Raw genomic sequence first — 144179 nt, forward strand, 5'->3', positions numbered from 1 at the left:
GTCCCATTTTGGGAACCTTGGCTTCCTCTGAGGTCTGAGTCTGACCGCACCTTTGAAGAATTGTTGTATGAGTATATGCTTGGCCCAGGAGAACCCTGAGAACACCGATAAGGCTGATATTTGCACCCTGAGAGTCCCAACTGATAGGGACTTATCCAGACCTGCTTGAAGGAACTTCAGGACTTCTTGAACTCCGAAATTCAGGGAAGGATTTCCCTCCGGGTACGTGAATTCCAAGAATCTAGACCAGACTCTACAGTAAACTCTGTTCGTGCTAGGTCTCCTAGAGTTCATTAAAGTAGGGATTGCCCCAGGAGGGCATCCGAGTGACTCCAACCTCTCCCTCTCAAGAACCAGACCGTTAACCTGAGCAAGGCGGGGCAGGGGTGTAATGTTGTTCCCTGCGAGAGAAGGTCTGGTTTGATGGGCAGGGGAATCGGGCTCCGATAGCTGAGTTGCAGGAGAAGTGGGAACCAGGGCCTGTTCGGCCAGTGAGGGGCTACCATGACGATCTCCACATCTTCTGCTTGGAGTCTCTGAAGAAATCTGAGGATGATGGGAAATGGGGGAAAAGCATATGCCCTGCTGAATTCCCATCTGTCGGTCAGAGCATCCGTTCCGCATGCTTGGTGACACTTGCTGCGTGTGAAGTACCGGACTAGCTTGTGGTTGCATGGAGATGCAAACAGGTCTACTTCTGGTGAGACCCCTAGGGACAGAATCCACTTGAATGAGTCTATGTGGAGAGACCACTCGTTGTGATTCAACTGAACTCTGGAAAGGAAATCTGCCTGAACATTCTGTGGCCCCGGAATGTAGGCCGCCGAGATGTTGGACAGATGGGCTTGGGCCCATGTCATGATTGGGTCTACTTCCTGAAGAAGGGAGAGACTCCTGGTACCGCCCTGTCTTTTCACATAAGCCACTGCCGTGGTGTTGTCCATTCGAAGAAGTACGGATTTGCCTTCTATTAGATGATGGAAAGCTTGAAGAGCTAGAAAAGCCGCACGAAGCTCCAGGACGTTGGAAACCAGGGAGTGGGCTTGCGGAGGCCATTTCCCTTGAGCCACCTCTGTCATGCAATGGGCTCCCCAGCCAGAGTTGCTGGCGTCGGTTGTAATGATGACCCATGTGATGGGGACTAGAGAATGGCAATTGAGCAGGTTCTTGCGTTGGAGCCACCATAATAAGCTGCTCCTCATGCTGTGGGAAACAAAGATACGCTGATCGTGATCTTCCGGATTCCACTGCCGAAGGAAGCCCCTCTGAAAGGGCCGCATTCGCCACAGTGCCCACTTGACCATAGGGGCCGTCGAGACCATTGTGCCGATGATCTTGAGACACTGGGATGCCGTCAGAAAAGAGGATGAGAGGGCCGGAAGGATCCTCTCCCGAACCACCGGGATTTTCTCTAGAGGCAGAGAAAGTGTATTCTGAACGGTGTTGAATTGAGCCCCTAGATAGACCAGATGTTGAGAGGGCTCCAGATGACTTTTTTGAAGATTCAACAACCACCCGAACTCCATGAGAGTTGTAGTGACCAGGTCCCTGTGGAACAAAAGTTGATCCCGGTCTTGTGACAACAGTAGAAGATCGTCCAAGTAGTGATGTAGACGTACACCCTTTGTTCTGATTAGAGCCACCACAGCTAGAAGGACCTTGGAAAACACCCTTGGGGATGTGGACAGGCCAAAAGGAAGGCAGATGAACTGGAAGTGTTGATGTTCTACCGCGAAACGAAGGTACTTGTGGAAGTTTACTGCTATAGGCACATGGAAATACGCGTCTTTGAGATCTATTGACACTAGCCAGTCTCCTGGAAGTACTGCTTTCTGGATAGTAGATAAGGTTTCCATTTTGAACTTTTCGTTCTTGATGAACCTGTTGAGATAGGTGAGATCTATCACAGGGCGCCAGGATCCATTCTTCTTCTGTACTAGAAAGAGGGGCGAATATACGCCTTGGAATCTTTCCTGCACGGGCACCGGAATTATTGCGCCCTGAGCTACCAAAGTGCTTACATAGTCGAGCAAAACATTTATTTTCTCGTCCTGAGAAGGCAAGTGAGTGGGAATAAATCTGGACACGGGATCTGTTGAGAAAGTCCATGTGTGTCCTGTGGACACTGTCCTGATGGTCCAGAAGTCTGAGATTGAGGCCGCCCAGACACGCTGAAAGCGGAGCAGGCGTGCCCCCACCTGGCATGTCTGAACGGGCCCAATCCCAAAAGGACTTTGAGGTTTCTTGATCGGAAGGTGCTGAGCCTCTGACCGGCTTACGAGAGGATGCTTGGCTGCTCTTCCAATTTCTCCTGTAATCTCGCCCAGGCCTATATGAGCGGGCATCCTTTGATCGCTCTGCAAACTGCTTTCTTGGTTGCTGCTTCTTAGGGCCAAAGAGGCGCCTATCTTGGGGAAGGAGACCTGACTTTCCACCCGTCACTTTAGTAATTGCATTATCCAATTTGTTTCCAAATAAAGAGGAACCTTCAAAAGGGATTTTGCACCAAGCCTGTTTAGAGGCTGGGTCTGCCAGCCAGGGACGCAACCACAGGGCCCGTTTGGCTGTGACAGAAGCCAACATGGATCTGGATAAGAGACGTAACACATCAATGGATGCTTCTCCAAGAAACACAGAAGCTAACTTCAGTTCCTGAACAGGAGAGTTCTCTACTGCATCTTCAGACACACTTCTTAGTTTTAGTTCAACATCAGAAACCCAGGTTTCCATGGCCTTAGACATGGCTGCTAGTGCTAGCACAGGTTTACAAGCCGCACCGGCTGTGACATAAATTCTTTTTAAATCCAAGTCCATCTTCCTATCCAGAGGGTCTTTAAAGGACACTGCATTATCCAGCGGGAGTGTAACGTGTTTAGCCAGTCTGGAAACTGCAGCATCAACCAGAGGAGCTGAATCCAGGTGACTGACTTCTTCCGATTTAAAAGGATACAACTTGGACAGTTTGGAGGATAAGGAGGTCTTGCTGTCCCCTTTACTCCACTCTTCTAGGATGACATCCTTCAACTCTGACAGGAGCGGAAAGTTTAGCCGCTCTTTCCCCAAATGTTTGAAAAACCTTCTCTGTTTTACTTGTGGGGTACTGGGATCTTCCCATTTCAGAGCCTCTTTGACTGCTCTTATGAGAGGTGCAACAAGGGCATAATCAAAACCCCCAACTACACCTTCCTCTTCTTCCGAATCGCTCTCTGAGGATTTCCCGGAAGTGAAGCTTGGCTGAGAGGGACCTTGCTCTTCAGGAGCATCAGCAGGAGAGCTGGGAGTAGCAGATCCAGGTGTGGGACTAGCATTCCACTCTTTCATGGATTGTTGGACAATCCGTTTCACCAGGGATTCCAATCTCTGATCTTCAGACTCTCTTTCACCAGCTGCACGAGCGAAACAGGGCTCGCAAAGGGACTTGTCCTCCGGGACATGCGCCCCACAACCCCAACAGGCTCTCTGGGCCGTATGGCTACTGTGGCGGTGTGTGCGGTGTCTGGAGGAGGAATGTGAGCGTCTCCTCTCATGTCTGCTCCCTGATGGAGACTCACGGCGTCTTGACCTTGAAGATGATTCTCTTTGTGGCCTGACAGGGTCTCTTTCTTGACCAGACCTGGAGGAGCTGGGAGAAAGAGAAATCCAGGGAGACACAGGATTTAGCCATGAATCATGAGCCAGCATCCCTCCCTTCATATCCCTCTAAATGTACCAGCACTCACCTGTTGTGAGAGGGCTGGCCACAAGAGGGCGGTGAAGCAGGATCCATGTTTCAGGCAAAACCACAAATTCACTAGGAAGTAGAGCATACAGGGATCACTACAAAGCAATAAGGAACATTCAGGTGTTGTCCTAATATGCATCCAACCGCTCTCCCCCCCCCTGCATACCACAAAAAGGTATGCAGCATCCGGTCCCCACATACCTGGTAAACAAACGGACAAGGTACCGGGAAGACGTCGCTATGCCCACAGTGCATTCCCAAATGCTCTGGAGCTGACAGGCGTTTAAATTTTCGCGCCAGGATGACGTCAGCGATGGCCGGCCGTGATCGCAAGTGCGCGTGCGCGGACCAGGCCTCGCTTCCGATCTCGGCGAAGTGCGCATGTGCAGGCAGCGAGCGGTGCTCCATTACCATACAGCGCATGCGTCCGCCGGACTGAGCGGAGGGGAAGCAGGAAGGAGATGGCTGGAACGCATGGAGCGTTCCAGCCGCCATTGGGCCACCAGGGATAGCAAAGAAAGATAGTTTGGAGACAAACAAACATAACAAAAACACTGCCATGGAGGAGACAAATCTTCAGACCCTGTCAGGATATCCGTCGGCCATCCGAAGCACCGCACAGTTATCAGCCAAAGGGGATTTTGAAATGTCACTCACCCGCCCGTGGCTGGGCCCTGGACATAGACGCCGACTTTTCATTCTGAGGTAAGCCGACCAAATTCCAACAGGAAATAATCCAAATAGTTGGTCCTTGGAGGAGGACAAAAAAAGGAACACTGGCTGTGCCTGCAAGCTGAAATTTATAGAGGGGGGTCCTATACCATTGGAGAGGAGGCGGGGTTAACCCACACGTAGGCTGCCATGGAGACTGCCAGGAAATATTGTTGTTGTTTTTTTAAATTAAATAAAGTGTATTTTTTCCAAAAAAAATACCATGATACATAAAATTTTGCATCGATCGACATTTTATTCTCTAGGGTCCCTGCTAAAAAAAAAAAGTATAATGATTGGGGGCTATAAGTAATTTTCTAGCAAACAATACTGATTTAAAGCGCCAGAATTCCAATACGGCCTGTGTAGCACTTGTATACGCTGTATTATTTTTACATTTGCCATTTTTTTCCCCACGAAAATGGAATTACCCTTTAGCAATCCACCACCTGGGGGAACTATACAGGGTAAAATTGGCAGTGGACTCCATGATGCAACAATAGCCAGGGAAATGTGTCGCAAAAGCTATAATGAACGCCCCCCCCCCCAGTGTTTTTATAGATCAGCTCCAATGCAAATCATATGCACAGATCTTTCTGTAGTAAGTGTAATAGCCCCTTTGTTCCATATTCAACCACCTAGATTGTTTTGCCAGCAATAATAAATAACTCCATCCCATAACCCAGTCTGAATTTTCTTTTTCATTTTTTTTCCCTTTCTCAATTGATCCCCCAAATACGCTATTAACGAATACAAATCAGTAGTAGATAATAGCAACAGGCAAGCTGAACAATGGAAAGTGACAGCTGTACACTATGGGGAAGCACAGCCTGAGTCCCCGCTAGGTGCCACCAGAGGGCGCTGTATAGTAGGTTGCCGCTCTGGCCAGTGGGCGCTCGTGTCGTTGTTCCTCGTCGGGCCGGGCCGTAGATCGGTATTTGTTGTCCTGGGGCCAGGTCTGTGCACCGCCGGGGGATGGCGGAGGCCGGGGTGTCGGCTGCTGAGGTGGTGGCTGAGACGAGGAGAGCCGGTGGTGGGGAGGCCGAGCCCCGGAGTCCCGGGTGGAATGAGTCTCAGTTACGTTCCTATCAGTTTCAGACCCGGCAAATCCCGCGGCTGCAGCACTCTGACCCCAGAGCAGAGGAGCTCATTGATAACGAGGTGAGCCCCTGTCCTGAGGAAGTCTCCGCTCTTATTATCTGTGGGACACTCTGCTCACCTGCTGTGCCATGGAGAGGTCACGTAGTCCATGGGGGAGGGGAGGACGTCTACTGGAGAGTGCTATACAATCACTGGGGGGTCAGGGAAGGGTTACCAGCTGGGTAAGGGGGGTCCAACAGGTGGGTAGAGTAGAATAGGTGGGCTGCCAGATGCTTGGAGTGCAGCAGGTGAGAGACCTGGTTGGAGCATGGCAGGTGGCACTAGGTTAGTTGGAGCGCTGAAGATAGGTCACCAGGTGGTTGTAGTGTGGTAGGTGGGCTACAAGGTGGGTAGAGTGGAATAGGTGGGCTGCCAGACACTTGGAGCACAGCAGGTGAGAGACCTGGTTGGTTGGTGCATGGCAGGTGGGCACTAGGTTGGTTGGAGCGCTGCAGATAGGTCACTAGGTGTTCATAGCGTGACAGCTAGGTCACCAGCCTGGTGGTCTACAAGGTGGGTAGGGTAGAATAGGTGGGCTGCTAGGCACTTGGAACGCAGCAGGTGAGAGATGTAGTTGGTTGGAGCATGGCAGGGGGGCACTAGGTTAGTTGGAGCGCTGCAGATAAGTCACTAGGTGACCCTAGCGTGGTAGATGGGCTACCAGGTGGGTAGAGTAGAATAGGTAGGCTTCCAGACACTTGGAGGGCAGCAGGTGAGAGACCTGGTTAGTTGGAGCGTGGCAGGTGGGCACTAGGTTGGTTGGAGCGCTGCAGATGGGTCACCAGGTGGTCGTAGTATGGCAGGTAGGTCACTGTTCTGGTGGTCTACAAGGTGGGTAGAGTAGAATAGGTGGGCTGCTAGGCATTCGGAACTCAGCAGGTGAGAGACCTGGTTGGTCGGCGCGCTGCAGATGGGTCAGGCAGGTAGGCCCCCGACCCAGTGGTTAGGGCAGGTTGGCTATAAGGTGGGTAGAGTAGAATTGGTGAGCTGCATGATGCTTGGAGCACAGCAGGGGAGAAATCTGGTTGGTCGGAGCATGGCAGGTGAGCACTAGGTTGGTCTGAGCACTGCAGATGGGTCACCAGTTGGTCATAGCGTGGCAGGTAGGCCACCAACCCAGTGGGTAGGGCAGGTTAGCTGCAAAAAGGGTAGAGTAGATTAGATTAGGTGGGCTGCTGGACTCTTGGAGTGCAGCAGGTGAGAGACCCAGTTGTTCGGAGCATGGCAGGTGAGCACTAGGTTGGTCGGAGTGCTGAAGTTGGGTTACCAGGTGGTTGTATCGCGGCAGGTAGGCAACCGACTCAGTGGTTAGAGCAGGGCAGGTCGGCTACAAGATGGGTAGAGTAGAATGAGTGGGCTGCCAGACACTTGAAGCACAGCAGGTGGGCCACCAGGGGGGTCATAGCATGGCAGGTAGGATCACTGTGTGGCACGTGCCGTGAGCAACTAGAATAGAGCACAGCAGAAGGGGGTACAAGGTGGGTGGAACAGTGTAGGTGGGCAAAGTGAGACGCAAGATAGGTGAGAGTGTAACAGTTGGGCCATTCTGTGGTTGGAGCACAGCAGGTGAGCTAGCAGGTGGGTAGAGTGGAACAGGTGGGCATGTAATAGGTTCAGCGTTGTAGGATGCTCTGTAGTGGGAAAGTTATCTGATGACTAGTCTGGGGCAGAAAATTGCCCAATGTATGACATGAAGGGTTAGCTGGGTCAGCAGGGTGACCTACGTTGGTTGAAATGATTGTAAACTATAACCTTGTTAAGCATTTCATTACATTTTAAATGGGAATGAAAGGCAAAACATTTGTGTATAGATATAAAAAAATTATAAATACTTTTTCCCCCTTTTTTTGTGTGTGATCACATTCCCTCTGTTCTCAGCTGAATACGAGCTGCGGAGGAGAAACAGCAGTACACTAATCTTCCCAGTGAAAGACTTGAGAGATCATTGGAGAGCAGGCTGAGTTCCAAGCACAGCTATAGAACTGACCGAGGTGTGTTCTCCTGCTTAGTGTGGTCAGCATTTAAAATGAAAGCAGAGGGACTGGCAGGAACACCAAGAATTCCACACACAGGAAGTAATACAAAGAGAACGGGAGACTTTCTCATACAAGTATATGGTACTGCAGGCACAGATCAGGAATATGAAGTGTTGGTTTCACATCCTCTTTTTAATGCTTCTTTGGTATAGCAGGGAAGTCGCATGGTTGTGTGGAAGTCATCTGATTTTTGCCAATGCTTTCTACAGATTTATGTTTAGTTTATTGTGTCATTTTTTTATACTGTCCCTCTGTCCCACTAGCTGTTTGGTTTCCTTGTATTATTTTGTAGAACACTGTGGTGATTGGATTCAGATCAGTGTTAATTTCGTCGACTAAAACCGACTAAAACGTTTTCGTCGACTAAATTAACACAATTTTAGTCGACTAAAATACGACTAAAACAATTCAGATGACTAAAATACGACTAAAACTAAAATGGCATTTTAGTCAAAAGACTATAACTAAAACTAAATCGAAATTCGCTGCCAAAATTAACACTGGTGCATGCTCAAAGCTTAATACCATAAATAATAACATATTAGATTTTTCACTCCAGGACCAGCAGTAATATATAATGAGTTTGGAAATTGTAGAGAAATGCTTAAATAATGCATTACAAATTACAATTGAACTACACCCATTACATTATAGATGACTAAAATGAGTTTTAGTCGACTAAAATGTACTGTAGTTTTAGTCGACTAAATACGACTAAATACGACTAAAACCAAAACACTTGCAGAAGACTAAAATGGGACTAAAACTAAAATGCCATTTTAGTCCTAAGACTAAAACTAAATTGAAATTTGCTGCCAAAATTAACACTGATTCAGATGCCACAAGAGGATTTTGGAAATGAACTCCTCCTTCAGTCATTATTTTTTGTATGGAGAGCGATTTACCTATTAAAGTAAAACTATTGGCAAAACATTTTTGTCATATTGGATGGAGTATGGGAGGGTTCTAACCCCTGTCATTTTGTTTTTTCCATCTGTCCTGTTGGTGAGATTTCCCTCCACTTCCTGTCCCATAACCAAAACAGGAAGTGAGAAAAAATCCCTCTAAATTAAAGGAATTCCTTGGAGCCCCCCAGGTCACTGGAACTAGTGTCCCCATTGGAAGATTTCCCCTCTACTACCTTTCTGGGGACAACCCTAAACATGTGATTTCCTTTTAATAATAATTGTAAACAGGAAAGATAGGGAATCTCTCTAATGGGGTGCACAGACAGGAATAAGAACCGAATACATGTTCTAATCCAGGGGTCTTCAAACTAAGGCCGTCCAGTTCAGGAACTACAATTCCCATCATGCCTAGTCATGTCAGAGTTTTAGAAAGCCTCATGGGATATGTAGTTCTGCAACAGCTGGAGGGCCGTAGTTTGAGGATCCCGGTGTTCTAAAATTTTCTCGGACCCGTGAAAAAATCGGACCTCGTCACTTCCGGTGATAGGAGTCTCATGTGCGCATGCGCATAAGACATTATCTTGGTTTGGTAAACTTATAACACATAGCGGGCAGCTGAATGAGAGGAGGCGGGGCTGAGGTGGGACGGAAGACACTGCCGCGTCATCTGCTGAGCTGAATAGAGGAGGCGGGACGGAGGTGCGGCCGTGTAATAAATGCAGGACTTTAGCGACTCCTTGTTTTATTATCTTTAGCAATTATCGTATTATTTATCCTTAGGATTTCATTACATTTACTATTTATATAATACAAAATAAGAAATACTAAATGTAATGAAATCCTAAGGATAAATAATACGATAATTGCTAAAGATAATAAAACATAAGGAGTCGCTAAAGTCCTGCATATATTACACGGCCGCACCTCCGTCCCGCCTCCTCCACCAGCTCTGCATATGTGTCCTCCGTCGCACCTCAGCCCCGCCTCCTCTCAATCAGCTGTCCGCTCTCTGTTATAATTTTGCCAAACCTCGAAAAATGTCTTCTGCGCATGCGCACGGACGACTCCCATCCGCTGTTTTGTGATGCTCTATCACCGGAAGTGACGAGGTCCGATTTTTTTTTTTCACGGGTCCGACAAAATTTTACAACACCGGCTCTAATCCATCTCGGCTTCATCCAAAACTAAAAAAAAAAAAGTTTCACCCTTAGTTATACTTTAAACTGAACATTCCAATTTGTTGTTTGTGAACTGTGATGTAGAAATGTCAGCACTTTTAATGTCTTTCCTAAAGAGAACCTCTGCCTAGACTGTACATGTCTATAGCTGTAGTTTTGCCGTTTTTTGGGGGGTTTGGTTCAGTGAACTTACCTGTAGGGCCTCATGCACACTGGGTGTTTTTACAGCTGCTCCTAGGGGCGTCAGACTTATTTTAAAAAAAAATAATTTTTACAACTTAAAAAAAAAAAAAAGCCTCTCAATGTAGAGCTGCACGATTCTGGCCAAAATGAGAATCACGATTTTTTAGCTTGGAATAAAGATCACGATTCTCTGTGTAACAAAAAAAATTGGGATAACTTTACTGTTAAGTTTTTTTTTTTTTTTTTTTATTCATTAAAGTTTATTAATTGCGTTTGAAAGACTGCTGCGCAAATACAGTGTGACATAAAATATTACAACAATCGCCATTTTTATTCTGTAGGGTCTCTGCTAAAAAAATATATAAAATGTTTGGGGGTTCTAAGTACTTTTCTAGCAAAAAAAAAAATGATTTTAAACTTGCAAGCAACAAATGTCATAAAAAGGTCTAGTCTTTAAGGCTCCGTTCACATGTCAGCGTATGATCGCGGGCAGAACCGCCGCGGTTCCGCCCGCGATCCGGAGATTTATTGCAAATCGCGGGACGCCTAGCGTTGCCCGTTGATTTGCAATAGCCCCCCAAACGCCGAGCGATGTTGCGGCGATTTACGCCCGCCGAATCGCGGCAACATCGCGCAAACAAAATCGCGGGACGCAATACGCTCCAAAGAAACTCTTGTACTTTTTTGTAGCGTATTGCGTCCCGTGATTTTGTTTGCGCAATGTTGCCGCGATTCGGTGGGCGTAAATCGCCGCGATTCAGCGGGTGTAAATCGCCGCAACATCGCTCGGCGTTTGGGGGGCTATTGCAAATCAACGGGCAACGCTAGGCGTCCCGCGATTTGCAATAAATCTCCGGATCGCGGGCGGAACCGCGGCGGTTCTGCCCGCGGTCATACGCTGACATGTGAACGGAGCCTAAGAGGTTAAACTTCCTTTCTCCCTGGCAGAGGGAAGGAAAAGATACAATGTAATCATTTTTGTTTATAGTTACTGGGAGATAATGCTGATAGGCGTTTGCAGGAGGAAAGATACAATGTAATCATTTTGTTTATAGTTACTGGGAGTTTTCCACAGCTGTTTTCTCTGCTCCCTCAGCTATGCAAAGAATCGAGAATATGTCAGGTTTAGATCGTCAGGGGGGGGGTGAATCAAGATCGCGATTTTCATACGATTAATCGTGCAGCTCTATCTCAATGTTATTCTGTGTCTATTAGAGCTGCATGATTCTGGATAAAATAAGAATCACAATTTTTTTGCTTAGAATAAAGATCATGATTCTCGGTGTAAAATCTTTTACATTATACAGAGAAATTGGGCTAACTTTACTGTTTAGTTTTTTTTAAATAATTAAAGTGCATATTTTCTCCAAAAAACTGTGCTTGAAAGACTTCTGCGCAAATAAAGTGTGTCATAAAAGATTGCAACAATCGCCATTTCATTCTCTAGGGTCTCTGCTAAAAAGAAAAAAAAATATATATATAATTTTTGGGGATTCTAAGTAATTTTCTAGCAAAAAATACTGATTTTAACTTGTAAGCAACAAGTGTCAGAAAAAGGCCTGGTCTTTAAGTGCTTAAACTGCCCTCACTTAGGCTCCGTTCACATGTAGGCGTTTTGGGGCGTTTTTGGGGAGTTTTTCTGCTCTAGGATCAGCTCTCAAAACGCCCAACAAGACAAATCCTATTCATTTCAATGGCCCCTGTTCACATCTGAGCGTTTTGACGCTGTGAGCAAAACGCCCAACGCTCAAAAAAGTACATGAGCTTCTTTTTGGGCAGATTACAGGCGTTTTCCATTGGTCTCTATTCAATCTAAAAACGCCTGCACAAAAATCGCGGCAAAAATCGCTGTAAAAACGCACGAAAAACGCTACGCTCAGGTGTGAATGTAGCCTTACAGACAGAAGTTCATTCCTTTGATCTAAATTCTAAAAGAAGGAAAGGATACTTTGTAAAGGATTGTGTTTATAGTTATCTAGCTGCCTTTACAAGCTCTATTGTCCATGCACACATAGCTTTTAGGAGCTGTAAGTGGCAAAGGCGCTTTCAAGCTGCAAAAAACAAAAACTCGGCCAGCGCGTTTTGGAGCAGCAGCGTTCCAGCTGTAAAAACAGCTGACGCGCCTAAACACGTTTTACCATCATTAGGCCATGTCAACTGTTTTTAAACTGTGGTAATTGGATTTGGGAGTGGAAAATAGAAAAAGGGCAAAGAAACACTGCTAAAAGCACGCTAATGCAAAATGCTTCTAAAAGTGTGTTTTTACAGCCACTTTTTCCTGGCGTCGGAGACTCAGTACTGGCTTTGCAGTTTTTTTTTTATTTTTTTAACGCCCTGTGTGCATGAGGCTTAATGAGTTAATTCTATTCCACAATCTGCTGACCACTGCTTACTGGAGAAATCTCTGAACTTCCAGCACTGAGTGGTTTAATTTTTCTTGGGTCTGACATCAAAGAAGGTCCCAAAGGCCACCCGCCTCTTTCTGCTCGCTCCCCCATTGATAAAAACCCTTGCATTGTCTCACAGAAGTGACACATTCTGTGAGTAGGGGAGGGGAGGATGAATGACAGAACCTTTCCCTCTCCCCCATTCACTAAATGTTTTGCATATTGTGAATAAGGATGTGTGCAAGGATATTTGTTAATGCAGGAGAGGACAGAGAGGAGATGGGGGCTTTCGGGAACCACCTTCAGTTACTTCAGTGTTTGACCCAGGGCTGTCAATCCATGCATTGCTGGAGGGTCAGTGCTGTGAAAAGGAGCGAAGAAAACTTCTACTGTAAGCAGCAGTCAGCAGAATGTGGAATACACTCCATTACAGGTAAGATATGGGATTGAAGCTGTAGCAAAACTTTCAAATGAATCTTCCCTACCCCCGTTCCATTTTATAAAACTGGCATTACTATGTAAACAAGTGCACTTGTATGTGTCCATGCTCCATTCTTTTTGATTCGTTTATTTCATCTTGCCTCGGGTCCTCCTGTGCCTAAACCATTTTACAAAATATTAATAGTAATATGAGTAGGCTAGAAATAAGTAAATATATTCTTTTTTCATTTTGACCATAGATACGGTATAGCAGACAACCATTAAAAGGAGACAGGGTTACTAGTGTTCTACTTAAAGTGGAGCTCCACCCACCAAAAGGGGAGCGTTTGTTTGTCATTTTTTACTACGGCAAGGTCCCCGGGAAGTGGGCCCCTCCTCCTTCCCCCGCCGCCGGGCCATTCACAAAGTGCAGCACGCTTTGCGCAGTAGGGAACCAGTTGTGAATGGCTGCAGCACCTGAGAGCTGATTGAAAATTGGCTGGGGTGCAGACATTGTGGGATCCATGGACAGTGTCCTAATATCAAAAGTCAGCAGCTACAGTATTTGTAGCTGCTGAATTGAATTTGTTTTGGATCTTTAATGCATTTTTACTTTGTTGGGAGATTTTCCTTTATTTCCTGACTGGTGAAAAGGTTGTCCACAGGGCAGTGAGTTCAACAGCAACCCCCCCCCCCCACTCCATCCAAAACGAAAACCTTGTTTTTGGTATATAAAAATAAATACTTTTGGTCGCGCTTTTGGTAAAAATAAAGTAAGAGAATATATTTAGCAGCAGCTGTGCACCAAGCGTGAATCAATTGTAAACATGAAAGGAATAAAAGCGCACTAGCATCATATGAACATATATATAACAGTCCAAATAAAGTGATATAATCAATGTAAAGTGCTCTTGTGCTCCAATCTTCTTAAAAGTGCTGAAGTGCTCCACATAAATTAATTGTGACACACACCCCCTTTTGTGTTCCTCCTTACCAGAATCAATGGACCCCCAGCTTTTCAGTCTGTAAGTCAAAACAGGCTTGATTATAGTGAAGTACCGTAGGGTTGCAGTTTATTGGTGAGATAAAAACATATTTCCAAAATGAACAAAGACCAAAAATAAGAAACCGAACCCAATCCTGCTTCAGGAGGACTTTACTGGCATTGATGTGAGACTATATCAAACATAAAGAGGTATCGAAAAGTATATTTATTTAAACATATTAAAAATGTATCACATAGCATTTGTTTAGCAGCAATACATCATAAATACATGTGAAAACAAAACATAACAAAAAACATAATAGAGATGTGACTCCAAAAGACCAATTCTGACACCTTCCCCAATAGGGATAGTACCAATTTGGAACCTCAACTGAAGGTGCCTGTAAGTGGAGGTCTACTCCGTAGGTCAACGCGTTTCGCTGTATTGCGTAGCTTCTTCAGGACCAAGAAAAGGAACACTGATAAGACATACTAGGTCATCATCATAGGTCTCCCGGGCGAACACAGGGACTATAGGATAATCCATCTGAGGTCTCATTGTTTAGATGTCAATAGAAGCTGTCTGCTTATAATGTGAAGTTTTAGCCAAATCAGAACTTTTTTTATTAGCTAGGCGCTGGAAACATGCTGTCTCATCCCCAGGTGTAAAATTCCGCGAACGCTGCTTATTGCTGTTTACATGCTGTTTTACTGCTACCATTTTGTAAGTGTTTTTATTACGCCAATAAACTGCAACCCGGTACTTCACTATTGGCTCCTTCTCTTTGTTCTGCACTTGAGGATTACTGCATCCAAAAAGTTTGCAAACTGACTCATTCTCAGACAGTTCGGTTCATAAACACAATTGTACAACGTGATCTCTATGATGGCCAATGCCAGTGATCACAAATGTAAATAGTGTAGTGTTTACATTGATAAGTCTGCACCTTTCTCTTACAAGTAAGGAGGAACTAATGAATGAATAATTCATTGAAAAGTGTAATTGTCAAGCACTGAAAAATGGCCAGGTAATTAAGGGGTGTTACATGCTGGTACTCAAGTGGTCAAGATGGAGATATGCTATTTTTGAACGAGGGGAGAGAACAGGTAGACTCCTGGCCTGGCTGGCTAAGGAACGCTCCACAACTTCCCACATAGCCAATATTAAAGATGATGGGGCTTCCTATGTTCTGAACCCGATGCAGATTAACGCCCAGTTTTGCTTTATATTATGAACACCTTTATTCCGCTAGATTATATTATACTCCTGAAAACCTGGTGACTTTTTTTATACTCTGTAGACTTTCCAGTTTTGACAACTGTGGCTAGACCAGGTTTAGATGCTCCTGTCACACTGAAGGGGGTGCAGGCTGCAATAGCCTCGCTCCAAACGGGAAAGACTCCAAGCCTGGATGGTCTGCCTGCCAAATCTTTTAAGACGAATGCCGAAGTAATCGTACCCCTCTTTCATGAGTCGGTCCACACTGTTAGAGCAGGATTCTCTTCCACTATCGATGTCGGAGGCAATTGTAGTAGTGTTGCCCAAGCCCGGTAAGGACCCTGAACTATGCGCTTCCTACAGGTCTATTTTTCTACTTAATGTAGATGCAAAGATTTTTGACAATTTTAACCAATCGTCTTAACTCTGTGATCCTGTCTCTGGTTCTTGGCGATCAAACTGGTTTCATGCCGGGTAAGGCTGGCCATACATGTCCAACTTTTGTTGTACAATTTTCTGTCAGATCTACCACAAACCACATAATGTGAGGTCAAAGCTAAACAACACATTCACTTGTATCCAATTAGGCATTCCTTCGTACTACAGGTCCTTCTCAAAAAATTAGCATATTGTGATAAAGTTAATTATTTTCTGTACTGATAAACATTAGACTTTCATATATTTTAGATTCATTACACACAACTGAAGTAGTGCAAGCCTTTTATTGTTTTTAATATTGATGATTTTGGCATACAGCTCATGAAAAACCAAAATTCCTATCTCAAAAAATTAGCATATTTCATCCGTCCAATAAAAAAAAAGTGTTTTTAATCCAAAAAAAGTCAACCTGAAAATAATTATGTTCAGTTATGCACTCAATACTTGGTCGGGAATCCTTTTGCAGAAATGACTGCTTCAATGCGGCGTGGCATGGAGGCAATCAGCCTGTGGCACTGCTGAGGTGTTATGGAGGCCCAGGATGCTTCGATAGCGGCCTTGAGCTCATCCAGAGTGTTGGGTCTTGCGTCTCTCAACTTTCTCTTCACAACATCCCACAGATTCTCTATGGGGTTCAGGTCAGGAGAGTTGGCAGGCCAATTGAGCACAGTAATACCATGGTCAGTAAACCATTTACCAGTGGTTTTGGCACTGTGAGCAGGTGCCAGGTCGTGCTGAAAAATGAAATCCTCATCTCCATAAAGCTTTTCAGCAGATGGAAGCATGAAGTGCTCCAAAATCTCCTGATAGCTAGCTGCATTGACCCTGCCCTTGATAAAAGAGTGGACCAACACCAGCAGCTGACATGGCACCCCAGACCATCACTGACTGTGGGTACTTGACACTGGACTTCAGGCATTTTGGCATTTCCCTCTCCCCAGTCTTCCTCCAGACTCTGGCACCTTGATTTCCGAATGACATGCAAAATTTGCTTTCATCCAAAAAAGTACTTTGGACCAATGAGCAACAGTCCAGTGCTGCTTCTCTGTAGCCCAGGTCAGGCGCTTCTGCCGCTGTTTCTGGTTCAAAAGTGGCTTGACCTGGGGAATGCGGCACCTGTAGCCCATTTCCTGCACATGCCTGTACACGGTGGCTCTAGATGTTTCTACTCCAGACTCAGTCCACTGCTTCCGCAGGTCCCCCAAGGTCTGGAATCGGTCCTTCTCCACAATCTTCCTCAGGGTCCGGTCACCTCTTCTCGTTGTGCAGCATTTTCTGCCACACTTATTCCTTCCCACAGACTTCCCACTGAGGTGCCTTGATACAGCACTCTGGGAACAGCCTATTCGTTCAGAAATTTCTTTCTGTGTCTTACCCTCTTGCTTGAGGGTGTCAATGATGGCCTTCTGGACAGCAGTCAGGTCGGCAGTCTTACCCATGATTGTGGTTTTGGGAGTTTTAAAAAGCCTCAGGAATCTTTTGCAGGTGTTTAGAGTTAATTCGTTGATTCAGATGATTAGGTTAATAGCTCGTTTAGAGAACCTTTTCGTGATATGCTAATTTTTTTAGATAGGAATTTTGGTTTTTCATGAGCTGTATGCCAAAATCATCATTAAAAACAATAAAAGGCTTAAACTACTTCAGTTGTGTGTAATGAATCTAAAATATATGAAAGTCTAATGTTTATCAGTACATTACAGAAAATAATGAACTTTATCACAATATGCTAATTTTTTGAGAAGGACCTGTACATACTTGAAGGTAAATTTCAAGAAAATCTGACAGAAAACTGAAAGAAAATTGTATCATGTATGGCCAGCCTAAGGGTATCGACATCAACCTCCACTGACTATACACTAATTTAGCCTATGTTTGCAGTGGTGATTCCCCTGTAGTGGTGGCCTCCCTAGATGCAGAGAAGGCCTTTGATTCTGTGGAGTGGGAGTTACTGTGGCAGGTGCTCCGGAACATTGGCTTTGGATCCAGCTGCTTTATCAGTCTCCCACTGTCAGAGTTAGGACGTATAGCATTCTATCCCCACCTTCAAACTGAAAAGAGGTACCAGGCAGGGGTGCCCGCTCTCCCCTGGTCTATTCGTGCTTGCTATGGAACCACTTGCCATCCTTATCTGCTCCCTACCTACGTTTGCAGGTCTCCCAGTCGGTCCCCTATTAGAAAAAAAATATTTATACGTGGATGATGCCTTATTGTATCTTCCTCATGCCTCAGATTCTCTTCAGGTGGCCCTTGAGCTTATAGACCAGTTTGGAAGATTTTCCGGTATAAGAATTGGAGTACTTCATTACTTTTTTCCTTATCGCAATGGCGCCCCCCCCCCCCGCCTTCTCCAGCTCAGACCCCCTCTGACCTTGGTCTTGAAGTTTAGATATCTGGGGATTGATATCCAGGGTGAACTTTCCTCCTACTTGACAGATAAGATGGATTTGTAATACTCCAGTCCCTGTAACTAATTTGATCTGGGTGGGTTCTACCCCTTGAAAAGCGAAGTCTCTTTTGCAGCAACCATTGTCACTGGGGGGACTAGTACTGCCCTGTTTTCCACAGTATTACTGGGTGGCGGTATTGGGGACAGTGCGCAGGTGGTTCGAACAGATATGTACCAATCGATTAAAGCGGAGTTCCGGCCTCAAAATCGATTTTGGGCCATCTGCTTGCTGAGGGCACCCTGAAAAAGAAATGGATGCTTGCGATTTTTTTTTTTGGTCACTTAACTCATTATAGAAGAAAATATACTCGCCTTCCTTCCACTTCCTCCCTCTGCGGCCGCGGTCTGCGCTGTCACTTCTGGTTTGCGATGATTCCTGGGAGCTGAACGTCATCGCTCCCAGGAATCAATGCACCGGCCCCGCTCGTCACTTCCGGTGCAGGCGCGGCATTCACTGCTAAACAGCTTCTGGGCATGCCCAGAAGCTGTGCAGGGATGCCGCGCCTGCACCGGAAGTGATGAGCGGGGCCGGTGCAGTGCATTGTGGGACTCCGACGTCACGGAAGAGGACACAAAGAGGGACGCTGTGGCTTCAGCTGCCCACACCTGAGATGGCAGCACTGGAGAAGAAATTTTCAAGGTAAGTATTTCTTCTTACAGGTAAGTGCGACCCGGGACAGTTCAGAGGCTATCCATTATGGAATGTACTAGCCCTGACTGTCCCGGGGGTATTTTTAGCTCAAATTGACCCCGAGGCCGGAACTCCGCTTTAACTTATAAGCGGCCATCCTAACCACCTACTCAGCGTTCAGTAACTTAGTGTTTAGAGCAGGGCTTGACAAATTTGTTTGGAATCTAGGAGCCAGCTAAAAAAGTTAGGAGCCATTTTTTTTTTTTTAACAACAAAGCTTTATTTTCAATGACAAAAATATAACCGATCTTAAATTTAAACAGTGCAGCAAGGTTGGGGCGATAGGAGATCCAGTGACCAAGAGTAACATATGCCACCTTAGGCCCCTTTCACACGGGTGCCTACGCTAAGCAGAATCCGCATGCTCAGTGGGGATCTCTCTGCTGATCCCCGCTGAGCAGGCGGATGACAGGTCCTGTCCACTCTGCTATGCAGACACAGCCCATTCTCCTCTATGGGGCAATCAGATGGAAACGGACCGTCTGTTTCCATCCGATGCCATCCAATCCGATTCACTGGACGGATGGTAAATAGAACCACCATCCGTCTGTTTTTGGTGGACAGGATCGGATGGCGGCGACTTGCCACTCCATAGAGACTGAAGGGTCCGATCAGGTCCGCCTGAAAAACTGACAGGCGGACCTGATCAGAAAGCCCGTGTGAAAGGGGCCATCGGCTGTGTGGCATGGCAGGGCAGGGAGATGATTATTTTATTTTTTTCCATAAAAGATTCTTATTGTGAATAAGGGATTTTAATGCAAAACAAAAATCAACACATTGCAAGGAGATTACAAAATGCAATTTTTAAAGTAAGGCCCCTTTCACACAGTCCACATTCCCTTGCGGACCGTGCTCTGCTCAGCGGGGATCGATCCGCCGATCCCCGCTGAGCCGGCGGATGACAGCTCCGTCTCTGCACTGTGTGCGGAGAGGGAGGTGTCAGAGCCCCGCTGCTCTCTATGGGGAATCGGGTGAGAGCGGACCGCCTGTCCGCTCTCATTCGATCCGATCCCCAGGACGGATGGAAAATAGGTTTCCATCCATCCGGATTTCATGGACCGGATCGGATGCGGATGGCAGCGGGTGTCAGCGGACATGTCACCGCTGACATCCGCTGCTCCATAGGGCTGAATGGGGCATCCGATCAGATCCGCCTAAAAAACTGACAGGCGGATCTGATCGGAACGCCCGTGTGAAAGAGCCCTTACACTCTTTTTTCAGAAGTGCATAAATATGTAAAAAACACATTATCCTTGAACTTCCAGGAGAGAGCGGTGTAAAATGGGGTTTAAAAATAAAATCAAATAATAACCAGACTCCCTGCACACTTACCTTTAACAAAAGGGCGCCAGATGAAGACTGCAAAAACTTCCGTCTCTCCACCTCTTGGGAAGGAGAAGGGCTGGCATTTAGAACAAAAAGTAGAAATGCCTTGCATTGCTAGTTACTACGTGTTGTAATACTCCCGGCCACCACAAGAGGCCGCCAGTTCCCCATTGGAAGCGTTCGAGCGCTCGGGGGGGGGGGGGGGTGCAAAGCGACAGGACATCTCCTGCAGTGCACCCCAGGCGCCAGGTCGCTAATTCTAGTCGCAAATGCGGGGATTGTCGAACCCTGGTTTAGAGGCCCAAGGGCACACCCGAACATGACGACTCCGATGCGCACAATGGTCATAGTATGGAGACAGATGTCTACTGCTATCTCTGAAGGGGAGGATATATCTCTCCTCATACTACACTATGGGGCAATCCCCGCTTATCACATCCCTGTTCCATATCTTTACTCTAATTTGTGGGTAAGGTTTGGTATTAAGAAGTTGCAGCAGATTATGCCGAAGGTCGACTGCTACTGTTCAATAGTCTTAAACGTACTTTTAGTCTCCCCTCGTGGATGTTCATCCGCTATCTACAGCTACGCCATGCTGTCCAGACACAATTTCCCACTCCAGTCACAGTAACCTCGCACACGGTGGAGCATTTCCTCATTTCCAGCAATGCAGATAGAATTCTAGATTGTCCCTATACTCTATCGTCCCCATAATGTGATGTGTTTGGGTGTAACTTTTTTTTTTTTTTTTTTTTTTTTTTTTTTTCCCCACAATTAACATGTATTCCAATGGCCCTAGTTCCCACCAGTGCAGTACATTCCAGTGCATTTAACAAAGGTAGGACATGCTGCATTTTTCTGTATAGAACACATCTGAAAGGCAGCAAAATGCATTAAAAAAAGTATCCGAACGCACATGTCCTGAATTAAGATGGGGGGGAGGGAAAACGCACCGGAATACATCAAATACATGTATGCAGAAATTGTTTGAACCGACCATTTTTTATTTATTTTTTTTCCCTCAAGGAGCACAAAATTTACCATTATTTCTTTTGTGTTGGGTATTGCAACATCTTTGTGCAGTTGAGTAAACTTGCCCTGTCCCAAGCTCTATCCAGTCTATGCAATGAATGAAAGTAATGCATTAACATACACTATTGCTTTATTGTACCACATACAGTAGCTCTTTAGGGTTGGAAGGTGGAAGATGAAATGTTCATTCGTTTTTAAGATATAAACTATTGCCAGGGTTTTACCCCTGTAGAGCACTTTTAACAGAAAGTAGGTCTGCTCTCTCACGTAAATGTTCTGCTTCATCAATATGCCCTTGCTCATCAGTAGGCAACACATTAAGAGCCTATTATATAGAGATCACAGCAGTGTTACTGTCATATGCATGTTACTAATTCTGCATTACTATGGACCGAATGCAATCTCATCATTGCAGAATGACACCAGCCTGCACTAGTCATTGATTACTGGCAAATTCAGTTGTCTGTAATCATTTGCAGTTTTTTGAACGCTGGGCACATTTCATGCTCTTTAATGTTATGTTTTAGTTGCCTTTTTAGTGCACTGGTAGTTCTGATACGTGCATTTATTCCAGTGGTCTTTGTTGAGACACTCTACTGATGAAATGCATTGAATGCTGCTGCAGTCAAATGAAGACATTCCATTTATAGCAATAGTGTATACATCTAATAACTCGCTAGTGTCGGGAATGAGATCTGTAAACCATAAGGGGAGCAAAGGAATGAGGAAGAACAGTGAAGGGAAGGGAAAACAGTTGGAATATTCAGCTTGGAATCTTGGTGGGAGATTTCCCTGCATGTCAAGATTTGCATCACCGCTTCACAAGGGACCAGACCTGCACCTTGCAGATAAGGCTCCATGTACACGGGACGTTAGAAAAAACGTCCTGCAAAGCTATTTCTGACGCCGGGAAAAAGCAGCTGTTAGATGTGCTTTCAGTAGCTTTTTCCATTTGCGTTATTGCACGTTTGTTCACGTTGCTTTTAGCAGCGTTTTTCTGCCTCCATTCAAAATCAATGGTTCCCTATGGGAGCCTATTGATTTGAATGGAAGTCGCACCGCAAGTTGGATCCGACTTGCGGCACGACCTGCGTGGGGGTCCCCCCCAAGTTCCAAACCAGGCCCTTCGGGTCCGGTATGGAATTTGAGGGTAGCCCCACGCCGAAAAAATGGCGTGGGGTCCCCCCCAAAATCCGTACCAGACCCTTATCCGAGCATGCAGCCCGGCACGCCAGGAAAGGGGAGGGGACGAGCGAGCGGCCCCACCCCCCTGGACCACACCAGGCCACATGCCCTCAACATGGGGGGGTTGTTGGTGCTTTGGGGCAGGGGGAGCTCTGCACCCCCCACCTCAAAGCACCTTGCCCCCATGTTGATGAGGACAAGGGCCTCATCCCCACAACCCTGGCCGGTGGTTGTGGGGGTCTGCGGGCAGAGGGCTCATCAGAATCTGGAAGCCCCCTTTAACAAGGGGGCCCCCCAGATCCCCTCCCTATGTGAATGGGTATGGGGTACACTGTACACCTACTCATTCACCACATAAAAGGCAGTGTATGGAAATAACGACAGGAGACGTTTTGGAAAGTTTATTAAAAATCTTCATCCGGCTCTTCTTGTCTTCTCTCCGGGGTCTTCTGCTCTTTTGCTGTCCGCTCTTCTTGTGTTCTCCTCTCTGGGGTCTTCTGCTGTCCTCTCTTCTTTTCTTCTCCTCTCCGGTCTTCTGCTCTTTTGCTGTCGGCTCTTCTTCTTCCTCCGGTCCTCCCCCGACGATGTCTCTGGTAATTATGCCGGTCTCCGGTCTCTGCAGCTTATTATATAGCCATTAGGGGCGTGGCCCCGATGACGTCATTGGGAGGCCCCGCCCCCTCGTGTCACAGATGACGTCAGAAGAAGAAGAAGAGCCGACAGCAAAAGAGCAGAAGACCGGAGAGGAGAAGAAAAGAGAGGACAGTAGAAGACCCCGGAGAGGAGAACACAAGAAGAGCCGGATGAAGATTTTTAATAAACTTTCCAAAACGTCTCCTGTCATTTCCATACACTGCCTTTTATGTGGTGAATGAGTAGGGGGTACAGTGTACCCCATACCCATTCACATAGGGAGGGGGTCCGGAATCTTCCAGATTCCGATGAGCCCCCTGCCCGCAGACCCCCACAACCACCGGCCAGGGTTGTGGGGATGAGGCCCTTGTCCTCATCAACATGGGGGCAAGGTGCTTTGAGGTGGGGGGTGCAGAGCTCCCCCTGCCCCAAAGCACCAACACCCCCCCCCATGTTGAGGGCATGTGGCCTGGTGTGGTCCAGGGGGGGTGGGGCCGCTCGCTCGTCCCCTCCCCTTTCCTGGCCTGCCGGGCTGCATGCTCGGATAAGGGTTTGGTATGGATTTTGGGGGGACCCCACGCCGTTTTTTTGGCGTGGGGCTACCCTCAAATTCCATACCAGACCTGAAGGGCCTGGTTTGGAACCTGGGGGGGACCCCCACGTAGTTTTTTTCCCATTTTTGGCGTGGAGTTCCCCCTCAAGATTCTCGCAGTGCAGGTCGCGCCGCAAGTCGGATCCGACTTGCGGTGCGACTTCCATTCAAATCAATAGGCTCCCATAGGGGAACCATTGATTTTGAATGGAAGAAAAAAAACGTAGAACGTGGCTGAACGTAGGTTCATCACGTTCTGCTGCGTTTGAAATGCAGGGAAACACACGTTCGAACGCAAATAATTGTGTTCTAAAAAAAGTCCCTGAACGCAACTGCCTGCAAATGACTGTAAACGACCAGGTGTACATGGACAGATAACATGGAGCTGCGTTCAAGGGCTTCTGAAAAAAACGCCCAACTGCTCCTAAACGGCCATTTCCAGCGTCCCGTGTACATGGACCCTAAGAGACCTGTAAATGTGTGTGTCCAAATTTGAGGCTGACAGATGTTCTGCAGCTTGCAAGCAGAAATCCATCCTCCCACACACTTCACTCTTTGCTAACGATGTCTATACACTGGTAGGTATTTAAGAGAACATTTGTAGGATTGTTTGTGTGAACATTCGTGTAAAAATTCTTTGTACATTCGACAACTGGACGAATGTTGTTTAAAAGTACTTCAAAATTTTATTGGTTTTTACCATACAGTTTTGGAATGAATGTAATTTCCTGAACAAAAACCACATAGGCTGTTAGAAATTTGTCCGAGTAAAATTTTACATCCTGCAGTGCACTTTGTATTTTCTCATCACTATGATAAAACCCAATGCCAATTTGACTCCACTAACAGAAAAATGAATGATCTTAAAATGAAGAATTTGAAATGAAATTCAAGTAGTGTATAGCCAGCAGTTCCAGAAGCCGCAATTCTTGTCTCAAATGGCATAATTGCCTATGTACTCTGTGCTTCTGGTCAGGCAGGGCTGTGGAGAACCCATCAGGGTATTTTCTCTTTCGTTCATTGACGGACACAGTTCTGTCATTCTTGACCATTGGGTTATGCTGCCCCCTACAGGAGTAGGAAACTAGGCAGAAAAAAATTCTGGCTACACCCATGGGCAGTCCCAGAGGGTATACTTCCTCTCTGATATAGTAACTCAGTTTTTTTCCTGCCTAGTCAGGTGTAAGGATCTAGTTCTTTGCTGGGATCTTTGGTCCTGGCAAAACTTTTTTAGATAGAAAATTTTTTCCTCCTGGATTTTTCCTCTGAAATCTAATATCAACTGCCGGACTGGGCGACAGGTTGCATAATCTAGACCCAGTGGTCACCCCAGTATGTCGCAGGCCTCAGCTATGCGCTAGGTCGGCAGTGACATAACCTCACTGGACGGGGGCTGGCCCTGTGAGTTAAACGTCTCACAAGGTCGCATACAACCTGGCCTCTGCCTGAGTCGCAGCTTTCCACCTGGCCGACAGCCCCCCATTTCGATGGAGAGGAGGATCTGTCTGGAGCGGTGCCTACCTGGTTCCTAGTATGGTGAGTAGCATTCCCCACTCCCCCCTCTTCCCCTGGAGGGTTTTGAGGTGGACGTGGGCCCCTCCTTGGGACGGTCGGACCCCCGGGTTCCCCTCCTTCCCCTTGCCAAGTTCCTCATCCTGCCCCCCACTCCACATACGCTGGGGATGTATTTTTTGGGGTGGTCTGACCACTTTCCTGGGGTGGGGGCAGGGCGCTAACTGGTGATGGGGGGGGGGGGTGTTGTGCGACCGGATGATCGACTGGCAATGGAGGGGGGAGTTTACCTGGTGGGGGCTCGTGCCAGGAACCCCAGTCCTACCTGGATCTGTCCTGAGACCTGGTCTCCCAATTTCTGGGTCCCTGTAGGCCTCGTAGTGCCGCACGGAGCTGCCATTTTGTTGTAGCCTTGTGTATTCCTATACACGGCGGCCATATTTGTGGTTTGTATTGCAAATAGCAGCAGGCATGTCAGTGGAGCCCCATGGGTGGAGATTTCGGCGATGGGAGCCCCTCCTTATCCCCTGGTGCAGACTCCTAGGTCATTTAGCTTCCTGATCGCAGCACATGTAATGCAGATTCTCCTGGTGATTGCAGGTGCCTGTGTCGACGGGTGGTGATACTGGTGGGGTCCTCTCCCTCTATGCTGAGGTTCGCTCTGTGCCTTGTGCTTGGCGACCTGGTGGTGCTGCCAGTGCGGTGGGGGTTTTCCCTTAGCAGTGTGTTGCACTTTTTTGTGGGGTTCCCCTGGTGACTCATGGAGTCTTAGAAGCACGTTTCCTCACCTGATCCCCTCTCTGAGGCTGCGGGGCCCAACTATACATCCATGCACTGATGGCGGTCGTGGAGTCCCTTGTGTCCCAGATGGAGGCAGCTTGCGGGCGACGGGCTAGCAAATAGCGCCCCCCGCCTTCCCCTGTCTCATCTGTCTCATGAGATCCTGAATATGATTTGGCAGCTGTGGACATGGGTTACCCTGCTGGGTCTGCGGCTCCACGTCTGTAAATGTGCACGGAAAGGCACTGGTAGATGCACTGATTGTACCTGTGTGTGAGACCCTAAAAGATGGAGGAAGCAGCTGAAGCTGCCACACTCACCTTTGGCACTCACAAGCCATCCAGAGCGGCAAAGGTGTTTCCTTTCCCCACCTATTTTGACAGAATTGTCGCAAAAGAGTGGGGACGACCAAAGCGTCCCTGTGGGGTTCCTAAGTGCCTTACTAAGCGTTACCCCTATGAGGAATCCCTCCTTAAGAAGTGGACTGTGCCACCAGTGGTGGACCCTCGGGTTTCCAGATTGAACAAGGCAACCATGATTCCAGTGGCCTTTAAGGATCTGGCTGACCAGAAAGGCGGAGGCTGTGGCCCACATTATGTACACCTTAGCTGGTTCGGCAATGAGGCTGGTGTTTACCATTGTCCTAGTGTCGTAAACTCTAAACCCTGAGTGGGCTAAGCTCCTACGCCGTGACCTGGAGGGAGAACCGCTCCCTCCTGCCTTTGCTGAGCTGTCGCACCAGCTGGTCCAGGGGCTGCAGTTTATCTGTGATGCCTCTTTGGGTGCGGCTCCCCTAATGGCTCGCCTCTGTTTTGGCGGTGGTCCTTTGGCGTGTCAAATGCTGGTCTGCGGACTAGACTTCTAAAATGGCCTTGACTGATCTTCCCTTTCACGGAGATCATCTGTTTGAAGCTACCCTGTATGACATCTAAAGATCTCACCTAACATTACACCATTAACCACTTTACCTCCGCCCACAGTAATATTACTGCGGCAGAGTGGTTCGTTATCGTCTGACGACGTAGTACTACGTCGTCAGACACTCCCCCCTTCTGGGCGGCGCTTGCGCGCCGCCGGAGGCTCGCTCCCACTGTTTTCATTCACAGCGGGAGTCGGGCCAGGGGAGGAGCAGCGGCAATCGCCGCTGCTCTGCCCCGATCGCCGGGGATCTAGTGTGGAGATCCGCCCGCCTGTGTAAACACAAGCGGGCGGATCTCCATAGTGACAGGGAGTGACAGATCGGACTGTTCAGCATAGCTGGACATCCGATCTGTCCATGACTCACACAGTCACCTCCCCCCCTACACGTCAGTAAGCACCAGGCATACATTAACCCCTCCCTCTCCAATAAAATTAACCCCTTCCCTGCCAGTGTCATTTTTACAGTAACAGTGCATATATATAGCACTGATTACTGCAGTAATGTCACTGGTACCCCCAAAAGTGTCAAAAATGTCAGTCAAGTCACACAGAGGGGATATGATAGAAACTTTTAAATACATAAAGGGAATCAACTCGGTAAAGGAGGAGAGCATATTTAAAAGAAGAAAAACTACCACAAGAGGACACAGTTTTAAATTAGAGGGGCAAAGGTTTAAAAGTAATATGAGGAAGTATTACTTTACTGAGAGAGTAGTGGATGCATGGAATAACCTTCCTGCAGAAGTGGTAGCTGCAAATACAGTGAAGGAGTTTAAGCATGCATGGGATAGGCATAAGGCTATCCTTCATATAAGATAGGGCCAGGGACTATTCATAGGATTCAGATATATTGGGCAGACTAGATGGGCCAAATGGTTCTTATCTGCCGACACATTCTATGTTTCTATGTTTCTATAAGGGTCCGATCTGTCCGCCGCAATGTCGCAGTCCCGCAAAAGAAAAATCGCAGATCGCCGCCATTACGCGTTAAAAAAAAAAAAAACACCAAAAATGACAGAAATCTTTCCCTTTGTTAGTAAACGCAATAACTTTTGCGCAAACCAATTAAAAAACGTTTATTGCGATTTTTTTTTTTTTTTTTTTTTTTTACCAAACATAGGTAGCAGAAAACAAATTGGCCAAAAATTTAAAAAAAATTGGTTTTTACATCTTTTTTGGGGGGAATTTCATATAAAAAAATGTTAAAAATATTGTTATTTTTTCAAAATAAACGCTCTTTTTTTTGTTTATAGCGCAAAAAATAAAAATCGCACAGGTGATCAAATACCACCAAAAGAAAGCTCTGTTTGTGGGAAAAAAAGGACGTAAATTTCGTTTGGGTACGGTGTCGCACGACCGCGCAATTGTCAGTTGAAGTCGCACAGCGCCGAATCGCAAAAAGTGGCCTGGACGGAAGACAGCAAAATCCTCCGGTGGTAAAGTGGTTAAAGGGGTTTTATATGGTGACCGCTCAGGGTTTGGGTGGTGGGTTCCTCCTTCCTCCTTTTCAAATTTGGGGCTCCCTCGATATCCACTCCTTATGTGGGTAGTGATCACCGTAATCTCTCTCAATTGCACAAAGAAACAAGGTTGACTTCCATGGTGAAGTACAGTGCCTTGCGAAAGTATTCGGCCCCCTTGAACTTTGCGACCTTTTGCCACATTTCAGGCTTCAAACATAAAGATATAAAACTGTAATCTTTTGTGAAGAATCAACAACAAGTGGGACACAATCATGAAGTGGAACGAAATTTATTGGATATTTCAAACTTTTTTAACAAAAAAATGAAAAATTGGGCGTGCAAAATTATTCAGCCCCCTTAAGTTAATACTTTGTTGCGCCACCTTTTGCTGTGATTACAGCTGTAAGTCGCTTGGGGTATGTCTCTATCAGTTTTGCACATCGAGAGACTGACATTTTTGCCCATTCCTCCTTGCAAAACAGCTCGAGCTCAGTGAGGTTGGATGGAGAGCGTTTGTGAACAGCAGTTTTCAGTTCTTTCCACAGATTCTCGATTGGATTCAGGTCTGGACTTTGACTTGGCCATTCTAACACCTGGATATGTTTATTTGTGAACCATTCCATTGTAGATTTTGCTTTATGTTTTGGATCATTGTCTTGTTGGAGGACAAATCTCCATCCCAGTCTCAGGTCTTTTGCAGACTCCATCAGGTTTTCTTCCAGAATGGTCCTGTATTTGGCTCCATCCATCTTCCCATCAATTTTAACCATCTTCCCTGTCTCTGCTGAAGAAAAGCAGGCCCAAACCATGATGCTGCCACCACCATGTTTGACAGTGGGGATGGTGTGTTCAGGGTGATGAGCTGTGTTGCTTTTACGCCAAACATAACGTTTTGCATTGTTGCCAAAAAGTTCAATTTTGGTTTCATCTGACCAGAGCACCTTCTTCCGCATGTTTGGTGTGTCTCCCAGGTGGCTTGTGGTAAACTTTAAACAATACTTTTTATGGATATCTTTAAGAAATGGCTTTTCTCTATCGCTCATTGACAGACGTAGTCTTCTTGATTCTCAAGAGCTGGGTTATGTTGTCTCCGCAGGAGTAGGACTAGGCAGAATGACAAAACGTTCTGGCTCCACCCTAGGGGGCAGTCCCTGAGGGTATATCCTCCCTCTCTCTGCTACAGGGAATCAGTTTTTTTCTGTCTAGTCAGGAGTAAGGACCTAAGTTCCTTGCTGGGATCTTTTGGTCCTGGCAAGACTTTTTTTCTTTAAGAAAAAGACATTTTTTAGGTAGTTTTCTCCAGTGTTTTTTTCCTGTGAGATCTTCAAGCAAAAATGCCGGACTGGGCGACACTTGTGGTCACCCCAGCCGGCCTACGAGCGCGTGCAGACCAGGCATTGCGCTTGGTCGGCCGCGAATTAATTCAAGTAAGTATGCGGGGCCGGGCGACGGGCTGGATGTGAGATCCAGTGGTCACCCCGGTTTCTGCCTAAAAGCGCGTGCAGACCAGTGCGCTGAGTCGGCCGCGACGGAGTCCCAGTAAAGGGACTGACTTTGCGAGTTAAAAGCTCGCTTGGACGCCAGGACCAGAGAGTCGAGGCGTCCACAAACCCCCACCTCGGTGGAGAGGGTATTATGAAGAGAGGGTGCCTGTCGGTTCGGTATGGTGAGTAAAACGTTCCCTTTTTTCCTCATTTATGAGGCAGTATATATTATGGGCCCCTCCATATATGGTCAGTATATATCTGACACTTACAAGTCCCCCTTGTAATACAGCATGTGTTTGTGGGAAGTGGACTTGGTTCAAGAGCTAACACTCTACCCAGCAGACTGTAACATTACAGCAAACATAGGAGGTATAATCCTACCTTATGTGCAGTGTATCTCTGTAGATCCATATGTCACCTCTCAGCAGAGTGCAGGTGGATGTGCTGGGAAAACGATATCGGCGGTCCGCCGCCATTTTGCCGTAGACCGAATGCATGTATGTCCTCAGGTCACGCCGGCCGCCATGTTTTTGGAGTCTTATGTCTCTTCTATGGGGGCGGCCATGTTTTGTGAGCCCAGCTTCCTCGTGGAGGGCTGGGAACGCCGGAAGGCGTACACAGGGGGCGGAGCCACGCCTTCTGCCCGGGAAAAAGCAAATAGCTCCTTCCAGTCTGTGTAAGACAGACGCTGGCTGCAGTTTGTTGGAAACTGCACTGCATCGGTTGGTGAGCCTTGGGGGTCCCTCTCTCTCTCTCTGGGATCGAGAAGCAGGTACTCTGAGGGGCGCTATTGCGCTAGGGGGAGACACACAAAAAAAAAAAAAAAAAAGTTTTTTTGTTTATTGCTGGCGAAAGTGTCCTGTATTAACATGGACCCTGCCACTCATGTATCTCCTCCGGATCCCCTCGAGGGGTCTGCGGGATCCTCCAGCACCCCATTGACAATTGAATCTTTGTCAGCCATTATGGAAACTTTTGTGTCCCGGGTGGAAGTGGCTTGTCAGGGACAGGGCGCAAGAAAGCGACCCCCGCCTAACCCCTTATTATCTGAAACCTCGGATTCAGACTCTGAGCCTATTTCTGCAGTTGCAGGTACTTCATCTGGTATTGGTGTCTCGGGTCCTGTCTCTTCAGACAGTGAGGAGGATGTTTCGGCATCTGCCATAGCCCGAGAGGAAGCGTTGGTAAACGCACTCATTGTATCTGTTCAAGAGACTTTAAGGTTACAGGGTATTCCATCAGAAATAGCTGAAACTGAGATCCCTTTTGGGACTAAAAAGCGCATCAAAGTGGCAAAGGTTTTTCCATTGCCCAAATGTTTTGGCAATCCAATCGATGAAGAATGGCGTCTGCCAAAACGCACTTTTAATATTTCCAAACGCATTGACAGGCGTTATCCGTTTGAGGAAACCCTTATTAAGAAATGGACAGAACCACCTGTGGTGGATTCACCAATTGCTAGATTGAATAAAGCCACGGTTATTCCTTTAGAAGACGCTCCGTCTTTTAAAGATCCAATGGATCGCAAGATAGAAGCTATGTCTCGCACCATGTTTTCCTTGATTGGATCAGCTTTCAGGCCAATAATTGCTATTGGTCTGGTTTCGCAGGCTGTAACTGAATGGACCAAGTGGTTACGCCGGGACTTAGAAGAAGTCCCTCAGGCGGTATCAGATTTGTTGGAACAAATGATACAGGGGTTACAGTTTGTATGTGATGCGGCGTTAGACGCCACTCCATTAATGGCGCGAGCATCAGTCTCAGCAGTGGTTCTCAGGCGTACACTGTGGCTAAAAGGTTGGTTAGCCGACCAAGGTTCCAAAAAAGCATTGGCTAATATCCCCTTTTCAGGAGAGCGTCTATTTGGAGCCAACTTAGATGAGATCATTAAGGATCTCACCGGTGGAAAAAGCACCTTTTTACCGCAAAATTTTAAAGGTAGAGGAACTCGTCAAAGACGAGGGCCTTCTTTTTCTGCTCACAAGAGGTTTTTTCGTCCAGCGGGTGAAAAAACTAAGTCCTCCAAAGCTCCTGCAGGAGGCGTCAGGGGTCGTTGGTCGGGCAAGCAAAAGCCCGCCCCCTCCAGACCTGAAGATAAACCATCCAAAGCCTGAAGGTGCGCCCCCACCCATAACTGGGGTGGGGGGACGTCTTCGCCGGTTCCCGGATCCATGGCTTTCCAGAATCCCGGACAAATGGGTTTGCGAAGTCATAAAGTCAGGGTACAAGATCGAGTTTCGATCTCTCCCACCGGCGCGATTCTTCCCTTCCAATATCCGACTATCCCCGGATCGTTTAGAAGATCTGCGGAGAGCAGTCACAGATCTACTACAACAAGGAGTGGTAGTCCACGTTCCTTGGAGAGAACGGTTTCAAGGGTTTTATTCAAACCTGTTTACAATACCCAGGAAAGAGGGCAAAGTGCGTCCAATTCTGGACTTAAGAGCGCTCAATTCTTTCGTCAACATAAGAAGATTCAGAATGGAGTCCATTCGCACGGTAGCAGCCTTCCTGCATCCAGGGGATGTCCTAGCGTCCATAGACATCAAGGACGCCTATCTTCACATTCCCATTTTCGCAGGACATCAGCGTTTTCTACGCTTTTCCGTAGAGGAGAACCACTATCAGTTTGTGGCGTTATCTTTCGGTCTCGCCACGGCTCCGCGGGTCTTCACAAAGGTGTTGGCCCCTATGTTGGCACTTCTGCGCCAAAGAGGTATATCGATTCTAGGTTACCTAGACGATCTTCTGCTTCATGCAGAATCTCCTCAGACCTTGCTACAAAACATAGAAATTACTATGATTTCTTTACAGGAATTCGGGTGGCTGGTGAACCAGCAAAAGTCATTTCTGGTTCCCACCCAGAGGCTCGAATATCTGGGTCTAATTCTAGACACAGTCAGGACGAGAGTTTTCCTTCCGGTAGGGAAACTTCGAAAGATTCAATCAGCAGTCCAGTTGTTACTGTCCAACAGCTGGTCTTCCCTTCGGACGTGCATGAGGGTTCTGGGGTTGATGGTGGCTTCATTCGAAGCAGTCCCATTTGCCCAGTCCCATACCCGAATTCTTCAGCAAGAGATTCTTCTCAGATGGAATCGGAATCCGGAATCCCTGGACAATCAGATACGATTGAGCAAACAGACCAGAGAGTCTCTGGTTTGGTGGCTTCGGTCTCCAATGCTCAGCCAGGGAAAGTCATTTCTGCCAATATATTGGACGATAGTGACCACGGATGCCAGTCTATCCGGATGGGGAGGAATTCTTGGTCAGTTATCTGTCCAGGGACTTTGGTCCCCGGAAGAATCCAGGTTACCGATAAATGTATTGGAACTGAGAGCGATCAGACTTTGTCTGATTCACTGGACCGAGCAGCTCCAGGGCAGCCCGGTTCGGATCCAGTCGGACAATGCCACGGCCGTGGCTTATGTCAATCATCAGGGGGGCACCAAGAGTGTCCGAGCGGCCAAAGAAGTGGCTTGCATTCTTCGCTGGGCGGAACGATTTGTTCCAGCAATCTCTGCGGTGTTCATTCCGGGGGTGGAGAATTGGCAGGCAGATTATCTCAGCCGTCAGACCCTGGATCAGGGGGAATGGTCCCTCCATCCAGACGTTTTCCACCAGTTGTGCCTACGGTGGGGCACCCCGGATGTGGATCTGTTGGCATCACGATTCAACAGGAAAGTTCAGAGATTCGTGGCTCGCTCCCGCGATCCTCTAGCAGAAACCGCAGACGCACTGATCGCCCCGTGGGGGCAATACCAGCTAATATATGCCTTCCCTCCTCTCGCGTTACTGCCAAGACTTCTTCGCAGGGTAGAGGAGGAAGGAATCCCAGTAATCCTGGTAGCTCCGGATTGGCCTCGTCGAGCTTGGTACGCCGACATGGTCAGACTGGTGGCGGACGTCCCATGGAGACTTCCTCTCAGGGAGGATCTACTGTCTCAGGGACCGATCTTCCATCCTGCTTTACGATCGCTGGCTTTAACGGCCTGGCTATTGAGACCCAGGTGCTGAAGGACAAAGGTTTGTCAGCTTCAGTTATTCCTACTCTAGTTGAAGCAAGGAAAGCGACTTCCAGAAAGATTTATCATCGCACATGGAAGTCCTACATTGCATGGTGTGAACCTTTGGGGTTCCGTCTTCGGTCTTATTCGATCAGTCGAATATTGGCTTTTCTGCAACAAGGGGTTGAGCAGAAACTGGCCTTGAGTACTATCAAGGGTCAGGTCTCAGCATTAGCCATCTTCTTTCAGAAGCCTTTGGCTACTCATTCCTTGGTGCGGAATTTCATCCAGGGGGTGCGACATCTGGCTCCGCCAGTGCACGCGCTGTTACCCCCCTGGGATCTTAATTTAGTGTTGTCGGTTCTTCAGAAACCTCCCTTTGAAGATATTAGGGAGATTCCTCTACCCACGTTGTCCCAGAAGGTGGCCTTCTTGGTGGCTATTACTTCTGCACGCAGGGTGTCCGAACTGGCCGCATTATCTTGTCGTTCACCATATCTGGTGGTTCATAGAGATAAGGTGGTTCTTCGTCTGAATCCATCCTTCCTACCAAAAGTAGTTTCAGAATTTCATCTGAATGAAGAAATTGTATTACCTTCCCTGTGTCCTAAGCCCAGTCATCCTCGGGAATTTGCTTTGCACTCCTTGGATGTGGTCCGGGCGATCAGGGTATACTTGAAAACGACAGACTCGTTTCGCAAGACGGATTCACTTTTTGTGATCCCAGATGGACCCAAAAAGGGGGTTGCCTGCGTCTGCCGCGACCATTTCCAGATGGATCAGACAGACGGTAGTGCAGGCTTATTCTGTTAAGGGTCGGGAGCCCCCGTTCCCTGTTAAGGCGCACTCCACTCGGGCACTTAGTGCGTCATGGGCCTTTCGCCATCAGGCGTCAGTGGTCCAGGTGTGCAAGGCGGCTACCTGGTCGTCGGTGCATACCTTCTCTAAACATTATAAAGTTGATGTAATGGCATCGTCTGATGCCTCATTTGGCCGCAAGGTTTTGCAGGCCGCAATTTGAGGAGACCAGTGGTCTACCTCGAGGGTTTTTTCCCGTTGGAAAATTTTTCTTTAGTCTCATTCTTTGTTTATAATGAGCCTTTAAAACTTCTAGTTTGGCACCGGTTGGGCCTACTAGATTGGATTTGATTTTGTCAATCCCACCCCTCATTTGTGGCACTGCTTCTGGATGTCCCAGCTCTTGAGAATCAAGAAGACTACGTCTGTCAATGAGCGATAGAGAAAAATGGATTTTTGTAAGAACTTACCGTAAAATCCTTTTCTCTTAAGCTCATTGACAGACGTAGTACCCGCCCCTCTATCATTGAGTTGGGTTGGGTTAATTTCTCTGTACTGCTTTAAACAGAACTGATTCCCTGTAGCAGAGAGAGGGAGGATATACCCTCAGGGACTGCCCCCTAGGGTGGAGCCAGAACGTTTTGTCATTCTGCCTAGTCCTACTCCTGCGGAGACAACATAACCCAGCTCTTGAGAATCAAGAAGACTACGTCTGTCAATGAGCTTAAGAGAAAAGGATTTTACGGTAAGTTCTTACAAAAATCCATTTTCTTCTTGCCACTCTTCCATAAAGTGAAAAAAGGAAAAAACCGCGCTTGTGGAAATTATACTAAAAAGCTGCAACTTCAAGTGTGACCACACCCCAGTGAAACTAATTGTATATCAAGTCGCGCTAAAAGTGAAAAATGGAACAAATAAAGTCCATATAATGGTGTAATCCTTGATTTTCAAACCAGGCTCCTTATGGATGTATGCTTACCAGAAAGGTAAATTTTGAATGCAGGTTCTCTGTACCAAAATCCTATGCACTTGATGGAAAACCAGAACCGGTAGACTCGTGGTAATTCAATGGTCGTTGAGTCATGAAAAAATATTATAAAAAACGCAATAGCGTAAAACCCAACAAAATTGATAAATTGTGACTAATAACACCAGTGTAATCATTCAACGGTTAACTCAAAAAATTGTGCAGTAATGATATAACCACCACCAGTGTGAATGCTCACAAAGCGAAAGTATGAAAAATTCAGAAAAATATGTGCACTGAATAAAAAGGAATAGATCCCATGCAAAAGGACACCTTAAGGTACTCCTTACCAAAGTCAGTCAGGGCAATCACGTAATTGGAGCAGAGGAGTGAGCGTACAGTGTGAACGGCTGCATACATCTAGATATGACACAGTAATGGATGGAGTTTATCTGTGCGAACAATATACAGTGACAACGGCTGATGGTCTTTTAGTTTTTATGTTGTCACCACCCCATGTAATGTTACGCAAAGTGCAGAGATATACAGAATGATATATGAAGAGCAAACGCATAGTACAAATGATATACAGTATTGAGTGCGAACACCGCCCTGAAGAGCTTACACTCTAAAGAATAAGCTCGGGGTCATCTCTTGGAGTCATCTGGGTCAGAACCTGCTTCAATACAAGTGTCTTTATATATGGAGTCTGATCTACCTGCAGGCGCTTTTATCATCTGCATTTGGTAAGAGGCGATTTCTTCTGGTGAAGGATAGCACTGGTTTTGAGTGTGTTATGTGATTGCCCTGATTCACTTTGGCGTTTTTACTATCTGCATCTGGTAAGAGGCGATTTCAGCTGGTGAAGGATAGCACTAATGTTTGAGTGTTATATGTGATTGCCCTGACTCACTTTGGTAAGGAGTACCTTAAGGTGTCCTTTTGCATGGGATCTATTCCTTTTTATTCAGTGCACATATTTTTCGGAATTTTTCATACTTTCGTTTTGTGAGCATTCACACTGGTGGTGGTTATATCATTACTGCACAATTTTTTGAGTTAACCGTTGAATGATCACACTGGTGTTATTAGTCTCAATTTATCAATTTTGTTGGGTTTTACGCTATTGCGTTTTTTATAATCTTTTTTTCATGACTCAACGACCATTGAATTACCACTAGTCTACCGGTTCTGGTTTTCCATCAAGTGGATAGGATTTTGGTACAGAGAACCTGCATTCAAAATTTACCTTTCTCTTACGTCCTCCGACAGTCGCCGCCTCTTCATATTCGTCACATATGGGGGTATTAGACTTTGCTCCGAAGGAGTAGCTAGGCAACAGAATATGTTAACAATAAAGCTTTAACATATCCCACCCTCAAGGGGTGGTCCCCTCAGTCAATACCCTCCTACTTCCTGCAACCATATCTCAGTTTTAATGTCTAGCTTGTCAGGAGTGGCTGGCTCTCTCTGTGCTGGGACTTTTTGTCCCAGTCTCTTTCTTCTTTTTAATATTTTATTTGAGTTTTTTCTCTACCTTTACTTAGCTGTTGTTTTTGTCAGCATTAGTTAGTTCTTCGGACGAAGAGGATCATGCGGACTGGGTCTCGGGCTGATCTCCCTGATCGCAGGTCGTGGGTCAGTGGCTTCCCAGTCTGCCATCGAGCGTTCAGCCAGGTAACGCTCCTGGCACGGTGAACGACCCATCCCTGTTCGGTGCAGGGATGTTTGGTGAGGTGGCTACCTCACCGGACGCTGTGCGGTTTCTTAACCGCCATTGTGTGCGTCTTGAATTGCGACTCTCCCTGCCTCATGTGCAGCGGCTTGTTCGCCTGTGCGGGTTCCCCACGCCATATGAGGTAAGTGTGTCTATGTGGGGACCTGTCTGTCTGGGGGGGGTCTCAGTCTGGGACTGTGTAACCTGCCTTTAAATCACACTGCTTGTCTCCCTATCTCTCGGCTGCATGCTGTGGGCTGCAAGGGGGGGGGGGCAGCTGTATGACACTGTGTGTGTCAGGCTGGGCAGTGTGGGAAGCTGTGTGCTGTGGGGCATGTTTTTAATGGCATGTTGGGGCATATACAGCGATCGCTGCGGCGATCTAACATGTATCCATATAATGGGATGAAATTGTGTGTGTTTTTATGCACTGTGGAGCGGCGGTTTCGGCGCCAAACGACGCCATTTTACCGGCGCCCGCTCCGGCCGCATGGTTTACATGCACGGCGGCCATTTTCTTGTAGCCTCCATAGGCTTACATAGAGCGCCCTGGCAGCATCACTTCCTTTTTTTCCTGGAACACCGGTCGAGGCAGCAGCAGCAGCGGGGTCTCCTCAGGTTTTATCCTTCTATTCCTGTTGTCCATTGCCTGTATTCAGTCTGTATATTCCCTGTGGGGGTCTCATTGTGCCTGAGTGTGTGCGGTGGGCTGCGCTTACCGCGCTTGCTGAAAGGGGGCAGTTAACCCTTGGTTGTCTGGCGTACAGGGGCAATGGATTCTCAGGAGGGCAAGTTTCCCACAGTATTGGTGGAAAGCCAGGGGACCGCTGTTTCCCCCCCAGGGGGGGATTTAGCCACTATTGTGGCTGGCCTTGCTGCCCAGGTGCAAATGCTGGTGGCTGCTCAATCTACTAAACGGCCCAGAGTTACTCTGTCCTCCGATTCTGAGGGTGAAGGTGATGGGGCTGTTCTGGCAGGGACCCCCCTATCGGGGTCCCGCTCCTCTCTTGATCTAGTGGGGGCTGAGGTTGAGGGGGTTGATAATTCTCCCCCTGGCTCGCCTGAAGAGCTTGCAATCATGGATGAGTTGATTGCTTCCATTAAGCAGACGCTACGTTTGCAGGACGAAGTGTGTCCCCCCGCTGCCTTGGCGGCTTATGGGACGCAGAGAAAACGCAGGACGCCGCAGGTTTTTCCCTGCAATGCTGATTTTCAGCGCGCTGTAAAGGATCAATGGCGCGATCTGCGCAAACCTTTTGCGGTACCAAGTAAATTCAAGCTGCGTTATCCTTTCTCCCCTGCCACTGATGAACGGTGGTGTGTGCCTCCACCAGTGGATCATGCAATTGCGGTTTTGAACAAAGCCACTGCGATTCCTGCAGAGGGATCCCCTGTTTTCCGTGATGCCACGGATAGGAGACTGGAGTCTCTTGCCCGTCATACTTATTCTGTTACGGGTTCTATGCTTAAGGCTCTATTTGCTTCTCTCATGGCGGCCCAGGCGATCGCAAGTTGGACGCAGATGCTTAGGCGCGTCCTAGTGGCCGATTCGGCCTCGGCGGCGACCCTGGACATGGTGGATCAGATCCACCAGGGTGTCATGTATCTGTGTGATGCGGACCTGGACCTGAATCCGTTGGCTGCACGTGTGCACAGCGTGGCGGTGTTGTCTCGCCGCCTGGTTTGGTTGAAATGTTGGTCGGTGGACCAATCTTCACGTAAAACCTTAGCCAATCTGCCTTATGATGGGTCTCGCCTTTTTGGGGAGTCCCTGGATGTGTTGATTAAGGGGATCACCGGGGGTAAGAGCACTCTCTTGCCCCATTTCCCCAAGGCTAAGGGGGCTTCTGGGAAGAAGCATGCGAATTTTCGGCCCCCTCAGGGGTCCTTTCGGCTGCACTACAAGGGCAAACCGTTCAAAGGCCAGGGCTCTCAGAAGAAACCCTGGTCTGGGAAACAGAAGTCCGGCCAATCCGGACCTGCGGCCCATAACAGTTCGGCCTGAAGGGGCGCCCTCACCCAGTTTTGGGGTGGGGGGACGCTTGCTCGGTTTTCTTCAGCCCTGGTTGGCCCGTGTGCGGGACAGATGGGTTCTGGAAATCGTTCGATCTGGTTACAAGATCGAGTTTCTCTCTCGGCCAGAGAGCAGATTTTTTCCCTCAAATCTACAACTGTCTCCAGAGCGCCTGCGGGATCTGCACCTGGCGGTGCGGGACCTGAGGGCTCAGGGAGTGGTGGTTCCGGTGCCTCATCGGGACAGATTTCGGGGGTTTTATTCCAATCTGTTCACCGTGCCCAGAAAGGAGGGCAAGGTTCGTCCAATTCTGGACTTGAAAGCTCTGAACCGCTCTGTGCGGGTTCGCAAGTTCCGCATGGAATCCCTGCGCTCGGTGGTGGCTGCCCTGGTTCCGGGGGAATTCATGGCCTCCATCGATTTGAAGGATGCGTATCTTCACATCCCCATATTCGAGGGTCATCAGAGATACCTTCGATTTGCCATTGCGGAGGATCACTACCAGTTCGTGGCGTTGCCCTTTGGGCTCGCCTCGGCTCCGCGGGTCTTCACCAAGGTGCTTGCACCGGTTCTGGCATTATTGAGGGCCCAGGGCATTTCTGTCCTGGGGTATCTGGACGACATTCTGATTCGGTCTGCGACCAGTCAGGGTCTGGAGAAGGACCTGTCTATCACGATGCAAACTCTGCAGGAGTTCGGTTGGACGATAAATGTTCCAAAGTTGACACTGAGTCCGTCGGTTCGTCTTCCCTATCTGGGAATGATACTGGACTCGGTGCAGGCGAAGGTCTTCCTGCCGGAAGACAAACTCAGGACTCTTCAGGAGGAAGTCAGGTCCCTCAGGGACGTTCCGAACTCGTCTCTGCGGACGTGTATGAGATGTCTGGGATTGATGGTCTCGGCTTTCGAGGCGATTCCTTTCGCGCAGTTTCACACGCGGGGTCTCCAGGCGGAGATCTTGTCCAAGTGGGACGGGCGACCTCAATCTCTGGATCTTCAGATCTCGTTGAGTCATCGCACCAGGGAAAACCTTCTGTGGTGGCTCCAGTCCCCGTTGGTGTCCGGGGGCAAGTCGTTTCGTCCGATCTCGTGGACGATAATCACCACGGATGCCAGCCTGTCGGGCTGGGGTGGTGTTCTGGGCGTTCTGTCCGCCCAGGGGACCTGGTCGGAGGGGGAGTCTTCCCTCCCGATCAACATTCTGGAATTGCGTGCAATAAGGCTCTGTCTTCATCGCTGGACGGACCGGCTGCAGGGCTGCCCGGTTCGGGTGCAGACGGACAATGCCACGGCGGTGGCCTACATCAACCACCAAGGGGGCACCAGGAGTGCCCGAGCGGCTCGAGAAGTGGCCGACATTCTGTCTTGGGCCGAGACTCATGTCCCGGCGATAACGGCGGTTCACATTCCGGGAGTGGAGAACTGGCAGGCGGACTATCTGAGTCGCCAGACCCTGGATCAGGGGGAATGGTCTCTCCATCCGGCTGTCTTCCAGATGTTGTGCGCGAAGTGGGGTCTTCCAGATGTGGACCTGTTCGCGTCTCGCCTCAACTACAAGGTGAAGAGGTTCGTGGCAAGGACGCGCGACCCTCGGGCAGACGCGTCGGACGCGTTAGTGGCCCCGTGACATCAGTACAGGCTGATGTACGCGTTTCCACCGATTCAGTTGCTGTCCCGGTTCCTTCGCAGGTTACACTCGGAACGCAGCACGGTGATTCTTGTGGCACCGGACTGGCCTCGCCGGTCCTGGTACGCAGACCTCGTGAATCTGGCGGTCGACGCCCCCTGGCGTCTGCCTCTTCGGGACGATCTACTGTCTCAAGGACCGATTTACCATCCTGCTTTACAGTCGCTGGCTTTGACGGCCTGGCTGTTGAGACCGAGGTCCTGAAGGAGAAGGGTCTCTCTCCAGAGGTTGTTCATACCTTGATCAACGCGAGGAAGTCTTCCTCGGGAAAGGTTTATTACCGTACTTGGAAGGCCTATTTTGCCTGGTGTGAGTCCAGGGGGTTTTCACCCCGCACGTACTCGGTTTCCCGTGTGCTGGCTTTCCTTCAGACGGGTGTCGATCAGCGTTTGGCGCTGGCTACGATAAAGGGTCAGGTGTCTGCGCTGGCCGTTCTGTTTCAACGTCCCGTGGCTTCCAACTCCTTGGTTGGCACTTTTATTCAGGGTGTGCGGCATCTGGTTCCTCCTAGGAGGGATCCTTTGCCCCCTTGGGACTTGAATCTAGTCCTATCTGTGTTACAACGTGCTCCTTTTGAACAGATCAGGGAGATCTCGTTGTCTATGTTGTCCAAAAAGGTCGCCTTTTTGGTGGCGATCACTTCGGCTCGCAGAGTGTCGGAACTGGCGGCTTTGTCCTGCAAGTCTCCGTACCTGGTTGTTCATTTGGATAAGGTGGTCTTGCGACCTAATCCTTCTTTTCTGCCGAAACGAGTTTCGGAATTCCATCTTAACGAGGATATTGTTTTGCCTTCGTTGTGCACGAAGCCTAAACATCCAAAGGAGGTGAGATTGCATTCTCTGGATGTTGTTCGGGCGATTAGGGTTTACCTTAAATCGACTGAGTCTTTTCGAAAGACGGACTCCTTGTTTGTTCTTCCAGAGGGTCCTCGGAAGGGCATGGCGGCTTCCGCCTCTACCATTGCCAAATGGATCAGGCAGACCATTGAACAGGCCTATGCCTTGCAGGGGAAGGTTCCCCCTGTGCCTGTGAAGGCGCACTCTACTAGATCTCTGAGTACGTCTTGGGCCTGTCGTCATGGGGCTTCTGTAGCCCAGGTGTGTAAGGCGGCGACTTGGTCGACCGTACACACTTTCACAATATTCTACAAAGTAGATGTTCAGGCATCGGCGGATGCTTCCTTTGGCCGCAAGGTTCTTAGTGCGGCTGTTCCCTAGGGTCCCTTGTTGGGGACTCCTGGCTGTTGGGATAAGTTTTGTATCCCCTGGTTTTTTGTCTTTTCCTGGGTTGTTGCTCCTGTTGAGCACTTATTTTTGCTGTTGCCCAGCTGGTTTCCTTCCTTTGGTAAGGTTCCTTTCTTTGATGTGGAGACTGCGTTGCCTTTCGGCGCGGATGCGTTTCCCACCCCTCATGTTTGCACTGCTTTGGGACGTCCCCATATGTGACGAATATGAAGAGGCGGCGACTGTCGGAGGACGTAAGAGAAAACGGAATTTTTGTAAAATCTTACCTGTAAAATTCCTTTCTCTGAGTCCTCCGACAGTCGCCGCCCCCGCCCCTCCTTTTGGGGTTTGAATGTATACTCTACTGCTATTCCACTAAAACTGAGATATGGTTGCAGGAAGTAGGAGGGTATTGACTGAGGGGACCACCCCTTGAGGGTGGGATATGTTAAAGCTTTATTGTTAACATATTCTGTTGCCTAGCTACTCCTTCGGAGCAAAGTCTAATACCCCCATATGTGACGAATATGAAGAGGCGGCGACTGTCGGAGGACTCAGAGAAAGGAATTTTACAGGTAAGATTTTACAAAAATTCCGTTTTCTGGTAAGCATACATCCATAAGGAGCCTGGTTTGAAAATCAAGGATTACACCATTATATGGACTTTATATGGACTTTATTTGTTCCATTTTTCACTTTTAGCGCGACTTAATATACAATTACTCTTCCATAAAGGCCAGATTTGTGCAGTATACGACTGATTGTTGTCCTATGAACATTCTCCCACCTCGGCTGTAGATCTCTGCAGTTCATCCAGAGTGATCATGGGCCTCTTGGCTGCATCTCTGATCAGTCTTCTCCTTGTATGAGCTGAAAGTTTAGAGGGACGGCCAGGTCTTCGTAGATTTGCAGTGGTCTGATACTCCTTCCATTTCAATATTATCGCTTGCACAGTGCTACTTGAGATGTTTAAAGCTTGGGAAATCTTTTTGTATCCAAATCCGGCTTTAAACTTCTCCACAACAGTATCTCGGACCTGCCTGGTGTTCCTTGTTCTTCATTATGCTCTCTGCGCTTTAAACGGACCTCTGAGACTATCACAGTGCAGGTGCATTTATACAAAGACTTGATTACACACAGGTGGATTCTATTTATCATCATTAGTCATTTAGGTCAACATTGGATCATTCAGAGATCCTCACTGAACTTCTGGAGAGAGTTTGCTGCACTGAAAGTAAAGGGGCTGAATAATTTTGCACGCCCAATTTTTCAGTTTTTTATTTGTTAACAAAGTTTGAAATATCCAATAAATTTCGTTCCACTTCATGATTGTGTCTCACTTGCTGATTCTTCACAAAAAATTACAGTTTTATATCTTTGAAGCCTGAAATGAGGCAAAAGGTTGCAAAGTTCAAGGGGGCCGAGTACTTTCGCAAGGCACTGTATGTAACAGTTTTATTGAAATAAAAACAAGTAAAACTTGCATATAAGTAGGGGACAGCAGGCAGCCGCACTATTGCGGTGTGTATGTGGAAGACTTCCGGTTTTTACCTGAAGTGACGTCACCCGGTTCCTCCCGATGTGTTGCGTCACTAAATCGCGTGACTTTCTCAAGGGTAATATTAATGCGTTTTTTTTTGGAAGTTTATCATTCAGCATGAAGGTGTGCTCTCAACCCGTATTGGGGGGTGGGGGACGTCTTTGCTGGTTTCCGGCCCCGTGGACTTTCCTGGTGCAAGACAAGTGGGTCCACCAAGTCATTCGGCCCGGCTACAAGATCGAGTTTCGCTCTTGTCCCACGGCAAGGTTTTTTTTTTTTCTCTTCCAACCTGCGCCTGTCCTCAGACCAGTTACAGGGTCTGTATGGGGCAGTACAAGACCTGTTTCTTCAAGGAGTGATTGTCCCTTTAACGACTTCGGAATATTTTCAGGGTTTCTATTCAAACCTGTTCACAGTCCCCAGGAAGGAAGGCAAAGTTCGTCCAATCTTGGACCTCAAGACGCTAAATTGCTTTGTGCGGGTACACAAGTTCAGAATGGAGTCCAATCGAATGGTGGTGGCATCCCTGCGTCAGGGGGGGCTTTCCTCACCTCTTGATATCAAGGATGCCTAGCTTCACATTCCAATATGTGCCATTCACCAGTGTTTTCTCACCTTTGTTGTGGGAGAGGAGCATTATCAGTTTGTGGCGTTACCCTTTGGTCTCGCCTCCGCTCCTTGGGTCTTCACAAAAGTGTTGGCTCTGGTAAAAGCTTTGCTACGCCAACTGGGGATCACGGTACTGGGCTACTTGGACAATCTCTCCTTCTGCGAGAGGAGTCTCCCTCTGCTCTGGTGGAGAACCTGGAGATCACAATATGAACTCTGCGTGAGTTCGACTGGATTCTGAATTTTCAGAAGTCTGCCCTGGTTCCATCCACGAAGGTGGACTATTTGGGCCTATCTCTGAACTCGGCCATAGCCAGAGTTCTCCTTCCTGTGGACAAAGTCCAGAAATTGCAGGCCACAATTCGTCTCATGCTGTCCAACAAATGGTCATCCCTCCGGACTCTCATGCGGGTGCTGGGCCTGATGGCATCTACCTTAGAGGCGGTTTCGTTTGTGCGGTTCCGTTTTGTGCAGTTCCATACGAGGGAGATTCTGACCAAATGGGACAAGACTCCGCAGTCTCTGGACAATCAGATCCGTCTGAGTCGGGGGGGGGGGGGGTAGGAGTCCCTGATATGGTGGCTTCGCTCTCTGGCACTTCGGCTGGGAAAATCCTTTCTCTCCTTGTATTGGACAGTGGTCACCATGGATGCCGCCCGGGGAGGCGCCCTCGGCAAAAATTCTGCTCAGAGGGGATCTGGACACTGGAAGAGTCCAGACTACCGATCAATGTCCTGAAAGTCGGAAGGATCAGACTATGTCTGGATCATTGGACGGATCGTCTTCAGGGATGCCCAGTGCGCATTCAATCGGACCATGCCACAGCCGTGGCTTATGTCACTCACCAAGAGGGCACAAGAAGTGCCCTGGTGGCTCTAGAGGCAGTCGGCATTCTAAGGTGGGCAGCCCTCCTACGCCATGCACATTCCCAGAGAGGAAAATTGACAGGCGGATTACCTCAGTCGGCAGGCGGACCAAGGGGAGTGGTCTCTTCATCCAAAGGGGTTTCGTCAGCTTTGGATCTGTTGGCATCTCGGCTCAACAGAAAGGTGCATAGGTTTGTGGCTTGGTCAAGGGATCCTCTGGCAGATGCCACATACATGCTGGTGGCCCCATTGGGTCAGTATGTCTGAGCTACGCCTTCCCTCTCAGGTGTCTGCCCAGACTTATACGTAGGATCGAGGCAGAAAGATTTTGGTTTATTCTAGTGGCTCTGAACTGGCCTCGCCGGGCCTGGTACGCCGATCTAGTGCGGCTAGTTGCCGACGTTCCTTAGAAGCTTCCTCTCAGGAATGATCTGCTGTCCCACGGACCAATCTTCTATCCAGCTTTACAGGCGCTGGCTTTAATGGCCCTGCTTTTGAACGCCAGGTGCTAAAGGATAGAGGTTTGTCTGAGTCAGTGATTCCTATGTCTGTAAAAGCTAGGAAATCTACCTCTAGGAAGATCTACCATTGTACGTGGAAGACATACATTGCGTGGTGTGAGTCTCTTGGGGTTCATCCTCGCTCCTCCTTGGTGGCTCGTATCTTAACCTTCCTATTATCGGGGGATTGAACAGAATTTTGCCTTGAGTATCATCAAGGGCCAGGTCTAGGCATTGGTGGTCTTTTTCCAAAGACCTTTGGCCACACACTCCCTGGTGCATACCTTTCTTCAGTGTGTCCGACATTTGGTTCCTCCAGTGAGGGCTCCGTTGCCATCTTGGGATCTTAATTTGGTGCTTTCAGCTCTACAGAAGCCTCCATTGAAAAGCTTACGCTGTCCCAGAAGGTGGCCTTTTTGGTGGTTATCACTTCTGCGTGCACGGGGGTCGGTACTGGTGGCATTATCCTGTCGCTCATCTTATTTGGCGATTCACAAGGATAAGGTAGTGCTTCGCCCCTGTCCATCATTCCTTCCTAAGGTTGTATCTGACTTTCATTTGATTGAAGACCTTGTGTTGCCTTCTCTGTGTCCCAGGTCTATAAACACCTGAAAGAAATTGCCCTGCATGCCTTGGGTGTGGTTGGGGCAATTCGGGTTTACCTGGCAGCTATGGAGTCTTTCAGGAAGTCAGACTTTGTGCTCGGAGATGGACCTCGCAAAGGTTTGTCCACTTCTCTGCGACCATTTTTAGATGGATTATACAGATGGTGGTTCAGGCCTATTCCATCAGAGGTCAGGTTCCTCCTTTCCCTGTCATGGCATACCCACTCCTCTGTGGAGTTATTCTCCTGATAATGCTTGTAACAAAACTGAGTGACTATAGCAGAGAGAGGGAGTATACCTCCCTGGGACTGCCCATGGGTGTAGCCAGAATTTATTTCTGCCTATTGTCCTACTCCTGTAGGGGGCAGCATAACCCAATGACACCAAGAGCTGTTCTCCCTAAGCTCTGCAGCTCTTCCACTTTTTTCTGAACACTCAGACAGGCTTTATATACAGTTGCATCTCAGACAATTAGAATATCATCAAAAAGATATTTCAGTAATCAATTAAAAAAGTGAAATTCATAAGTTTTATATAGATTCTATAGACACAGTGAAATATTTCAAGCATTTATTTATTTTATTTGTGATTTGATATGGCTTTGATATGGCTTTCAGCTTATTAAAAACCCCCAAATCCAGTATCTCAGAAAATTTAGAATATTACCGACCAATAAAATTAAGGATTAATTAAAGACCAATAAAAATAAGGATTTTTAATACACAAATGTTGGCTTACTGAAAAGTATGTCCATGTATAGTATAGTATAGTAGCGGCTGACATGAAATTCCTCGCAGAGCCCTGGCCTGGCGCACCATTTCCCCACCCCACACACCACTCAGCCACTGACCTGGAACTCTTACCCGATGTCCGATACATGTGTGTCGGGTGACTGCAATGAAGAGGCTGACAGTGGCAGAAGTCAAGCAGTGCATCCTATGGATGTGCTGAAAGTGGAGAAGAAGCAGCTGGTTCTGATTGGTCAGCACCATACATGTGACGGTGCTGACCAATTAGAATGCCTCTTATCCGTACACTGAGAAGTATGGATAGGATTTAAAATCTTTGGATCAGCGAAGCGGCATCCCAATGCCTGACAGCAGACGGTTGAAATCCTAGGTGCCCGGACTCCTTTTCTTGTCACCAATAATAGGGTAATAGGGTATTGGCCAGTGCATTCCAACAGGGAATAAGTTTAAGATAGCTCAAATAAACCCTAGGTGGCTAAACTCCAATGTAAAAATGCATATAAAAACAAAAGAAAGGGCCTTCAATACAAAGCTGAGGGGTCATTGGCAGCATTCCAGCAATACAAGGAATGCAAAAATAATGTAAGAGCGCAATCAAGGCAGCTAAGATAGAACATGAAAGGCACATAGCAGAAGAGAGTAAAAAAAAAACCCAAGAAATTATTTAAGTATATAAATAGTAAGAAAGTGAGGCCTGAACATATTGGATGGAGAAGGGAATCTGGCTATAAAGGACAGAGAGAAGGCAGAGGTTCTAAATAAATTCTTCTCCTTAGTCTCCACAAAAGAATTGGGGGAATACAGTAACCTAGACTGTAATGTTAAAATTAATACGTCACAGGAAGAACCCTCGTTGGTAACGGAAGACAGACTCGGAACTAGGCTCGAAAAACTTAACATAAATAAGTCACCGGACCAGGTGACTTGCACCCGAGGGTCCTTAAGGAACTCAGCCAGGTGATAGCCAGACCATTGTTCCTGATTTTTATGGACAGTTTGCTTATGGGAATGGTACCAGCTGATTGGAGAAAAGCCAATGTGGCACCAATATTTAAAATGGGGCCGAGATATATCCCTGGGAATCGAAGGGGTATATCCTCTGCATCGTGTAAAAAGGCGGTTTGATACGGTCTTCTCTTATCCTCCCCTTCCACTGTCCCCAATCTATCTGCTGATAGAACAGAGTCTTAGGGGCACTTTGCACATGCTCAGTTTGGTGTGTGTTTTTTTTTTTTTTTTTCTTGGGAGAGTGCATATGATCAGCACAGGGCCAATTGGCACTGGGCAGACAGAGGGTCAGGGGTGTCCTGCAGCCTTAAGGGACAATCGGAGGAGAATGAAAACTTCTCTAAAAGCTTTAGCCATACACTCCTAGAAGTCACAAGACTGCTATATACTGCTGATGAGAAAATGTATTTAGCAGGTTATATTTACTAAAATAATTGCATTTCCATATTATGTGTACTGTGGGAGACCAGATATAGTGAATGCAGGGTCCTGGGTTTAGAAACACTTTAATGTCAGGATCCTTCCAGAGACTGGAGTGACTGTGTGACGTCAGCTGACAGTGTGCTTCAGCCTGCTGTCTGCTGATTCTAGGTCACAGGACAGCACAAGTAAGAGTTTTGGCTATTCTTTTTTAGTTTTTCATGCATCATAGTTGTTTTTCCAATTGCTGTCAATGTTATGTTTCAAAAGAAGAGCTTATATTCTTTATAGTACACACTTTTTTGAAGTTTCCAATGGTGGTTTGATGCACAAAAAAAGTAACGTGGCAGAAACATTTTGGCTAATCATGTGCTTGAGAATGCTGAATTGAGTAGCTACATTAAAGTTGGGCTCTGCATTGTGGATAGTGCATTAGAGCAATATTAACACTGTTTGGAACTTTGGAGGCTTGGAAATAACACACTGCCTTCTGTTTATTCTACCTCTGCACTTAAAAGTTTACAAACCCAAACATTGCTCAGGAATGTATATCCCCATTATTATTCTTCGCTTAGATCAATTTCACGGATACAGTAGGCTTGTCACTTGTAAATGTGTAACAAGCCAATCCTGCGATGACACTTCCAGTACTAATGTGAACCTGAGCAAAGAGATTACACATCTGGTACAGCAAGCTTGAATGGCAGAGTTATCTGATAACATGCATTCTTGATTCCTAGTTAATGAACCACTACTTGTGTATCATTTGTTTACCAAGCCTTCCAGGTTACTGTTCATGCTGTTTTCTTTCCTGAGATCGATTAGCTGCCTGTGTTCACTTGCCACATGTTTTTACCTCACGTGCCGTGTAACCACATTTCCATCTGCTACCTATATGTTAAAGCAAGCCTGTGCTTAAAAAAAGGTAACACAAGTTGAAGGCTATCAGATGTTTTCTTTCCAGCTGGGTGGAATGGAGTACCTGGGTGGTTCCACAAGGGTGTGTGCGGAGGGTTTTGCAGGATATGCAATATAGAGCAGGGCTTGACAAATTGGCTTTGAATCTAGGAGCCGGCTAAAAAGGTTAGGAGCCAGTTTTATTTAACTAGCAAAACTTATGTAATATGTTCCCAAAAGTGAACTTATCCTTTAACCCTTTCACAGCCAGAGCTGTATTTGCACACGTTTTAAAAAAAACATTTTAGGCCTGAAGATTACTTAAACCCCCCCAAACATTATATTTTTTTCTGAAAGCAGACATCATGGAGAATAAAATAGTGGTAGTTCCAATTTTTTATGTCACCGACAGCATGGAATTTTCGCGGGCAATTTGTTGGGGCAGTGGCAGTTGTTGGCACTTCAAACATCACAGCGCCATGATTGAAATGCATTCTCTCTGTTATGTTGTAATATAAAATTAAATAGTTTAATTCACCATAATGCAGAATCGGTGTTAGCTCTGAGCATGTCGCCTGCCACCAGATGCAGCTTGCCACCGTCGCCTGCCACCAGATGCAGCTTGCCACCGTCGCCTGCCACCAGATGCAGCTTGCCACCATCGCCTGCCACCAAAAAATACCAGATGTCGCTTGTCACTTTTTAAATGTAATGGCAATTGGTAAAGGTTTTTTTTTTTTACAGTGAAAAGACTTGGTGGCAGGCAACAGTGCCCAGCATTAAGCATTAGTGTCAGAACAGGAAACTGGCATATGCGCATTGGCTGGGTCCCTGAGTGAGGGCAGGTGGTGAGAGATGATGTAATCTCTCTTCTCACCCGTGGCTGCACATCTAACAGAGCCGCCCTCATGGCTGTAGTGGCGGAACTGCGGTCATGCGGGGTGCGCAGTAAGAGTTGATGTCCTCTATCTGCTTGCCTGCCTGCCGCACTTGTGACAGAGTAGCCTTCGTGGCCTGGCTTCAGAGAGGCCATGGCCCGGTGGTTGGGGACTCCCAGTCTAGGAAACAAAACATTTCAGAAAAAAAATTTAATTTTTTGGGAGGCACAAAAAACTCAATATACCCAATTTTTTGGTAACATATAAAAGCAGAGGTTGCATTGAGTAAAATACCCAACATGTCAAACCCTAAATTCTAAATTTGCATGTGCCTGTGAAATTGCGACAAACTTCAGTACCCTATATTTTTCATAGCAACGTTTTAAAAGCCCCCTATAGGTTATCAGTTTAACATTACAAAGGAGGTCTGGTGCTAGAATTATTATTCTCATTCTGGCATGGGCGGCGGTGTGTGTATCACAATTGGCATTTTCAGGCATAGGCACATGCATTTACACTTGTACGTGGGTATATGTGGAGGTGGGGGGATTTTACGCGCTTGGGTTCAACTTTAATTTTTTACAAATAAAAAAATATATATTTTTTTCTTTTTTATCACGGGACAAAAAGTCCTCTGATATTTTTTTTTTGGTGACAGGTTTTCTTTAATGGCTGTAGCTCAAGCGCCAGGACTCAATTTCTTGTTTTTTGTTCTGTGGTTTGTCGAGCCCTGATATAAAGATTATACCTAGGTTTATCAAATGAGGAACCCAATATATACCGATTAGCCATAACGTAATGACCACCCACCATAACCCATCAAGGCATGAACTCCACTAGACCTCTGAAAGGATGCTGGTGGTATAAGGCACCAAGCTGTTGGTAGCAGAGACTTGAAAGCGGTGGTAAACTTTTGGAATAAAAAAAAAAAAATTCTCTTTAGTTCATTGGCAGACACAGCTCCTGATCTTCATGACCATTGGGTTGTACTGTCCTCTACAGGAGTAGGACACTAGGCAGAAAAAATAATCTGGCTATGGGCAGTCCCAGGGAGTATACTCCCTCTCTCGCTGGGGGGTATATCCCCTCTCTCTGCTAAAGTTACTCAGTTTTTTTTCTGCCTAGTCAGGAGTAAGGACCTAGTTCCTTACTGGGATCTCTGGTCCTGGCAATTTTTTCTTTAGATAGAATTTTTTTTTTCATGTAAGATCTGCAATCAACTGCCGGACTGGGCAACGGGCTGGATAATCTAGATCCAGTGGTCACCCCAGTCTGGCCAGCGAGTGCACGCAGACCTCAGCTCTGCTCTGTACTAGGTCGGGCCCAACATAGCCCCATTAGACTGGGGCTGGCCTGTTTTGTTCGTCCCTCAGGGTCGACTGACAAGGGGTCGAAGCTTTTTCAGAGCAGAGAGCAGGCTTCTCCAGAACCGCAAACAAGGATCCTTCAGCATGAAGGTGCTCCCTCACCTGTCTCGAGGGGGGGGGGGGGTCTTTGCTGGTTTCCAGACCCGTGGACTTCTCTGGTACAAGACAAGTGGGTCCACAAAGTAATTTGGTCCGGCTACAAGATTGAGTTTCGCTCTCCCCCCCCCTCCTCCCTGGCAAGGTTTTTCCTTCCAACTTTCACCTATCGCTTACAGGGTCTGTTTGGGGCTGTACAAGACCTGTTACTTCAAGGTGTGATTGTCCCAGTTCTGACTTTGAAACTTTTTCAGGGTTTTTACTCAAACCTGTTTACAGTTCCCAGGAAGGAAAGCAAGGTGCGTCCAATCCTGGACCTCAAGGCGCTGAACTGCTTTGTGCGAGTTCAGAAGTTCAGGATGGAGTCCCTTCGCACTGTGGTGGCATCCCTGCATCAGGGGGATTTTCTTGCCTCTATCGACGTCAAGGATGCTTACCATCACATTCCTTTATTGTGTCGGTCACCAACGCTTCCTCTGCTTTGCCATGGGAGAGCAGCATTATCAGTTTTATCAGTTTTGTGGCCTTACTCTTTGGTCTTGCCTCTGCTCCTCGGGTCTTCACAAAAGTGTTAGCCCCGGTGTTAGCATTGTTAAGCCAACTGGGGATCGCGGTACTGGGCATTCGGCTAAATTCTGAATTTTTAGAAGTCTGCTCTGGTTCTATCCACGAAGCGGGACTATCGGGGTCTGAATCTGGTCTCAGCCATAGCCAGAGTGCTCTTTTCTCAGGACAAGCTCCAGAAATTGCAGGCTGCAATTCATCTCCTGCTTTCCAGCAGATGGTCATCCCTCCGGACTTGCATGCGTGTGCTGGAGCTGATGGTGTCTACCTTTTTTGAGGCTGTTCTGTTTGCACAGTTGCATATGAGCTCCCAGCAAAGGGAGTTTCTGGCCAAATGGGACAAGACTCTGAAGTCTCTGGACAAACCGATCTGGCTGAGCCGGAGAACGGAGTCCCTAATATGGTGGCTTTGCTCTTGGCTGGGCATATCCTTATTCCCCTTGTATTGGACAGTGGTCACCACGGATGCCCGCCTGTCCGGCTGGGGAGGTGTTCTCTGCAAAAATACTGCTCAGGGGATCTGGACGCTGGAAGAGTCCAGACTACCGATCAATGTCTTGGAACCCTGAGCGATCAGACTATGCCTGGACCATTGGACGGATCATCTTCAGGGATGTCCAGTGTGCATTCAATCGGACAATGCCACGGCACTGGCTTATGTCAATCACCAAGGGGGCACAAAAGTGTCCTAGTGGCCCTGGAGGTAACCGGCATTCTAAGGTGGGCAGCACAATTTGTTCCAGCCCTCTCTGCCATACACATTCCTGTGGTGGAAAATTGACAGGTTGATTACCTCGGTCGGCAGGCATTGGACCAAGGGGAGTGGTCCCTTAATTTGGAGGTTTTTCATCAGTTGTGTCTTCCGGTGGGGCAGCACCGAGGTGGATCGGTTGGCTTTACATTCGCTGGCTTTGACGGCTTGGGTGTTGGAACGCCAGGTGCTGATGGATAGAGGTTTAAAAGTGTCAGTGATTCCAACATTGTTAAGCTAGGAAATCTACTTTTAGGAAGACCTACCATCGTATGTGGAAGACGTACATTGCATGGTATGAGTCTATTAAGGTTCATCCTCGCTCCTTCTTGGTAGCTTGGATCTTGACCTTCCTTCAACGGGGGGTTGAACAGAGATTGGCCTTGAGTAACATCAAGGGCCAGGTGTCGGCTTTGGTGGTCTTCTCCCAACAACCCTTGGTCACACAGTGCGGTCTCTGTTGCCGCCTTGGGATCTCAATTTGGTGCTTTTAGTCCTCAAGAAGCCTCCCTTTGAGAAACCTTGGGTTATTCCCTTGCTTACGCTGTCACAGAAAGTGGCTTTTTTGGTGTCTGTCACTTCTGTGCACAGGGTGTTCCATTTTGGATAGAGTAAGGTAGAGTTATAACCCCCCTTTTTTTTTTTTTTTTGCCATCTTTGTTCAATTAGGGAGTTTTCCTTTCACCTTCTGTCCCATAGCCAAAACAGAAAGCGAAAGGAAATCCTTCCACATTGAGAGAATCCTGGGGTATCACCAGAACTAGTGTCCCTATTGGAAGATTTTCTTTCTATATAAGGCCCCTTTCACACATGCGGTCCAAGTTTGTCAGTTTTTCATCCATCTTTTGTCGGATGAAAAACGGACATCAATGCATCTCTATGGAAAAATGGATGTAAATGGATGATCATCTATTTACATTAGTTTACATCCGCATCTGTCATCATACATTTTTTTCTAACTGATCAAAGCTCTATTTTTCTTCCATTTAAAAATTGGATTGGACGAAAAACGGATATAAACTGACAAATGGTCAGTTTTTCATCCATTTTTGCATTGGTAGTGGATGTAAAAAAAAAAAAAAAAACTGATCAATACTTCATCCATTTTGACGTGACTGAACTGATGAAATGAACAGTCTGCATGTGTGAAAGGGGCCTTACTGTTCTGATGTCAGCCCAAAATTTGGGATTTTCTTTCACTTTCAATGATAAACAGGACAAATGGAGAGGGCGAATCTCCGTAACAGGAGCACAGATAGCAATAAAAACTAACAGGTGTTATATTTCCTCTCAATCCTATCCAAATCTAGGGGGGGGGGGGGGGAATGCCTTTTTAATTATACTTTTGTTCTGTAAGTTGTGAGGTAGGGCCCCCACGGATTGAAATTGTTCCTGGTTCCCTAGTTTTCCTTCCTTGGACCACTTTTGATAGGTCCTGACCACTGCAGACTGGGAACATCTCACAAGAGCTGCAATTTTGGAGTTCAAACTATCCAGTTGTCCTACCATTACAATTTGGCATGTATATGTATGTGTGTGTGTGTATATGTATGTATATATATATATATATATATATATATATATATATATATATATATATATATATATAGTGTGTGTGTGTGTGTGAGTATCTATGTATGTACCGTATGTGTGTGTGTATTTGTGTATATATAAATATTATACATTTTGTCATGTTACAACCAAAAACGTAAATGTATTTTATTGGAATTTTATTTGATAGATCAACACAAATTGGCACATAATTAAGTGGAAGGAAAATGATAAATGGTTTTCAAAAATGTTTGCACATATCTGAAAAGTGTGGCGTGCATTTGTATTAAGCCCCCTTTACTCTGATACCCTGAACTAAAATCTAGTGGAACCAATTGCCTTCAGAAGTCACCCAATTAGAAAATAGTAGTCTATAAAGTAGTAAAGTAGTAGTAAAATAGTCTACCTGTGTGTAATTTAATCTTAGTAAAAATACAGTTGTTCTGTGAAGCCCTCAGAGGTTTATTAGAGGACCTTAGTGAACAAACATCATCATGAAGGCCAAGGAACACACCAGACAGGTCAGGAATAAAGTTGTGCAGAAGTTTAAAGCAGGGTTAGGTTATTAAAAAATATCCCCAGCTTTGAACATCTCACGGAGCCCTGTTCAATCCATCATCAGTAAATGGAAAGTATGGCACAACTGCAAACCTACCAAGACATGGCTGTCCACCTAAACTGACAGGCCGGGCAAGTAGAGCATTAATCGGAGAAGCAGCCAAGAGGCCCTTGGTAACTCTGTAGGAGCTGCAAAGAGCAACAGCACAGCAAACATGTGGAAGAAGGTGCTCTGGTCAGATGAGACCAACATTGAACTTTTTGGCCTAAAAGCAAAACGCTATGTGTAGCGGAAACTAACACTACACATCAACCTGAACACACCATCCCCACCGTGAAACCTGGTGGTGGCAGCATCATGTTGTGGGGATGCTTTTCTTCAGCAGGGACAGGGAAGATGGTCAGAGTTGATGGGAATATAGCCAAATACAGTGCATTATTAGAAAATCTGTTAGAGTCTGCAAAATACTTAAGGCCGGGGCAGGGCAACGACCCAGACATAGAGCTACAATGGAAGGTTTTAAATCAAAGCATATTAATGTGTTAGAATGGTCCAGTCAAAGTCCAGACCTAAATCCAATTGAGAATTGTGACAAGACTTGAAAAGTTCTGTTCGCAGACGCTCTATCCAATCTGACAGAGCTTGAGCTATTTTGCAAAGAAGAATGGGAAAAATGTCACTCTCCTAGATGTGCAAAGTTGGTGGAGACATCCCCCAAAAGACTTGCAGCTGTAATTGCAGCAAAAGGTGGCTCTACAAAGTATTGACTCGGGGGCTGAATACAAATGCACGCCACACTTTTAGATATGTATTTGTAAAATGTTGAAAACCATGATCCTTTTCCTTCCATTTCACAATTATGCGCCACTTTGTGTTGGTCTATCACATGAATACATTTACTTAGAACATGACAAAATGTGGAAAATTTCAAGGGGTATGAATCATTTTTCAAGGCTGTGTGTGTATGTATGTGTGAGTAATAAATAAATATAAATATATATATATATTTATTAGGGCTGCAACTATTTTCATAATCGATTAGTTGGCCGATTTTATTGTTTCGATTAGTCTGATAACCGTAAAGTGTGGTGTATAATTTTTTTAATATGTAAAGTTTAAAAAAAAAGACAATTTATTCTTAAATTATATGCATATACGGTTATTATTATAAATAACCAACTATATGGTTTGGGAGCAAAATCTCTAATCCACTCTGAGAAAACCAGGCAGAAGAGATATACTGTATAATTATTAGAGGTTGAATCTGGTAAATATCATCAGACTCAGAGATCATATTTTTTACTTAAAGAAAAAAAAAATGGACTGTGTTTTGCAGATTTTCAAACAATATATATTTCCTATGACAGACTCCCTTGTCATAGGCAGGTCGACCAGGAGGAACGCTGTGGCTGAGACCTGCTTGTACGCAACCTAACGAGTCGTTTAACTCGCAGGCCAGCCCCCATCCGGTGGGGCTATGTCGCGGCCAACCTTGCGCAGAGCTGAGGTCTGCGTGCGCTCGGTGCCCAGACTTGGGTGACCACTGGATCTAGATTATCCAGCCCGTCGGCCAGTCCGGCAGTTGATTGTAGATCTCAGGAAAAATCCAGGAGAAAAAAATCTGTTAAAAGAAAAAAAAAAATTGCCAGGACCAAAGATCCTAGCAAGGAACTAGGTCCTTACTCCTGATTAGGCAGAAAAAAAACTGAGTGGCTCTAGCAGGGGGGAATATACCCCCTGGGACTGCCCATGGGTGTAGCCAGAATTCTTTTCTGCCTAGTGTCCTATTCCTTTAGGGGGCAGTATAACCCAATGGTTATGAATATCAGGAGCTGTGTCCGTCCCTTTTTTTACCTTAATGCATTCCCTGCATTAATGTAAAAAACTTTTATAGCTTGTTGTGCTCCCCCCACCTCACTAAATACTTACCTGAGTCCTCAATGGATCCAGTGCAGTTGCATCTCTTCCCTTCCCCTCTCCCTCTACTCACAGGGACTGAGACAGCAGACTGAGCTATTGGCTCCTCCTTCTCTCCCTCTACTCACAGGGACTGAGACAGCAGACTGAGCTATTGGCTCCTCCTTCTCTCCCCCTCTCCCTCTACTCACAGGGACTGAGACAGCAGCCATAGCTATTGGCTCCTGCTACTGTCAATCAAGTGCTGTGAGGAAAGAGCTGGGACAGGGTCGAGCGGCACTCTGTTATTGATGCACACAGCCTGGCTCAGGATCAAAGAAGAAAAGGAGCAGACCGCTTTGGCAAGGGGGGACCCCGGAAGACATGCTTTGGGACCGTTTTGTTCAATACCATTGCGCAGGGCAGGTAAGTATAAAATGTTCTAATTGAAAAATAAATTGACTTCATAAACGCTTTAACATCCTTTTTTCAGTCCTGCTTGATAGCTCACATATTTTGTTTTCCTTGTGACTGTTGCGTAGGTTTACGTGTTGTTAACACATCAGAGTTGCTTAAGTTAACACCTTCATTTTCTTGTTATGAAATAGGAACCCGTGGTTCTGACCGATACGAATCTGGTTCATTCAGCTCTGAAGTGGGATTTAGACTATCTGAAGGAAAACATTGGCAATGGGGACTTTTCTGTGTACAGTGCCAACAGCCACAAGTTTCTCTATTATGATGAGAAGAAAATGGTGAACTTTAAGACCTTCAAGCCTAAGTCTACTAGACAAGAAATGAAGTTTCCTGAGTTTGTGGAGAAGCTCAAAGACATAGAACAGAGAGGAGGTGATGAGAGGTAAGAAACTGATTTTGTTGTATCATAGGATGCCAGGTCACATAAAGATGTCTATCTTGCCACAAAAGCCAAGTGTAATTGTCAGATTTTCACAGTGAACTTCTCTTTAACTAGAAAGAGACATGTAGCTGAGGGACTTGGGGGAGAGTAGTGTTTGTTTAATGACAGGATCCTAGATGGCATTTCTTCTAGATGTTTGCAATGATCATATTCTTGTGTTAGGGTTGAGCACATCTCCGATGCCAGATAGCTGATGTCCCCAGTAAAGCCTCTGGCACCTGATGTTTTTGGGAGTGGCAAAAACTGTTTGGAAAAATAAAGAGCGTAAATTTTGCAAGTGTATACATAGGCTGAAAGGAAACTCTTTCATCCCTTTCCAGAAGAAAAAAAAAACCTGAAAATAAATGAAACCTAACCCTTGTTGTAGTGCCTGCAAGCTCCACCCAGAGTGAATACACTTTTACTGGAGAATAATTATAGCACCTTAAGCATTGTTTTTGCCCTTGAAGTCCTGCCATAAAGATTCACCTGGCAGGGCCTTCTGTGTAGGCTCACTCATGTTGTCTGTCAGGACTAAGGTCCTTTTTGTTGCAGTAGAATGTCAGGATTCCATAGTAGGGGAAACTGACATCCAAGAGCGTTTATTGTGATCCAGCGGTTAAGTCCTACCAAAAATGTCAGATCACAATAAATGCTTTACCTGTTGTGAAGTTCTCATGATTGCTCCCTGCTGGTTCTATTGGGTATGATTTTGTTTTGTGAGGCACCCAGGCATTTCTTTGTATAGTGATTTAGCGCCCTGGAGCAAGTATAGATATTCTCTGATGTTTGCAGCATGCATGCTAAAGGTCAGTAACCCAGAAGCATTTATTTTAATTGGACGCAGCCAGGAAACTAGCATTTCAGGAGATCTACAATGGCAGCCCTTCTATTTCTTTGACCAGTGTATTTTAAGTAGAGACTATGTATCAAAACCATTATTCCTCATGTACCAACTACATGACTATTTTACTTTTAGTTAATGTAAGTTCCATCAATTTTCAACAAAACGTAGCTGAGCTGCATACTACCCTCAACTTCTCCCTCTTTAGCTGAAATGGCAAGAGCCAGGGATGAACACATGCTGTGGTTGCATTTGGAAATGTACTCTCAGGTGAATGGGGCTGTGCTACAACCGCCCTGCAACTGCATTGTACGCTGTTGCGGCACTGTGATGCTGACTTTTAGAGGGTTAAAACAGATGGTGAGAAGGCAACATATCGTCTCCTCACAACCTGTCAATTGCCTTCAAAAAACAATCTGAGCATGGATTGCTTTTCAGAGGAGTAGCAGTCCTTGCTGCTATTATGAATGAGCCCTAAAAAGGCTTGCTTACACACATAGCCTATTTAAAAACTGCAGTGCTGTACTTACACTTCAAGCGAGTACTGCCCTGTAAGGAGAGGTGGAGAGCTTAGGACTCAGGAAGCCGCCTTCCCTTTCCACTACTTTCATGTCACTGTCCTGACAGAGCTACTGCTGTGCCGATGAGAGTTTGGCAGAGGAGCGGGAACTTGGTCTTATCTGACAGCCTTTTTTAACCAGGATGCTGCGGCACCCCTGATGACCTCAGACGGCACCCGAGTTGAGATAGGCTGGTTTAAGTGCCCATTTACACCAATTGCCTTTTGATGTTGCGTGGTAGGGCACGTTATGTGTGCTGTGGTGCCATTCATTGTACATGGCACCCGACACCAATCAGAAGCATGGTGTCCTGTTCACTTCAATATGCAGTCAGAACCTGATTTTTTTCTTGCATTTGAGGTGCTTTGCAGCCCATCCATTTTTTAACAGGCTGTCTGAGTGCAGTGCACCTCAGCACACAAAATCGCATGCACTGCAGAGTACTGAATGGACCCTAACTGTCTTAGTCTTCATCTTTGCCCCTCAGTGCATCTTGCAAATCAAACAATAATCCTAGAAAAAAGATGTCAACTGTCTACACCAGGGGTCTTCAAACTATGGCCCTCCAGTTGTTCAGGAACTACAATTCCCATCATGCCTAGTCATGTCTGTGAATGTCAGAGTTTTACAAAACCTCATGGGATGTGTAGTTCCGCAACAGCTGGAGGGCCATAGTTTGAGGATCCCTGGTCTATACTGTTCTTCAGTAGCCATACAAGTTTGGGCGCAGAACTCCACCTCAACCATTGCTGGACACTATTCATCACCAGATATCGAATGACTTGTACCCAATGCATCAAAATGGTTCAGTATTTCCAAAGACCAGCAATAACTACTAAAAGCATGCAGGTCATGTAAGACATATGGAAAGAGAGGCACTTTATCCAGGGTGATAGTTGTAAAGAATGGATTACTATTGATGGGAGGGCAGTAATTTTAGAAAATGGTTGGCTTACGGGTTTGGGGTATAGTCATTGTAAAGCACGGTTAGTTAATAGTTTTTCTGAGCCTATGGGCATGAGAATATTGCTGCATGTCAACGGCTGCTCACCCCATCTATGAACCTGGCTCTGTCATGTTTGTGTGGATAAGCCACTACATCTGCTAGGGCAGTACGTTCTAGTTCAAGCCAGCAGCAAACAGGGTGTGTTAAAATGATTTACTTTAAAGTTTCTGTAACTTTCATTAGTTGCTAAAATGATGCAGAACTTCTAGCTTTTTCTAGGTAACAGAAATATATTGTAATACATTTTCTCTGTACAGGTTATATCTGCAGCAAACTCTGAATGATACTGTAGGGCGAAAAATTGTGGTGGATTTCTTAGGTTTTAACTGGAATTGGATTAATAGGCAACAAGCAAAGCACGGCTGGGGACAGCTGACTTCTAATCTGCTGCTGATCGGCATGGAAGGTAAGGTACCCAGCCGTGTACTGATAATGTATGCACATCCTTTTCTGTAGCCATGTCTGGAATGTCCTCTAGGAGCTATTGGTGAAACTATGCCATAAACCAGTCTATGTAAACAAATCTGTTTTTCCACACTCTTTTGTCATAACTAGGCAATGGAAAGTTGACCTTTGAATAATGCTAGTGTAAGGATTGAAAGTGTATTCTGTAAGGGAAACTGCTTCGCAGTCTGTACACATTACCATTTTGTTGTAATAGTGCGTATTTACAAGTGTATTTCTGTTTGTGTAGTAAGAACATTTTACATATTTCAGTAAAACATCTCCTGTCTACGTACCTAAACTCATGTTGCTGTTTGTGTTTAGGAAATGTGACTCCAGCGCACTATGACGAGCAGCAGAACTTCTTTGCCCAGATTAAGGGATACAAGCGGTGTATCCTCTTTCCACCCGAACAATTTGAATGCCTCTATCCTTATCCAGTTCACCACCCTTGTGACAGACAGAGCCAGGTGAGAGCCACAGTTTGGCATGCTTGCTAAAATACAATCTTAATTATTTGAGTGCCCATGTCAGTGGGGAAAAATAATCTAAAGCCTTTTTCTTTTCTTAGTGGTTAATGACAATATGTAGTTACTTGGATTAATGTGTACATTGTATTTTTTTTCCCTCCTTTTAAAAAAGGCAATTTCAGACAAAAGTTATTTCCTCTTTTTGGTTAAAGTGGAGTAGATCGCAATCCTCCTTTGGCTCGTTTTTTGTTATTCCTTTAATAACACTGCAAGTAAAGAGAGAGACCATTTGATCTGCCATAAATCCAGTGTTCTTGTAAAGCTAACACATTACCTTTTTTGCAATTAATCCCAACCATTGTTACCTCTGCCTGCTGGACTACAGACTTCATTTATACCCTCACTGCCCTCTGTCCCAATTTATGTACAATCATCTATTTTTTTTTCCTAAGCAAATAATGCTGCTGCCTTCACTTGAAAAAGCCCACCCCCCTTAGGCCCCTTTCACGCGAGCGATCCGATCAGATCCGCCTGTCAGTTTTTTTGGCGGATCTGATCGGATCCTCCATGCATCCCTATGGGGCAGCGGATGTCAGCGGAGACATGTCCGCTGACACCCGCTGCCATATGCATCCGAGCTGTGCGTGAAATCCGGACGGATGGAAACCCTAATTTCCATCAGTCCAGGGGATCGGATGGGATCGGATGAGAGTGGACAGGCGGTCCCCTCTCATCCAATTCCCCCATAGAGATGTATGGGGCTCTGACGCCTCCCTCTCCGCACACAGAGCGGAGAGGGAGTTGTCACCTTCTTGCTCAGTGGGGATCTGTGTTCACGATCCCCTGCTGAGCAGCACGGATCCGCCTACGGAGGCGGACCGTGTGAAAGAGCCCTTAATGTGTGGGGGAAGGCAATTGAGAGATGCAATTCTGGGGTTTTGCCTATGTTACTAGAAATGTGTGCCTTGTGATGCTGTCACAGGGAGTGATAAAAACAGTTTCTTGCTACAGGAACAAGATACAATAAATACTGGGCTATACTTTAGGAAAGGAGAAAGATGTATGTATTGTTTGGACATACCCTTTAAACTAGTGACATGGATCCATTGAGCCCTGAAAGATAAACACACCTTGACTGTATTGAGTAAGATTGCCTTTAAAAGTGGTTGTAAAGGCAGAAGGGAAGGTAAAAAAACCTTCTGCATGCAGCACCCTCCGCTGCCCCCCTAAATAAATACCTGAGTCTGATCTCGATCCAGCGATGTACTTGAAAGCCAAGTCTCTCTCAGCTCTCTCCCTCTTCATTGGCTCAGATACAGCAGTGGGATCTATTTGCAATCACAGCCAGTGACAAGGGAGCTGGGGTGGGGCCAAGTGTCCTATGAGAGGAGGGGGATCTGGGCTGCTCTGTACAAAACCACAGCACAGAGCAGGTAAGTATAACATGTTTTTCTCTGTCTCTCATTGACAGACGCAGTCCTCTTGAGTAATATCAATTGGGTTATACTGCCCTCTACAGGAGTAGGACACTAGGCAGAAAAAAAACGTTCTGGCCACACCCTGGGGGCAGTCCCAGGGGGTACATCTTCTCTCTCCCTGCTACAGGATGTTAGTTTTTTTCTGTCTAGTCAGGAGTAAGGACCTAAGTTCCTTGCTGGGATCTTTGGTCCTGGCAAGATTTTTTAGATCCTTTTTAGTTAGCTTTTTTTCTCCAGTTGTACCTGTGAGATCTTCAAGTAATTATGCTGGAGCTGGGCGACGGGCTGGATGTTGAGGTCCAGTGGTCACCCCAGCTGGCCTACAAGCGCGTGCAGGCTCCAGCTCAGTGCTGGGTCGGCCATGACACATTCAAGCAATTATGCTGGGTCTGGGCGACGGGCTGGATGCTGAGATCCAGTGGTCACCCCAGCCGGCTTGCAAACGCGTGCAGACCCTAGCTCCGCGCGGGGTCGGCCGCGACATAGTCCCACTGGACGGGGACTGGGCCCGCGAGTTAAACATCTCGCCAGGTCGCCTACGACCAATCTGAAATTGGAGTAGTGGCGTCCGTGTTGGCCGACAGCCCCCCACCGCGGTGGAGAGGGGTTCTGTCAGGAGTTGGTGTCCGCCTATTCCGGTATGGTGAGTAGAATGTTCCCCCCCTCCCTCTGTCGGGTGGACGCGGGCCCCCTCCGTGGGATAAGCGGACCCTCATAATCCCGGGTTCCCCTCTATCCTGTAACATACTCCTCCTATCTTCCGCACCTATTAGGGGTTGGTAAGTAAGGCCTGTCCTGTAAAGATATACACTCCAGGAGGCTTGGTTAGAGACTTACTATCCTAAAGGGATCCATGACTAAGGTTGTAAAGGATGGAGTATGGTGCCGCGGGCATTACTAGTAGAACGGTCATTCAGATTGTCAGACACTTACCGTTTAAATCGCTAAGGTTTGTCAGGGATGGAGGATGGCCAGTAAAACAATCAGGCAGATTGTCGGACACCTACCGTGTGATCAGTCGGTTGCAGCGCACGGAACACCATCCTTTCAAATCTGTAAACTAAGGGTTGTCAGGGATGGAGATGGCGCCGCAGGCATTTCCACTAAAAACGGTTATGCAGATTGTCAGACACCTACCGTTGATCGGTCGGTTGCAGCCCGGAACACCATCCTTTCAAGTCGATCGGTCGGCTGCAGCATGGAAGCCATGACTGAGACGGTCAGGTATGGGGCCGCGGGCGTTACACTGACACCAGCAGAGGCTGCAAACGCGCGGAGCGCCATTTTTTCGTGGGCCACGCGGGGCCGCCATTTTGGCGTAGCCTAGATGTCCCTGCTATGGCGGCGGCCATCTTGGATACACCCAGCCTCGTGGAGCAGCGGTGGGAGTGCCGGAAGGGGCGGGGCCGCTTCCTTTACCCGGGTAGATCAATCCACAAGACTTCCTGTCCTGTAAAGACAGCGCTGAGAGTAGTCCGGTAGGAACTTCTGTGCATCAGGTGGTAAGCCTTGGGGGGTGTCTCTTCTCTCTTTGTGGGGGCTCCAAAGCAAGTGGTCACTGAGGGGCGCTATTGCGCTGAGGGATTACTTTAAAGAGAAAAAGTTTTTTTCTAGTTTCAAATTTTGTCATTTGTTTGCTGACAGGTTCCTGGCTTTGCCATGGACCCTGCGACACATGTATCCCCACCTGATCCCCTCGAGGTGACCACGGGACCCTCCAACTCTCCACTCACTATAGATGCATTATCAGCGGTCCTGGAGTCTTTTGTATCCCGGGTAGAGGTGGCCTGTCAGGGACAGGGGGCGAAGAAACGACCCCCGCCTACCCCTATTTCATCTGACATATCAGATACGGATTCTGAGCCTGTCGCTGCGGCTGCAGGTCCCTCTTCTGGGGCTTGTGTCTCGGGTACCGTCTCATCAGATAGTGAGGACGACGTTTCTGCCTCCGCCATAGCACAAGAAGAAGCGTTGGTGGATGCACTAATTGTGTCTGTCCGGGAAACCTTAAGACTTGAGGTTACATCGGCAGAGGTAGCTGATACTGAAATTCCTTTTGGTACTCTCAAACCTACCAAGATGGCGAAGGTGTTTCCCTTGCCCAAATGTTTTGGTAATCTAATTAAAGAGGAATGGGGTCGTCCAAAACGAACCCCTGGTATTTCCAAACGGATTGCTAGGCGCTATCCGTTTGAGGAATCCCTCCTTAAAAAATGGACGGTACCACCATTGGTGGATTCACCGATTTCCAGACTAAATAAAGCTACTGTTATCCCGTTGGAGGACGCTCCGTCCTTTAGGGATCCGGTGGATCGTAAGGTGGAAGCTCTATCCCGCTCCATTTTTTCCCTGATAGGGTCAGCCTTTAGGCCAGTGGTTGCCATTGGTCTGGTTTCACAAACATTGACAGAATGGACCAAGTTGTTACGCCGTGACCTAGAGGGGAGAAGTATCCCCCCCACAGTATCGGACTTGCTGGAGCAGATGATACAGGGGCTACAGTTTGTCTGTGACGCCGCTCTGGACGCCACTCCATTGTTGGGGCGTGTATCGATTTCAGCAGTGGTCCTCAGGCGTGTGTTGTGGTTAAAATGCTGGTCGGCGGATCCAGGTTCCAAAAAAGCTTTGGCTAATCTCCCCTTTCAAGGGAAATCGCCTGTTTGGGGCCACCTTGGATGAGATTATCAAGGATCTCACTGGGGGCAAGAGCCACAGACTACTAAGGGTAAAGGACCTCGTCACAGACGGGGGCCTTCCTTTTCCGCTCATAAAAAGTTTTTTCGCCCCGCTGGGGCGGGCGATAAGGCAAAGCCCTCCAAAGCCCCTCCAGGGGGTTTCAAGGGGCGCTGGTCGGGGAAACAAAAGTCCGGCTCTTCCAGAGCTGAAGATAAAACCACTAAAGCCTGAAGGTGCGCCCCCACCCATATCTGGGGTGGGGGGACGTCTTCACCGGTTTCCGGATCCATGGCTTTCCAGAATCCCGGACAAATGGGTTTGCGAAGAGGCTGGAATATCTGGGCCTATTTTTAGACACATCCCTGGCAAAAGTGTTTCTTCCTGCGGAGAAACTCCAGAAGATTCAGTCAATGATTCAGTTGTTGCTGTCCGCCAACTGGCCTTCCCTTCGGACTTGCATGAGGGCCCTGGGACTGATGGTGGCCTCCTTCAAGGCAGTACCGTTTGCCCAGTCCCATACCCGAATCCTTCAAAAGGAAATTCTTCTCAAATGGAACCGGAATCCCGATTCCCTGGACAATCGGATCCGGCTGAGCGAGCGGACCAGGGAGTCTCTGGTCTGGTGGCTTCGGTCTCCGATGCTCAGCCAGGGGAAGTCATTTCTTCCGATCTACTGGACGATTGTCACCACGGATGCCAGTCTATCCGGATGGGGAGGAATTCTCGGCAGATTATCTGCTCAGGGGCTTTGGTCCCTGGAAGAGTCCAGGTTACCGATAAATGTATCGGAACTGAGAGCGATCAGACTTTGTCTGATTCACTGGACCGAGCAGCTCCGGGCAGCCCGGTTCGGATCCAGTCGGACAATGCCACGCCCGCGGCTTACGTCAATCACCAAGGGGGCACCAAGAGTGTTCTTGCGGCCATAGAAGTGGCCAGCATTCTTCGTTGGGCGGAACGATTTGTTCCAGCTCTCTCCGCAGTATTCATTCCGGGGGTGGAAAACTGGCAGGCAGATTATCTCAGCCGTCAGATTCTGGATCAAGGGGAATGGTCTCTTCATCCAGAGGTATTTCACCAACTGTGCCTTCGTTGGGGCACCCCGGATGTGGATCTGTTGGCATCTCGGCTCAACAGGAAGGTGCGGAGGTTTGTAGCTCGCTCCCGTGATCCTCTAGCAGACACCGCAGACGCGCTGGTCGCCCCATGGGGGCAGTATCAGCTACTGTATGCCTTCCCTCCTCTCAAGTTGCTGCCGAAACTTCTTCGCAGGATAGAGGAGGAGGGGATTCCAGTTATCCTGGTAGCTCCGGACTGGCCTCGTCGAGCCTGGTACGCCGACTTGGTCAGGCTGGTCGCAGACGCTCCTTGGAGACTTCCTCTTAGGGAGGATCTGCTGTCTCAGGGACCGATCTTCCATCCTGCTTTACGATCGCTGGCTTTAACGGCCTGGCTGTTGAGACCCAGGTGCTGAAGGACAAGGGTTTGTCAGCTTCAGTTATTCCTACTCTAATTAAAGCGAGGAAAGCGACTTCCAGAAAAGTCTATCATCGCACATGGAAGTCTTATATCGCGTGGTGTGAATCCCTTGGGTTTCCTCCACGTTCTTATTCGGTGACCCGAATCTTGACTTTTCTGCAACAGGGGGTTGAGCAGAAACTGGCCTTGAGCACTATCAAAGGTCAGGTTTCAGCGCTAGCAATCTTCTTTCAGAAGCCTCTGGCTACTCAGTCCTTGGTGCGGAATTTCATCCAGGGGGTGCGGCACCTGGCTCCGCCAGTGCGCGCACCCTTGCCGCCCTGGGATCTTAATTTGGTGCTGTCGGTTCTTCAGAAACCTCCCTTTGAAAATATCAGGGAGATTCCCTTGCTTACTTTATCCCAGAAGGTGGCCTTCTTGGTGGCTATCACTTCTGCACGCAGGGTGTCAGAACTGGCCGCATTGTCCTGTCCTCCCCCATATCTGGTGGTTCATAGGGATAAGGTGGTTCTTCGTCCGAATCCATCCTTCCTTCCTAAGGTGTCCTAAGCCCACTCATCTTCGGGAGTTTGCGTTGCATTCCTTGGATGTGGTTCGGGCGATCAGGGTATACTTGAATACTATGGACTCATTTCGTAAGACGGATTCACTTTTTGTGATCACGGATGGCCCTAAAAAGGGGTTGCCTGCATCTGCCACGACTATCTCCAGATGGATCAGACAGACGGTGGTACAGGCTTATTCTATTAAGGGTCGGGATCCTCCGTTCCCTGTTAAGGCGCACTCCACCCGGGCGCTTAGTGCTTCCTGGGCCTTTCGCCATCAAGCGTCAGTGCTTCAGGTTTGCAAGGCGGCTACATGGTCGTCGGTTCATACCTTTGCAAAATTTTATAAAGTTGATGTGATGGCATCGGCGGATGCCTCTTTTGGCCGCAAGGTTCTGCAGGCCGCTATTTGAGGAGACCGTTGGTCTACCTCGAGGGTTTTTTTCTGTTGGGTTTTCAGTTGAGTCTCATCCTTTTGTCTGATGAGCCTTTAAGACTTCTAGTCGGCACCGGTTGGGCCTTCTGGATTGGATTTTGATTTCCGTTATCCCACCCCTCATTTGTGGCACTGCTTTGGGACGTCCCAATTGATATTAATCAAGAGGACTGCGTCTGTCAATGAGCGACAGAGAAAATTGGATTTTTGTAAGAACTTACCGTAAAATCCTTTTCTCTTAAGCTCATTGACAGACGCAATACCCGCCCCTCTATTTTGAGTTGGGTTGGGTTGAATTCTCTGAAACTGCTTTGTGACATAACTAACATCCTGTAGCAGGGAGAGAGATGTACCCCCTGGGACTGCCCCCAGGGTGTGGCCAGAACGTTTTTTTTCTGCCTAGTGTCCTACTCCTGTAGAGGGCAGTATAACCCAATTGATATTAATCAAGAGGACTGCGTCTGTCAATGAGCTTAAGAGAAAAGGATTTTACGGTAAGTTCTTACAAAAATCCAATTATTATTAAAAAAAAAAAAATATGCTTTACTATTATTTAAATTTGTTTTAACATTGTCTCCACATAGGAGTGCATATGAAAGGTAGGTAGTTGGGCAGTAGTTTTATGACCTTTTGCTGGAACATCCTGCAGATTAGGCTGTAGATCTACTGTCCACCAGCATTATAGTTGAACTTGACTCTCCCAAGCAACATTCATTATTTTTCATCCTAGCATTAGGTAATAAATAGGAAAGTATATCATATCTACTTTTTTTAAACTTTTTTTTTTTTTTTTTACATTTCTTCAGTTACTTCCTCTTTTTTTTGCCTAGGCAAATGATGTCATACATGCCAGGAGTCTTCAGTAGGGTCAGGGGGGAGAGGAGTAGGGTTTTTCTCAGGGAAACACACTCTTGCCTGCATGCCTAAGCTGAGGGCAGATGGATTCCAGGAAGTAAATGTTACATGAATCTTTTGCCCTTTCTCAAGATGACCGTGGCTAAAAATGCTAAGGGGGCATTTTTCAAAAGGATTTCTCAACAAAATAAAGCATAGCGACATGGATGGAGGGGGGAGTTTGCTTTGAATATTAGAAATTAATTAAATAGTGTTTTTGGTTTGTGGTGCTAAGATTCAGTGAAGATTTGCTTTAAGGAGTTAACTGGCATATTTGTGATATAGGTGGATAAGTAGATGTTTGTATTTTTTTTTTTTTTACACCAACTTCCTTTACAGAGACCTGACTTTATTCATAGTAAAGTTTTTCTTAAATTCATACACTTCAAGCTTAGAGTTCTATTTTCCTCATGATCTAGGTGGATTTTGAGAATCCTGATCTAGAGCGGTTTCCTAACTTCAGGAATGTGGTTGGTTATGAGACTGTGGTGGGACCCGGTGATGTTCTTTATATACCTATGTACTGGTAAGAAACTTACAGTATAATTGCATGCTTTTGTGTTGGTAGTGAGGTTTTTTGCCATCAATGTCATCTTAAACTAGTTCTAAAGGCTACCCTTTTTTAGTTTTTTACCTGAATGCATTCACAAGGCTAAGGTAAAATAATTCCCAGTACTTTTAATGACACTTGTCCCCAAACATATCCAGCTGTCCTTGTCACAGCGGCCAGGTCCAGCATCTGTCAGTTCCACTCCTGGAATTTCCTGGACCTCAGCAAGCCCTGGGGGGAGGGTGCAGGGGCATGGCTTGCCAATGCTGTGTGCGTTGTGGAGGGAACACACAGCTATTAGGTAGCTGGGGACTTCCGCTTTGGGACCCCCAACTACTGAAGTAAAGGAATATTTTAGAAGAAAAGGACTACACATAGTACGGACATGTATGGACTTTCTGCTCTGAGGAAAAGAGGGTTTTGTTAGTATAACTTTAAGGTCATATTACGTTATTTTATGTGTGCATTTTACTTTTTTTTTTTTTTTTTCTTTTACTACTTCAACATTATGGCATTATATTTAGTTTGTGCTCCTTATATTTGTCATTTGTCTAACTGGAATTCCTGTTTAATGACCATTTTGGCAAGTAAAAGTGGTTCTAAAGAAATGTTTTTTTTTTTTTTTTAAACCCTAAAGCATTCTATGCATTAACCACTTCTGGTTTGGAAGATTTTCCCCCTAATGACCAGGCCATATTTTGCGATTCGGCACTGCATTACTTTAACAGAAAATTGCGCGGTCGTGCAACGCTGTACTACCCCAAAAAAAATGTACGTCCTTTTTTGTCCCACAAATGGAGCTTTCTTTTGGAGGTATTTGATCACCTTTGCGAATTTTTTGTGCTATAAACACAGCGACAATTCTGAAAAAAAAATTGTATATATATTTTACACTTTCTGCTATATACCCTTGCCAAACAAAAAAAAAAATTGAAAATAAAAACGTTTTAACGTTTTAGGCTAATTTGTTTTCTGCTACATATTTTTGGTAAAAAAAATCGCAATAAGCGTATTTTGGTTGGTTTGCGCAAAAGTTATCGCGTCTACTAACTACGGGAAAGAGTTATGTCATTTTTATTGTGGTTGTTTTTTTTAACTAGTAATGGCGGGGATCTGCGATTTTTAGCGGGACTGCAACATTGCGGCGGACAGATCGGACCCCTAACTGACATTTTTGACACTTTTGGGGGGACCAGTGACATTACTACAGTAATCAGTGCTAAAGCGAGCCACGCTTTGTGTGTCTATGGACTCACACAGCCTGGCTCAGGAGCTTGTTTGCATAAGTGCCCCCATAGCAAGCAGTTTGCTATGGGGGCACCCAAAGAAAAAGAGCTAAGAGTGTCGGCGGGGCAACTCAGAAGAGGCGTTTCGGGGCTGCTCTATGCAATACAATTTCACAGAGGACATAGATTGGTGCCAAACTCCAAGTGCCACTAGACCAGGCGAGCTTCCACCACATCCCTGATATATATAGAAATTGAGGACAAGGAAGGCGTTTCCAAAAACCACGGACCCTCAATTGCCCTATGGGACCCGTGTGTGTATATAGGATGCACCAAAAAGTGGGACTTTAAAGGTGGAGTTCACTTGGTGTATGAAGATAAATAATAGTAGAAAATTAGGATAAAATGCAATAGTTTATTAATACATAAATGACAAGACAAATTGATCAAAAAAGGATGCTAGGCATCAAGATAAGATATTCCAGATTATGCAATAAAAACAGATTTGAGAACAATATCTTAGAGTAGCAGGGTCACACAGGTCCAACATGTTTCGCCGCCATTTTGTGGGCTTCCTCAGGGACCATAGAGACTGGTGACCTTCAAATAGGTTCTAAATACAAATAACATATAAATATTATACACATTATTTGGTTTTCACATTGTAGAAAAGTTCAGACATAAATCATTCGTATAGAAATGTCAAATCAGACACTCACCAAGGTAATAGAGTTCGGGGCATAAACAATAGATCAATGATCAATGACATAATCTGCACGTCCATCTGGGGAGTGCTTACACTCCTGGATAGGTATCCAGCTGGATATGTCGTCCTGGTGTGGCAGAAACTGGACCGAATAATGCCAGACAATGGGAATTAACAACGTGGTCAGCAATGTAAAAGAATGAAATCGCTGTCTCCTCACAATCAAAAAAAAAGAGAAGGAAAGAAAAAATATAATTGGCTCAATATATATATCTATCTATATCTATATATATATATATATATATATATATATATATATATATATATATATATATATATATATATATATAATATGATTTAAGGTGGCCAAAAAGCCAGCGTTTATCAGGCCAATATTATTCTTGATAATCTGAAGCGGACATGAATTTGGGCAATATAGAGAAAAGAAAAAGAAGTGCTTGAGTTGAGGCCGTTCTGTCCATTCAATTGGCCTCCTCCCATATTATTCCCCGAGTCCGCCTTCTTTGGTGGATGATTGGTGACCTCTCCCTACGGCCCCGCCTCTTCCCTCGGCGGATCGCGCGGGAAGGTGTCACAAAATGCGCCCGCACCGGAAGTGATCATCAGAGGTCAGTTACGACCGCATCACTTCCGGTAGGACCGGATATTTAGTTCCGGCCATGGCGCGGTCTCGGCAGGCCACGACTAAGTGGCGTTACCTGCTGGACCGGGAACATTTATGTTTAGACGCTTATGTAAGTACTATTATTACCTTTAGCTTACCGATTTGGCGGACATCATGGATGGCCACAATTTCACCCTCACTGTCTTTGGGCTTTAGTTACGTTCAATTTCTGGCACCATTCCTTCTTGGGTATGCTGGCTTATATACTTGCTCTTCCTGGTATTTTCTTATAATTACAAGGGTATCACAAAGGACGCTCTCCTCCAATCTTATTTTCAACTTTCTTATTTTCATGCATCCCATTATTGGTAGATGCATGGACACTTGCATATTTATTCACACAAGACTACACTTTGTATATATTGGTGTTCTTTTTCTTACTGGGCAGCCCTTAAGCTTTACTATGCCAAGCACTTCTTTTTCTTTTCTCTATATTGCACAAATTCATGTCCGCTTCATTGGCTGAAGATTATCATGAATAATATGTGGGGTGTTTTGGTGTCTCAGGCCAAATTGGTGGGACTTTTTGGGCAAGTAATGATGTTGCTACAGGTATAAAATATAGTATCGGTGTAGCAACATCATTACCCAAAAAGTCCCACCAATTTGGCCTGAGACACCAAAACACCCCACATTTTGTTCAAAATAGGGACGGAGGCAAAACCTACTCCTACTATCTAGAGACAAAAACCCCCACCCCCTCGTTAATTATGAATAATATTGGCCTGATAAACGCGGGCTTTTTGGCCACCTTAAATCATATATATAGATAGATAGATAGAGATAGAGAGATATATATCTTGAGCCAATTATATTTTTTCTTTTTTTTTTTTCTTTCCTTCGTCTCCTTTTATTTTATTGTAAGGAGACAGCGATTTCATTCTTTTACATTGCTGACCACGTTGTTAATTCCCATTATCTGGCATTATTCGGTCCAGTTTCTGCCACACCAGGAGGGCATATCAAGCTGGATACCTATCCAGGAGTGTAAGCACTCTCCAGATGGACGTGCAGATTATGTCATTGATCTATTGTTTATGCCCCGAACTCGATTACCTTGGTGAGTGTCTTTGACATTTCTATACGAATGATTTATGTCTGAACTTTTCTACAATGTGAAAACCAAATAATGTGTATAATTGTTATAATATGTTATTTGTATTTAGAACCTATTTGAAGGTCACCAGTCTCTATGGTCCCTGAGGAAGCCCACAAAATGGCGGTGAAACATGTCGGACCTGTGTGACCCTGCTACTCTAAGATATGGTTCTCAAATCTGTTTTTATTGCATAATCTGGAATATCTTATCTTGATGCCTAGCATCCTTTTTTGATCAATTTGTCTTGTCATTTATGTATTAATAAACTATTGCATTTTATCCTAATTTTCTACTATTATTTATCTTCATACACCAAGTGAACTCCACCTTTAAAGTCCCACTTTTTGGTGCATCCTATATACACACACGGGTCCCGTGGGGCCAATTGAGGGTCCGTGGTTTTTGGAAACACCTTCCTTTTCCTCAATTTCACAATTTCACAGAGCAGGCAAGTATAACCTGTTTATTATTTTAGGATAAAAAAAAAATCATTATACCTTTACAACCCCTTTAATTTAGCCTTTAAGGAATTTTGCTGTTTACAGTCACGTCAAGCCTTGCATAAAGATTTATACTGAGGGAGAGATGAGCCGGTATGTTTAAGTGCCATACCTGTAAGTTCAGCCGCTGCAGCAACAGGGGAGAGCACTGTGTGTGCATGGGTTTTTAAAAAGAGAAAGCACTTGTTGCAGTGATGCCAGCGCACGCCCAAACGTACAGGGCGTTCCAGATCACAGGCAGTATGGTGCAGATTACTCTCAAAAATAGTTTTCATTTTCGTTTACTGACCGTCACAGCTCCATATGTTCTTGAACCGTGGGTTAGGCTTCTCTTCCTTAGGAGTAGGACACTAGGCGGAAAAAGGGTTAACAAAAGTTAACAAAGCTTAACTACGCCTATGGGGCAGTCCCCAGAGGTATACTCACTTCCTGCTCTAGGATTGCAGTTTTTTTCTGCCTAATCAGGATTAAGTACCTAGCTCCTTGCTGGGATCTGGTCCTGGCATTTTTTCCTTTTAAACTGAATTTTTTCTTCTATTGTTTTCTGTTCCTATGAGAACGACAATCAACTGCTGGACTGTGCGATGGACTGGATATTCTAGATCCTTAAGATCTCTCCAGTCTGGCCAGCCAGCGTGCGCAGGCCTCAGCTCCGTGCTAGGTTGGCCGCGACACAGTCCCACTGGATGGGGACTGGCCTGCGAGTGAAACGCCTCGCGAGGATGCACACCGCCTGGTCGCAGCATACCTCTAGCCCGCAACACCCCCCATTCCAAGATGGGGATGTGGTCTGCCCGGTTCTGTGGGGTGGTAAGTAGTGTCCCCCCCCCTCTCCCTTTGTGATCCCTCGGGTGGACGTGGGCCCCTCCTTGGAATGGTCGGACCCCCAGGTTCCCTACCATTCCCCCAGCCCCTCTTACTGTCACGGTGGTCTTTTGGCCCCAACCATGCATGGTTACAAACGGCCTTACCCGTACATGGATTTAAATTTTTCCAGTCCCTGCTAAAGCGGCCGAATTTCGATCCATGCATGGCAGGCTTAAATTTACCATTTTGAAGGCTTTTAAAATGTTGGCGACAATCATGGGTCTCTTAGTTTGTCAACATGTTGCTAGCGAACGCAGGGTGAAGTTTTGACTTATTTGATTCTGTGTACATCTTTTATGTTACAGAAAATGTGTATATTTTATTGTGTTTTTGAGCACTAGAATGAATTGTATTCTTTACTGAAGCTAAAGATTTGATAAACTGTTGTACTATTTTTGCGCAAAATAAAAAAAAAATTATAAAAATTTGAACTACTGTGTTTTTTTTTTTTTTTTTCTATGGGTCCTCCGCTTTCAAACAATAGGAAATGTTTGGAGTTTTAAGCTTGCTTTCATGTAAAAAAAAAAAAATATAGCATGTGTGCAGAAAATTCAGAAATGGCTCCAGCAAGGAAAGGAATAAGGTCATTAGCTGGGCTTCCTTAAGGTCCCACAATGTATTTTCATTGCCTGTTTCATACAGTGATTAGTTTTATGGTTTTGTCATAGTTCTAATTATGTAGAAAATAGAGCATGCATAATTTTTATTAAAACTTTATATATTACAGGTGGCACCATATTGAATCATTACTTGATGGAGGGGTAACAATTACAGTTAACTTTTGGTATAAGGTAAATTTTAGTTTTAAATATAACTTTTTTATAAAATGGATTTATCTGAATAGTGTGATAAGAATGCATAATTCGATAGATTTATTATAGACACTATAATGGTTGTGCGTATTTACTACATACATTCAACAAATTAAACGTGTTTAGTTCTAGATGTAACTAAACCTTAGGCTGAACACCAGGTATGGATTCTATTGCATAATTAACTAACTAAGTATGAATGCCCATTCAATACCTGTGGGACCTAATTGGAGGAGGTTGAGAGGAAGGGTGGCAATGTCACAAATGCCACCTTGTCCAATTAGAATACTTTGCATCCATTCAGAAAAATGCAAGATGTACTTTGAATGGTACCTGAGCGAGTGACCCATTCCATGTGGTAATATGCAGCAGGGCAGTGGTTCTGCATGGGACCCAGACGACAGTGGCAATCACTGTTGTAGCTATGACTACTACAATGATTGTCACCTTCTACAGTGCTCCCACAGGTAAGGCATATGCATAGTTGCATTCATCCAAGCTGGACCAATGTAACTATGCAATTAAAGCCCCACCTGAAATGCAAGTTTGAAAGAGAAGTTCACTTTTGTAAAAAAAAAAGTAATGCAAATATTTTTGTAGGTAAAAAAAAAAAAATGTGCATTTTACTATGAGCCTGTACAGCCTTGCACCTGCATTCAGCAGATCGTGGATGCTATGCAGGGCTTTTGCAAACTGTGTGTGTGTCAGCAGTCTGACCATACATCGTACACGCAGGCAGTTACACACTGACAGGAAAACACTTTAACAGCGTCCTGGTAGTTCATTGAGAACTACAAGCCAAGTCGGTACAAGTCAGTAGTTGTAGTTTTTGCATTCACAGTGAATTAATGACAAGGCTGGGTGAGCAGAGCCCCGCACTGCCTAGTTTTTTTGTTTTTTTTTACATTTTGACAACGAATCGGGGAGAAAGTCCCCTGCTCGCTGTCAAATGGGGGATCGAGGGGGCTGCTGCATCTGTAACATGTTGCTTTACACCCTGAATATGAGTGTAACCTGTTACGAAAGGTGAACTTATCCTTTAATTACATTGCTTTTGTTATGCTATCTTGGATATTTAATGTATTGGTGGAATGTAACTTAAAATAAGTATTGCATTTTTATGCTTACTTTTGTTCCATTCTATCCTGTAAGGGTGCCCCAACCCCAAAAAGAATAGAATACCCACTCAAAGCTCATCAAAAAGTGGCAATAATGCGAAATATTGAAAAGATGCTTGGAGAAGCTCTCGGAAGCCCACAAGAGGTATGTGTGCTCTTTTTTCCGACTTTTTGTTTGTCTTCTTACATGTTAAAGCTGTCCCTGCTGTCCTACTGCTCATTTAAACTGAGGGCTATAATGCTTAATAGATACTGGACAACCTGCACACATCCATAAAACATAATTAAAGTACACAGGATGTGTTTAATACACCAGGCCTATTTCTGACATTTGTTGTATAAAAGGTAAAATCAGTGTTTCTCTTTTCATTGACGGACACAGCTCCGGGTACTCATAGCCATGGGTTATACTGCCCCTACAGAAGTAGGACACTAGGCAGAAAATCATTTTGGCTACACCCATGGGCAGTCCCAGGGGGTATACTCCCTTCTCTCTGCTATATTTTTTTCCTGCCTAGTCAGGAGTAAGGACCTAGTTCCTTGCTGGAATCTTTGGTCCTGACAATTTTTTTTTTTCTTTTTAGATAGAATTTTTTTCTCCTGGATATTTCCTGTGAGATCTACAATCATCCGCCAGACTGGGCAATGGGCTGGATAACCTAGATCCAGTGGTCACTGGCCAGCAAGCACACGCAGACCTCTGGGTCTCAGCCCGAGTCGCATCATTCCTCCTGGCCGACAGCCCTCCCAATTTTAATGAAGAGGGGTTCTGTCTAGAGCAGTGCGTACCTGGTTCCTAGTATGGTGAGTAGCTGTCCCCCCTCTCCCCCAGAGGGTTTTGGGGTGGGCGTGCACCTCTCCTTGGGACAGACTACCGGGTTCCCCTCCTTGCCGAGTCCCTCACCTGCCCCCCTCCCCTCCACATACGCTGGGGCTGTTTGGGTGGTCTGGCCACTTTTCCTGAGGTAGGGGCAGGGCGCTTACTAACAATGGGGGCTGGGAGGGTGCACCCTAGATGACCAGACGATCGACTGTGCGGGGGGGGGCCTTGTACATGGTGGGTGCCCCCCCCCATCCTCCCTGAATCTGTCTTTGAGGCCTGGGCCCCTGTGTATTCCTATACACGGCAGCCATGTTTATGCAGTCCGGCAGTCATTTTGCTGTGGTTTGCCATTGAAAATAGCGACGGCCATGACAGTGGAGCCCTTTGGGTGGCGATTTTGGCGGTGGGAGCCCCTCCTCATCCCCTGGTGCTGAATCCTGGATGATTTTAATTCCTGATCGCCCCATGTGAAGGGCATTATCCTGGTGGCTGCAGACGCTTGTTTCTGCGGGTGGTGAGTCTGGTGGGGTCCTCTCCTTCTCTGCGGAGGATCCCTTGGTGCTTTGTGCCTGGCGACCGGGTGATGCTGCCAGTGCGGTGGGGGTTTTCCTTTAGCAGTGTTTCATCTTTTGTGGCGTCCCCCTGGTGACTCATGGAGTCTTTGGAGCACATTTCCCCACCTGATCCCCTCTCTGAGGCTGCTGGTCCCAACCATTTATCCATGCACTGACGGCGGACCTGGAGTCCCCTGCATCCTGGGTTGAGGTGGCTTTCGGGCGATGAGCTAGCAAAAAGTGCTCCCTGTCTCCTCTGTCTCATCAGATCCTAAATCTGATTCGGCTGCCACGGACGTGGGTTACCCTGCTGGGTCTGCAACTACGTGCCTGGAATCCTCTGATAGTGAGGATGATTCCTCCACGTCTGCGACCGCGCACGAGAAGGCGCTGCTGTATGCACTGATAGTATATGTGCGTGAGACCCTAAAGATGGAGGACGAAGCTGAAGCTGCAATGGAGGTGCAGGTACCCTTTGACACTCAAGCCATCCAGAGTGGCGAAGGGGTTTCCTTTCCCTGCCTATTTTGACAGAATTGTCGCAAAAGAGTGGGGACAACGAAAGCGCCCCCGTGGAGATCCTAAGCGCATTACTAGGCGTTGCCCCTATAAGGAGTCCCATCTTAAGAAGTGGACTGTGCCACCAGTGGTAGACCCTTGGGTTTCCAGATTAATCAAGGCAACCATGATTCCGGTGGAAGAGTCCCCGGCCTTTAAGGATCCGGTTGACCGGAAGGAGGAGGCTGTGGCCCACAAGATGGTACACTCTCTGGCTGGTTCAGCAATGAGGCCGGTATTCACCATTGCCCTAGTGTCGCAAACTCTGACGGAGTCTTAAGCCTTGACCTGGAGGGGGAACAGCTCCACCCTTCCTTTCCCGAGCTGGCGGACCAGCTGGTCCAGGGGCTGCAGTTTGTGTGATGCCTCATTGGATGCGGCTCCCCTGATGGCTCGCCTCTGTTTTGGCAGTGGTCCTTTGGCGTATCTGTTGGCTCACGTGCTGGTCTGCGGATCAGACTTCAAAAAAGCCCTTGACTGATCTTCCTTTCCAAGGAGTTTGCCTTTTCTGAGCTACCGTGGATAAAATCACTAAAGGTCTCACAGGAGGAAAGAGTACTTTTCTTCTGCAGGCTACTAAGGGCAAGGAACCTCGTCATAGACGTTGGCCTTCCTTCTCAGCCCATAAAAAGTTTTTTCATCCCTCTGAGTTGACTGGCAAGGGCTTGAAGCCTTTCAGGCCTCTTCAGGAGGATACAAACGAATCTGGTCTGGCAAGCCAAGATGGGGCTTCTCCAGACCCGTGGGCAAGGCTCTCTTAGCATGAAGGTGCTCCCTCACCCGCTCCTCGTGTCTGCACAAAAGTGTTAGCCCTGGGGCTAGCTTTGCTATACCAATGAAGGTTTGCGGTACTGGGCTACTTGGACAATCTCCTTCTGCGAGCGGAGTCTCCCTCTGCTCTGGTGGAGAATCTGGAAATTGCAATTTGAACTCTTCAGGAGTTCATCTGGATTCTGAATTTTAAGAAGTCTGCTCTTGCAGACTATCTGGGCCTGACTCTGGGCTCCTTCCTGTGGACAAACTCCAGAAATTGCAGGCTGTAAATCGCCTCCTGCTGTCCAACAGATGGTCGTCCCTCTGCACTTGCATGCAGTGCTGGGCCAGATGGTGTCTACTGTCGTGTCGATTTTCATTTCCGCAGTTCCATACAAGGTCCCTAAAAAGGGAGATTCTGACCAAATGGGACAAGACTCCACGGTCTATGGGCAATGAGATCTGGCTGAGTCGGGGAACGAGGGAGTCCCTTATTTGTGGCTTCGTTCTCCCGTGCTTCGGCTGGGAAAATCCTTCCTCCCCTTGCATTGGACAGTAGTCAGTACGGATGCCAGCCTGTCCAGCTTAGGAGGCGTCCTCGGTAAGCATTCTGCTCAGGGAATCTGGACGCTGGAAGAGACCACACTACCGATTTAATGTCTTGGAACTCCGAGCGATCAGACTGTGTCTGGATCATTGGACAGATCGTCTTCAGGGTTGTCCAGTGGGCATTCAGTCGGATAATGCCACGTCCGTGGCTTATGTCAAGCAACAAGGGGCACAAAAAGTGTTCCGGCGGCTCGGTGAGGTAGTTGGCATTCTATAGTGGACAGAACAGTTTGTTCCAGCCCTCTCCGCCTTACACATTCCCGGGGTAGAAAATTGGCAGGTGGATTACCTCTGCATACAGGGTATCGGAACTGGCGGCGTTATCCTGTCATCCACCCTATCTGGTGATTCACAGGGATAAGGTGGTTCTTCGCCCCTGTCAGTCTTTCCTTCCAAAGATTGTCTCAGATTTTTCATTTGAATGAAAACATTGCGTTGCCTTCCCTGTGTCCCAGGTCTAAACATCCAAAGAAAATTGCCTTGCATGCCTTGGATGTGGTCCGGACAATTAGGATGTACCTGGCAGCTAGGGAGTCTTTCAGGAAGTCAGACTCTCTATTTGCACTCACAGACTGACTTCGAAAAGGGTTTTGCCACTTCCTCTGCAACCATTTCCAGATAGCTCAGACAGATGGTGGTTCAGGTCTATACCATCAGCGGTCAGGTTTCTCCTTTCCCTGTCAAGGCACACTCTACTAGGGCGCTTAGTGCCTCCTGGGTCTTCCATCATCCGGCGTCAGTGACGCAGGTTTGCAAGGCAGCCATCTGGGTGTCGGTGCACACTTTTACAAAGTTTTATAAAGTGGATGTTTTTGGATCTTCGGAGGCTTCCTTTAGCCACAGGCTTTGCAGGCTGCTGTTAAGAGGACCTGATCCTCTTTGAGGGTGTGTTGTTTTTTTCAGGTGTGCTTCAGTTGTCTGGTTGAGCTCCTTTTGCCTGGTTGGCTAATGTTTAGCCTTGGGAATGTTTTGGTTGTTCCCACCCCTCATGTTTAACACTGCTTTGGGATGGTCCCAATAGTTATGAATACCAGAAGCTGTGTCCGTCAATGAACGAAAGAGAAAATGGAATTTTTGACTTATGGTAAAATCCATTTCTCTGATGTTAATTTTCTCTTTCGTTACTGACGGACAGTGCTCCATGTCTTCTTAGACCCTTGGACTAGGATTAGGCCTAAGCAATTCTACCTACGCCCCTGAGGCAGTCCCAGGGTTATACCATCACTTCCTGCTATAGGACTTAATTTTTGTTTTTTTTGCCTAGTCAGGAGTAAGGACCAGGCTCCCTACTGGATCTGCGGTCCTGGCCTTTTTTCCTTTTTTAAATGGAACTTTTTTCTCCTTTGTTTTCTGCTCCTGTGTTAACTACAATAAACAGCTGGACTGGGCGACGCACTGGAGATCATAGATCCTTAAAGCCATCCCAGTCTGGCCTGCGAGCTCGACCCAACTATTAGCTCTGCGCTAGGTTGACTTCAACATAGCCCTGGACGGGGGCAGGCTGGCGAGTGAAACACCTCGCAAGGTCGCATAGCCCTGGTCACGACAATGGTAACGATCCAAGTCGCAGCATACCTCTGGCCACAGCACGCCCATTCCAAAATGGCACGGTGAACTGCCGGGAGTGGTGCCCGCTTAATTCCAAGGTGTGGAGTAGTGTCCCCCCTCTTTTTTCTCTGGGAATTGCTGGAGTGGATGCGGGTCCTTCCTTGGGATGGTAGACCCCCCCTCCAACCTGTGTCCTTCCTCCCCTCATGGTTTCACCCTGGGAGATTATTAATCCCCTGGGGTCCAGTGGAGCACTGGGTTCTGCGCGCCGCCGTCATTATGCCGTGGATGGTTGTATTCAGCCTCAGAAGCCATGTTAATGTAGTCCGGCGCCCATGTTTTTGGGGTTTCCCGTTGTAGTCTATGCAGCGGCCATTTTCTTGAGGTCCAGTGCAGTGACGTGCGGTGGGGGCCTCTAGTGACAATGTCAGCGCTTCCTCTTCCTTTCTGATTGCAGCGTGGAATGCTGTTTGGTGCTCTGGATCTAGCTCTGGGTGCATGGTGGGGAGTCCCTGTGGGTATACTGTCCTTCCCTGCTATAGACAGCGCCTCGGATGCACTGATCCTTGTGGTGCTTCAGCGGTGCGGTGTGCAGGGGTTTTTTTTTCCCCAAAAAATGTTTTTCTTTTGTGCACAGTGTTGCTCCTAATTAACCATGGAGCCCCTGGAACGTATATCACCACCTGACCCACTCCTTGAAGCTGCGGGATCCCCTTCGTCTCAGTCTGCCCTGGCAGCCATGACGGCGGCCCTGCAGTCACTTGTGTCAAAGGTTGATATGGCCCTGCAAAGGCGGCCTAGCAAAAAGTGCCCCCCCTTCACCTGTATCCTCTGCCTCCTCAGAGTCCTGAGGTACTTTCGGCCATCGTGGACGCGAGTCAGCCCACTGAGTGCTCAAACAGGGAGGATCAATCTTTTTCTTCAGCAGCCGCGCATGAAAAGGCACTGGTGGAGGCACTGATTGTGTCAGTGGGGGAAACTTTAAAGTTGGAGGACTCAGCTGATGCTGAGTTTGTGATGCCGGTGCAGTTTGGCACCCGCAGATCTTCCAAGGTGACTAAGGTGTTTCCCTTTCCTGCCTATTTTGACAAGATTGTCCCTAGTCAGTGGGGATCCCGAAACAAACGGTTGGAATACCTAAGCTTTTTGCTAGGAGATGTCCCTTTTGAGGAGTCTCTCCTAAAGAAACTGACGGTTCCATGGTCGGTGGACTCTCCGGTTTCCAGGCTAAATAAGGCCACACTTTTGCTGGTGGAGGATTCTCCATCCTTTAAGGATCCTGTGGGCAAGAGAGCTGAGGCTTTGGTTCGATACCTTTGCACCCTGGCAGGTTCAATTTTCAGGCCGGTGTTTGCGATTACCTTGATGGTATCCAATGCCTTAACGGAATGGGCAAAAATTTTACGCCAGGATCTGGAAGGAGATCAACATCCTCCTGAGCTGGCAGATCAGTTGATCAGGGACTACAGTACATTTGTGATGCATCTTTGGATGCTGCCCCTTGGGCCCAGTATCTGTGATGGCAGTGATCCTTCGCTTCATGGTTTGGTTGCTGGAATGGTTGACCGACCAGACTTCTAAAAAGGTTCTGACTGATCTACCTTTTGTAGGTGACCGTTTGTTTGGTGCCTCTATGGAGGAGATCATTAAGGGCCTTATGGGAGGTAAGAGTACCTTACTTCTGCAGGTTGCTAGGGGCAAGACCTCGTAAATGTGGTCCCTTTTTCTCGGCCCGTAAGCGGCCCTTTCTGTCCGATTGGATCACAGGAAAAGGGTTCAAGATCGACCCGTACTTTTGTGTGCGGCTCCAAGAGACCATGGAATGGTAAGTCAAAAGCAGGCATTGTTGGTTCCACAGACCAGCCTTCCCCAGCCTGAAGGGGCATCCTTACCTGTGTCTGGGGTGGGGGGATGTCCTTGTATCTTTCCGAACCCGTGGACCTTGCTCCTTCTGGACAAATGAGTCCACGAGTTGGTTTGGTTACAGGATCGAGTTTCGGTCCTTGCCTCCCACAAGGCTCTTTCCTACCAACTTAAGCCTGTCTTACGATCGGCTGCAAGGCCTCTACGGGGCAGTGCAGGACCTGTTGGCACAAGGAGTCATTGTGACGGTTCCAAAGTCGGAACGTTTTCAAGGTTTTTATTCAAATCTGTTTACAGTTCCCAGGAAGGAAGGCAAGGTCCACCCGATCTTGGACCTTAAGGCTCTGAACCACTTTGTGCGGGTTCAGAAATTTCAGATGTAGTCCGTTCGTACGGTAGTGGCTTTCCTTAATCAAGGGGGCTTTTGGCTGCTAGCGATCTCAAAGACGTTTACTTTCATATTCCAATATATGTCAGGCACCAGCATTTTCTTCGTTTTGCTGTAGGCGAGGAGCACCATCAGTTCGTGCTGTTGACAAAAGTTTTTGCTCCCGATGTTGGCCTGGTGAGGTACTCTAACAGATCCCAAACTCCATTGGCTAATCAGCTGCTGGAATTGGGTTTACAACACCTGGGAATTGCTGGCTGAAAGACAAAGATACCGGGATGAAGCCTGTAGCTGCAGTATAACAGATGAAAGTTTAAGCATGTCCTCGGGAAGTGGTTAAGGTCATGCCCCCCGTTCTTGAACTCCGATTAATATTGAAAATACTGCCCTGTAGAATCCTATTCGCAACATTAAATCTTATCTAAACCCAAATCTAGATTTCATATTTTGCAGCTTACCACTTGTTTGGTGGCTGCACTTATTTCAGGCTAAATATGTTCTCTCCAAGCACAGAAGTATACTTGTTTGTTCTGTCAGAGGTCCAGTCTTGTAACTTCCTGTGTACAGAGCCAGAACCTCAAATAGTTTAATCAGTTTTCTCAGTTCTTTTCTGTGAACTACAGAACGTCCCCCAGCTATCTCTGTGGACTATAGAACCCTCTCCTATGTTATGAAGGTGACGGGGGTCCTGTAGTCCTATCCTAGGGATACAACAGTACTTCTCCATAGTAACCCTAAGACCAGAAGTGTGTGAAAACCAAGGACCAGTAATTTGCACCATATTTCATTTTCGGTTTTGGGTTTAGATATGCTTTTAATATATCTAAAGGTTTATTTGTGTCCCCCACTATTCTTTTTTACCTTGAGACTACGTAAAAAGTTCCTGCAGTCTCTTCCAATAATATGTCTAAGTCCTCAGACCTTTCACCATTTTTATAGGTTGTCTCTGGACTTGTATCTTATCAATATATTTTTGCAGTCCTCCGAATTCGACAGGCTATTCTATAGAAGCAAAGTAAAGGTATAGGTTTATGGATTAACAAAGTGGATTAAAGTTGTACTCTGAAAGCATAATAAGGCATATACCAAACCCTGTTTTAGAGCGCAACTGGCATTACACTACAGATTATTTTACTAGTTTAATCCACATCTGCCCTTAAAACACCCAGTACTATTTTGCAGAATTTATGCATTACTTTGGTCATATATTCTTTGTATGCCTGTTTTTTTTTTTTTTTTAATGGTGCATGCACCTACAGTTTACCAGAGGTTTATGAACCATTTGAACGAGTTCTGCATGAATGGCTCTTAAATGTAGCCTGTCCACTGAATAAATCACAATAATACCCAAGCACCATCTGCAAACTTAAGCCTCGTACACACGTAGCGATCGTCGGCCGAACGATCGGCCGTCTTTTGTCCAGGGCTGTCGTGTCTGTTGAAAACTGCAAAAGACTGCACACGAATTTTGTCGGCCAACAACAGCCGACTGCAGAAGTGATGTCATGTGATGGTTAACTTTCCTTGTCTTTTTTCTTTTCTGAGCATGCCCAGTCTTACTAATCTGCTGTCTGTCGGCCTAAATCTGTACTGACTGGCGAACAATCGGCCGTTCTGGTGACGGCCAACAAATATTTTAAAGTCTGCACGACAGATTCTGTTCGGCCGAAAATGCGCTGTCGGCTGTTGGAAGCATCATACTAACAAGCCTACAATCGGCCGATCGGTCGGCGGCCGAATATTTGCGGCCGACAATCGGTACACACGCTTTACTTTCTCTTACGTCCTCCGACAGTCGCCGCCCACTCATAGTCTTCACCAATGGGGTATTGACTTCCTCTCCGCAGGACTAGCTAGGCATAAGACTTGTTAAGAACAAAGCATTTACATGGTCACACCCATGGGGGCTGTCCCACTGGTCCAATACCCCCCTGCAATAGCCATCCCAACTCAGTGTGTCTTCTGTCTAGTTCAGGAGTAGAAAGGCTTCCCTGTGCTGGGGCTACAGTCTCAGCCGCCGCCTTCTATTTTATGATTTTATTTTCTGCAAAGGTTGTTTTTACTAGCTGTTTTATTTTGTCAGCGTTAGTCGGATCTTCGGATGAAGACGGCGTTTGCGGAGCTGGGAATCGGACTGGTCGTCCTGGTGCTCCGGGACAGAGGGTCAGATGGAATCCCAGCTCGCCATCAAGCGTTTAGCAGGCTATGTGTTTGCCCTGGCCTCGCAAACGACCCATCCCTGTCCTCAGGGATGCAGCCTGTGAGGTGGTTACCTCACCGGACACATTCACGGTTCGTCCGTGCACTGCTGGTGTCCTGCGTTTTCTGGCTGACAGCACTCCCCTGCCATCTGAGGGCGGGTGGTTTCCCGTTATATGAGGCACCCCGCGCCATCGAGTACAGGTAAGTACACTTCTGTGTGGGGCCTCTGTCTGGGGTCAGCAGTCCTGTGTGCCTGTGGTGTCCCCTATGTCTGTGCGTTTTGGGCTCTCTGATCCCGGTCCCTACGGGGGTTTTTTCTCACAGCCAGCGCTGTGTGGATTTTTAGGGGTCCCTCTCCTGTGTCACTTTTAGGGTGCTTGGAGGTACAGACACGTGCGGTGACCGCTGCGGGGTTAAAAACCGCCGGTCCGCCGTTTTAGGTGTGGGCAGCATGTCTGGCTTCACTATGGGCGCTTATACAGCATGGTATGTAGTGTATTTTGTCGCCTTGCGGCGCCATCTTGTGTGTGGCAAACGATCGTTCCGAGCACATGTCGGCGGCCATTTTCCCGAAGCCTCCCATTACTTTCCATAGGCATCCATGTTTCCTTAGCCTGCAGCATCAGTTCAGTCTCGGGCGGTGACATCACTTCCTTCCTTCACTCAGGAGCGACTGACTGCGGTGGTAACACACTTGTGGGGCTCTGTTCTGCTGTCCTTCTTTTCCACCTTTGTGCAATCTTCCTGGCTTTCAGTTTGTCCCTGCGGGGGGTCTGTGTTTACAGTCATTGTAGCGGTGTGCTGCGGGGTCCGCGGTGCGCTCAAAGGACCAGTACCTTACAAAAAAAAATTTATTTTTTTTTGCAATGGAATCCCAGGACAGCAAATTCCCTCCAGTTTTGGTGGGGGATTCAAGTTCCTCTGAATCCTGTGCCCTGACTAATTTGGCTGCTGTAGTGGCGATTTTGGTGTCCAAAATGGATGTGCTGATGACTGAACGTGCTGCTAGAAAAAGGCCTAGGATTTCTTTTTCTTCTGATTCTGAATTTGACATGGTTGCTGTAGGTAGCGTGCCCCTTTCAGGGTCTCGCTCTTCTCAGGACCCGCAAGAGTCTGAGGGGGAGGCAGAGGGACGCCCGAGGAACGCGCAGCTATGTATGCGCTGATTCTTGCCATTAAAGAAACACTACATTTAGAGGATGAGCCCAATCCTCCGGGCATTGTGTCCTCTTTTGGTACACACAGGACCCGCAAGACGGCGCAGGTTTTTCCTTGCCCCGCTGAGTTTCATCTCACAGTGAATGAGCAATGGCGCAATTTAAAACACACCTTCACGGTGCCTAAAAGGTTTCAACTTCTCTACCCTTTTGCTTCTACTACGGTTTCACGCTGGTGTGTGGCTCCTCAAGTGGATCACACTGTAGCCAGATTGAACAAGGCTACTCTGGTTCCCACCGAAGATTCTCCGGTATTTAGGGATCCTACGGATAGGAGGCTGGAATCTCTTGCCCGCCATGCCTACGTGGTGGCGGGTTCCATGCTAAAACCTATTTTTGCCTCTGTTATGGTGGCTCAGGCTGTGGCGGATTGGACCAAGGTGCTCAGACGCACACTCGTGGCTGATTCTGCCCCCCCACTACCGTGGAGATGGTGGACCAGATTTATCAAGGGGTCAGGTATTTGTGCGATGCGGCCTTAAATGAGGCCCCATTGGCTGCGCGCCTGTCCAGTGTCGCGGTGATTAACCGTCGACTGATATGGTTGAAAAGCTGGTCGGCTGACCAGAAATCCAGAAAGACGGTGGCTGATATTCCCTATGCGGGGTCTCGCCTTTTTGGAGACTCCCTGGATGAATTGGTTAAAGCAGTCACTGGGGGCAAGAGCACTCTGCTGCCCCAGAATCCTAAGGGCAAGTTTTTCCGCGGCAAGCGGAGTCCCCGCCTTTAAACCTAATCAGGGGTCCTTTCGTGCCTTCAAGGCACAGAACAGGGGAAAACCCTTCAAGGGCCAGGGTGGCCAGAGAAAGCCCTGGGCCGGCAAACAAAAATCCGGCCAAGCTGGTGCGGCGGCTCGGGCCGCCTCTGCCTGAAGGGGCACCCTCACCCATTTCAGGGGTGGGGGGGGGGGCGTTTGCGCGGTTTCCTCCAACCTTGGCTGCTCCGAGTTCCGGACAGGTGGGTTCAGGAAATCATTCGATCAGGGTACAAGATCAAATTTCTTTCACGGCCGGGAGACAGATTCTTTCCCTCAAATCTTCATTTGACCCCAGCGCGGTTACAAGACCTGCATCAAGCGGTACAGGATCTCCTCGCTCAGGGGGTAATCGTCCCGGTGCCTCATCGGGACAGGTTTCGGGGTTTTTTACTTGAATCTGTTCACTGTGCCCAGAAAGGAGGGCAAAGTGCCTCCGATTCTGGACTTAAAAGCTCTAAACCGCTTTGTGCGCGTTCGAAAGTTCTGCATGGAATTGCTCCGCTCAGTGGTGGCTTCCCTGAGTCCGGGAGAATTCCTGGCCTCTATCGACTTGAAGGATGCTTATCCCCATTTTCGAGGGTCATCAGAGTTACCTCCGGTTCGCCATCGCGGAGGATCAGTTTGTGGCGTTACCTTTTGGTCTCGCTTTGGCAACAAGGGTCTTACCAAAGTGTTGGCGCCTGTTCTGGGCCTGTTGCGGGAACAGGGCATAACGGGCTTGGGATATCTGGATGATCTCCTGTTAAGGTCGAGTGCCAGTCAGAGCCTGTTGCGCGATCTGTCCACTACGGTCCAGACGCTCCAGGAGTTCGGTTGGACCATCAATGTTCAGAAGTCAACCTTGTCTCCTTCGGTTCGTCTCCCATATTTGGGAATGGTTCTGGACTCTGCTCAAACAAAGGTATTCTTACCGGAGGACAAGCTCCAGACCCTGCAGTCCGAGGTCAGGTCCCTCAGGGACAACGAATCCTCGTCACTCAGGACCTGTATGCGGTCCCTGGGGTTGATGGTGTCAGCCTTCGAGACAATAACATTTGTAAAGTTTCACACGCGATCTCTCCAGGCGGAGATCCTGGCCAGGTGGGACAGACTACCTCAGTTCTTGGACCGGAGAGTGTCTGAGTCGCCAAACCAGAATGGATCTCTTGTGGTGGCTTCAGTCGGAAGGGAAATCCTTCCAACCGATTCTGTGGACGGTGATAACCACAGATACCAGCCTGTCGGGCTGGGGTGGTGTCCTGGGCAACCTTTCTGCCCAGGGCACTTGGTTGGAGGAGGAATCCTCCCTTCCGATAAACATTTTGGAATTGAGAGCAATCAGGCTGTGCCTGCTCCACTGGTCGGATCGTCTTCAGGGCCTTCCTGTACGGGTGCAGACGGACAATGCCACTGCGGTGGCTTACATCAACCACCAAGGGGGCACCAGGAGTGCCCGGGCGGCCCAGGAGGTGACCAGTATTAGGTCTTGGGCCGAGACTCATGTCCCGGCGATATCGGCAGTTCACATTCTGGGTGTAGAGAATTGGCAGGCCGATTATCTGAGCCACCAGACCCTGGACCAGGGGGAATGGTCCCTGCACCCGGAGGTGTTTCACATGCAGTGTGCGAGATGGGGATTCCCGGATGTGGATCTGTTCGCGTCTCGACTGAACAACAAGGTGGAAAGGTTCGTGGCAAGAACGCGCGATCCTCTGGCAGACGCCGCAGATGTGCTGGTGGTGCCTTGGCATCAGTATCGTCTGATATATGCCTTTCCTCCGATTCAGTTGTTGTCCAGGTTCCTTCGCAGGTTGGCCTCAGAACCAACAGTGGTGATTCTGGTGGCGCCGAACTGGCCACGCCGGTCCTGCTACGCGGACATCGTTCATCTGGCCCTCGAGCCTCCGTGGCGGATGCCAATGCGAGAAGATCTACTGTCTCAGGGACCGATCTTCCATCCATGGCTGTTGAATGCCAGGTCCTAAGAGACGGGTCTTTCCTCAGAGGTCATTCCTACTTTACTCATGGCTAGAAAAGCCTCGTCTGGTAAGATTTATTACCGTACATGGATAGCTTATTTTGCCTGGTGTGAGTCCAGGGGCTTCTCTCCTCGTTCTTACTCGGTGGCGAGGGTGCTGGCTTTCCTTCAGTCTGGTGTGGACCAGCGCCTTGCGTTGGCTACGATTAAGGGCCAGGTATCTGCACTGGCTGTTTTTTTTTCAGCGCCCTCTGGCGTCTAATTCTTTGATTCGCACCTTCATTCAAGGTGTGCGCCGCTTGGCCCCTCCTAGAAGGGAGCCTCTGCCTCCATGGGACTTGAACTTGGTTCTGTCCGTGTTACAATGTTCCCCGTTTGAAAACATCAGGGAAATTTTGTTACGTCCGCTGTCTAAGAAGGTTGCCTTTCTGTTGGCGATCACTTCGGCTCGCAGAGTGTCGGAATTGGCGGCGTTGTCCTGCCGCTCCCCTTACCTGGTGGTTCATAGGGATAAGGTGGTCTTGCGACCTAACCCGTCCTTTCTTCCGAAGGTGGTTTCGGATTTTCACCTTAATGAGGACATTGTTTTACCTTCGCTCTGTGCGAATCCTAAGCATCCTAAGGAGATTGCCTTGCATTCGTTGGATGTTGTCAGGGCGATCAGGGTTTACCTGTCGTCGACCGAATCCTTTCGGAAATCTGATTCTCTTTTTGTCCTTCCTGAGGGACCTCGGCAGGGTATGGCTGCGTCTGCGGCGACCATTTCAAAATGGATCAGACAGACAATTGTTCAGGCCTATTCGTTGAAGGAACGGGTACCGCCCTTCCCTGTCAAGGCGCACTCTACCAGGGCGGTGAGTACGTCCTGGGCCCTCTGGCATCGGGCTTCGGTGGCCCAGGTGTGCAAGGCTGCGACTTGGTCGTCAGTGCACACTTTTTCCAAGTTCTTCAAAATTGATGTTCTGGCATCAGCTGATGCCTCCTTTAGCTGGAAAGTTCTCTGTGCGGCAGTGCCGTAGGGGACCCTGTTTTTTGCGGGTCCCTTTCTGTTGGGGTTTTTTGCTTTCCTGGGTTGTTGCTCCTGTTGAGCTTTTTTGTTGCCCAGGAGGTTCCCTTGCTGTTCATGTAAGGTTCCTTTCTCTGATGTGGGTACTGCGTTGCCTATCTGACGGTTGCCTTTTCCAACCCTCATGTCTACACTGCTTTGGGATATCCCCATTGGTGAAGACTGTATGAGTGGGTGGCAACGGAAACTGAATTTTTGTAAAATCTTACCGTAAAATTCCTTTCTCTGAGTCCTCCGACAGTCGCCGCCCGCCCCCGCCCCTCTTTTGGGGTTCTTATACACTTAGCTGCTTGCTACCAAACTGAGTTTGGATGGCTATTGCAGGGGGGTATTGGACCAGTGGGACAGCCCCCATGGGTGTGACTATGTAAATACTTTGTTCTTAACAAGTCTTATGCCTAGCTACTCCTGCGGAGAGGAAGTCAATACCCCATTGGTGAAGACTGTATGAGTGGGCGGCGACTGTCTGAGGACTCAGAGAAAGGAATTTTACGGTAAGATTTTACAAAAATTCAGTTTTTTCTTTCTTTATTGAGAATATTGTTAAAATATGCAGAGTCTATTATTAAAGTGGGTGAATCCTTCTTTTCTCTTACGTCCTCCGACAGTCGCCGCCTCTTCATATTCGTCACAATGGGGTATTAGACTTTGCTCCGAAGGAGTATCTAGGCAACAGAATATGTTAATATAAAGGTTTTTAACATAACCCACCCCCAGGGGGTGGTCGCCTCAGTCTATACCCTCCTACTTCCTGTATCCATACTTCAGTTTCAATGTCTAGCTTGTCAGGAGTCGCTGGTTGTCTCTATGCTGGGGCATTTTGTCTCAGCCTTTATTTTCTCTTTGATTTTCTTTGAGTTTTTTTCTCTTGCTTTACTTAGCTGTTATTTTTTCAGCGTTAGTTAGTTCTTTTGATGAAGAGGATTCGTGCGGGCTGGGTCTCGGGCTGATCCCCCCTGGTCGCAGGTTGTGGGTCGGTGGCTTCCCAGCCTGCCGTCGAGCGTTCAGTCAGGTATCGCTCCTGGCGCAGTGAACGACCCATCCCGGCTCGGTGCAGGGATGCTTGGTGAGGTGGCTACCTCACTGGACGCTGTGCGGTTTCTTAACCCACCATTATGCTGCGTCCTGGATGCGACTCTCCTTGCCTTGTGTGCAGCGGTTTGTTCGCCTGTGCAGGTTCCCCACGCCATCCGTGGAGGTAAGTGTATTTATGTGGGGACCTGTCTGTTTGGGAGGGCTGTCAGTCTGGGACTGTGTTACCCTACCTGTGTTCACACTGTGGATTTGTTTGTCCCTATCTCTCTGGCTGCATGCTGTGGGCTGCACTGTCTGTGTCAGCCTGTGTATGTGTGAATGGCTGCGTGCTGTGGGACATGCTTTTGGCCATGTTGGGGCACTTTACAGCGATCGCTGCGGCGATCTGCCATGTTTTTTTACATGGGTGGTGTTACATGCATCACTGTAGTGGGGGAGCGGCGGTTTCGGCGCCAAACGACGCCATTTTGCCTGCACTCGCCCAGCCGCATGTTTTAACTGCGGGCGGCCATTTTCTTGTAGCCTTCCATAGGCTTTAACAGAGCGCCCTGATTGCATCACTTCCTCTTTCCTGATGTGCACCGATCGAGGCTACAGCGAGGGTCTCCTCAGGTTTTTACCCTTTCTGATCTTCCTATATCCATTGCCTGTGTTCTGTGTCTTCCCTGTGGGGGTCTCAATTGTGCTGCATGTGTGTGCGGTGGGCTGCGCTCGCCGCACTTGTTAAAGGGGCAGTTAACCCTTTCTTGGCCAGCAATAATTTTTGGGCAATGGATTCTCAGGAGGGCAAATTTCCTACCACATTGATGGATAGTCAGGGGACTGCTGTTTCCCCCCCAGGGGGAGATTTGGCTGCGATTGTGGCTAATCTGGCAGCACAGGTGCAAATGCTGGTGGCTGCTCAATCCACAAAAAGGTCCAGAGATTAAATTTCCTCTGGTTCAGAGGGTGATGGTGCAGGGGCTGGTATGGCCGGGGTCTCCTTATCAGGGTCCCGTTCCTCCCTGGATCTTGTGGGGTCCGAGGTGGAGGCTGAGGTTGAAGGGGTGGATGATTCTCCCCCTGGCTCGTCTGAAGAGCTTGCACTCATGGATGAAATGGTTGCTTCTATTAAGCAAACGCTGCGCTTGCAGGATGAACCGTGTCCGCCTGCTGCCTTGGCAGCTTATGGGACAAAGAGAAGACGCAAAACATCGCAGGTTTTTCCCTGCACGGATGATTTTCAGAGCGCTGTTAAGGAACAATGGCGTAATATCCGCAAGCCTTTTGCTGTACCCAGTAGGTTCAAATTGCGTTATCCTTTCACGCCCGCTACTGACGAGCGTTGGTGTGTACCACCTCCGGTGGATCACGCGATCGCGGTTTTGAATAAGTCCACTGCGATTCCTGCTGAGTATACCCCGGTGTTCCGGGATGCCACGGACAAGAGGCTGGAGTCTCTTGCCCGTTATACCTATTCTATTATGTGTTCTATGCTGAAAGCTCTGTTTGCTTCACTTATGGCGGCCCAGGCGGTCGCGAGCTGGACGCAGGTGCTTAGGCGCGTTTTGGTGGCTGATTCTGCCCCACAGGCGACTTTGGACATGGTGGATCAAATCCATCAGGGTGTCATGTATTTGTGCGATGCGGACTTGGATATGGTCCCGTTGGCCGCACGTGTACACGGTGTGGAGGTGTTATCTCGCCGCTTGGTTTGGTTAAAGCGTTGGTCGGTGGACCAATCTTCGCGCAAGACCTTAGCCAATCTACCCTATGACGGTTCTCGCCTTTTTGGCAAATCCTTGGATACCCTGATAAAGGGGATCACCGGGGGTAAGAGCATGCTCTTACCCCAATCCCACAAGGCTAAGGCGGCCCCTGGTAAGAAGCATGCTTCCTTTCGGCCCTCTCAGGGGTCCTTTCGTGCCTTTCGGCCACACTATAAGGGCAAGCCGTTCAAAGGTCAGGGCTCCCAAAAGAAGCCGTGGACAGGTAAGCAGAAGTCCGGCCAGTCCGGATCCGCTGCCCACAACAGTGCGGCCTGAAGGGGCGCCCTCACCCATTTCTGGGGTGGGGGGACGCTTGCTCGGTTTTCCTCTACCATGGCTGTCCCGTGTTCGGGACCGGTGGGTTCAGGAAATCGTTCGGTCTGGTTACAAGATCGAGTTTCTCTCTCGGCCGGAGAGCAGATTTTTTCCCTCAAATCTTCAACTGTCTCCGGAGCGTTTGCGGGATTTGCACCTAGCGGTGCGGGACCTGAGAGCTCAGGGAGTCGTGGTTCCGGTGCCTCATCGGGACAGATTTCGGGGGTTCTATTCCAATCTGTTCACCGTGCCCAGGAAGGAGGGCAAAGTGCGTCCAATTCTGGACTTGAAAGCTCTGAACCGCTTTGTACGGGTGCGCAAGTTTCGCATGGAATCCCTGCGATCGGTGGTGGCTGCCCTGGTTCCGGGGGAATTCATGGCCTCCATCGACTTGAAGGATGCGTACCTACATATCCCCATTTTCGAGGGTCACCAGAGGTACCTTCGATTCGCCATTGCGGAGGATCACTACCAATTCGTGGCGCTGCCGTTTGGCCTCGCTTCAGCTCCGCAAGTTTTGACCAAGGTGCTTGCGCCACTACTGGCTTTGTTGAGAGCCCAGGGCATCTCTGTCCTGGGGTATCTGGACGATATTCTGGTTCGGTCTGCGATCAGCCAGGGTCTGGAGACGGATCTGTCCGTCACGGTGCAGACTCTACAGGAGTTTGGTTGGACGATAAATTATCCAAAATCAACGCTGTGTCCGTCGGTTCGTCTTCCCTATTTGGGAATGATCCTGGACTCTGTCCAGGCGAAGGTCTTCCTGCCGGACGACAAACTCAAGACTCTTCAGGGAGAAGTCCAGTCCCTTCGGGACGTTCCGTGTTCGTCCCTACGAAAGTGCATGCGGTGTCTGGGACTGATGGTCTCGACTTTCGAGGCCATTCCCTTTGCCCAGTTTCACACGCGGGGTCTCCAAGCGGAGATCCTGTCCAGGTGGGACGGGCGGCCGCAGTCTCTGGATGTCCAGATTTCCTTGAGCCATCGCACCAGAAGGGATCTTCTGTGGTGGCTCCAGTCCCCGGCGGTGTCGGGGGGGAAAGTCCTTTCGTCGTCTTTCGTGGACGGTGGTCACCACAGATGCCAGCCTGTCGGGCTGGGGTGGTGTTCTGGGCGTTCTGTCCGCCCAGGGTACTTGGTCGGAGGAGGAATCCTCCCTTCCGATCAACATTCTGGAATTACGTGCGATAAGTCTCTGCCTTCAACGTTGGACGGACAGGCTGCGCGGCTGTCCGGTTCGGGTGCAGACGGACAATGCCACGGCGGTTGCTTACGTCAATCACCAAGGGGGCACCAGGAGTGCCCGAGCGGCTCGGGAAGTGGCCGACATTCTTTCTTGGGCCGAGACTCATGTCCCGGCGATTTCGGCGGTGCACATTCCGGGGGTGGAGAACTGGCAGGCGGATTATCTGAGCCGCCAGACCCTGGATCAGGGGGAATGGTCTCTCCACCCGGACGTCTTCCAGATGTTGTGCGCGAAGTGGGGTCTTCCGGAGGTAGACCTGTTCGCGTCTTGTCTGAACAACAAGGTAAGAAGGTTCGTGGCAAGAACGCGCGATCCTCGGGCAGACGCGTCAGACGCGTTAGTAGCCCCGTGGCATCAGTATTGGCCGCTGTATGCGTTTCCGCCGATTCAACTGTTGCCCAGGTTCCTTCGCAGGTTGAACTTGGAACCACATGCTGTGATTCTGGTGGCGCCGGACTGGCCTCGCCGGTCCTGGTACGCGGACCTCGTGAATCTGGCGGTCGACGCTCCTTGGCGTCTGCCTCTTCGAGAAGATCTCCTGTCTCAAGGGCCGATCTTCCACCCTGCTTTACAGTCGCTGGCTTTGACGGCCTGGCTGTTGACACCGAGGTCTTGAAGGATAGGGGTCTATCCCCGGAGGTCATTCACACTTTGATTAACGCGAGGAAGTCTTCCTCGGGGAAGGTCTATTACCGTACTTGGAAGGCCTATTTTGCCTGGTGTGAGTCCAGGGGGTTTTCACCTTGCACGTACTCGGTGTCTAGGGTGTTATCCTTCCTTCAGACGGGTGTCGACCAGCGGTTGGCGCTGGCTACGGTCAAGGGTCAGGTGTCTGCGCTGGCCGTTCTTTTTCAACGTCCTGTGGCATCTAACTCTTTGGTTAGTACTTTTATTCAAGGGGTGCGACATCTGGTCCCTCCTAGGAGGGACCCTTTACCCCCTTGGGACTTGAACCTTGTTCTGTCCGTTCTGTTCAAAAGGAGCATGTTGAAGATCAGGAAGATCTCGTTGCCCATGTTGTCCAAAAAGGTTGCTTTTTTGGTGGCGATCACTTCGGCTCGCAGGGTTTCGGAGCTGGCAGCTTTGTCCTGCAAGTCTCCGTATCTGGTCATTCATCTGGATAAGGTGGTCTTGCGACCTAACCATTCTTTTCTTCCGAAGAGGGTTTCGGATTTTCACCTCAATGAGGACATTGTCCTGCCTTCGCTATGCGCGAAGCCCAAACATCCGAAGGAGGTGGAACTGCATTCCTTGGATGTTGTTCGGGCGATTAGGGTTTACCTGAAATCGACTGAATCTTTCCGCAAGTCGGATTCCTTGTTTGTCCTTCCTGAGGGACCTCGGAAGGGCATGGCGGCGTCGGCCTCTACCATCGCCAAATGGATCAGACAGACTGTTGAACAGGCCTATGCTTTGAAGGGGAAAGTTCCCCCTGTGCCTGTGAAGGCGCACTCTACCAGATCTCTGAGTACGTCTTGGGCCTGTCATCATGGGGCTTCTGTGGCCCAGGTGTGTAAGGCGGCGACTTGGTCGACTGTTCACACCTTCACTAAATTCTACAGAGTGGATGTTCAGGCTTCGGCAGATGCTTCCTTTGGCCGCAAGGTTCTTAGTGCGGCGGTCCCTTAGAGCTTTTCGTATGGGCTCTTTGGCTGTTTGGGATATCTGTTGTTATCCCTAGGTTATTTGTTTTCCTGGGTTTTTTGCTTCTGTTGAGCAAGTTTTTTCCTCATGTTGCCCAGCTGGTTTCCTTCCTTTGGTAAGGTTCCTTTCTTTGATGTGGAGACGGCGTTGCCTTAGGCGCGGCTGCGTTTCCCACCCCTCATGTTTGCACTGCTTTGGGACGTCCCCATTGTGACGAATATGAAGAGGCGGCGACTGTCGGAGGACGTAAGAGAAAATGGAATTTTTGTAAAATCTTACCTGTAAAATTCCTTTCTTGAGTCCTCCGACAGTCGCCGCCCCCGCCCCTCTTTGGGGTTTGGTTGTATACTCTACTGCTATTCCACTGAAACTGAAGTATGGATACAGGAAGTAGGAGGGTATAGACTGATGGGACCACCCCCTGGGGGTGGGTTATGTTAAAATCCTTTATATTAACATATTCTGTTGCCTAGCTACTCCTTCGGAGAAAAGTCTAATACCCCATTGTGACGAATATGAAGAGGCGGCGACTGTCGGAGGACTCAGAGAAAGGAATTTTACAGGTAAGATTTTACAAAAATTCCGTTTTTTTTTTTTTTTATACCTCCCTTAGCAATGACCTCTACCAAATATTTCTCATGATTGTAAATCAGAGCTCTGTGTGAGAAAAAAGGGAGTTTAAGCTATTCCACCCCTATTAAAAAAAAATCTTGTGATACCTTTTATAAGTAACTCTCCTCAAACCATGCTACTGGCTTTGCCTGCCTGTTAAAGTGTTTGATTGTAAAGGCAGAAGGTTTTTTTATCCTAATCCATTCTATGCATTAAGATAAAAAAACCTTCTGTGTGCTGCAGCCCCCCTAATACTTACCTGAGCCCGTCTTCATCCAGCGATGTTGCGGGAGAGAATCATCTGTCCAGGACCCTCCCTCATTGGCTGAGACCGCATCGCCATTGGTTTCAGCTGCTGTCAATCAGTCAGTGAGCCAATGAGGAGAGAGAGAGGGCAGGGCCTAACCACAGCTCTATGTCTGAATAGACACAGGGAGCTGGAGCTCGACTCTGGTGCCCCCATAGCAAGCTGCTTGCTGTGGGGGCACTCAACAGGAGGGAGGGGCCAGGAGAACCGAAGAGGAGGATCTGGGCTCCTCTGTGCATAACCACTGCACGGAGCAGGTGAGTAAAACATGTTTGTTTTTTTTTTTTGCTTAAAGGCACAGAAAATGAGAGGCCAAATATTCTATGCCATCCCTCTAACCTCCAGTGTTTTCTATCTAATTTAAAAAGTTGCTGGGCTAATAATCACTTAAGGACCGCCTGCACAGTTTTACTGCACGAACCGACGTAGGACTAGGGGGCCAGTAAGCGCGGCCGCGCTCCCGCCCCCCACTGGGCTGCGAGACTCTGATGCATGGGGCTGGCGTCTCCGATTGATGCCGGACACATGCGATCGCTCCCCGCTGAGTGAGAGCGGTCAGCTGTTGTAAACACAGCCGATCGATCTTCCCTCTGGAATGATCAGAGCGCCTGTGATCCTTCTATATAGGATCACAGGTCTCTGTGATCATTTCAAAAGCCTCATGCCCCCCACAGTTAGAAACACTCCCCTAGGCTCACATTTAACCCCTTGATCACCCACTGTTAACCCCTTCCCTGCCAATGTTCTTATTACAGTAACCGTGCATATTTTTAGCACTGATTACTGTAGTAATATCACTGGTCCCCCCAAAAATGTCAGGGGTCCGATCTGTACGCTGCAATGTCGCAGTCCCGCTAAAAATCGCAGATCTTTCCCCTAGTTTGTAGACGCGATAACTTTTGCGCAAACAAATCAAAATCCGCTTTTTGCAATTTTTTTTTTTCCTACTAAAAATATGTAACAGAAAACAAATTGGTCTAAAATGATGAAAAAATTTGATTTTTACATTTTTTTTTTTGTTGGGAATGTTATATAGCAGAATGTCGCTCTTTTTTTTGTTTTATAGCGCAAAAAATAAAAATCGCACAGGTGATCAAATACCACCAAAAGAAAGCTCTATTTGTAGGAAAAAAAGGACATCAATTGTATTTGGGCACAACGCCGCACGACCGCACAATTGCTGTTAAAGTAACGCAGTGCCGAATCGCAAAAAATGGCCTGGTCATTAAGGGGGCAAATACTTCTGGTCTAGAAGTGGTTAATATACAGGATTTATGTAGCCTGAATAGTTTGTGCAGCGCTTTACAAAATGATGGATACATATTCCTGAAGACAAGTACTTACACTATATTACCAAAAGTATTGCAGCATACCAAGACATTTTGGACAATTTCATGCTCTCAACTTTGTGGGAACAGTTATTAAAACAAGGTTCATAAAGACATGGATGAATGAGTTTGTGCAGGCCAGTCAAGTTCCTCCACCCCAGAGTTCTGACCTTAACCCGATAGAACACCTTTGGGATGAATTAGAGCGGAGAATATGAGCCAGGCCTTATCTCCGACATCAGTGCCTCACCTCACAAATGCACTTCTGGAATTATGGTCAAACATTCCCATAGACCCATCCTAAACCTTGTGGACAACCTTCCCAGAAGAGTTGAAGCTGTTATAGATGCAAAGGGTGGGCCAACTCAATATTGAACCCTACGGACTAAGACTGGGATGCCATTAAAGGTCATGCGCATGTAAAGGCAGGCGTCCCAATACTTTTGGCAATATAGTGTATCTGTGAACAGGGCGTTTACCTTTTTTTTTAATGGGCATAGTTTGATGTCGGAATCGTTTTGTTCACAATTCATTTATGGTCCTTCTTATCCAATTAATATTTCATATATTCTCCTCCAAATATACTGAATGTATTGTGTCCTATGTGAGCCCATTACTCTTGGATTGCTTTATTAGTTTTTCAGTATTAATCTGAAATATAATAGATTCAACAATCAGGTTGTACTATGCATGGCTTCTTCTTCACCTCAATTACCAGGCTTAGGCTTTTAAAATCCAAAGTCATTTTTTTCTTAGGATTGTATAAAAATCAGCGACACTGCATGTTATCACACAACAGTAGTACATCTGTAGAGGGTAATGAATACATCAATCCCATTCCGAAAAATATTACCAATAGCCACGAGTAAAGTAAAGCTATAGGCAAAACCTTTTTTTTTTCATTTTGGATAGAGTAAGGGAGGATCATAATCCCTGTGAGTCTTTTTTTTTTTTTTTTTTGCCATCTGTGCTCCATTGTGGAGATTTCCTTTTACTTCCTGTCCCATGCTCAAAACAGGAAGTGAGAGGAAATCCTTGCAAATTATTGGAATCCCTTGGGGATCCCCCAGGCCACCAGAACTAGTGTCCCCATTGAAAGATTTTCCCTCTAGTAAATCCAGAGTAATCTGATAGGGGGGGGAAACATTTTCATCAGCAGTAAAAAACCTTGTTGAGGGACCAACCCACACCCCACTCAACCCAAAAATCTATAAATCTATACATATTTTGATGCATTTTATTGATTTTGGTTCTAATTTAGTACTTTTATTTTTCCTTTTCTGTCATGTTTGCAGGTCGGACCTTTGTTAAACACAATGATAAAGGGGCGCTATGATTTAATTTGAGCTGTAAAGAGCAGTGGGCTAGTGTGTGTGCTGCTGCTGCTTTTTTGATTCACTTAAGAGATGAACAAAAAGCATAATGTGACGGTTGGAAGCACCTAACTGGCCAACTGTTCTCCGGTACTTTGGATTACACCACTCCTCACTGTACTTTAAAGATCTTCTGTATTTATTTTCTGGTTGCTGAGGACGAGGAAGATGACGATCAACAAAACAATGCAACACCTAACGCTCCTTGCACCCTATTCAGACAGTGGACTTGGATGGCTTTCTGTTTGCCCATTTCCCATCTTGTCTGCATGTTTACCACATCCTTTCACTCCTTCAGGTACCATATCCAAAGACCTCAGTCAGCCATGATAAACTTTTTGCTTTAACTAAGGCATCCCTGATGGACAATTTTTGATGATATCCTATTCTTTTTTTTTTTTGTTTCTGCCATTGAACTTTGTTTCTAATGTAAAGCTTGTGCTTTATGGACATTCTCAAAGGAAACGGTTGCAAAAATGACTAATTGACTACTCAGGCAATTACATTTAGATAACACAGACGTCTTCATCTTTGGAAAGAACATATTTCCAAATGTTTAACCTGTTTTAAAGATATTTTGTTTTATAATGGAAACGGTGTTTCAGAAAGCTGGATTCTCTTTGCAGAAGTTGATATCCAGATCCAGGCTGCTCATGGAAGACTAGTGAAAGAATTGTATGTCCCTCTCTTTGCTGCTTACACAGTGATTTTCTGTGATACTGAAGATTAAAGAAGAGGAAACCAAAATGTTCATCTTGCTCGTGCCTACAACATTTATTCTCCATGCAAACAGAGTAAAATTGGTCTCCTAGCAACGTTTTCATCACATCTGTCAGCGCCAAGTCCAATTCTCCAGAATATTTGCAGTCTCAGTAGTGAATAACTAGCAGTTTTATGTTAAAGCTATACTATAGCTAGTCCCTATGGAAAAATGTTGATGTCTAAGTGTATCTGTTAAATACAGGCAGTGAAGAAGCCATTTTAAATAAGCGACCATAGGAAAGCCTTTTTTTTTTTTTTAACATATTGAGGGAGCATATGCAAAATTTGCAGGCCCTTGTGTGCCATTATTAAAATCTACTCGAAACCACCCTCCTAGACATATTCACTCTAAACCCTCTCCTACCCCTAGCTTCTTACTTACCTTAGAAGCTGTGGCCTACCTGGTTACAGCATATCTGGCCAAAGATTCTCTTCAGTGGTGGGATTTGTACACAGAGATTTTAGGTGGAATTTCATCAACAAGAGACCTTGCAAACACATATGATTTATAGAAATTAGAAGTGTTTAATTCATTAATATTGATATTGTCTGTGCAGTGAGACCTCATAGAGTTGTATAGAGGCATCTCCATTCGTGGGAGAGGGTTTTAATACAAGTCTGTGAGGGCTTACAGCACACAGGATAGCATTGCATAGAAATTTCCGCCATGGTACTGTGTTAATCAAGCAGGTGGGGGGGATCGATTCGTTCAGGAGGGTCAAGGTAGGTTTTTGTTTTATTGATATTTGTCCTTTTTAAAGTGGCTTTCGAAAAAGAAAAAAAAAATTATAGCTTTCTAGAAACTGCAGAATCCCCATATTGGTGCAGTTTAAAATCGCTGACCAAGTGAATTTGATATTAAGGTGCTGCCAAGTGAAATCTGTCATTGCAGTTTTGTTAGGAAAACCCAGGACCTGTGGGATGGGGAGGCATTCACTGGTTGTTACACAGAAGCTTCTGTCAGGATTTGCAGATTTCCTGGAAATACCTTTTTAAAAAGGTAGACCACAACAACCAGTCAGAATCTGTATTGCGTTTATGGTGCTTTTCCACTGCATGAAACCGAACGGTTCGGCTCGCTTTTGCACTTTTCTACTGCATGGCACGGTGTTGGAATGGTTCGGTACGGCGGCGCTTTTCCACTACATGGAACCGAACGATGCGGCTCGCTTTAAACAGTACCACCTCAGTTGTGGTTCCAAGAAGGCCGTACCAGTACCATATACCACAATCCTTTGCATGCAGCCTTGACTGTTTGTCACTGCTAGCCACTGATTGGTCAGAGAATCGTTGTTATCCCACCCACTTTACTTTAGTGGAAAAGCAAACCGTACTGAACCGTTCCAACACCGTACCATGCAGTGGAAAACCAAACGGAGTCAAGTAGGGCCGAGTGGAGCCGAGCCGGTACTTGCAGTGGAAAAGTGCCATTAGTTGACTATGCTAAATGCATTTAGCACAACTGTTTGAGCTGCTTATTAATATTGGAAGGCGATTGCCCTATCTGGTGATATTTGCCAGATTGAACAAATTCCATGTCTATAGACCACAGCAGCACCTGATCTTGTTGTGAGGGATGAGTGCAAGCATGTCTAACATGCTCTGAGGTCTTCAGGCACCTTTAGTGCGCACTTGGTCATCTTTCTTTATCCAACTTTATTAAATAGGCACCTTTCTCAGTTAGGAGTTACTAGTTTTAGGCACTGATACTGATTGCAGTACCCTATTGCTGCCAATAAGAATTTACTTTCCTCAAGGTAATTCAGTATAGGGTGAATTCTGATTGGTTGTTGTGGATTGCTGCACTTAGGAATTTAAATTTTTTATGAATAGGGCCACGTGTCACTTTTCAGAATCTAAAGTACAATTGGCTGTATTGAAACAATAGTCTGTCCAGCACATAAAATGGTAAATTTTGCTGTGTATATTTTACATTTTGCAAGTGCTCAAATGTGGTTTGTCTACTATGGGCATAACTAGGTGTAGATGGGATTCTTGGCCAAACTTTTACTTTTTTTTTTTTTTATAAATGACTTTGTAATTAACAGTGTGCCCACAACACAAAATGTAGTATCTTTTCTATGCATTGTGACTTGCTGTTTTTTATAGGTTTTTTTTTTTTTTTTTTTTTACTCCACCTTATTGAGTTAATTTGGTACAGAACATAGTGATTTCTGTTGTCATTTAATGTGAAATACTAGGGGTGTTGGTTTTGGCGTGTTGATCTTTTAGGTTTGTTAAAGTCAGCCAAACTCAAAAGCCTCAAACTTTTTATTATGATTCTTCATTATCTGACAGGCAGCCAGATTCTTATGCATAAATAAAATTTTATCTAATAGTTGACTTATTATTTCGTGAATGACCTGCTGTTCTGTCACTTCATGTACTCCAGAGTTGTACCTGTAATCCTCAAAACTAAAGAAATATTTAAAAAAAATTATATATTTAAAGTAATCAATTTAAAATAGGAAATAGCATTATAATTGTCCTTTACTTTGCCTTCCTGAAGCTATAGTACATTTCCATGTATGCAACAGCTGTTTCCTACCGTTTTGATTTAGAGGTCCAGCATTTGATATACGGCCCCATTTAGTGAAAGTCTTCCAAATTATGCTTTCAAAACCCAACTTCAGCAAAAACTTTTCTTTTTTTTTTTGGGGTAGAGCCATATTTTTAATTCTATTAGGTGTCCCTTTTCTCAGTACAGGAAGTGATCGGAAATCTCTCCAATGGGGACACAGCCAAAAACATAAATGCATTTTAGTAGAGTGGGAACGGGTAAGAAACCTTGCAATATTTTTTATTGCTTTCTATGCCCGCTTGTCCTGGTAGTGACCCTGCCCCTATTTCTTGTACCGGTGTCACGTACAAAAATAAAAATCCATGATTACATTTTTATCTCTTTCCCACTCTCAAAACAAAATCTGGAGTTGAGCTTTATACGCAGCAAGCACAAATGCATGAAGAACCTATCCTATGATGGTTGATTCATGTCAGCAATCCCACAATGGCTACTGGCTCACTTAGTAGAGCTGCCCCAGCACTGATGTATCTCCTTTTCTTCACTGTTGCCTCATTGCTGCTGTAAGCTGCTCCACTGCTTCACACAACACAAAAGGGAGTACACACTCATTCTTTCCTATAGCAAGGAAAAATCAAAAGTTTATCAACAGGCCATATTTTGAGTGCTTTTGCAGCTCACAGTTCAGATGATTCCAGGTTTTACCTGCAGCTGGGGCCGTGGACAATATTTGGAACTGTGGTTGAACCTGTTTAAATGAATGATATGCAGGCATCAGACCCCTATATGTACATTTCCGGTTAATTGGTTTAGACCTGATGGATCTGCTTCACTTTTTGTTTTTCTTTTCAATTTTGAGGCCAAGTTTATCTCAAACTGTGATATTTCAGTTTTAGGCTTCATGCACGTTGGCGCAGTTGCCAGTGCAGTATAAAGAAGCCTGTTCTGGAGCTGCGTATAGCGATCCATAGACCTAATTGGTGAAGGTTGCTGTACCTATGCACAGCTATTAGTGCAAAGTAGTGCACAGACATAATGTTCCAAATGCACACTATCTGTGTTTAGGACATTACATCTTCTGTGCATGTCTTTCGTTGTTAGCAGCAGTTTGCTGCGCACAGCCGCCTTCATCCATTCATGTCTGGGAGGGGGGCTGTATGCAGCTCCAGGAGATCTTGGGCACCCAAAATACACGGTGTGTTTACAATTCACAGACAAATGTGCCCATGTGCATGTAGCCTTCGAAGAATGTCATTAACACAAGTCAGTAGTTGGCTTTGTTTATATCTCAGCTGTGTTATAATCCCACAACTGTGTTTGTGTTACTGCCATTCTTTGAGGTCACTTACCATCCTGTATCTGGACTCTAGGTTAGTTTGCATTATAGGGAACCCAGAAAGGAGAGCATGACACCATCACATGGCTTGTAAAGGCTGCAGAGATGTGGCAGTGTTGGTACCTCCTAGTAGTTGATTTTGTCACCAGAGTTCCTTGAAAGGTTAACTAAAACAATACGTGATTCAGTTTGCCCGCATCAACCCAAAAACGAAACGGTTAGTGGTAAATGTTTCTGCTGGCATTTTATATTTTCCATGGTGATAACACAGCTGTTAACCAATAGATTGAGAATATGGAGACCTACTACTCTGTGCTGCCAGAATATTCCTGGTCATACATTCAGACTTTGCATCAGATTTGATTAAGCACATCAACCTACCTTAAAGAAGAAGTTCATCTTTGCAGCATGTTACACCCATATTTAGGGTGCTCCAAGTTCAAATCTCTCCCTGTGACAGTGGGCAGGGGTTCCTCTCCCTGCATCCACTGTCACATTTCAAAATTCACAGGGATCTGTGAATGAATGAACTACAAGTGACAAATGACTTGTAGTTCTTAGTGACCTGCAAGGGCACCTATGAGCGCCCTTGAAGTTCATTCTCAAGCCCTGCAGCTTTCAAACTGACAGCCCGTACAGAAGTATGGGAACAAAGCTGTAGGACTTGTCTGCAGGAGCCTGACATTGCAGTGATTATGGGTGTAATGCTTTTTTCCTTGGGGGGGGGGGGGGATGTATACTTTTTTTTTTTGTGCAAAAATGTGCCTTTATTATTTCCTCAAAGGTGAACTTTGCCTTCAAAGCGGAATAAACCCCTCTTTACGCTGTAAATTATGCATAGCATTTCAGCGCATTATGGCAGACTTGCCTGTCAAATGAAGCCCTGCAGCACTGTGCTGTCAGCGCTCCAGATGGTCCTCCAGCTTCTTTTAGTCTTCCTCCTGGGTTTGCTTTGTATGTCCATTTGAATGCCCTGGCCACAATGGCGTTACTCCAGTACATCCGCAGGGGAATCACTTCATCATGACACTGAGCAATGCATTCTATGTACTTTGAGCTTCCATGACTGCTGACAGCCTGGAGAGCATAATATGGTCTCTTCTGTCATAAAAACCCTACCTACTGGTCACAGGTTTTTTTTTTTTTTGAGATTTTAAATCTGCTTTAAGCTGGCCATATACTGGTAAAATTTCATATGAATATTTGTGCGAAAATTATCATCAGTCTCTTGGCAAATGTCATTCAAAAGTACTTTAAAATGTATTTTGCTTTTAACATTTAATTTCAAAATGAATGGAATTTCCTTCCTACTCTGATTTTTTTGTTTTTCATCACTATGATTTAAAATGATTTTTGTTTTGACCTCATTAACTGTTAGAAAATCGAATGAACAAACCTTCTGAAATTGAAAGTTATTAAATACAATTTTACCCGTGTATAGATAGCTTTACCAACAACTATGTACAGGATCCAACAGATCAGACAAAAAATGAAATTGTTGTTTGTGTAGGTCCGCACAATGCATTGATGATGAATCAGACTCGTTAAATGTGATCCAAAAGCTGCATGTGACCAGCATAATGTAAATCTGTACCTCATTGTAAACTTTCAAAGCAAAAGTCCTGCTTTGGAGCAGACACTACAGTATGGCTACTTTACCTTTTATTAGCTAGAAAACATTTGTCTGTGTCTTTCTCTGATTTAATTCCACTTTGATTCTGGGCTTCTCATTCTCTGGTTTAATGACCAAGACCCATTAACAGCTATTTACTGTCCAATGAGACTTCTTCAAAGGCTGTTTTCCTTGAACTGTGAAATGACAGGGCTTAAAGCGTAACTCCACTTTAGTGAGGGAAAAAATCAGCAAATAAAGAAAAAACTATATAGCGTAAACAATTGCGACACAAATCATATTGTAATTGAATGTTCTTAAAAATTACCTTTCCTTTTCAGTCTGCAGCTGTTGTAATTTTTTGAAAATGCAATTTGGCCACCTAGAGCTGTTCTGTACACAATGTGTACTGACCACACCCCAGAAACATTTCCTGCTTGTGTGATTGGCTCACCAATTTTCCCAGAAGTCTGCCTAAGATGCAAGTCAGATTTCTGGCATCCCCTGCAACAAAAATGTCATTTTTGGTGAGATACTCCCAATAGGTACACATCTAAAGGGGTGCAGGTCCAGCAGCTTTCCTCATTAGAGCCCTGCAGCTGCCACAGCTGATAGATAATTATGAAACCACTCTCATTAGACCCACTCAGCACAGAGAAACAGAGGGATTTCTTCAGAACAAGAAAAGCTAGGAATCTGCAACCAAGTTTGTTAAAATCCCTGCAATGTACAGAGATCCCCTAGAGGGGAATGTTTTTTTTCTTAACAAAAGTGGAATTACGCTTTAAGCTGGCCATACACTCATAGTTTGATTCTAGCAGATTAATCCGTTCATGCTAAGCAGTGCTGAATGCATGGATCTCCCCTGCCAGCTGTCAGAATACCCGAACAGTGTCTGCATCTGATTTAGGTGCAAGCGCTCTTCAGCTAACAACTTTGCAAATGTAGCGTAGTATGTGCTGTCAAGCAGTAGAACCTGCTCTCCTTTTAAATAGGGCTCGTGATAAGAGAAGGACACAAAGGGAGATTTTCTGGTTAATAAATCTAACTGCAGGTATTCTGTGGTGTCTGCTCTTTTGGCAAGACTTTTCAAAGATAAAAAAAAAAGGAATACCAGTTCACTTTAAGTAAGACGCTACCTGTAAATCAGAGAGGGAATAGATGTAGAGGTCTTAAATTGTACTTTTATGAACCCTGTGTTTTACTATTAAGAATAAATGCCTTTGCTGCTGAATTGAATATTTGACAGGAAGCTCATGCAGGTTTCTAATAGGGATGCACCGAATGTTCGGCGGCCGAAAATTATTAGGCCGAAAATAGGAAAAATAGCACTTTCGGTGTTCGGCCGAATAAGTCAAAAGGCCGAATAATTTTGTGCCGAACAATAGGGCTGAACGATAGTCGATATGATATCGACTATCGTTCTGTGGCCGTAGGCGATATTCATATCGCCGAGGTCACGATATTTACATAGGCAGGGGGAAGGGACTCGGAGGAGGACAGGAGGACTCACAGACTTCCGTGAAGCCGGGACACTTCAGCGGTGAGCATACATACATTACTCACTCGTGCACTGCAGCCCGCCCCACACATTCAGTGAGTCTTACTCTCCTCCCTAGTTTTTTCAATGGCACATTCAGGAAGCCAATCACGCCGTGATTAGCTGCACAGCGAACCAATCACGCGTGCCTGCACACCTGATTGGTTCCGCTGTGCCGCTACTCACGGCGTGATTGGCTTCCTGAATGTGCCATTGAAAAAACTAGGGAGGAGAGTAAGACTCACTGAATGTGTGGGGCGGGCTGCAGTGCACGAGTGAGTAATGTATGTATGCGGCTGTGCTCCTTTCCAGGCTCCTACTAGTCAACCTCCAGCCTCCTACTACCACCACTATGAGAGACTGTCTGTCACGGTATAATCTGATCGAGTCCACACTGACAATGACTGACTGTCTGTCACTGAGTAATTGATGTTACCATATTAACCCTGACCTGCCCAGTGCCCTGTATCTGCAATTAAAATTTACAAGGCTGCCTGCATGCTTCCTGATTTCCATTCCCAGCATCCTTCCCAATCCCTACAGTGTCACTAACATTAACCCTATGGTACAAGGCTGCAGTGTGCACTGAATCCCATTCCCTACAGTAACATTTAGGGAGAGAGGGAGACATGAGAGGACAAGAGAGAGAGAGAGTGAGAGGACAAGAGAGAGAGAGAGACCCGAGAGGACAAAAAATTGGCAAAATAAATGGAAAAAATGCGAAACACCGCGTTCGGTATTCGGCCTTCGGCCAAACATTTCATTATTATTCGGCTTCGGCCAAGAATTTCATTTCGGTGCATCCCTAGTTTCTAATACTACTACATCTCTAAATATTGGATGGTATGCATTATTTATCAAATGTTAAAGCTTTTGGTACAAGAAGGCCGCCTCCTTTTAGGAATGAAAGGTATAATTTAGAAAACGATTGTACATCTGCGCTAGAAGTCTGCCCTAATTATTGCAGCTTTGATGTGATTGCCTCTTCTCATTGACTTTGGGCTCCCAATAACATTGGTTTAATGTGCACATTTATTTAATGTACATTTTGTAGTTAGATTTTCTGGCCTCAGTGTTAGCAGCTTTTTAATGTATTTTTGATTATTAAATAAATAAAACAATTACTCTGGCTGTTTTTTAACTGGAGGGAAACATTTTGTGTTACTTTTTATATCTTTGTGTTTGGAACGAAATTCTACCTCCTCTAATAAAATGTTTGCAATCAACCTTTTTCACTGCTGTTGATATGGGTCCCATCATTGTCTTTTTATTTTTGGAGCACAAAACTATTGCACTCATTGAAGCGAATTGATTTTAACCCCTGCCACCCTAGAAGGACTGGTCTGTAAGTGAGACCTGATGGGCTGAGTGAACCCCAAGTTCTTGTGGACTCCAGGGTAAGTTCTGCTTCTTGCTGTTCCAGCCCACCAGAATTCTTGGGGAATATAGTAAAATATTCTGCCATTACTGGCATTCTTATCAAAATGTCAGTTGCTCGGGCATTATGTTGGCCAAATAGCTTCATTTACTTCCTTTATTTACTGAGAAAGAAAGACAAATAAAACTAAGTAAAATTATGTCATAAATGAGTAATATCTAGTGACCATAGGGGTGTTCATATATATGAACCACACATAGTAGTCTATAAGAATCAAGAGTAAAAGATATGGTGAAATAAATAATCAAAGTATGTTTCCCTGTGCAACACAGGGTTCATACTGATGTTTGTAAGGAAAACACCTGTAGCACCCTACAGTTAGGTGCTAGGTAAATGCATAGTGGGCCTTGTTTGCCTAACAGAAGGGCCATGATTTCTTTTTAGTCAAGGTGTCTTGGCTCTCAGGTGTCTGCTGAGGGGGGAGTCTCCCCATTGGCTCTGTGAAGAGGTTTCTCATGGGCCCTGAAGAGTCACAAAAGAGTTTACAAAGAGCTACCTCAAGCCAGCGCAGGGCTGGAGGGAGCTGTTCAGTGACTTTTGAGCAAAGTAGGGTCCGGAGTCAAGTGTTCTACCGTCCTGGATCTTCTGAATTAAGGTTGAAGTTCCAGCACAGTTGTCAGTGTTACAGTATATCCAAGCGTCGGCTGGCGTCAAGACAGCGCTGACAGGCATTTTTGCTAGAAGAGTCCCGAAATTGTACCTAATTGAGCCAGAGGAATATCCCACTCATTCCCTTCTTCTATCCCCAAAATATAATAAAACACACAAACCAAAGATGCTGGAATTGTCATTGTCTCCGTTCTCACAGCTCAAATGTGCTGGGAGTGTTGTAGCAATGGCAGACCCACCTCAGGCCCAATGCCTGGAAAACCTGCTACACACCACAACCCCAAAAAATCAAAAGAAAAGTATAAGACCAATAAAAACATCAAAAGCATCACTCCTCCCTAATGATGTCACATCTGCCCTAACAAGGTCTCCAAAGTAACAATAAAACATGCTGCTGCCATCTGAATGAGCGCTGAGGGCTATTGTCTCATATAGTCACAGGAAGGGCAATAAACCCACCCCCCCCCCAGCATCATGTAACAGGCATGTTCCTCCATTGTCCCATGTAGCCATCCTCCACCCACTCTCAAGATGACTCGCACGCATGTGCACAGCCACATTGCATGATGATGTCCCCACGAGCTGTGCATGTGCAGAGGTCCCCCAATGTGGTCCACAACGTCTACCCTCGCAACAAGTGCCCGGGAGCCTCAAATGAGTTAATCATTCACAGCAGGGGACTCCCCAAAATGTTGATACCATAGCCTCGTGCACAACCTGCTGAGAGGGCACCTAGAGAAGAGGAGTGGACAGCATCGGCGGGGAACCCCATGAATACCTGCAAATTTAATTCTTTATCTATCCTCTGGGGAAAACAGTATTCCGTTTTATAAATCCAAAACTTCTCTTTTTGTAAAAGAATGATATTCAAATCCCCACGTTTTTTAATGTATAACTAAAGGCAAAACTTTTTGTGTTAGTGAAGGGAAAAAGGGAGCAGCCATTTTATTTATCAAACCTTTACTTATGATTATCAAACTTGTATTTATGATTAAGCAGATATATTGGATGTAAGCGTTGTTAGAAGTCATATTGTATATATAACAGCTGTTGTGTTCAAATGCCATTTACCCCTTCAGCTGTATAGATTGCTATCTAGGCCTTTGAAGAACTGTTCAGCTAAACAACTACTGGAAGTAACAAGCCTATGTGAACAACTATTTCAATCAAGATGTGACTTCAAAGAAACTTTAGATAGGTCCCACCCTTTGTAAAACATATAAAATGTCTTTAGCCAGGTAGAGCAATTGTTTTGAAACCAACACTATGTAATGTGACTGTGATTTATCTCCAAACATGTCGTTCTACCTACATGTTTGTAAATAAAATATATATTTTTCAATCTGGCTTTAGCAGTCAAAATGTTACTGAAACCCATGAGTTTTGGGGTTACCCCTACATTAGGTTTGGATAGAGTGGAGAGGGATTAGAACACCTGTCAGGCTTTATTGCTGTCTGTGCCCGTTAACCACTTAAGCCCCGGAAGATTTTACCCCCTTCCTGACCAGGGGGTATTTTGCGATTCGGCACTGCGTGACTTTAACGGACAATTGCGCGGTCGTGCGACGCTGTACCTAAACAAATTTGGCGTCCTTTTTTTCCCACAGAGCTTTCTTTTGGCGGTATTTGATCACCTGTGCGATTTTTTTTGATCACGCGCTATAAACAAAAAAAGAGCGTAAATTTTGCAAAAATAGCAATATTTTTCCCTTTTTTTATATGAAATTCCCCCCAAAAAAAATTTAAAAATCAAAATTTTTTAACATTTTCGGCCAATTTGTTTTATGCTACCTATGTTTGGTAAAAAAAAATCGCAAAAAGCGTATTTTGATTGGTTTGCGCAAAAGTTATTGTGTTTACTAACTAAGGGAAAGATTTTTGTCATTTTTGTTGGTTTTTTTTTTAACGCGTAATGGCGGCGATCTGCGATTTTTTTTTTTTTGCGGTACTGCGACATTGCGGCGGACAGATCGGACCCTTGACTGACATTTTTGACACTTTTGGGGTTACCAGTGACATTTCTACAGTAATCAGTGCTATATATATGCACTGTTACTGTAAAAATACACTGGTAGTGAAGGGGTTAACTTTATTTGAGAGGGAGGGGCTGTGTGTGTCCCTAGGGGCGTGATTCTAACTGATTGGCTGTGGCTTCAGCTGTATGCAGAGTGATCAACGGATCTACATAGTAGATCCATATGATCATCTCTCATACAGAGGGGAGAATGACAGGCAGCTTGTTTACACAAGCTGCCTGACTTTCTCCCTCTCCCCCGCCGATCGCAGAGTGGCCGGCGGACATCGGGTCCGCCGGTCACACGCGCGGGGGGGTCCGTGACCACGCGGGAGCGCGCCTCCGGCGGCGCGCGCTCGCTCCCTAGACCCTCACAAGCTAGTGACGTAGCCCTACGTCACTTTGCCTGTGAGGGGCTGACCGCCGCCGTAGATAGTCGTGCGGCGGTCGGCAAGTGGTTAAGGAAATTCGACCCTTTCTATTTGTCCTGTTTACCATTAGCGTTGAAAGTGAAAGTAAAAGAAAAACCCACATTTTGGGGTGTGTATGAAGGGGTTTCCTTCTTGATTAATGCTGTGACCCGTGAGGTGGGACTTGGGAGATTTTGACTCTTTATGTAGGTGTGACTGGGCAGGATTGAATGCTAATTTGTATGTATTCCATCCCACCCACCACCAGAGCTGTGAAGGAGGTTATATAATTTGCAGTCTTCCTGTTTGCTTCCCATTTCACTTCCTATCTGCTACTGCCCTGGCAAGGCCTCATGCACACAGGTTAATAAATGTGCACTTAATCTTGCTGGCAGCAAGGTCCTGCCTAAAAAGTGGTCATTAGTGCATCTCATACCATACAGGCATACACTCATATACAGTATGTCAGTATGAGTTGAGATGCATTCTATGTATTAAGTCATTTATTCAAAATTACTGGAGGCTGAGGTTATTCTACTCCTGCACCACAACTGCCTGGTAAATAACTAATTCAGACCCAGGGGGAGATGTAAACATCAGCAATGTGTAGGTAGTGGCACAGGCTATGCAAGTTAAAGTGGTTCTGAAGGATCATTTTCATAAATTAAGAACATGTTAATACTTACCTGCTCTGCGCAATGGTATGCTGCTCCTTCCTTCCTTCCTCTTCTCAAATCAAATCCTCCGGTCTGAAAGTGGTTAAAGAGGTTGTAAACCCTCTCTAACCACTTTCAGACCGGAGGATTTGGCTGCTCAATGACCAGGCCCTATTTTGCGAGAATTTAACGGACAATTGCGCGGTCGTGTGAAGCTGTACCCAAACGAAATTGACGTCCTTTTTTTTTCCCCACAAATAGAGCTTTCTTTTGGTGGTATTTGATCACCTGTGCAAATTTTTTTTTGCGCTATAAACAAAACAAGAGTGACAATTTTGAGTGACAAGAGTGACACCATACTATATGAAATTCTCAAAAAAAAAAATGTAAAAATCTAAATTTTTTTAAGATATTAGGCCAATTTGTTTTCGGATACATATTTTTGGTAAAATATTTTTATTTTTTATTTTGGATAGTGCAAGAGAAGGTTGTAATGATATCACCTACTGGACACACAAAAAGCTGTAGCTAGCGGCCATGTTGTTCAGTTATCATAGGTCAGCCATGACAGTCTTGCAGAACTGTTACACATTGCAGCAGTGATCTTACCCCCCCCTCTCCTCCTTTAATTCATGGAATGCATAGGTTTAACGCTCACGAACTAGCGCATAGGCCAGTGCAGAGCTGTAAATGGCTAATTCAGTGCTGGCAGGATGTCTGTTTCTGCTGTCCAGGCCTATCGTCATCAAATCCATTAAGACAACATAGCATGCCATAAAAGGATACCCAGAACTAATGGGGATCGTGAAAGGCAATCAGAGATCTCTGCCCAATTCAAAACTTAACAAATGCACACACGATTCATAAACTCAGACATGAACATGACACAATAATAATACATATATATTTGAATGGGGGATGTCGTACTTAAAGAATCAAGGTCATACATGACCACACTAGCACATACAGAAGATAAGATAGCTGTCAGACATTCCCTGGGTGACAGGTTTATCTGAGCTATCCTGTGCTTAGTATCCCTGGACACGAAATTCAATGCTGAACAATAATATATCAGCTTCAAGAATGCAACCAGTACATTTTGCAAGATATGAATAGTGATAAAAAACTGTGTGTAAAGGAGGGACATGAAATTGTCATAAACCCAGGACAGCCCTTGGACACTCCATATTATTGGTCGGGGCATATGTCAACACCCCTTTGATCCCAGAGAAAAAGGGAGATGCCAAGACAGTGGCAAGTTCTCTTTTACCTTCAAATCAGAAACATCTGTCAAGCTTAAGAGACTGAGAACACCTGTCTTATCAAATGAACTCTGATAACACCCAGGACATTGATTGCAAGTATGCTTCCTCCTCAATTCTACCTTATTTTTCTGTTGCTGAATTATGTTATTTCTTTGAAACACTTTTTTTTCTGTAAATATTTTATTTGCACCAACTTTGCCTTTTAATTATTAAAACCATATTTTGAAAAGTGTTAGCTTGCATTAAGAGCTTACGGACAAGGTTAACAAAGAAACTGTCTCCTTAAGAGTGCCACTGTATAGGATAAATCCTATGAAACATACCTGTCTGTGGTGACAGTGTTACAGAAGATTATTCTAAAATCATAGTTGGTATTGCCAAATTATGAGTTTATCCAAAGGGGGTGGTGGCAGTTAAACAGTTAATTGCTTAATTAACCCAGTGACAATTGCTCTCAGGCTGCGGGCACCCAGATTGTGGTCTTGCGAGCTGGAAAATCTTTGCAGGGTGCAGCTAAGAGTGGCATTGTCACATAAGTGACAGCGCGGTGTGAGATTGGCTGGTCCTTTCTCACAAGTTAGTGAGGAGGGCAGGGATCGGATACCTGCGTCCATCACATATTGGCTGGCAGCGTAAGTGGGAAAGTTTTACATTAGAGCATTCAGTGCATTGTTAGGAATTAGCTCTGCACTGAAGGATTGTAACATTTGTGGGAACAGTACTTAGAGACAAGCTGGTGCATGTTTTTATAAAGAGACATACAGCAACAGCTACTTCCTACAGCTCCTTCTATGTCTGCTTTCTGTTCTATCTTTTCTGCTTTCAAACATGTCTGGGTTATCAGAATATAAAAGATGAGCAAAAATTACCTGACTGCTGAGTGTGCATTAAGAGGAACTGACATCAGTGGCAAAAATCATGAAGGCATGATTCATGCCCTACAGGATATCCGGGCAGACCAGAACGTGAGGGGACCTAAATCTGAAGGGGTTCTCGCTACTTCAGGGCCCAGTGGTTAAAAAACGGTCACACAGATTCTGGGCAAGCAGAGACTGACACTGAAGCATCACTGAATGTCAACTACAAGCCACAGCATGAGCAAGCCAGCCCCAGACTTCCTGCAACCAGCATAGACTATCCTCAAATGCAGGAAACACTACAACACATCAGGAAGACGGATCCTATGGTGTACCTGCAGTTTCTTGAGCGCCAGGCTAAGAGAGAAGCTGTACAATGCTGGGCTGCGGCTGAGAGAGAGGTTGCTCAGAGGGAGGTTGATCGCCGCATGAACTGGAAATGGCTAGGCTCCAGCAGCAGTGACAGGCTCAGAACCTTGGATCCCTAGAGCACAGAGACGTCTCTGTGCCTGTGAGCCAGGCAGCCAAATTTCCAGTTATGGAAAAGGACAGTGACATTGACTTCTATCTACTGTCATTTGAAAAAAAACTTGCCATCAGTATCAACGGAACACACAAACAAATGGGGTGCTTGGCGAGAAGTTCGCCAGCCAATGAGCGCCCCATAATGCACTGCGCTGTTGCAGTGCATTGATTGCTGATAATTGGCCAAACATGCACCTGACCTGTATGCTTTGGCAAATCACAGCACAATGTCCTGTCAGAGCCATGATTGGCCAAAGGCAGGGTGCCTTTAGCCAATCATGGCTCAGGGGCTTAGTCCACCCCCCAAACTATAAAAGGCTGCTGCTTACACGGCAGCCGTGTATAGTGTGTGACAATAGAGATTAGGCAGGTAGTTAGCGGATAGTGTGTTCAGTCAGTTTAGTGCAATCAGTGTAGTGTACAGGCATACACCACTTTTAAAATGTATAGATATATTGTAATCTTGGGTCCCCTCTCGGTGCTCCATAAGTTTTATGTCCCTGTCACTTATAGTTCCTGAGCAGTGCCATGTCAAGCTGACCAGGATTTCCCATAGACGCCAATGTTAGACGGGGAGCTGTGCCATGTCAAGCTGACCAATATTTCCCATAGATGCCAATGAGCGCTGAAAGCTTAAAATTGGTCTGGGCAGGAAGGGGGTGAAAGTGCCCTGTACTTAAAGTGGAGTTCCACCCTAAATTTATACTTACCTCCATCTTCTCGCTGCGGGACACCTGAAAAACAAATGGATAATCGCAATTTTTTTTACTTACCTCGTATAGAATAAAATATACTTACCTTACTTCCTTCTTCCTCCCCTCGGCGACCACGGCGATTCGTCACTTCCTTGGCTTTGCAATGATTCCTGGGAGCTGAACGTCATCGCTCCCAGGAATCAATACGCCTGCACCGGTCCCGACGTCAGTTCCGGTGCGCGCGTCATTCCCTTCTAAACCGCTTCTGGGCATGCCCAGAAGCTGTGGAGGGATGACGCGCGCGCACCGGAAGTGACGTCTGGGCCGGTGCAGTGCATCGTGGGACCGAAGAAGACGGAAGAGGACGCAGAAGAGGATTGCGCTGGCTTCAAGCTGCCCACACCTGAGATGGCAGCACTGGACAAGACATTTTCAAGGTAAGTATTTCTCCTAAAAGGTAAGTGCAACCCAGGACAGATCAGAGGCTAGCCATTGTGGAATGTACTAGCCCTGACTGTCCCGGGGGTATTTTTATTAAAAAAAAGTATTCCCAGGGTGGAACACTGCTTTAAGGGGAACCCTATGACAGAAAAAAAAAAAATGGCATGGTCTCCTCCGCAGAATCTATACCAGGCCTCTACCTATTCGCCAAAAAATTGTAAAAAAGTAAAAGCCACAGAACACAGACTTGTTTTTGACAAGTCCTTTATTAAAAAGAAAAAAAAATAGTGTCCCTCGATGTAAATCCATCATCAATCACGACGCTCAAGTCAAGTGACGTCAGAAGGGGGTGGTGCAACCGAGTCATGTAACCAGGTGGCCCTGCCCCTTGCCTATAAAAAAACTGTCAAAGCTGAAGATCGGGCAAATGGTGGGTAGCCACTGAAGAGGCGAATCGTTTTTACATTTTTTTCTATTTTTCGGGACCGGCGGGCGTCGTGATTGAAAACTGATTTACATAGAGGGACACTATTTTTTTTACTTTTTAATAAAGGACTTGTCAAAACTGTGTTCTGTGGTGTTTACTTTTTTACACTTTTTTTGTGAATGGGTAGGGGTACGATGTACCCGATACCCATTCACATAAGGGGGGGGGTAGGATCTGGGGCCCTCTTGTTAAAGGGGGCTTCCAAAACCCCGATAAGCCCCCACCCGCAGACACTGACAAACACAACGCCCCCAGGCAGGATATTTAAAGGAAATTTTAATTTTTATTGTTTCACTTTAATCACTGCTCCTTTAAAAACAATAATTTAAAAAAAAAATGTTTTTGCATTGATACATGTCCCCCAGTATAACTTGCATATAAGCCTTTAAAATTAGGACTTTTGATTTTTCATTTTTCTATCCCATAGACTTACTTATAGAGTTTGCATGTTTGCTAGAACTTTTTCCCTGCTCAAGATGTTCTGGTGCGAACCGAACAGGGGGGTGTTCGGCCCATCACTACTGGACACACAAAAAGCTGTAGCTAAAGGCCATGTTGTTCAGTTATCATAATAGGTCAGCCATGATAGTCTTGCAGAACAGTTGCGCATTGCAACAGTGATCTTAACCCATATGCGCTGAGTTCTTTTGGCTTAAGAGCTGGTTGCCGGAATTGATTTGTAAGAAATTGCTGTCAGGTTTTTCTTTCCACCGGGAAGGGGGGTTCTTGTTTGGAGTGGGTTTGGATTCATATATTCTATTATAAGATCTCTGGAAGAAAGAGCTCTCTTCTTCCTCTTAAGAAGAAGGGTAAGCATCCCACACTTAGGGCAGGGGCTTCTTCTATGTCAGGATTGATTTCCTCCGCACAATCCTTTCGCCATTTTCAGGCTGCGTCCTCTAGGGCAAAGTTTTAGGGTCAGTTTTGTAAGAGAAACTGGGCCTCTAAGTCAGTAAAATCAGACCCTAAGTCTACTTTGCTTAGAAGGGAAGCCCCCCACTCGCTTGGGTGGGGAGAGGTCTTCTGGAGTTTGCGGAAGCATGGAGGGAGGATTTGCCTTAAGTTCTTTGTTTTGCTGTAGATCCCTTGAAGCAGTCTATTCAGCAGATCTTGAGCCTGGGGTTGTTTGCTATCCATATGCGCTTAGTTATTTTGGCTTACGAGCTGGTTGCCCAAATTGACTTGTAAGAAATTGCTGGCATATTTTCCTTTCCACCGGGAAGAGGGGGAGGGGGGTTGTTTGAAGTGGGTTTGGATTCATATATTCTATTAAAAGATCTCTGAAGGAAAGCGCTCTCTTCTTCCTCTTAAGGAGAAGAGTAAGCATCCAGCACGTAGGGCAGGGGCTTCCTCTGTGTCAGGATTGATATCCTCCGCACAATCCTCTTGGCATTTTCAGGCTGCGTCCTCTAGGGCAAAGTTTTAGAGTCAGTTTTGTAAGAGAAACCGGGCCTCTAAGTCAGTAAAATCAGACCCTGCGTCTACTTTGCTGTGAAGGGACGCCTCCTGCTCGCTTGAGTGGGGAGACGTCTGCTGGAGTTTGCGGAGGAAGGATTTCCCTTAAGTTCTCTGTTTTGCTGTAGATCCCTTGAAGCAGTCTGTTCACCAGATCTTGAGCCTGGGGTTGTTAGCCATCCATATGAGCTGAGTTCTTTTGGCTTAAGAGCTGGTTACCCAAATTGACTTGTAAGAAATTGCTGGCCATTTTTCCTTTCCACTGGGAATGGGGGTGCTTGTTTGAAGTGGGTTTGGATTAATATATTCTATTATAAGATCTCTGGAGGAAAGAGCTCTCTTCTTCCTTTTAAGAAGAAGGGTAAGTATCCAGCATGTAGGGCAGGGGCTTCCTCTATGTCAGGATTGATTTTCTCTGCTCAGTCCTTTCGCCATATTCAGGCTGCGTCCTCTAGGGAAAAGTCTCAGAGTCAGTTTTGCAAGAGAAACCGGGCCTCTAAGTCAGCAAAATCAGACCCTAAATCTACTTTGCTGTGAAGGGACGCCCCCACTCACTTGAATGGGGAGACGTCTGCAGTACGGCTACAAGTTGGAGTTTTGAGAATTTCTTCCTGCATACTTCGAGATTAAATGTTTCTGCAGCCGCAAAAAAAGGTGTTTGCTGTTGCAGACATTGCATCACCTCTGGTCTCTGTTTCAGTGGCAGCTCAAAGTTTTGGACTTACTCACACTTTTATTGCTGGTGACATTGATAATAAGGAAAGTTAGGGAATTTCCTTAATGGGGACACAGCAAAAAAAAAAAAAAGAAACAATAACAAAAAAACCTGCAGTGGTTCCTATCCCCTGCTGTTATGTTTTACCTTTTAGTTTTTAGTTTTACATTAAGCTTAGTAAAGCCAGGTGGAATGCACTTTACAAAAGGGAGCTTGTCCAGTGAGCCTGTCCTTTAAGGTAGAGGCTCCGGGGCTATTATCTTTGTTCTGTATTTTCTAACTAGTGAGTCACTGTCCTGGTACATCTAATATACATGGTTGTTTGTAATATCCACATATTATGGCTTCTCATGAAGACTGGTTTTACCAGCGAACAGCAATTAAACTGCATTCTTTATTTCTTTATAAGCTGTTCTGTGTGATCAACCTTTGTCAAGAATGTGAAACATTTAAAGCACTGCTAAACAGATAAATAAGGTATCTGTGTTACAGTATAACATGTATGTGATATATTTTAGCTATGAGGTAACACATAATAAAATACATGTTCAGTTTGGTACACACAATGATACCAAACAGCATTAATCCCGATTAAATAGGCTGACGAACTGATTAAAAAATTGAAGATGCATGATATTATTTACAGAAAAAAAAATATCACCAGGTATGAAGAACCTTTTATTTGTACAAACCAGTCTGTCCAGGACATTTTAAAATATCTTTAATAATTTATCTCTTTTCACACTTTCTTTGCTTTACTCTGTGACATACCAAAGGCCTGCAGATATACATGAGGCAATTGTTTTTAGTTTTATTATTTTTCAGGAGCATATTTCAATGAGTTGTAGGCAGGGGCGTACCTAGAGCATTTGGCACCCGGGGCGGATCCTATATCTGGCACCCCCCCCCCCAGGCAACGAACATTGACGTGTCATGTGTAAAATGTATGGAGACCCCCTTTTACATTACACAGAACCCTTACCCCTGGACCCCTTTACATTACACAGCCCCTGTACCCCTGGACCCCTTTACATTACACAGCCCCCTTACCCCTGGACCCCTTTACATTACACAGCCTCCTTACCTCTGGACCCCTTTACATTACACAGCCCCTGTACATTACACAGCCCCCTTACCCCTGGACCCCTTTACATTACACAGCCCCCTTACCCCTGGACCCCTTTACATTACACAGCCCCTGTACCCCTGGACCCCTTTACATTACACTGCCCCCTTACCCCTGGACCCCTTTACATTACACTGCCCCCTTACCCCTGGACCCCTTTACATTACACAGCCCCCTTACCTCTGGACCCCTTTACATTACACAGCCCCTGTACATTACACAGCCCCCTTACCCCTGGACCCCTTTACATTACACAGCCCCCTTACCCCTGGACCCCTTTACATTACACTGCCCCCTTACCCCTGGACCCCTTTACATTACACTGCCCCCTTACCCCTGGACCCCTTTACATTACACAGCCCCCTTACCTCTGGACCCCTTTACATTACACAGCCCCTGTACATTACACAGCCCCCTTACCCCTGGACCCCTTTACATTACACAGCCCCCTTACCCCTGGACCCCTTTACATTACACAGCCCCTGTACCCCTGGACCCCTTTACATTACACAGCCCCCTTACCCCTGGACCCCTTTACATTACACTGCCCCCTTACCCCTGGACCCCTTTACATTACACTGCCCCCTTACCCCTGGACCCCTTTACATTACACAGCCCCTGTACCCCCGGACCCCTTTACATTACAATGCCCCCTTACCCCTGGACCCCTTTACATTACACAGCCCCCCATTGGAACCCTTTACATTACACAGCCCCATCCCCCATACAACCCTTTACATTACACAGCCCCCCAATATAACCCCTTTACAATACAAAGCCCCCACCAATAGAACCCCTCTACAATAAATCCCCCCATAGAACCCCTATACAATACAAAGCCCCCCCATAGAACCCCTATACAATACAAAGCCCCCCCCATAGAACCCCTATACAATACAAAGCCCCCCCCCCCATACAACCCCTATACAATACAAAGCCACCCCCCCAAAAAAAGAACCCCTTTACAATACAAAGTCACCCCCCCTCAAAATAACCCCTTTACAATACAAAGCCCCCCCCGCCCCCCCTCAAAATAACCCCTTTACAATACAAAGCCCCCCCCCGCCCCCCCCTCAAAATAACCCCTTTACAATACAAAGCCCCCCCGCCCCCCCTCAAAATAACCCCTTTACAATACAAAGCCCCCCCGCCCCCCTCAAAATAACCCCTTTACAATACAAAGCCCCCCGCCCCCCCCTCTCAAAATAACCCCTTTACAATACAAAGCCCCCCCGCCCCCCCCCTTCAAAATAACCCCTTTACAATACAAAGCCCCCCCCCTCAAAATAACCCCTTTACAATACAAAGCCGCCCCCCCCCCTACCTTTTTTGGAGGGGAGCGGAGGAGGAGGAACTGTTTAAAGCAGAGAGGATGTGAGAGACTCACTGTCACTCCCGAGCCCTGAATACACAGCGATCGGCGCCTCAGCGGGAACTGCAGAAGTTACTATGCTGGTTAATGAGCAGGTGATTGGTTGATAGGCGGTCCTAGCAACCAATCGCCTTCTCATTAACCAGCATAGTAAACTGCGGCAGCGCCGATCGCTGTGTATTCAGGGCTCGGGAGTGACAGTGAGTCTCTCACATCCTCTCTGCTTTAAACAGTTCCTCCTCCTCCGCGGTGGAAGCAGTCTGGCGGCCGACCCCGGGTGTCACCCTGATCTTCCCTGACACACTGACACCCCCCTAATGTGTGGCACCCGGGGCGGACCGCCCCCCGCCCCCCCCTATTGGTACGCTACTGGTTGTAGGTAGAGTTGCACGATTCTGGATAAAATGAGAATCACAATTTTTTTGCTTAACCACTTAACGTCTGCTCACATTGCTGCTACTGCAGCAATGTGGCTCGTTATCCTCTAGCGACGTAGTACTACGTCGCTAGACTCCTCCCCCTGTAGGCAGCGCTCGCGTGCCGCCGGAGGCGCGCTCCCGCTGTTTTCAGTCACAGCGGGAGTCGGGCCAGGGGAGGAGCGATCGCCGCTGCTCTTCCCCGATCGTCGGGGAATCTAGTTTGGAGATCCGCCCGCTTGTGTAAACAGAGCGGGCGGATCTCCTAAGTGACAGGGAGTGACAGATCGCAGTGTTCAGCATAGCTGAACACTGCGATCTGTCCCTGTCTCACTCAGTCACCTCCCCCCACACACGTCAGTAAGCACCAGGCATACATTAACCCCTCCCTCACCAATAAAATGAACCCCTTCCCTGCCAGTGTCATTTTTACAGTAACAGTGCATATATATAGCACTGATTACTGCAGTAATGTCACTGGTACCCCCAAAAGTGTCAAAAATGTCAGTCAAGGGTCCGATCTGTCCACCGCAATGTCGCAGTCCCACAAAAAAAATCGCAGATCGCCGCCATTATTTGTTAAAAAAAAACCACCAAAATGACAAAAATCTTTCCCTTAGTTAGTAAACGCAATAACTTTTGCGCAAACCAATCAAAATACACTTATTGTGATTTTTTTACCAAACATAGGTAGCAGAAAACAAATTGGCCAAAAATTTTAAAAAATTTTGATTTTTACATTTTTTTGGGGGGAATTTCATATAAAAAAATGTTAAAAATATTGTTATTTTTTCCAAATTAAAAGGTTTTTTTTTGTTTATAGCGCAAAAAGTAAAAATCGCACAGGTGATCAAATACCACCAAAAGAAAGCTCTGTTTGTGGGAAAAAAAGGACGTAAATTTTGTTTGGGTACAGCATCGCACGACCGCGTAATTGTCCGTTAAAGTTGCACAGCGCCGAATCGCAAAAAGTGGCCCAGACGTAAGACAGCAAAATCCTCTAGTGGTAAAGTGGTTAAAATAAAGATCATGATTCTCGGCATGAAATAAAAAAACAAAAAAGGTCTACCCTGCGCATATGTGAATAAATTAGATATTTGAGTGAAAAACACCCCTTATATACTGCAGCTGCTGCTCATCACTGTAACGCTCCTGCGTTTTTAGTATAGGCTGGATTTACAGCTGCAAAATCTCCACTCAGTAGTCATGTAGAGATGTGTTGAATACCAGATCCAACTCTCCAGGACTCATCACCGTGGGCCTGTCAGCTTCAACATACAGATATATACACACTCAATGAGATGTTCCTGGAGTGATAGTATGTATATGATAGTATGAAGGTGATGTGCTGAAGGGACAGGTGTGAACAGTGACAAGGATGGTAATCACTTGATAGGTTTTGTATAGGAGAGTTCAAGATGGTATTAGGAATGCAGATAGGTTAGTATCGAGTATGCTAACAGGTGGTGAGGACAGCAGATGATAAATATAGGATAGACTAACCCAGTGCAAGGATAGATAGTAGTAGACAGGAGAGCTAGCAATCTATGCAGCAGTGCAGATGATAGATGCTAGTAGGCTGAAGAGCTAGCAATCTATGTAACAGTGCAGATGATAGGATAGTATAGATAGGTAGTAACAGTCCTTAATGTGCATAGGTAGATAGTGCAATAAGGTTATGGAGGGTTCCCCTGCGGGGTACTTATCACTTGTAATGTTAGTAGTTTAGAGAGGTCCAGTAGATGAGGAATGATCTGGTAGCGAGATACAGGGATTGGTAGCGAGGTTCCGGTCTGCTCCAGGTAAAGGGAATGGCTGGAGGTTCCGATCGAGAGACAGGCTTGAAAGCATGTGGATAACAAGGCAGGTTGAACGAACAATGTGAGTGAGACCGCCGGCGGTTGAAATAGCCGCTCTGCGGCGCTCAGCAGTGACATCATCATTCTTAAAGGTATATGCGTACCACCTGAAGAGAAAGGTGGGACGCATTACAGAGGAAAGTGGTGATTAAGGGTACCGGAGGTACCAGAATCTTACAATCACCAAGTGAAAAAAATTAATAAATATATAAACACAGCGCTAAAAACAGTAGTCTAGTGATCTAAACATTAAATAAACCAGTGAAAAATGATGTGCTATACATATACATGTCCATAAATAAAATTATGAAGAATATATAAAAATATGAATATAATCGTGTCCAAATAAATTTCAGTGAAAAACACAAATGTCCACTTTGCAAATTCTTTGTGCAAATGTTGTATAATGAAGTGCTCCCAAGTGCTTTATGAATAAATCCACACGTGTCCTTTTCCCCACACGTGAGTCCACTTACCAGATTGTATGGACCCCTTAAGGCCTTATGGTCTTGGGGTGGGGTCTGACAGGCTTTAGGGTAAGTGGATAAGCTTGGGTGTCTTCAGGATAGCAGTTTCAGGTTCTCGTAGAGTAGCGCCATGGTCCACTAATGTTCACAGACTTACACAACGGAATGTACGGTATAAACCGGTCTTGCACCTGTGTGTTAATTTTTGTTTAATGCTTAATGGCTGGCTTGCTGGCACCCTGTGGTGGGTGGCTGACTGGCTGGCACCCTGTGGTGGGTGGTTGGCTGGCTGGCACCCTGTGGTAGGTGGGTGGCTGGCTGGTACAGGGCCTGTGGGCGACTGGCTGGTACAGTGCCTGTGGCTGGGTGGTACAGGGCCTGTGGGTGGCTGGCTGTCTGGCACCCTGTCTGCGGGTGGCTGGCTGTCTGGCACCCTGTGGTGGGTGGCTGGTACAAGGCCTGTGGGTGGCTGGCTGGTACAGTGCCTGTGGCTGGCTGGTACAGGGCCTGTGGGTGGCTGGCTGGTACAGGGCCTGTGGGTGGCTGGCTCGCTCGCCGGTACAATGCCTGTGGCCTGCTGGCTGTGGTACAGGGCCTGTGGATGTGGGTGGGTGGCTGGCACCGGGCTGCTGTGGGTGGGAGTACGGCTGTGATATACTCCTGCGAGACTAGTCCCAACTCCAGACGAGGCTGTCCAAGGCGAGGTAGGCGGCCTAAGAGGGCAGAATGACGTCATAAAAATATCGGCAATATCGGGGAAAGTGCATATCGCATAAGCGCATGTGTATGTGAACAATAGCACCACACCTGATTTATATCGGCATACATGTTGGAGTGAGTGCAATGATTTTAGTCCCCTTGTTTACAGTTACCTCTACACTCAAGAGCTATAAATACATTTAAACTCACTTTTTTCATATAATAAACTAAATGTAAACTAGAATGTACCTTCTATCTCTCTTCCTTTGTTTAATCTTTAAAATGCAAGCTTTTTTTTCCCTGCTATTATCAGGCTTCCTGTTCTAAAGTGGCTTTATTTGTTCTCCATGCCCCCCTTGTGTATGTGATCGTAGCCACCCTCTGCCATTGGGAAGCCCCTGAGAATGATACTTCTGCACATTCATGCTGGACTTACATTGTCCCAGTGCCTGACTTTATTCCAGAAAAACACTTTTAGGAGGTTCTGGGATTTCAATGCTTATTCCAATAGTTAAAACGTAAGCAAATCAAACAAACTCGCTGGCTGGGGTAGGACAGCTTTCAGACATACATTAATGGGTGCAATAATAGAATCAATTCAAAGTATAGATATACATACAAATGTAGACCAAACCACAGTAATAAAAAACAGCCAATGTATTTTGGGGGGCAACTAAACACCCCTTTTATCAAGGCTTGGCAAAATAAATGTGGACTTGAGGACTTGAATAGACCCAAAAGACAATATAACTGATCAATATTTGATTTCAAGAATGGGAGGTGTAAACTACTAGGAGCAAGAGAAAAAGGTTTTTATGGCAGAAGAGAGTTTGCAAAAAAAAAAAAAAATATATATATATATATATATATATATATATATATATATATATATATATATATATATATATATATATATATATGTTGGCCAACAAAATACCTAAATACCTCCTAGCATTGTTTATTTTCTTTTTTTCAGTTCCAATTCAAAGCTCCCTCACCTTGAGCACCCAAATGCTATACGGATTACCTATGGTAATTCTAGGTGGGTCTTCTGCAATGCCACGCTATGCATTGGCTTTGTCCTGAATGTGCACAAAGCATCCTTGCATTACATGCACTTTCAGTATATAAATTATAACAAGCTGCAAATTAAACAATTTACTTCTTTTCAAACAAAAAAGAAGACACAAGTAGCTAATTGTTCTTGTGACAAGTTTATGACTGAATTTTGTGTTATGTTTGTAGTTTGCCAGTGAAAGTGATAAATTTTTTCCGGGCTGAATAGGTCTTATTTTTAAGTTATATGCAGTACCTAGTTGCAACCACTAGAGGGCAGAGATAGTAAGACTTTAACTCTAGTTATCTTATTATATGTGAGCAGTTTAAACCTACACTGAAGATGTTTTAAGAAAAATGTTAAAACTCTGGGAGATCTGAAATTGCACCAGGCATATGTTTTTACAGTCATTTTTTAATATCGGTCAAATCAGTTGTGATAATTGCATCTTCGTATGAGCACATATTATGAATACTAAAAATATTTTTAAGCAATCATTTTTGTTTATTTTTTATTTTTTTATCTGCCTTTTTGCTAGTTTCAGCTACTGAAATTTTCAAAGATTATTTCATTTGCAGAACTGGGTGTTGAACTGGAATGCTTAGGAGACATAGTTCAGCCAGATAAAGGAGAGGGTTTGAGGGCCGAAGAGTAGTAAGAATGGCAATAATGGCATCCAGCCCTGCTGCAGGCAACCTGTCAAAGTCAATGGCAGGCTGCAGCTGGACAGGGCTGAATTTTGTATAGAGTGGTACTGGTGTTTAGCACCCAGTGCATTCAGGGACAAAGGTCCTGATCTTCTGCGTTCCAGATCTTTATTCCAGACTGGTACAAGGTCCTAAATGCCAGTGGTACAGCGTTCAGCTACGTCTAGCAGCAGCCTGCCCCAGACTTTGACGGGCTGCCTGCAGCAAGGCTGAGTGCTGCACCCATTTCTCCTTGTCGCACTATAATGCAAGGAGAGATGAACTGCGGCTCGATGGCCCTATGTTCAAGGGACCTAAATACCCTCCAACCACGGGTTGCAGGAACGAAAATTGCTTGATTCCCCCATCAAAACATTCAGTGTTAATGGGGGAATCCCTCCAGTGGAGCTTGTGTATTCTGACAGCGGGAGTTTTCCCAACTATCAGAATACAATAAATACTGCCGGCTATAGCAACCAACAATGATCGAACTACAGTATAAAACCTGACAAGTTGGTTGTATTGAAGTTGATCCAGCAATCATCTTCCGTACAACCAGCCTGCCCATACATGGATCAAAATTCGGCTGGTCCCTGTTTTCGATCCGTCTATGGCCAGCTTTATACTCACAACACAAGTGTGTTGCAGAACAATTAACAATTATCTGCTTTGGTCTAGTGTTCTAATGCAGTGTATATCAGGACTAAATCATTGAAAGGAACAACTGACCTGGTGTAGGCAGAAATAAAGTGTGTTGGCTAATAAGTGGTACAGTGTTGTATTTAGGGATCTATTTAGGTAAGACTGACTAAAGCCCTAGTACACACGCAACAAATTTCTGCCGACCGGTCGTCCGTCTTTTGTCCAGAGTGGTGTTTTGTTGGTTGGAATGTGCTCTAGACTGCACACGAATTTTCCCGCACGACAAAATTCTACTTCAGAAGTGATGTCATGTGTTTGTTTGCTTTCTTTGTGTTCTTTCTTCTCTGAGCATGCCCAGTCTTGCTCATCAGATTTTTCCCTGTCGAAATCTGTACTGACTGCACGAAAATCAGACGTGTTTTGACGGTGGACAAAAATTTTATAGCCTGCACACCAGAATTTTTTCGGCCGAAAAGTCGGAGTTGGTTGTCGGAACCATCATACTAACAAGCCGAAAATCGGCAGATCGGTCGTCGGACGTAAATTCCCGGCTGAATTTCGACGCGTGTGTACGAGGCTTGAGGATCAAACATCCAGTGCAACCATCAAGTATGATACATGGCCACAAATGGTAGTATCTGAGGGCATTAAGACAGTCAATGTGTGAATAAAGGAATAAAGGCTTTTGCCAAACCACCTATGACAGACAGCTTAGACCTGCAAGATAATTCAGTAGCCACCCCTCATTGATTACAGTTGAGATACAGAATTCTTCCACCAGGTTGCCTCCTCAGTCAAACACATTTATGATATTATTATTTTATTGAGCTTTTAAAAGTTTCAAAAAAGGAAAGGAAAACTGGCAATAGAAACGCATCACATTTAGGTTATTATCGACACAGCCATTGTAAAATCTTGATGATCAACCTTCTTGATCCTCCTTAGTCTGGATTTCGCCCTCAACACTCCACAGATACTACTCTCACAAAACTTTCAAATGATCTACTAGGGGCTAAAACTAATGGGCACCATTCTGTACTCCCACTCCTGGACCTGTATGCTGCCTTTGACACCGTGGACCACTTCCTCCTCAAAAAACTCCACTCCTTTGGTCTTTGTGACTGTACTGTGCTGGTTCTAATCCTACCTATCCCACCGCACCTTCAGTGTCATATAAAATCCTACTTTCTTTCCTTGGGGTCCCCCAAGGTTCTGTTCTTGGACCTCTGCTATTCTTATTCTACACTACCTCCCTGTGTCATTTAATAGCCTCCCATGACTTCCAATACCATTTCTATGCTTATAACACCCAATCTATCTCTCTATTCCTCACTCCATTAGTCTCCACATGCAGCACTAATTTACTAACAGACATATTAGACTGGATATCAAACCACTTCCTCAAACTCAATCTATCCAAAACCGAGCTCAAAACATTTCCTCCCCCATGTGCCCCTTCCCCTGACTTCTGTGTCAAGATTGATGGTTCAACTATCAACCTGTCCCCGCTTGCCAGGGTGCTAGATGCAATCCTGGAGTATGAACTCTCCTTTCGGCCCCATATCCAATTAATGTCCTAAGCTGCAGCCTCAACATCCTGCAATATCTCCAAAATACGCCTCTTTCTAAACAATGACGCCACAAAGCTGCTAAATCACTCCCTAGTCATCTTCCGCCTCGAATAACTGCAACTCCCTCCTCATTGGTATACTTTTACACCCCCCCTTCTGTTTATCATAAATGCTGCTGCCAGGCTCATCCACCTTACAGGCGCTCAGTGTCTGCTACCCAGCTCTCCTAATCCCTCCACTGGCTTCTGCTTGTTCTCTTCTTCCTCCCAGGACCTCATGCTCTCTAGCTCCCTTATCACCTTCTCCAATGCTCACTTCCAGGACTTCTCTCAAGCCTCTCCCATCCTCTGGAATTCCCTACCCCCAATCTGTCCGACTATCTTCTACTCTGTCCACTTTTAGACAATTTCTGAAAACCCTTCTCTTTAGAGAGACCTAACCTGCCCCCACCTAACAACTGTTTTCCACTTTCTCCATCAACGTATCCCCCAAAGGTATGACCTTTTGTATGTCTTGACCCTCCCTCTTAGATTGTAAGTTTTAACGAGGAGGGCCCTCTGATTCCTATTGTATTAAATTATATTTTAACTGTACTGTCTGTCCTTATGTTGTAAAGCACTGCATATTCCATTAGCACTATAGAAATCTGGTAAAGTAATATTGGTCAATCTTGAAATATTGATGACATTGCTTTAAAATGTATACGCGCCCTTTAAATAACGTTGCTTAAATTGTGTTGGTGCCTAGATTATGGGCATTAAAGCAGTATTAAACCCGAAACCAAACATTTATATTATTGCAATTTACCAATTCTTGGATGTGATTTCTCAAATGTGATCTTAGATGTGTACCAGTTTTCTTTTTTAGGCTTACTTTCTTTTATTTTCATCCGATGATCCAGTCACCAAGTCTGTTGTTTTTCAAAAGCACAAGCTTTTCAGCAGAATGTATCAGTTTACATGGATGAGACAAACCACCTAACACTGGCAAGGGTGATTAAAAGGATCATATTTTATTTATTTATGCAAAACCTTTATCCCAAAGGAAAAAAAAACTGTTTGCTGTAACTGATTATTATGTGTGAGCTGGAGTTTGGCTTCAGTTTGTTAGTGTATCTAAATCTGCTAATACATTCTAACCCCCGACCCCCGACTGACAATGCTGTTGTCTGCTGTACCTCCTGTGCCCCATCATCCAAAGTGGGGGCACTCTAATACAGGAGGTGTGTTACTGGCCAGATCACCAGGTGAAAACAGAGGGAAAAGAAAACTGATGCAGCCACCACATCTAATGATTGGTAAGCTACAATATGTTACTTTTTTGGTTTGGGGTTTAATACCACTTTAAACTATTTTCACAAGCCAATCAGAGTACCCGAGTATCTGTCACCGGCCAATCAGAGTACCCCAGTACCTGTCACCAGCCAATCAGAGTACCCGAGTACCTGTCACCAGCCAATCAGAGTACCTGTCTCCAGCTCATCAGTACCCAAGTACTAGCTCATTAGAGTACCTGAGTACCTGTCACCAGACGATCAGAGTACCTGTCTCCAGCTCATCAGTACCCAAGTATCTGTCACCAGCTCATCAGAGTACCCGAATATATGTTACCAGCCCATCAGAGTACTTGTCTCCAGCCCATTAGCACCTGACGTGCAACCCAGCAGTACCTGTCGTGCATCCCATCAGTGTCACCGGGTCATACAGTCACATTGTCCAAAAAAGTTTTTACTACTGAAGAGGCATATCAAATTCTAAGCCTGACGGATGAGAGCAGTGGGGAGCTTTCACCGTCCGATTCCAGTTCCGATTCCGGTTCGGAATTAGAGCACATCAAAAGCAGTGGATCAGCAACTGAATCAGAGGAGGAAGCAGTTCATCCTAAAAGAAGATGTTCCGACCAGGCAGCCACCAGCAGCACCACACACCCCAATGGCCAATTGGCAAACGCCAACGGCGCTAGACCCCATGAGAGGCCCAGTACAAGCACTGGAATTTTATGCCAGACCCAAAGAATTAGGACCCAAACCCTTCTTCCAGATGCCTTAGCAAACCCAATGTGACTGCCTTCTAGCTTAGGGTAAGCTATAATCCCCCTTTTCACAGCACAGCCGGAGATAGATTTTTTTAATTTAGTTTTCCCTGACGAGTTACTTCAAGGCATTGTGGACCAAACAAATCTTTTTGCCCTGACAGTACATGCAAAACAACCCCAATTTATGCTATTCCCGTCCTTTCAAATGGAGACGCCTAACAGTGGAGGAGTTCAGATAGTTTTTGGGCCTTACGATCAACATGGGGCTTACAAAAAAACAAAAAACAAATTGCATGCAAATTGGTCTACCAACCTCATCCACTACATGCCAAATTTTTTAGCTGTCATGTCCAGGTCCCGCTATGACATAATGCGTTTCTTGCATTTCGGCGATAACTCACAGTGCCCTCCCCAAGATCATCCCAACTTTGACAAACTATATAAAGTTCGCCCCCTAATTGATTTTTTTCTAAGAGGTTTGCCGATCTTTATGTCCCTGACCAGAACATCTCTGTGGACGAATCCCTGGTTCATTTCACAGGCTGGATGGCATTCAAGCAGTAGATTCCCAGCAAGAGGGCCAGGTATGGATTGGAGCTCAACAATCTCTGGGAAAGCACCACTGGATATGTGCATGCCTTCCGTGTGTACGAAGTCAGAGACTCCCAGCTCCAGCCACCTGAGTGCCCATTGTACATGGGAATAATTGGTAAAACTGTCTGGGACCTAGCATTCCCACTGTTCCAAAAGGGGTATCACATTTACATGGACAGTTATTATACAAGTTTGCCCCTTTTCCACCTCTATACCTCAAGAAAACTTTGGCCTGCTGTACAGCAAGAAAAAACAGGAAGGGCTTCCCACAGCATCTAGTCACCACAAGGCTACGAAGGGAGGAATCAGCAAGCCTGAGGAATGAGGAAGTGTTGGTCGTGTTGTGGAGGGATAGCAAAGATGTGTACATCATGTCCACCATCCACAATGACACCTCGGTGGAACTTCACAGAAGACGTGGTCCCGTTCAAAAGCTTAGGTGTATCCACGACCACAGTAAGTTCATGGGGGGAGGGTGGATTTAAACAATCAAATGCTGCAGCCCTATCTACCAACATGAAAGTCTCTCTTCTGGTATAAAAAAGTTGCAATTTACTTTTTCCATTTGGCCATGTATAACGCATTTGTCATCTATCAAAAGTCAACCGAAAATCCCAACAACTTCCTCAAATTTATTGAAGAAATTGTTACTGTCCTGATCTACCAGCAAGGATCCCCCCCAGAAAGCATTCGCTCCGATTGTGTCAGCAGACTGCATGAGCGCCATTTCCCTGACAATATCCCACCATCAGAAACCAGTGGAAGACGCCGAAATTTTTTTTGTGTGTGCAGCAAAAGAGGAGTTATGAAAGACACCAGTTTTCATTGTCCCCAATGTCCCTCTCAACCTGGCCTATGCATCGGAGAATGCTTCAGATGCTATCTGTGCTGATATTTCCCTGCTGCCTCAACCAACCATATCACTGCCTTCCATGTGAACCGACCCTGGCCTCTTTATCGACTATACCTCTGCCTGCCATCTGCTTTTTTTATTTGCCACGTTCCTGCCTTTTCACGTGAACTGACCCTGGACTTTTTATCGACTATCCCTCTGCCTACCGTCTACTTCTGCCTTTTACCTGCACTGACCTCGGCCAGTTAATCAACCATGTTTTTTTCCTGCCACTTAGACTTTTCGCCCTGCTACTGTAGTAGTGGGATTCAAGAAAACATAGGGGTCTCACATATGTGAGGAGCTTCAGAATAGTGTTCTGAGTTTTGTAATGCCCAGAACAGGGTCTGGAGTCCAAAGAGATTTGGGTCGGATAAGCCTCTATTTCTGTCCCCATTCTTTCCTGACCGAGGCCCTAAGCTTGAGGGTCCTGCCTTCTGTCTGGACCAATACTTTAGCTATGCTGACAATAGCATTGCCTGCACTGACCCAGGACTTTTTATAGAACATGTGCCTGTTGCCTGGACCAATACTTGGACTGTACTGACCATATCTCTGCCTGTACTAACTATTTACAATATTCCTGCCTGCTACATAGACAATCCTTTTGCTGCTGCTGACTAGGGATGATCAAACTTTTGAAAAGTTCGGTTCGACCAGAACACCCGAACTTCCCGAAAGTTCGGCCCGGATTTCAGAACCCCATTGGAATCAATGGGACCCGAACTTCGGTAATCAAAAAACACCATTTTGAAACCCTAAAACCCAATAAGTGCCCCTAAAAAGTCCATAGGGTTCTGGGTCATGCCACAGGGACTATTAATCACACAAAAAAAATTCTTAAAAATTTTAATTTTTGATAGAGAGACAATTATTGAAAAAATTATTGAAAAAAAAAAAAGAGATTTCTTTGGATTTAGTGTCTGGGGGGTCTACAAAGTGTACCTGTGAAGTTTCAGCCCTGTAGCATGTCCAGAACCAGTTTGTTTGTATTAAAATTGCAGTAGAGTCTGATAGTGGCTTCGCTATTTTCACACCCGGCTTTTTGTTGCAGGCGTTTATAGGGCTTTTTTGTGGATGTGTTTGGAGGCAGGCATGACATCTGAACTTCTGTGTAGGGGTATATATACACACACACATGTATAGGTGTGAAAGTAGCAGAACCCTATTTGCTCTTTTTTCGCTTATACCACAAAAAATAAAAAACCCAGTTATGATCATATACCAAAAATAAAGCTCTATTTGTATGAAAAAAATGATAAACATTTTGTTTGGGTACAGTGTAGCATGACTGAGCAATTGTCATTCAAAGTGTGAGAGTGCTGAAAGCTGAAAATGGGTCTGGGCAGGAAGGGGATGAAAGTGCCCAGTATTGAAGTGGTTAAAGAAAGCCATCACTTACCTCTCTAGCTGATTTTAATATGAAGTTCTAGGGTCCTCCACAATCACAACTAATACCTTATTCACACAGGCACACTGGTCAGTACTCCTGGGTCGTGGTTACCCACCCTCTTTAAAATGGCAGACTTGGTTCAGTGCAGGAATTGTTGTGCATTTATTTCATGTTCCACTCTTTGGAGATTCGGATGCTGTCAGATCTGTAGGCAATTCTCCTTACTGCAGCAGGAAATTGCATTTTTGAAATCAGAGATATTTAAATTATCTGTTAAACAAACTCCAGCAGGGACTGCTGCAATGCCACTGCCACAGAGGACCCCCAGAAATGGCAGATGGGTTACTGTAGGTTCTGGAAGACTTAGAGTGGTGAATAGAAGACAAGTCCCACAGTCGGTGGTTCTCCAAAATTCATTTGCAGCACTCTCAGAATGTAAGGACAACATGGATATGGACTCAAGCACAGAGGGTGAGAAACCATCGATTTCTATGTCTAATGTATGCAAGACTGCAGCCAAGGACAAAAAAGATAAAGTGAAGTCTCAAAGGAAGCAGCTGTTGCTGGGTGATTCCATCATAAGAAGTGTGGAGCTTAAAGAAAATGGTTTTGTGAGATGTCTCCCTGGTGCTACTGAAGACGTATTATTAATATTGTTAAGCAAGCAAAGCAGGAAGGGGACGTGGATGTTCTTGTCCATCTAGGGACAAATTACCTGGCTTGCAATGAAGTGTCAGAGGTGAAAAAAATCTTTTATCACACTTGGAAATGACATACAGGATTTTGCATCCACCATTTCATTTTCTGAAGTTCTGCCTGTGAATAATGTTCAGAATGATAGGCAGAGGCGCATAAAGGAGTTCAACATATGGCTTAGTAAATGGTGTCAAGAGCAAGGATTTGGCTTTGTTTCTCATGATAGCTCTACTTGGAATAGAAAGGAACTGTACAAAAAAGATGGTTTGCATTTTTCTCTCAAAGGAACAAATGTACTTAGTGAACAACTCCAAGAATTTGCAAAAGAGTATTTAAACTAGGAAAGGGGGGGGGGGAAATAGTGAAAATACAAGAGTCCAATTGCCCCCCGAAACAATGCCAGAACAGGTCAGAAGCACAGAGGTTAAGAAATTATAAGCTCAGAGTCCTGTCTACAAATGCTCGCAGTTCAGGTAAAAAAATCAATGAACTTGGGTCAATAATGGCATCTGAGAATGTAGATTTAGTGGCTGTTACAAAGACATGGTTTAATGAAAGAAATGACTGGGACATAACCATACCAGGGTACTCTTTATACAGAAGAGACAGAGAAGGCAAGAAAGGAGGAGGAGTGGCCCTGTATGTGAAAGATAGCATTGAATCTAACCTAATACAAGTTGGTGAGGCCAACATAGAGTCAGTTTGGGTTACGTTGCAGTTTGCTAATCATGCAGTAACTCGTGTAGGTGTGATATATAGACCACCTGGTCAAGTTAAAGAACTAGACGATCTACTAGTTGAAGAAATAGCTAAAATGACAATGAAAGGAGAAGTTATCATTATGGGAGATTTCAATCTTCCAGATATAAACTGGAAAACCAAAATAGCAAGTTCTACCAGGAGTACAGATATTCTAAATTCCCTACTGGGGTTGTCTCTGCAACAAGTGGTTGAGGAGCCAACCCGGAGGGAGGCCATTTTGGATTTGGTATTCACAAATGGGGATTCGGTATATGATGTCATTGTAGGCGAAACCTTGGGATCTAGTGATCACCAGTCAGTGTGGTTTAATATAAGAACTGTGAAAGAGTCACACCACACAAAAACAAAAGTTTTAGATTTTAGAAAAACAGACTTTTCAAAAATGAAATTAGTCATAAATGAGTCCTTATCAGACTGGAACGGATTACATGGAGTCAAGGAGAAATGGGACTACTTAAAAGGTGCATTATTGAAGGCAACAGAAAATTGCATTAGACTTGTCAGTAAAAGCAAGAAAAGGAAGAGACCACTGTGGTACTCAGCAGAAGTGGCCCAAATCATTAAAAATAAAAAGCTAGCATTTTGTAATTATAAAAAAACCCAGAGCAATGAAGATAAGGAAATCTACAAGATTAGGCAGAAAGAGGCCAAGCAAGTTATAAGAACTTCTAAAGCGCAGGCAGAAGAAAAACGAGCTCAGTCTATGAAAAAGGGGGATAAGACATTCTTCAGATATATAAATGAAAAAAGGAAATTAAAACAAGGAATAACTAAATTAAAAACAAAGGACGGAAGGTATGTAGAAGAGAATAAAGGGCTAGCCGACTGCCTTAATGAATACTTCTGTTCAGTTTTTACAGAAGAAAAAGAAGGAAAAGGACCTCCACTTGAAAGGATGACTAATGAATCGTTTGATGCATGTGTCTTTACAGAGGAAGACGTTCTAAGATTGCTGTCTAAAGTGAAGACAAATAAGTCACAGGGTCCTGATGAGATACACCCAAAATTATTAAAAGAGCTTAGTGGTGAGCTGGCAAAACCATTAACAGATTTATTTAACCAATCATTAGTAACAGGAGTCGTCCCGGAAGATTGGAAATTGGCAAATGTCGTGCCCATTCACAAGAAAGGTAGTAGGGAGGAATCGAGCAACTATAGACCAGTGAGTCTGACATCAATAGTAGGCAAATTAATGGAAACCCTATTAAAGGATAGAATTGTGGAACATCTTAAATCCCATGGATTGTAAGATGAAAAACAACATGGGTTTACTTCAGGGAGATCATGTCAAACAAATCTTATAGATTTTTTTGACTGGGTGACTAAAATAATAGACGGTGGAGGTGCAGTAGACATTGCATATCTAGATTTTAGTAAGGCTTTTGACACTGTCCCACATAGAAGACTTATCAATAAACTACAGTCATTGAGCATGGACTCCCATATTGTTGAGTGGATTAGGCAGTGGCTGAGTGACAGACAACAGAGGGTTGTAGTCAATGGAGAACATTCAGAACAAGGTCATGTTACCAGTGGGGTACCTCAGGGATCTGTACTGGGACCAATTTTGTTTAATATCTTCATAAGTGATATTGCAAAAGGCCTCGATGGTAAGGTTTGTCTTTTTGCTGATGATACAAAGATATGTAACAGGGTTGATGTTCCTGGAGGGAAACGCCAAATGGAAAAGGATTTAGGAAAACTAGAAGAATGGTCAGAACTCTGGCAACTGAAATTTAATGTGGATAAGTGCAAGATAATGCACCTGGGGCGTAAAAACCCAAGGGCAGAATATAGAATATTTGACACAGTCCTGACCTCAGTATCTGAGGAAAGGGATTTAGGAGTAATTATTTCAGAAGGTGGGAAGACAATGTAATAGAGCAGCACGAAATGCCAGCAGAATGCTTGGATGTATAGGGAGAGGTATAAGCAGTAGAAAGAGAGAAGTGCTTATGCCGCTGTACAGAACACTGGTGAGACCTCACTTGGAGTATTGTGCGCAGTACTGGAGGCCATATCTCCAGAAGGATATAGATACTCTAGAGAGAGTTCAGAGAAGAGCTACTAAACTAGTACATGGATTGCAGGAAAAAACTTACCAGGAAAGGTTAAAGGACCTTAACATGTATAGCTTGGAAGAAAGAAGAGACAGAGGGGATATGATAGAAACTTTTAAATACATAAAGGGAATCAACTCGGTAAAGGAGGAGAGCATATTTAAAAGAAGAAAAACTACCACAAGAGGACACCGTTTTAAACTAGAGGGGCAAAGGTTTAAAAGTAATATGAGGAAGTATTACTTTACTGAGAGAGTAGTGGATGCATGGAATAACCTTCCTGCAGAAGTGGTAGCTGCAAATACAGTGAAGGAGTTTAAGCATGCATGGGATAGGCATAAGGCTATCCTTCATATAAGATAGGGCCAGGGACTATTCATAGGATTCAAATATATTGGGCAGACTAGATGGGCCAAATGGTTCTTATCTGCCGACACATTCTATGTTTCTATGTTATATCAATGACAGGTGGATGGCTGCCCTGATCTTCACAGATCTCTGTGCGCATCCCTGAGTGTTACATAGTTACATACATGGTTGCATAGTAGTTGAGGTTGAATAAAGACAATAGTCCATCCAGTTCAACCTGTGTAGGTGTGTGTGGGCGTATTTATTTCCCATACCCCTGAATGTTTTGATCTTGGAGATGTATGTCCAAGAGTCTTTTAAAAGTAGCCATACTCCCTGCAGTTACTACCATTTGTAGAAGAGAGTTCCACAATCTTTTGCCCTTACTGTAAAAAATCCCTACGTAGCCTAAGGTTTAATCACTTCTCCTCTAATCGCATTGTATGGCCTTGTGTCCTCTTTCACTCCTTGCAACTGAATAGTTTTTTTTCTATGCTGAGATCACCGTTGAAGTATTTGTAAATCGCTATCATGTCCCCTCTCAGGCGTCTCTCCTCTAGGAAGAATAAATTGAGCGATTGTAATTTTGGTCCTCCAATCCCCTAATTAGCTTAGTTGCCCTTATTTGGACTTTTTTCAGTTCCAGCACATGCTTTCTGAGGATTGGCAGCCAGAACTGGACAGAATACTCTAGGTGTGGCCCGACTAGAGTGTACGTCCATGCAGGACCAATGCACCAGTGTGAATGAGAGCCAAATACTCTGAAGTCAGGCTTCAGTACGTTCTAACAGCTTTCAAACACCTTCTGTTTGTTTATATGAAAGGTCTGGAAGCCTGCCATGTGTTCCATTGCAGTCTATACGCATGCATTACCGAGAGTTATAGCACATTACAAATGGGCTGCCAACACACCCCAAGTAATGATAAAACACACATGACCCTTTTTTAATGCAGCGCACCACAATGCACCATATATGCGTTGTGGAGCTCTACAGTGTGTTAGGCTCTGCTTTAAAATTTGGGGTGCAATTCAAAGTGCGTTGTGGTAATGTATGTCAACCATTGCATGCATTTTTACATTGCACAAGTGTGAACAGGCCCATCACATTGCTTGTGCTGTGAATTTTAAAAATTAATTTCTGCACTATAGTTCTAGATACAGAATCTGTAAATATTTAATGTGCATGATCTGGGCACAGGTTCACTTTAAATAGACCCAGTCAGGAAAAGTCGCACCTACCCACTAACTGATACTCATCTTCCCTGTGCTCTTCCACTGTTCTTCTTCTTTTGAAGGAGCTGGTAATTCAAACCCTTTGTAAGTTGTGTGTCCGATAATGTTGCAGCCTGAGGGGGGGGGGGTCAGCTAGGTATAGTGGACCTAAGTGGCTTGGTACTTCCAATTCTACTTTGCAACTGGCTCATATGCGGGGATGCAGCTACAGAGCTCTTTAGCTCAGTATGCACGTCTTACATGGCCCTTATTCTCTATGGCCTTCTTCTAATGCAGCCTTTCTCAACCTTTTCAACACAGAGCAACCCTGCAAGAGGAACCTCAGGTCTCAGGGAACCCCTGCTAAAAATCACTATGTTTACAACTCATGATACATTAGTATGATGGTCAGTGGGATGAATGCTCCTTACACTTGTGGGCATTGGGAAGAATTACCTTCTTCCAGATAGCTAAAAGATCAAGTGTGTCAGGGGAACTTATCTGAGAGGCAGAAATCACTAATTGCTCAAGGAACCCCTAGCAATCTCTGGAGGTTCCACAGAACCCTGGTTGAGAACCACTGTTCAATTACATTCATTAGTTTCAGGGGGCACTAGGAGCATAGGTGAACTATGGGAAGTACAATTAAAGGTACATTTACGTGACTCTATATTCTCTTTAAAAGTGCATCAGTTATGGTCAGCAGGCACCTAAAGGTAGCTACAAATGTATTCACATGCCTTGGCTTGAACAATCCTCCACCAGCGCCAGAGCCCAGGTAAACGAATATACAATTCATATATGATTTCATTGGACATTTGTATACCTGGTGGGTTTAATTATGCTCAATAATGTTTAATTATGGTTTATGTATATCTCAGCATGTTGACTTTTTGATTCTTTGCGCTGATTTTCTTTCTTTGTTCATTATTATCCCTATCCCACATGTCCTGAAGAAGCCAGTATGGTGAAACATGTGGAAGTATAGGTGTGAAGGAATGTCATTTGTTGTACATAACCCTATGTCTAAATCAATGCATCAATGCATTTAAATCAAATTTGTAAATAAAATGTATGCAATTTTAACAGTAGTTTGTGTAATATGAAGTTTTCTACCTATAAAATCCCATCCTTTAACCCAGTGCTCCCCAACCTTTTTATCGCTGTGGACCGGTCAACGTTTGATCATTTTACCGCGGCCCGCTGATAAATTGTTTTGATTTATTAATTTTAATTTAATGGTATTTAAACATGCCTTCAAAATAAAATACAGTTACACCAAAAAATGAATATAAAGTGATTTAACATTTTAACTCATTAGAATGCTAAATCAATGAGAACCCTGAGCTTGTTTCTTTGCAACGAGACGGTTCCATCTGGGGGTAATAGGAGACAATGGGGCGCTACCACCTTGCACAGCGAATTTCTTCGTTGTATGTAATCCAAAGATGAAAGTGCACAGTGCTTATTGGTGAGCAAATATTGTGCAAATTAAAATTATTTTATTGTTAAAATCTTAAATGTGCAATATAGTACAAATATAAAAAAATATAAAAAGACGGTAATTATCGTGTATCGATTGGATTGTACTGTATATGTATCACTCATCGGATGTAAACAATCATATATAAGTGACCAGTGCAAAAAAGTGCTAAGTGCAATTGAGTGATTTAAACAATAAATTCTTTATTGTGGCCTCCTTTTAAAGAGGAAACTGACATCCGTGGTGAATATTACAAACACTATGCAGTGTAAAGTGAGAGAATAAAACGCCTGTTGCGCGTGTTGAGAGTGAGGAGTGCTAATACCGTGGGTAAAGCACTTACCAATGTCCTCTCCCTTCTCACTCTAGTATACTGTATCTCCCTTCTCCTGATGCCTGTAAGAGCTGGTTGTTCCGTACATGTAGTTGCGCTTGCATCTAGGGAGTCAGTGTACAAAAGTCCAAGAGAGCTTCCATTGCGTAGTATAGTATAACATTGAGGGAAAAAATTAGTATCGACTCACTGTTAGGAAGTTCACCGTCAGCTTGTTTGGTGTGTCTCCAGTGTTTGGCCGCGCGGTGCTTCAGCGTTCCACCGGCCGGAGCCACCTAACCGGAAGTGACGTATGACGCTGCTTTGCCGCTCTACGCGTTTCGTCACTGCGACGTCATCTGGGGCGGAGTGACGAAACGCGTAGAGCGGCAAAGCAGCGTCATACGGTGGAACGCGGAAGCACCGCGCGGCCAAACACTGGAGACACACCAAACAAGCTGACGGTGAACTTCCTAACAGTGAGTCGATACTAATTTTTTCCCTCAATGTTATACTATACTACGCAATGGAAGCTCTCTTGGTCTTTTGTACACTGACTCCCTAGATGCAAGCGCAACTACATGTACGGAACAACCAGCTCTTACAGGCATCAGGAGAAGGGAGATACAGTATACTAGAGTGAGAAGGGAGAGGACATTGGTAAGTGCTTTACCCACGGTATTAGCACTCCTCACTCTCAACACGCGCAACAGGCGTTTTATTCTCTCACTTTACACTGCATAGTGTTTGTAATATTCACCACGGATGTCAGTTTCCTCTTTAAAAGGAGGCCACAATAAAGAATTTATTGTTTAAATCACTCAATTGCACTTAGCACTTTTTTGCACTGGTCACTTATATATGATTGTTTACATCCGATGAGTGATACATATACGGTACAATCCAATCGATACACGATAATTACCGTCTTTTTATATTTTTTTATATTTGCACTATATTGCACATTTAAGATTTTAACAATAAAATAATTTTAATTTGCACAATATTTGCTCACCAATAAGCACTGTGCACTTTCATCTTTGGATCACATACAACGAAGAAATTCGCTGTGCAAGGTGGTAGCGCCCCATACCAACACCTCCCAACCCCTACATTTCTTTACCCTTGTGGTAAGTTGGAGGCAGCATAACCATCTGATCCCCACACTCTGAATTTTGAAACTGTTGGTTCAGTATTTGTGTTGCTATCCATAGCGCGGGTGCACCCCAAACCCTTTTTTTACAATAGGAGACAATGACACCCGAAGTGTGTTGCTTACCGGTGAACAGAAAGAAGAGCGATACACACCTTCTCTTTACCAAAGCTACAACGCCACTGCCCCTTGCAGCCGCTCAGCTCCAGACGTCACCTAAAACCACCCCCCGATATCACGATATTTTGCGCATGTGCGGTATTGGTGCAGCTTTAGGTGACGTCTCTCAGCTCCCGGTTAACCTCTCTTCCATGGAAAGTCGCACAAACCCGAGAGAAATACACCACAGTAAATAAAATGGAAATAATTTATTGTTCCTTGGGCGGCCCGGTACCATTTGATCCGGTAACAGTCCGTGGCCCGGGGGTTGGGGACCACTGCTTTAACCTATTTGCTAGTAGTCTTTAATATACAAATAAAGATTAACTTGGCCTCATCCCTACTGCATTACACCTACCCATGAGGGGCCCATCACGCTGAAATGAATAGTGGGAGGTGTTGGAAATGGCCAACTGTGACTTAAAGCATTTGTTACCCCAAAACTTCATATTCCTGATATATGCCTGCTGCACCATGTACTTTTATATGAAAGTATCCTGTTCTCTTTGTATTGCTTCCTTTATGTGAAATCCCTTCCTGTTCCTGCCAGTCCCTCTGCTTTACCAGAAACAAACTTACCACACTAAGCAGGAGAGCACAACGTGGTCAGTTCTCTAGTTATGCTGGGAACTCAATGTGCTCTCCTCCAATGAACATACTTGTCATGACATGCCCCCGCTGAACAGCTATTCACTGAAAATCCCAGTGTGCTGTGCTGCTGCTTTTCCTCCCCCAGCTCTTATGCAGCTGAGACCAGAGTGAATATGATCACTTACAAAAAGGGAAAAAAGGTATTTATAATGTTTTCTTATATCTATAAAAAAAATGTTTTTCCTTTCATTACTATTTTAAACTGAATGTGTTGTTTTACAAGATGATTGTTTACAATCACTTTAAGGCCTAAAGTCGTCATTTGTATATCAGATCATCTAGGCTTTGAAACTGCTAGAGCACTGTATGTGATCACATATTCAAGTACCTGTAAATAATTTTATATAATTCATCAATAGGATAAAAATTTTAGGACAAAACATCAGGGTGCACCAGGATACCTGGAAACTAAAACACTAATATGGTGGGCGTTCAAAGTTATCCTAGAACGTGACACGGTAAAGGTTTTATTTTTTGAATCCTTACTTTTTCACAGCTGTTTACATGTGTATTACAGGTTTACAAAATGTCACCCCTGGAGTTTAAAATTACATTAATCACTTCAGCCCCGGAAGGTTTTTAAAATGTCATGCCAAATATTGGCTCATTTTGGATTTCATGAGAGTTACACATTCCAAAAAAGTTGGGACAGGTAATAAGAGCAATAAGAGGCCGGAAACGTTAAATGTACATATAAGGAACAGCTGGAGGACCAATTTGAAATGTATTAGGTCAATTGGCAACATGATTGGGTATAAAAAGAGCCTCAGGAATCACAACATGGGCTCAGGAATACTTCCAGAAAAAATCGTCGGTGAACACAATCCACCGTACCATTCGCCGTTGCCAGCTAAAACTCTTTAGGCCAAAAAAGAAGCCATATCTAAACATGATCAAGAAGGGCAGGCATTCTTTCTGGGCTAAGGCTCATTTAAAATGGACTGTGGCAAAGTGGTAAACTGTTCTGTGGTCAGACGCATCAAAATTTGAAGTTCTTTTTGGAAAACCTGGACACCATGTCATCTGGACTAAAGAGGACAAGGACAACCCAAGTTGTTATCAGCGCTCAGTTCAGAATCCGGCATCTCTGATTTTATGGGGTTGCATGGGTGCATGTGGCATGGGCAGCTTACACATCTGGAAAGGTACCATCAATGCTCAAATGTATATCCAAGGTGTAGAACAACATATGCTCCCATCCAGGCATCGTCTCTTTCAGGGAAGACCTTGCATTTTCCAACATGACAATGCCAGACCACATACTGCATCAATTACAACATCATGGCTGCATAGAAGAAGGATCCGGGTACTGAAATGGCCAGCCTGCAGTCCAGATCTT

At 45.9% G+C, this 144179-nt stretch overlaps 1 protein-coding gene across 1 annotated transcript; it reads left to right on the top strand.

Annotated features, from left to right (window-relative positions):
• The first annotated feature begins 5264 nt into the window (after nt 1-5264).
• On the top strand, nt 5265-100747 carry HIF1AN (hypoxia inducible factor 1 subunit alpha inhibitor). Its single transcript, XM_082267972.1, has 8 exons — nt 5265-5593; nt 57269-57519; nt 60226-60374; nt 60737-60882; nt 68810-68916; nt 74751-74814; nt 75988-76098; nt 99779-100747. The coding sequence occupies exons 1-8, from the start codon at nt 5408-5410 to the stop codon at nt 99827-99829; spliced, it is 1065 nt and encodes a 354-aa protein (XP_082124098.1). The 5' UTR covers nt 5265-5407; the 3' UTR covers nt 99830-100747.
• Nucleotides 100748-144179: the final 43432 nt, after the last annotated feature.

Source organism: Pelophylax lessonae, assembly GCF_965119305.1.
Source record: "Pelophylax lessonae genome assembly, chromosome: 9".
In the NCBI taxonomy this organism is placed as follows: Eukaryota; Metazoa; Chordata; class Amphibia; order Anura; family Ranidae; genus Pelophylax; species Pelophylax lessonae.

Excerpts from the sequence above, each read along its gene's own strand:
- HIF1AN (XM_082267972.1), top strand. The coding sequence starts at position 5,408 with ATGGCGGAGGCCGGGGTGTCGGCTGCTGAGGTGGTGGCTGAGACGAGG. Across the intron at positions 60,883-68,809 it reads CTTGTGACAGACAGAGCCAG|GTGGATTTTGAGAATCCTGA; the intron begins GTGAGAGCCACA and ends CTCATGATCTAG. Across the intron at positions 68,917-74,750 it reads CTTTATATACCTATGTACTG|GTGGCACCATATTGAATCAT; the intron begins GTAAGAAACTTA and ends TATATATTACAG.